Source organism: Scomber scombrus, chromosome 10 (genome assembly GCF_963691925.1).
Source record: "Scomber scombrus chromosome 10, fScoSco1.1, whole genome shotgun sequence".
Taxonomy (NCBI): Eukaryota; Metazoa; Chordata; class Actinopteri; order Scombriformes; family Scombridae; genus Scomber; species Scomber scombrus.
Genome location: NC_084979.1, coordinates 23,537,762 through 23,659,657, shown reverse-complemented (window position 1 = coordinate 23,659,657; position 121,896 = coordinate 23,537,762). Strand labels below are relative to the sequence as shown.

Genomic DNA, 121,896 nt, shown 5'->3' with positions numbered 1-121,896 from the left:
CATCTGCCCAGTGAGTCTCCTCCTTACAGGGAAATTGCTCTCATAAACAATAGAGTAGGATTCCCTCATTACCCTCGTTACCCTCATTAGGTATTTGATTCTATCGTCAATGGCAGACTATACGTTAAATACATTCAGGGAATTTAGGGTAAAAGCTGGGACGTACAATTCTAACCAGACTCAGCAATATTTTCAGTACATTTTGCAAAACAAGCAGAACATCAGCAGTAATGTATGTGAAACTTATAATGTAGGTTGCTTTTCATTTGCACAGTACTTTAAGTCTGCTGCACAAATGTTGCATGTTTGTATCTGTTCAGCAACTAATAAATCCACAGTTGTTGGCGAAGAATAGTCATTGTGTGCAATATCTGCATCATAACTACTGCAAGCAAGATAACAATGCAATTTATGATGCCTTCAAGTCCCTTTCTAAACATAGTCAAATGGTGGTTGGCAGACACTTTATGCAAATACATCCTGCACACATTACAACAACGGAAACTAAAAGAGCTGACATCACGAACAACAAAACAAAGTAGAATGAGTTGTGGTCTCATATGTAGATATGCAAAATAATATGTAAATGTTGAGTACATAACTTCTAAATAAACATCTATTAGTAAATGGAAAAATAATCTCATGCATGCGACTAGAACGTTTAGGAAATATCTCAAACAAACATGGTTGGACACAAAGAAACAAAAGTTCAACTTTTACTTAAAAATGTTAAAACGGGCATCATAGATTGTTGCTTCAGATTGTTTCTTTTTTTGTTGCTGTTTTAACATTTTTAGGTAAAAGTGGTTTTGGAGGTGCACATTTTGAGTTATATTATAGTTAAGTTTTTGCAAGATCATTGATTACAATCCTGCTGCCTTAAAGATATCATATAAATGGTATCTTGGTTTCATTTCAGGTCCCATGCATTTAGCATTTATAAGCAAACTAATAACTTGTTTATAACTCACTATAAACCAGCGGCAAGCAGATATAAGTGTTTATTATTGTCAGCAACTACAGCTCCTTCTGTGGACATCCATAACTAGAAGCTAGTGTATAAACAGATAATGAATGGCAATATACTAATAAACTTAATAATATAAAATATGTCTTCATAGGAGAAGTTGTAATTGCTGACTGTACATTAATTAACAATTAAAAGTGGTCTTTTATAACTATATTATAATGTGTTATAAACCATTAACTACATGTTTAAATACTGCTTATAAATGCCAAATGAGGGAGATAATAAAATGTTTTTGGTCCTACAGACATGTTCTGAACAGGGGTATTACTGATCTAAGCTATGGCAGCCAAATCGCACTGTACATCCTTATATTAATTTAAGTTTTCACTTAAATTAATTTAAGGATCATTTTATTTTCTGTTTAGCAATGAGTATCTAATGGTTAATGTTCAGTGGACCTTCTTCTTGACCGTTTTTCAGTCCCCTGGCAGGACAAACTGATCAGTGGGTGACAGTCAACACATAATGTCCTGGAACACCCGGACACCATTGGCTCGTATTCCAGGATCTTGTTTTGATTCCAGCATTCAGGAAGTGGTCGTGGCAAACGGTCACAAGTCACTGATCACTGGCTGACAGCATTAAAGAGCTGTGAGTGAAAACAAGTGAAGACTGTCTCCTCACACCTGAGCATAGGCGTTTCAGTTCATCCTTTGTGTTATTTGCCAGCAGTGTTTGCTCTGGCTGTCACTACTCATTAAATCTGCACAACACTGTGTAAACAATGATGGTGTGTCTCTGTAATTATTACTATTATTGTTCATGTGTTTAGTTATTTTATGGCACACGGCCAGTGTGTAGTCAGGCATTTGCTGTCTGACATTTGTGTGTTGCAGCTTTCATGCACATGTTGTACTGGCATGTGTTACTGGCATAAGCGGGGTGAAGTTATATTGGTTGTATGCACAGGCAACGTGATCTGGTTTTCTGCACTGCCTGTACAGTGCGATTTGGCTGCCATAGCTTAGATCAGTAATACCCCTGTTCAGAACATGTCTGTAGGACCAAAACTTTTTCATTTTGCTTAAGAAAAAACCTGTAAATTAGCTCTTGGGATGTAATTTCTAAAACCACTATGATCTTGGATATTTCTTTCTTAAAAAAAAAACAGTATCAAATATGTATACTGTAGATAGTATATTCCCTTGAGGAATTACAAAGGGTATTGTAGTCTACTCTGCAAACTCTGGGGGCCTCCCTCAGCTGGAGGTCCTGGGTAATCAGCGCCCCTATTCATCCCACAACAGCACGCAGAATAATATGTGTTGTCTACTCTATTGTGTGCCTGGCGCTGTCCTCTTTGACTGATCAGGAAACCCTGCAGGTCCTGCATGTGTCTCCTCTTCTGACTGTAACTGAGTCTCTGAACTACTGTGACAAGGAAAAAAAAGTGTTGTACAAATATGAATACATTCTGATTATGTGTCTCATTAAGTCTGTCTTGAAATTACCCTCATGTCAGTTAAGATTTTTATGTTTAGGTATTTAAGTCAGTGCTTTCCAGCAGAGGAACATTTGCATGGTATTTGCATTGGTAAAATGCAGACTTAAACCAGTTCAGCAGGATGAGGCGAATGCAAATATTGAACTTGAATTTCCATTTTGTAATAGAGAGTGCCCCCCGTGGACACACAACTCTAACTTTCCTAGCTATACACTGCCCCCAAGTGGTTGACAGTAGTCCACCGAGCAGATCAAACTTGGTGAGCAGAGCACAGTCTGGGTTTAGGAGACGAGCAGCAAAGTCAGGTCAGACTGTCTGCACAGGAGGGAAACACAGACATGAGGGTCGACAGAGTCTCCAGGTTTGTTATAACTTGGGTGCAATAGCTGCATGATTTACAAATGACAGATTGACCCGCTGAGACGGTAAGAGAAGTGGAAGATTTCTAGATTATTAACAATTGTGCTGTGCAGGAGTGACTTTGTGATTGATTTTGTGCTGTTGTGGTGCAAAAGTGGACATCTGGTGTTTGAATCACTGATGTGAGTAAAGCGACCTGCTTGGAGATGAAGTAAAACTCCTTCACGTTCATTCATGTATGTCTTCATGGAAATCCCTTTTATGATTGCACATGCCATCATCAGTGGATGATTCGCCGTGTAGCGGTTTTTCAAGGTCACTCTGCGAGTAATAAGCTCTGGGACTTTGATACCCTGAGCTTAACTTGTTATTATAATACTTAACCATGCATTAATGTTGTCCTCTCTTGCAAAAATCAGTGCTTCCCCAGTCTAAATCAGCTTACATGAGAGTCATGTATGCGGCATTTTTTGTTTGTTATTCTTCACAGATAATTCACCTTAAATCAGAATACTGCACAGGTTTGCAGGTTGACATTGATATTATTTTATATATGTGATTCATTGCGATATGGTCAGGTTTAATGTGATGTCTCTTGAGACTGCAGGCTGTAGATGAACATCCTTTTTAATAACTCAAACCAGTGTTTACATCTATTCAATACCATAAACCGTTGCGATAAACACATGTTCACGTGAATTAATTATCATTATAGAATGATATTAAACTTTATTGCACTGTAGTTTCACTGTGAGCAAATAAGGCTGTGTAAAAAAAGAAGAATCCCCCTAGGATGTTGCAGCCAATGAAAACCATGCTGACATTGACAGACGAGGTGCATCATGGTAGTTGTAGTCGGAGCGTCGTTTGCGGCCCTTTATCGGCTCTGTTCCTGCTGCTGTGGAGGACTACAGAGCTCCGGGTCCTGGACAGAGGCGGCTCGAGTTGACAGCGGTCGGTACTAAGCGAAGTACGGCGGCACAAAATCCAGTCAGTCTGTCATTTTTCAAAAGGGGTTTAACGTTTTTTATAAATTGACATCTGCAAGTATGCAGTCCGAATCGGGAATAGTTCCCGACTTCGATGTTGGAGAGGAGTTTCAAGAGGAACCAAAAACGTATTACGAATTGAAGAGTCAACCCTTGAAAAACAGGTCAGTTCTGCTGCTGGAGTGTGGACAGTTATTTCCCACGCTGAAGCGGTTTTGGTATTTAGGTGATAATTAGGCTGCAAACTTGCTGAGTGTTGTCCGGACTCCGGTGCATGTTTGAAGGCTTCTGCAGGGATGTTACAGGAGGATGTGTCCCGGCGCGGAGCTCTGCAATGGGATTCAACTTGCCTCCCATTCCTTATGTTTTTTTTCAGCTGGCATGAAGTTATGCAACACTTGGGTGTTGTCTTGTCAACATCAACTTCAAATATTAGCCTGCAGAGGAGCAGACAGGTCAGAGTTTGATGCGGCTCAGCCTCACTTGTGTTGATGGTTTGACAGGCTGCTAAACTGGTGGACTGGTTTTTATTTGGCTTCTCCTGTAAGGTTTTGCTTATGATCTTATAAATGTCTCAGCATTTCAGTAGGCATGAGGAAATTGGCTATCAATAGAATGATAAATTATATTGTATGACAATTTCAGTTTAGTAAGTTATAGTTCAATACCTAAAAGCCAGCTGTAGTTGAAATGGCACAGATGCCTCTTGTAGTGGAGAGTTCTGGAGATTTAGTTTACAGTTTTAATATACAAGTCAATTTGATTTACAAAGCCCAATATCCCAAATCACACATTTGCTTCAGGGGGCTTTATAATCTGAACAGCAAAGCAACATCCTCTGTTCTTAGACCCTCGGTTCAAATGAGGAAAAAATGCCTGAAAAACGCTTTAACGGGGAAAAAAAGGAAGAAACCTCAGGAGGAGCAACAGAGGGAGGAACAGACATGCAATAGATGCTGTGTGTCAGAATACAGCGTCGAACAGTACAACAAAATTATAATGGTTTTAACATATATTTGAAGATTGTTATGAAGAGGATGCCAAGCAGCTTCTATCAGAACAGAATAGGGCCTGAGCCACACTCAATATTAACTGGTTAAACACTTTTTGCACAGTAAAACCTGCCTGGAGAGAGCTGTAGTGGCTCTAAGAGATAAAATCAAGTTTTGGCCTTTCTGTTTATTAAATTAGGAGCTGACAAACTAAAACTGCAGTAGTTGCTGTGCTCAAAAACTCTCCTAAAGCTAACCTTGTTCATATAATAAACGCTAACAGTTGCTATGGCGTCTCAGGACGTGAACAAAACCACCAACACTCTGCAGCACTGACTTATTAGAAAGCTATTCTCAGCTATGGCACATTGATGCCTCTCCAAACAATCAACATTGAGCTGAGTCAGGTCTGTGTGGTCTGATTTGACCTTTCACACTTTTTCTGGGAGAACTGTCCACAGTGGGTGTGCTTACTGATACATCTGTTTGTTTCTAAAGTAACTCTCAGCGAGAAAGCGAATGAACTAGTTTCCCAAAATGTCAAAGTGTTCCTTTAAAGAAATGAAACAGTGCATTAAGTCACATCTGTAATGATCTCAAAAACTTACTGGTTGTGATGCATTTTTGACTATTAAAGAACTGTTGTATAACCAGTATTATTTATTATTTTATCTCGGCGTGATCTTAATAGATAATGAAACACCTCAGTTGTGATACAACTAGGAGATTGTGAAAGTGCCTGTGTGATTTTGACAACCACAATGAGGATTATGATGATGACGTCAATACTTCTATTAACAGAATGCTGTCTGATTATCTGTATTTTGTGCCCACTCCTGTCTAGAGGTAGTAATACATGGCCTCATTGTAAGGGTGAGACACTGAGAGGACAGTACACCACTGTGTTGAGACAGAGCTCTTATTGCAGACATTTTTGGTAGACGCCTGTTATTTTGTTTCACCCTCTGGTTCTTCACATTTTGTTGCAGATCTTCCAGTTTCCTTTTCTCTAAATTCAGCCAAAACACCAGTTCAGGGAGACAAACTGTCATCTCAGACAGTCCTAACCTTTAACCTAGTTCTGAGTTTTTAAACTAATTTCTTCATTAGTGAAATGTCATTACACTATTACACATACATGGGCTGAATCCAAGCAGTGTTGAGCCGCTGCTGGCAGTGCAGTAGCGGCAGTCAGGCTCAGTATTACTGAAGTACCAGCACTGGTTTTGGGGAATAACAGATTATTTCATTTATTGTCATCTCTTTTGGATTAGGGGAAGTTCTCTGAACAGTTGTTTCGATTGAAGGTATCCCACTTCCTCTTCCCACCACATGAGAATGACCCAGCATAAATCTGTTTATTAATTTTTTTAATAGGGACAATGCACATGAATCAACATCACTATAAAAGTGCCAAGTTTAAACTGCTTTACCCTGACCAGATGTTAGACCAGACATTAAAACATGCAGAGTTAAACAGAAGAAAGCAGGCGACTCATGAAGCAGCTGAAGAGGATAGAAGACTAAAAAGAGTAAAGCAGACAGCTAATAATAGTCACGATGACTGTGTTGTGAGACATTGTTGTGCAAAATGGATATAATTAGTTGATTGAGTATTGACTTGTTTAATGCGTTGTCACGGCTGCCCGCTCTGCTTTTACATTTGAAAAGAAATGACAAAATGTCATCTTTGCTTTCGCAAGATCTTTTTGTTTTCTAGCGGCGGCCGTATCAGTTTGACAGAGCAACCCGGCTGCCACAGACGATGTGCCAGACTTTGTGCCTAATATAGATGTGAGACAGGCGGTGAATCTATGCAGTGTAAATAAGCTGTATAAATTTAGCAGTGGATGTGTTATATCTGAAACTGAGAGCTGTGGGGGGGTTTTTTTTTTTTTTTTGCACATAAATCACCTAAAATATTTATGCAACAGTCAAAATGAGAGTGAAAGTCATAAAAACTGAAGTTGCTAATTTATGGGTCGACATAGTTTGGCTATGTTTCAACATTTTCATACAGTACCGGTCATGTTTGGATGCACTAGAAAGTTCAGTGCGTATTTTCCACTACAATAACATTTTTCATTTAATATAAGCCACATTTTGCAAGTGTATTCAAGTTTAATGTTGTATAAACACAAAGACCTGTGCAAGATTTCTGATCCAGATACATTTTCAATTTAGCAAAATTCAGATTTAAGTCAAGATATATTTAATGAAAGAATAGACAAAGAAGACTAGATTCTGATCAAACACTGAATGTCAGCTTTCTTGACATTGTGCTATAAATAGTTTGGTTAAACACCCAGTTACATTTAAATATAGCTGGCTCACCTATCACAATATCAAACAATGCGCTATAAAAAAAAAAGGGTTATTTTGGTTTTAATGTGCAGTATGTTGCAGATTGGCTACAAACAAGATTTGTGTTAATACAAATTGGGAATAAAATAGAAAAAACATTTACAACTGTGTGTCAAAAGAAAGATGTCAAAGCGATAAGTCGTTGCGCGAAAGCTGAGTCTGAATGTGGAAGGAGCAGCTTGTACCCGATGGGAGTCCCAGACAGAGATGCCAGAGAGGCCGAAGAGTTTCATCCATGATCTAAGACGGACTGAAGGGTTAAGTGACACAGACAGGTGTCGTGGCGGGAGCACAACTACTTGATCTGCGGCCACGATCACTTCTGCTGTATCTTATCGTCTTTGGTGGCTTTTTGAAGCACATGTGTGATTTACATTTGCTATCTTTGGAAAATCTTCACAAAGTTTGGATCTTTTTTTTTGTTCTGCGTCACGCATTTTTTAATAAAAGTTATCTGTGATCTTTGTCAACCTCTGTTGGTGACCAGTAGGAAATGCAACAACACTGAAAACATCACCTCTTACACAGCAGGTGAAATCTTCAGACCCTTAGTTTCATCATAAATCCTGGTGTAAAGTATAGAAGGAATAATTATATGTAGAAGGAATAAATCTCAAATAACTGTTTGGTCTAAATGTCAGAAAATAGTGAATAGTGATAGAGCCTGATGTGATGTCTTCAGATTGCTTGTTATGTCCAAACAATAGTCAGAAATCCAAAATATTTAGTTTACTTTCACACACAAAACTAAGAAAAGCAGCCAGACCTCACGATTGAAAAGCTGAAAGCAGTGAATTTTTAGCATTTTTACCTGAAAAATGACGAAAACTGACTAATCTAATAATTGTTTCTGCTTTAAAAACTTTGTGACTATATGAATACATTAACTGTTACTTTCGGTGCACTTTTCTTAGCAAAAATAAATAAAAATCAGCTATTGTGTTTAAAATGAGGACTGAGGAATTTCTTTCATCCATGAATAATTATCGTGGTTCCCTCACAATAAGATAATGTGTTAGTCGCCTGTTGTCATCTTCACTGCTTTAAGAGCTACAAGAAAAACTGCTTCATGTTTGTACAATATCCTTATTTACTTAACTTGAAACCTTTGTGGACTGACTCAACTTTCTGTAGCAGTGTGTCTGAAATGCACAGACAGACAGAAGAGAGGAGAGAGAGCAGTAGCCTGCCGTCCTCCTGGAAGCAACTGAAGGGAATTATGGAAGGCACAGAACCTAATTACAGAAATAAGACCCGGCAAGTTAAGGTTATCCCAACCCTTCCTGGCTTCCTGGAAATGCCACAGCAAAAAACCTGATTATCTCTTTGGATGCTTTAACAGCTTACATAGTTTTGTTTTGCCCTGGTGTCAGAAGTTATATGAATCTTTGTTTAGCAGCTGAGAGAATGAGCTTACACCATTTTTTTGGACGGTTATTTGATAGTTATTTGACATTGATCGATAGTAGCTTGATAGTTTGTGAAAAGGTGATCATTTTGCCAGTTCTTGTTGGAGAAAAAAGTCTCAAAAGTTTTTCTCAGTTAATATCTATATTTTGGTTTGATTCTCAGCTGTAGGCGTGAATCAATCCTATCAGATTCTACTTTAAGTCCCCTTATTTAGCATTTATAAGCATTAAGCAGATAAAAGGACAGTTGTAGGTGTTGTTCTCTTATTAAGACATATTTCATATTACAACAGTGTTTTTTACTATATTGTCATTAATTGTCTGAGTACAACAGCCTCCACTTATGGGGGCCCACAAAATATACATTAATAAACACTTATATTTGCTTATAACTACATTATAGTCTTCTACAACCATTAACTAACTGTTTATATACTGATTATAATTGCTGAATAGGGAGACTTAAAATAAAGTGTGTCTTTTAGACAGATACACAATTGAAAAAATCATCTATACATACAGTATAAAAGATTATTGGTTTGATATGATATGTTCAGCACATTACACTACACAAGTACATATGATGCAAGTAGGGCTGAATAATTGCATTTAGAATAAAGCAGATTTAAATCTAATTGTTTCAACTCTAGATGTATTATTGATGATTGGCTTGGCTTGTCAGCTGTGGGATGTTACGTTTTCTTGTGGTTTATATTGTGACAATAATATGTGTTGTTTTTTTTCGTGACGTTCAGGTGTCAATTGTTCTTCACAACCGTCCATTAAGCAGAAGTTCTGTATTTAAATAGTTGTATAGATAAATACAGAGCTTCCACCTACTAGTTCACCTAATTGTTTGTGTTTGTACAGTTGTTTTCTTCTCTTTCTTGCTTCTTTTATTCAAAAAATGTCTTTTAAACCTTGTGTGACACTGGGTGCAAAGTCTACAAAGCTGATGGCCTCTAGATCTAACACTTGCATACAAACGCTTCTCATTATCACTGATTTGCTTGCTAGTAAGTGACTCCAGGGGATGAGACCAGCTGCAGCACATAGGGGTGTTGGGATCGGCAGGGGAGCTCGAGCGGATCAATGTACTGTCATGTAGGGTCATAATCACTGAGCTGTACTCTAGCAGAGAGGTCGTGTCGTCCTGCAGGAGGGTCTGGATCTACTCTGTGAGCAAAGCACCTGCAGTCTGGTGAAGAGAAAGACAAGCGGACGACATCGTCACAAGCAGCTCGTTTGAAGGAAGGTGTTTTTGCAGTGCAATGTCTGCACCGCTCCCTAATGTAATCTCATTTGAGCCTTCTCACCTCTCTCTTTCTCACACTACATTCCCATTATACTTAAAGTATGTGATATACAAAAGTCATGGTGCTCCCCCACTTTCACCCCCCAGAAAAAGCAATTACAGGATTATACTGTATGTCAGAGAAAGTGAAGTGGGCTAGGAGATGAAAGAGCGCCCTCCCATGGAAGAGTGTTTTTTTGGGCAGGGATTTTAAAAGCCAGATGAATTTCGAGAGTATCTAATTTCCATATGGTATATTTCCAAGTGAAACAGGACAGACAGGAGGGACATAAAATTTGGAGGAAATTCGATTTGAACATTGAATAGTGGGCGTGTTTAAATGAATCGTAGCTCTGTACCACTAAAATGATGATTGAATGATGGGTAGTTGTCATATTATTGGTTTAAATTGGTTGGTTCAAGCCTGCACATGTCATATTTTGTTTTATAGGAAGAAAACATGATTTGATTTTGACATAAGAAAACAAATTAGTTGATCTTTGTTATTTGTTTGGCATATATTGTTAAATAGTTGCACAGGATGACAGGGGATGTGATCTAAAAGGTTAAAAATGCCTTTTTTCATTTCAAATCGACTGAAACGTTATTTCTTGACTATGATTTTATTATATATATATTATGCAGAGATTCTGAACATAATTGAATCAGTAACAGTGTGCACACAGTAGTTTCTTGTTGTGCTTCTTCAGATTATGTACACTGTATAATCTGTATTGCGCTAAAAGTATGTTTGTGTACTTGTGTGTAGAGAGTGTGCTGCTGTGGGTTGACCAGTTACCCTTGAATTTCCCAAATTTCCAGATGCATTTTTGAGTTGATTTAATCTGGTTTGAAAAGATCTAATTTGCCGAAAGGTTGAAGAATTTTCACAACCTGCAGAGGAGGTTTGTAATCTGTAAATTGTAGTTTAAACATTATAATGAGCAAAATGTGGCTGGCCATTAAAACCACGTTACTGATTTAGAATTCTGAAGGATTATGTTTCTATATGGGGGTGAGAAAATTCTTGTACCTCTTAGGCTAAATAAACTGTTTAAAAACTCATTAGATTATTAGAAAAATGGATTGGCACAAAGCTGTTTTTTTTTGGCTCATGACAAATTGACAGTTTGCAGATACATGGTGTTCACAGCACAGTGATTAAATCTTGGTGGTGGTTCATCCACTCAGCAGTGGTGACACTTGTCTCTAAGTGAAACAGTATCTGCGTGGTTTTTAAAGCGGCGTGTTGACTGACAGTGTGTTTCTAGCAGGCACTCGCTCTCCTCTCCTCTGCTCTGCTCGTGCGCTGAGGTATGCTCGGACAGGGGCTGGTCCTCTGCCTGGGACTCTGTGTGGCGATTGGAGAGTCCAGGCCGGGCCTTGGAGCCTCCCCCCTCTGACACACTTTCAGTGCTGCACCACCAGCATGACTTTCACTGCTCTCCAAGGGCGGGTGGTGCACCTTCAGGAAAAAACAAACAAATATGGAGGCTGTAGGAGTGCAAGTGTACAGACCCTGCTCATTTGACTGTTTGTGAGTATGGTGCCTCAGCATCTGTGATATTGTTGGCATGCATTAAGGTTTGACTTTGAAATGTATTGGTGTGTGTTCAACAGTATATGTGCAAAATGAAGAACAGTGTGCACACAGCTGTGTGTTGGAAGTACCTACAATCATAGGTATTAGCAAACTGCTCCGTGTGCTGTTTTTTGTGTTGAATACCTTGAGTTTGTTGCATAGACTTGATTGCAATTAGACTTGATTTTCATTTTTGTCAATTTGACAAACTTAATAACAGTAAAATTGAATTGAATTCTGAATGTAATGACATTGATCTTTAGATGAGGTTGTTGTAACAACATTATTTAGTAGCTATGCTACACAAAGGGTCATTAGGTTTCCAAAGTGGGTAGAAGCGTTTTACCATCTGAAGTCAGTTACCTGCAGTAGTACTGGTGGTGCAGCTTGTCTGTTTTATATATTAGTTTCTATTAAGCACCTCAGTGTTTTTGCTTTGATTAGATTTCTATCGCTCAACTGAACATTGTCCCTTACCTTCTCTTCTCTCTGGGTGCAAAGCTACTTCATTTTCCAGGTGGGCAGCTATCTGTCAGTCATTAAAACCTGCATCAAAGCTCTGTCTGCTTGACTAATAATGAGTATGATGGAGTAGCATAGTGAGCAGAATCAGAGGAATCATGAGTTGGGTGGGTGGGGCTCTTCAAGACTGTACAGCCATTGTTTTTTTTTTCTTCTTTGAGATACACACAACATGAGAGGAGGTGCGCGCGCACGCACACACACACACACACACACACACACAAGTGAAAAAAGTTAAAAAGGACAAAAGAGCTTTTTATGTGTTTCAGTGGTCTGTTTGGCAAAAAGCCACCCAACAGTCAAAAGGAAAAATACAGACTGAGCGAGACGTTGAGCTTTGCTTTGTAGAGAGGCTTCTGGTCATTCATGCACACACACATACACAAACACACATAAATCAAGCTGATGATCAGGAATGTATTAAAGAAAATCATGAGGCGCTACAACTCACAGATCTCAGCTCTTAAAACCATTGTCCACTATTTGGAAACATGTTGGGATTAATTTCCTATAATTAAGTGTAAACCTCTTCAACTGCCGACCATTGATGGGGCCGATATTTTAAACTTTGCGACACTTATTTAAAATTCTAATTAAGATGTCAAATGTAGCTCAGCCAATACATCGACATGGTTGATTTTATATTATAGCTTTATATTAGATTATCACAGATATATCAGTGTTGTCGACTGATAAGTAAGTAAATTGTGACAGAGAAATACCAAAGATATGTTCAAAGCTGCATTCATGGGTTTTTGTGGCCTCTTGGGGGCAGCTGGAACAAGGTGTTGACATCTTTTAAGGTGATATTGTGAAGTCTCTTTAGCTGCTAAACGGTCCACTATGTTCACCAGCTAGTTGCTAACCGTGTTTGTCATTTGGTGCTGGGCAGATAGTATACAGTGGATTTATTAGAGCTATTAGAGTGAATCAGAACAGTAAAGATGAGCTGAGGTATGAAATATTCTCAAGGTGCAGGGTTGGTGATGATTCTCCGAGTTTACTACTATGAGCAACCCTTTCACAAAAATATGAATTATAGCAGTTTTAAAGTTTATTACATTGCTTCTCCACCAGAGAGCACTGACATGCTCATTCTTTCAACTCTAAAATCTGCTCATTAAATATGTTGCTCACATCTTTATGAAAAATACCTTATAATTTATGTCATCAAATATTAACCTATTGAGTCAAGTCAATTTTATTTGTAAAACCCATCACAAATCGCAAATTTGCCAAGAAGGTTTGACAATATATACAGCAATGCAACACCCTGTATCCTTTTCTATCAATTCTACAAAATCAATTCTACAAAAAATGGGTAGTATCCTAAAATAAATGCTATGCCATGGCAAAAAAGCAGAATTTGAGGTTGCCCTGGTTTTATGATATTCTAACCAAACTTTCTGCCTAAAAAGCCTCAGAACATCATTAATAGAAAAATAACATGGTTGGTTTTATCTGAGTCTCCACTGTTCCCTTAAATTTCCAAAGCATTTTTTCATATTTCTATTTCTTACCAAGATAAAATGTTATTTGCTATAACTGTAATTTAGGTAAATTCCAAGAAACTGTGGTCCACAAAACCCTAGTACTGGTCTGATTATAATGTCAAAGTTTCCAAAGACATTATATATATATATATATATATATATATAATAGCGATGTAAGGGGAAAATGATGCACAGGATGTGGTGCAGCAAGTTAATCTTGGATTTGCATATTTAACTCAGCACGAATACAGTTTAACTTCTGTGAGGCATTGAAACAATCAGATCCAGTATATTCTACATATTGTATCTGTAATGTTGCCAAGCAGCGTGCAAATCAGTTTTATCTAATTTTAAAGCTACTCTGCGGTTTATGTGGTTAAAGACAACAACTGAGTCACTGATGATGGTTTGGTCAAAATGAAAGACTATATATGAAGAAATGAGTCCAGTGGTAAAATAAATTCTCTCCTCCTTCTATCACCTCTGCTGATGTGTCCTCGAGCAAAACAGTTGACCTTTCCTTTAGTTTCCATGGAGCGGTGCAGATGTGTCTGTTTGGGCCTCGTTAGGTGGAGACAGAAACTGGCGTATCCTCTCTTGTGCCTGGGAGCGCTGCTACACCTTCAGGTTTTTGTTGTGTTTGAGGTGACAAAGAATGTGTTTTCGCTGATAGCCTGGAAGGGTGTGAAGACGTTTTTAATCAGAAGAGCCATTGCCAAGATTATTAGAGCTCAAGTTAAAACTGTAAAACTCTGGGGCGTTAGCTGTCACTGTGTGCTTTAAGACAAGCTCCCTGTACTGTTATTTTTACACAGTTTATCAAATTTACTTTTTTAGTTAATTTTTTTTAATAATTTTAGTGTCAAAACAAATAAAATATGCACAAAAAGGGACAAAGCCCCATCCCAATGATATGAAAAAGGTAATATGTACCTTTTTTTAAACACATTTTTACATAACTGAGAAGAAACTGAGAATTAAGGTCTTTTGTATCTGCGTGAGTTTCCAGACAGCCTGACCTAGTCTGCAGTCTCTTCACATTAGTGTGTGTGTGTGTGTGTGTGTGTGTGTGTGTGTGTGTGTGTGTGTGTGTGTGTGTGTGTGTGTGTGTGTGTGTGTGTGTGTGTGTGTGTGTGTGTGTGTGTGTGTGTGTGTGTGTGTGTGTGTGACATAGCATTTCTATATATTTTGTCACACTTTTATCCCTCACCAGAACACCTTAAAGTGCAAACACAGGAGAGATGCAGACATGTACAGAAACAAAAGTTACTACATTCAATGTTTTTCACCAGAACTCATTTTTTGGACACTTGAAGTCTAACAAACATGTTGAATGCACTGCCTTATATGAATGATTAGCAAAGCTGATATTTTGAATGTTCTAAATTGTGCAGCCTTCTTTTTTACTGCTGTTGCTGGCTCATGGTTACATCTATTTGGGCGTTACTTCCACCAGCTGTCGAGCAGTGCAATACACGAAACCAACAGCAGGAATGTGTGTTGTGTCGCCTGCACATGGGTGTCCATGTGTACATTCACAAGACAAACAAAACAGGATCCTGCTCATGAAAACGTTGCTCAGTAGTGCTACTAGTGGTTAAAAAATACTCCACAGGGTAGCTTAAAGGGGAATTAATGCCTCTTTGCGATTTTCTGGTATTTTTATAACTGTTTATTTTAAAAATTGTCAAAGTTCAAAAAAACTTGAGGTGAACGTATGTAAAAATGCTGCCTGCAAGTCAAAACCCAGGGCTTCAGCCTGCTGTTAATGCTTTGCTTGCAAAGTTACATCTAATTCCCAATCGAACTGACGTCAGATTCGTTATGCATGCCCTCAAGCTGCCATCAGCTCTGTACTGCATGTTGCTAAGGTTGTTCAATGGGTTGTTCACATTGTCTGCTCACATATTTGAGATCAGGCTTGGTCGGATGTGTTTGAGAAGTTCTTGCTATCACCACTCGCTCTCTTCATTCACTCTCTAGCTCACTAAACCACAACTGCTCTCTTTCTCTTTTGCTCGTGTCCTCTCTCTGTTATTCACTCCTCCTCTCAGCTTTCTCTCTCTCTTTTTTTTCTTATCTTTTTAAAAATGAGTTGGAGAAACTAACATCAAAGCCTTACTTTACTTTAAACATTATCAAACAAAGAGAGATTTCCTCCCTTTGTCTTAGTAATGTCTTTGTCCTCCCTCATGGCAGGGTTGTAAAGGTAGGGTTGTACAGGTCTGATCAGTCTGATCATCGGCTTTTGTGATTGGCCACTACAGCATGATGTCAGGTTATGTTTCTGCAAAAGTTGATTTGGGTTCAACTTCTTTTGCCGTCTTTTGCGGCACTCCATGTGTGTACCTTTAAAGCCAAAACTCACTACCGCCATTCAAATGAATGGGAGGACTGCTGTTTTTCCCGCAATGCCTGATTTGGAGTGAATGCAGCCTTAAAGAGACAGGAGCTAAAACAGCTTATTTCAGACACAGGCTGCGCTGACGGGCTGTGTGAAGGAACAGTATAAGATAAATAAAGTTTTTTGAACTGTTAACAATGCAAAGATATTTCAGTGAAGCCAGAGCATAAAAGTATAGACCTGGAAATATGCATCATATGTTCCCTTTAAATGTTAATGCACATTTAATGCAGGTCCTTTGTCAGTTTAACCAGTACAGTGGGAAAGTGTCTCTTTCTCTTCATGTGCACTTGAAAATAGTTTATGTGGAAAACATGTATAATATTGTTCCATTTAAAATATAAAGGAGTGGAAAAAAAGATTCTTGATTACTCAATTAAACTTCTGGTCTATAACAACCAGGATTTTCCGCAGCCCAAGAGAACAACTTCAAATTGTTTGATTTGACTGAGAAAAAACCCCAGATAACCCACCACAGAGGACTAAGAAAACATTAGCTGGAATCAGTAGCATTTTTGTTTTAAAAGGATTAATTAGTGGTCAGAATTGTTGCTAATTAATCAACTCATTGTTTAAACTCGAGTTTTATCAAAACATGTTCTTTTAATTTTGCCAGTAATAGTAAATCAATTCCAAAGTGTAGAAAAGAAAAGGAAATGAAACTGCTGTCTTGAAATTTGCCCTGAAAAACCCAAACTCTCAAACAGCGAAGTAGATTAAAGAAACAAAGAAAAATCAAAGGATTTATTCCCGGCAGTGCAAATGAAAAAAAAAAATCAGTTTTAACATTAGATCCACTGACTTCTGTTTGAAATTTCTGGGATGAAAGGAAACACAATCTCCCAAAGTCTCACAGACAAAGGACTTATGCATATGAACACTAAACCTGATTCTGTATTAGGTGAAGTACAAAGAAACTTGACAAAAAATGACTGTTGGATTGAGAGACCCAAACTGCTGCTTTACTTTCAGAGAACAAGTCTTTGTTCAGCTCTCATTCATTCATTAAATCTGGTAGCTAATTGATTCATTAATCCAAGATCAATAACAAACTACTCTGTGTAGGCATTTTCTTCAGCAATGAATGATACATTTTCTTTTAAACTCAAAATATGATCTAATTTTAATGTAGACAATGGTCATGAATGTGGTTTTCTTATATGTCGTAGCATATTGTTTCTCTTGTGCATGCTTCAGTGGGTGTGGTATCAAACAATGAGATTATATGCAGCGCTGGGGGGAGAATTATGGTATGTTGAGGGCTCAACACCCACTGAATACGCTGTAGACCGAAGCTGTGTTTGACTCCACTGGCTAATTAGTGCGATTACTGCACAGCTGGATTGGCCAGACGTTTTACTGAGTTTTATCAAAAGGATCACTCACTCGATGAAGGCTTCAGCCCGACAACTTCTGCTTCAGCAGAGTCTCTCTATTTTAGGACTGCAGGACTCTGTCTGGGGAGTAGCCGTCTAAATTTAAGAGAGTGGGAAAACTGAAGCAACCTGTTATGAAAAATGTTCCTCTTTCTGTTGCGGTTAATTCTGCTGGTGTAAAAAAATGTTGTGATTGCAGCTACTTTGTCGCGACAGATACTTCACCTTTTTCATTTTAAATGTATGCTTTAAAAGTTAAAGGGTTTCATTTGCAGTATTTTATCTTTCCGAGAAATAAAAATTGAACTACCCGCAAGATTTTCCTTTTGATCTCCACCCCCTCAGTCATCCTCTGTGCCAGTTTCCTTTCATCATATTAACCTTTTCTTCCATTTGCCTTCCCTCAATCGTCTTCTACCTTTTCTTCTCTCCACTCCTGCTAATCTGCCTCGTCTCTTTTGCTTGACCTCTCTTTCCCTGTCTGACCTCTCTCTACCCTCTCTCTGTTATCACTTTCTGTCTTGTAGCCTCTCTTCACCTTTCACCTTTCCAACCTGCTCTCCTCTCTCTCTCTCTATCTCTGCATATCTGCTCATTTATCTGGCATGTTTCTCCCCTCCACAGCAGCCCATCGGACCAGCATGGCTCCTCCAAGCCCCCGCTGAGCTCCTCGGCCATGACATCACGCATCCTGTTGCGGCAACAGCTGATGCGGGAGCAGCTTCAGGAGCAGGAGCGGCGGGAACAGCAGAGACAGCAGGCCTCCCAGTACCCACAAACCACAGCGGCACAAACCCCGGCCATCAATGTCAGCGTCCCAGTCAGTCTACCGCCTGCTGCACAGGTGCCAATGGAGGTGCTGAAGGTAAGATACCATGGTTCTGGTTTCTAACGGCAGGGGAGAACAGGGAATAGTGCACGTATAATTAGCAGGCTATCAAAGTTATTACAGTATATTCATAAAGTTTCCACCTCTGGAAGTAGAAGTTGCATGCGTCATTGTTGCAGTCTGAGTGGTCCAGGCAGTGCGTGTATTTATAGGCTTTATTGACTCGTGTGTGTGTGTGTGTGTGTGTGTGTGTGTGTGTGTGTGTGTGTGTGTGTGTGTGTGTGTGTGTGTGTGTGTGTGTGTGTGTGTGTGTAGACAGTCAGGCAATCGTGGTTTTACTATGACTGTGTGTAAAAAAACACAGGAGTGAGTGAAGTGTGCTAAAATGCGTATATGGGGATTATCTTTCCTGAGAGAATTCCTCTTTAATGCATGCTGTGCTTCCAGCCATTTGGATTTAGCCATCTTTAATCCTATTTGCTCAGCTACATTCACATCTTTTCATAGCTTTGATTCCCTGGCAGTCCAAGGGACAGGAGACTCTTAAGATTTTCTGTACGAGTAGAGACTGTTGTGTTTGCTGGTGCATTTTAACAAGGCAATTTGGTAAGTTCATCTTTTTTCATGTGTTTTCAGAGAGTTGGTAATATTTATGAAATATCAATAGAAAAGTGTTGTACTGTATTTCATGGCGGTGAGCACGTTTATCTGTGAGTTACTGTTGTGGATTCTTTTTTTCTGGTACATTTCCTTTTAACTCAGTGATTTACAGTATAAAAACTTGCTGTGTGATTGTGATTTAGAAAGATTTACACAATACAAAGATTCTCTAACTTCAGCGAGTAGCTCCTGTTTCAGTTTAGCGCTTGCATTTTCCTGGTGTCTGCATCGTTACAAAGGCGAAGAAATATGTGTGGAGTTTGTTATGAGGGCGCATGCCTGTATGTATATTCTTGCCAGGCGTTTGTATGTATTTATTTCCATTTCCACATGATTGAGTGAGTTTGGATTTCTCCAAGAAAGAGAGCTTTTGGTTTTGTCACTGATTTGTAGTTTTTTCCAGTACGTTCATTTTTGCAGCTGTGCGATCATAGATATAAGCCTTTATATTTAAAAAAAAAAAAAAAAGAAATATATGACACTTAAGGAAATCTGTGCACAAATATATATATCGTTGCATTTGTGCATTCATTTTAAAATCATAATATCTACAAATTTAAAGTACTAAAATACTAAGCTACCAACACCTGATTTTTATACAACTTCAAGTATAGTCGCGTAATAGTGGCTGCCAAGGGGAGAAATAAAAAGTTATGTTACCTCTGAATGTAACTGTATATAATAGGCAATTGTTTAGATTGATGGAAAAGCTTTGATGAAAGGATACATCAAAGTTTAAACAGTATAACCTCTCATCGCGTGGAGTGTAAAGTACAAATATACTGAGAGCTATTGAATAATCTTTGCTGAACTAAATCCATCCACAACACTTTCAGAGATTTCATGGTTACTTGCTCAGCCACACTTTCATCACCCTGGATATGTGTGGCATGGGCCAGCAGTGAAGGACAAATACAGTATATCCATTGAAAACATGACCCTCTTCAAGCAGCATAAACATTACTTACTCTCCATAATCTGCAGCTCTTTTGAGAGGTTTAGGACGCCCCCACCCCGAACCCTCGCCCTGTGTACAATACATCAAGTTAGAATAATTTCTCTGGTTTGGCGAGAGCTTACAGACATTCTTCATTGACTGAAGCCCTCAAATGAAAAGGCCGTTCCAGCTTGGCGCTGTTGAGCTGGGTTAACCTGCTCCCCTGTCTGTGGATAGATTAGCAGAGTCCACACAAAGCTCAGGGGTACCAGGCAGAGCTGCTGGACCTCAAAAAGTGCAAACATTAAGCTCAGATGAGTTTATCTAAAGACTGATTGGACCCTTAATTAACCAAGTGACCTATGACCTTCTGGAGAATAAGTAAGGGATCAGTTTAGGGATCAAGACAAAGGCGAGCACAGCCTTACCACACACCGAACGTTAATTCAGTGAAGAATGCTCGTAATTAGCCCCCACTGCTTTCATTCCATGGCATATTTAAGAGAAAAAAACACTGCTTTGAAATTTATGTAGGATAACTTCCTAAAAGGGTTAAAATATGATTTCTAGAAATTCTTTTTTTCTCTCCAAAGGATTTATGGTGGCATGAAAAGAACAAAGTACTTGTCAACCCTGTACAAAATGTACATTACTTTTGGATTATACAATCACTGTAGCTCGTGACCAGTATGTATCAGAAAGTATAAAAAGATGCCACCCAGATGTTTCATTTCAGTTGAGTCGTGAATGAATGCAACAAGACATTAAAAAGCCATGCGCATTTAAAGCCAAAACGCATTATATTTTATATTTGGAAAAAATGTGTGAATACTATTTTGTCTGTCAGTAATTGTAATCAGTAATTTATAACAAGCTTTCTAAATATTACAACTGTATATTATCAGTGTATAAAACTGAAATCCACACTGCCATGAAGTTTTTTTAAAACAATGGTTTATGCAGATTTTAACACAACATTTCCCATTTAAAGAATCATGGGTTGTATTACGTTGGTAATTTGCCAGGCGTTTGCATAATAGCATGACAATACGTCAGAGGTTGAGAAGACCACAGGTTGCTCTGATGTAGAGGCTCACATTAGCATCACAGTTGTTGTCTGCAAGTTCCACGAAGCCCGTTAGCAGCTTAACTGTGAGACAAATGGCCTATTCTTCTGCTCTGCATAGCAAATAGGGCATTATTGTTAATGTATCCTGGTAGGACCATCATGGAATGCCCACAGCACGCAAGTAAAAAAAAAAAAAAAAAATACAAATCAGTGTTTGTCATTCTGCCCTCACCCTGCGTCCTTTCTCAGTACAGCAGTGCGCTTTGTGCATGTTTCTGCAGAGTGTTTCTGACTCTTTGGGGGTTATGTTGCCGATGCCCTCAGGCTCATTGATGGCTAAAAACGAGCTGATAAACAACAAGCCGTCTTGTTCGCTGTATTTGCAAAAGCTGTAAGTTAGCAGTTTGCACATCTACAAATAGTGTATTTTGGAAAGAGTACATTAAAGTGAAGATGATACAAGTTAACTTCAAGTCCCGCTGGCATTAAGTTATCAATATGTATTCAATTTCTCTGTTGACGACTGAATGGTTAGTGTTGGAGATGTATCACAGTGTATGTAGGACTACGACCAATGTTTATATAGGAACAACATCATATACATTCCTCCTTATACATTCTTTACGTTCGGTAACAAAGGCGCTGTAGAAGTCCAGTCTGTGGAGATGTGTCCACTTTGTAAACACACCATGACAAGCAGCATTTTTCACCCATCTGGGTCTTGAACATTTCTCAACCTCAGACCAGTTCATCATAACAAAAGCTACAGTATGTATTGACAAGACTGAGATGTTCCAGTCTGAGGTCTGTGGCCCCAGGGCCCTTCAATGAACTCAAAGCAGTGAGATCATATAATTATGCGTGATAATTTAGGAAAACCCTGAGGACAAAAACAAGTTTGAAAAAACCACTGATACTGATTTTAATGTAAAGACTAGACATGACTGATAACATACAAAAATGAACAAACTTTAGAACAAACTAATTTATTTTCATAACTGATTTAGCTACTGATTATTTTCTCAATTCATTCATTAATTCTTTGGTCTATAAAATAATTTTCCACAGTCCAAGGTGACATATTCAGGATGCTTGTTTTATCCGACCAGCAGTCCAATACCTGCAGGTATCAAGTTTATTAATATATGAGACAAAGAAAAGCTGGAAATTATTGGCATTTTACAGTAATGATTCATCAATCATTTTTTTGTCAACAGACTAATCCATTAATTGAGTAATTGTTTGAATTTAAACCTAATTTCTGCAGTGAGGAAATCAGACAGAAAAGGATTCAAGACGTTTTAAGACTGAAACCCAAATGTTGCATTAGTGTACACAGTCACATAACATTTATACAGTGGTACATACATATTTTTTATCGGGGCACCTTTAGCTTCGTCTAGTGCAAATAATTCCCTAATGAAGTCTTTGTTTCTATTTTAGGACTGTGCGTGTGTGTGTGTGTGTGTGTGTGTGTGTGCGTGCGTGTGTGCGTGTTTGTGTGTGTGTGTGTGTGTGTGCACGTGTGTGTGTATGAGAGAGAGAGAGACAGTTGTATGGGGCTCCTACAGTAATTCTTTGTGCTGTTTCTTTGTTTCTATTTTTAGACAGCAAAAGGACAGTGATGTGGATGTGTGTCTTCGTGTGGATGTGAATATACATGAGACAAGTCAGTGTGTCTTTGTATAACAAAAATCTTGCTGTAGACGTGCAGTATGCATATAGCAATATTTTTCAATATGGGTGACACAAGATAAATATGAGTTGTTGCAAGATAATTTACAGGATAGGAAAACATTCCCAAAATAATCTGCTATGAATTATTTACATTTATTTTTAGAGTTGTTTTTACATTGGATTTTCGTGAAAGCAAATTCATAACCTGCACACCTAGGTATGTGTGTGATAAGTGGGCACTAACAGACTTCATTTTAAGGAGTCTAAAGCCAAAATGGTTGTGGAGCCACTGACATACAGCTCATGTTGGTCTGTGGTACAGAAACACACAAGAAATGAATGGAGTGAAAATACTACTATGTGATATCACTATTATTACTACTATTGATGTCTATGTCTTCATCATTTGCTTCATTTTGAAGCATGGAAGCTGGCTAACTGGATTTATTACCGGCATCTATAGAAAACAGGCCATTATTAGACAAAACTGTAAGAAACACATCAGGAAGTTATACATCTCAGAATTTACAAGAAGATGTGTTATAACATGTTGTGAAGTTAACTTATGATTTAATTATTTTAGCAGATCGCCATAAGATGGACCTCTAAGTAGCTGAGTGGGCCACAGAAATTGTTGAATTTATGAATGAAAAGTCTCAGAGGATGTCAAAAACTTAGTGAAAAACTCAGGAAACAAGATAGAAAAACTGAGACCAAACTATATATTCTAGACTATACCTCTAACTGTACTTTTCTGTGTGTTTTGTGCACCTGTTAACCTGACCTTCACAGAGTCAGAGCAGGCTACATAACAAATGTTGCAGTTGCTAAAACAGCCCTGGTTACTTTTTTTTTCTTCTCAAAACCAGCTGCAATAAAATGATTGCGGTTCCCACACAGGGAGGATAGCACACTCAGTAATCCTCGAGGTCAATGAGAACACCTAAAGAGAACCAACTGATGAGACAGACAGGATTAACCACGCTGTAATATATGCTTTCACACAAACTAATGCTAGTATCCATATCCATTATGTCTGCAACTGTCAGACTGTAAAACAAAGGAAGCGACTTGGAGAAGAGGAATACTGTAATAGTATTGTTTGGATTAGATATATTTGTATTCAGTCAAGGGTTTAATATTTATAACACTTGACCAGATTTACTTATTATTATCAATCCTTTTAAATCCCTTATTCAACCTATTTAGGTTTGACCCTCAATTGGCTTTCAACAAAAGTTGTAAATTGCTCAATATTTAAGAACTAAATCTCATAGACTGACATTCATATAACACGATACATATAAGACTTTTCAGGCAGATTACTGATTTAGTATTTAGCTAAATGTCTACCTAAATGTTATTTACATTGCTTTTTGTTAATAAGTAACATTATTCTGATAAATGATGAAGAAAAATGCAAAAAGAATCATTACTTCCAGTTTTTCTCAAATGTGAATATTTGCCTGTCAGCTATGAAATTGATTTGGTTTTGGGCTGCTTGTCGGAAATTATGATGAGCATATTTTACTATTTTCTGACATTTTATGGACTAAATGATTCATCACTTAGAAGATGTCACAATAACCTTAAAGTACAGACAGAGTGAATCATTTCAATAACTAATGAGGAAATAAAAATACTTTAAGAGATTTGTTTTGCTCTGAGCTTCTCAGTCACAGTTGAGTTGATAAGTGGCATGGTTAACTAGTATTCATGGTTTGTATATCCAGCGTTTACACACGTGAGTGCAAATAATTGGGTTCCTCATTTACGGCTCAAGTATATCCATCTGGATTAGGTTTCTAAATACTCCTTTTATTGTACTAGTGTTCAGTCTATTTACAGGATCAACGTCACTGTGGCTTTTAATGTTAATAAAACAAATCAAATTGTTGAGTTTTTATTGACGTGACTTAAAAATGCAGGTGGTGATAACAGTGGAAATGCCCCTTAAGCTGTTATCAGTCATAGTAACAATATTACACTAGTGTTAAACATAATAATGAGGCAAAGTAAAGACTAAAGGTTTCTATTACTAAAAGTAATGAATCTCATTCTTTTGGCCCAGAGCGTGATATGGTTTCTTCTTAATGCGTCATTGACATGCTGTAAGTTTGCCCCCCTCTGTGGTGTCAACTTTACAACCCTGTAGTGACAATTTATAACCTAAGGTGATCTCAGTCATACCTGCAGGATATATGTTAATGTACCTCACATGAGTATCCTCTGCAGAACAGTGATACTGTGTCCAAGCATGGAAAAGAGACACTGAAAGACTTTCTGTTCTGTTGAGAAGTGGAACAATTTGACTCTCACAGAAAAGATAATCTGACCTGAACTGATTTAAAAAAATATATACATTACATGATAAGTAAAAGCAAAGACATGTCAGGTAAAGAGAGAGTGTGTGGACTTATTAGCTTCCACAGATAAGCAGATGAATAAGCTGAACACTTTTATACAAATATATACAAGAGTTAATGCAACATAAGCAAAATGTAGACAGGAGAGAACAACGTGAATAAGTGCCGTAAAGTTCAGTTCCCATAAGACATAGGTGCCAACAGGCAGTACATAGAGGAAATGCATAGAGTGCATAGAAATGGATAATAGTATTTTTGTTTGTGTTTTTGTGCAGTTTTTTCTTTGGTTCCAGATGTCATGATATAAGTTGTTTGTGGAGTGGGATAATTTTTTATATCCGTTCAGCAGTCATATCATTTTTACTTTGGAGTGCAGACCAGGGAGTTTTTCACAGCAGCAGAAGAAATGTCAGAGGTAGCTAAGAGTTCGTCTAGAGCCTGTGACCTCCTCAGCTGTGTTAATGAACTCAAATCCCCTGGGCTTAAGCAGAACAAACACTTAAGTTAAAAAAGAAAGTAGGAGCAGAGACCATTATTCATAATTGTGCATAGTTATTGGTTTATGAGACCAAGTATGTCTCTTGTTCCCGATTAAAAATGACATTTAGAGACACGAGGAGATACAAGCCTGAGAGTGTAACAGACTCTATTCTTTGTGCCGTGCTGGGACTGGGAATGCACGCCAAGCATCCACAGGGTTAAAAAAGTGGATGGGGCAAAGTAACTGCCCCAGGCAAGTTTCAGTAAAAGAAGTGGCCTTGCAAAACAAAGGCACTAACTGTTAGCACCACATCCTGACATCAAGTGATACACCATAAAGGAATAAATTCAGATTTTTACATAAAACAACACAAATTTGAAAAGGCTCATTGTATTTTGCTAAGATTCCCTAACATGCATAACTAATTACGTGTCTTGTCTTTTAAAAGATGAGCTGGATGTGGATGCCCTCATATGAGCAGGCTTAGTCCTCTGATGCAGTCAAGAAGGAAGCAGCCACAGTCCTTCTTAGTTTTATCCGTCTTAGTTAACTAAACACAGAGGTTTACGTTTCTGGTTTCTAATTTGGACATCCCAATTAACTGTAAATGATGCTTGAGATGCTTGGATATCACCCTTATGAGGTATGTTTGAAATCAATATGATCTTTTTTTGAAGTGATTAAGAGGTGTGTTATAAATTATCCATGGAAAATTATATCATAGGATCAGGACAAAGTCTACTGTATCTTTTTTGTAGTATCATTACATTAACAATTTAGGCAAAAGGCAGGAAGGTTTAAATATAGACCTAAATGTGAGACTGAACACAGCCGCACAGCTCTGTTTAAAATGTGTTGAAGCTTGACAAACACTGTTTTGGATGTTTGTCTCTATGCCTGCAGTAGCTTTTCTGAATCATTAAGGCTGCGTGGGGATCAATGATACACAGAAATCAAATTCATCCATAACTGGGGAGTGATGGGTGTGCATGTAATTTTTTTAACGTAAAAAAATGTGGACTGTGAATGCGGAAATGCAGAAAACAAGTTGCGTTTAAGAGGAACATGCAGAAAGTATTATCCTCCTGAGACTTTCTGAGATAACAACTCTTGACAGCCTCACTGAGTTCAACATGCATAATGTATTGTGTTGTACATGCATTGTATAATGCACAGTTTTCAAATTGGTGCCAAGCTATTGTTATATTATGGTTAGCACTGTACTATACAAGGGAAGCTAAGACTTGGAGGTGTATTTAAAGTTGTTTTAATCTAGTAAAAGCACAGAGCAGTTTACAATCAGGTTAGATTCCTCATCTTTGTGATATTTGTTTGCTTGTTTAATTTATTTCTAAAGGAGCAACATCTGGTAATATTTTTTCCCCAGATATATTTCCTGCCACTGATTATAATTAAAATATTTTTTATTTTTTGGTCTACTCTTCTAATTCTTCACGTTTCTACCATGCTGTCATGGCTTTTCTTCTCTCTCCACCAATAGGTCCAGACTCACCTGGAGAACCCAACCAAGTACCACATCCAGCGGTCTCAGCAGCAGCAGGTGAAGCGGTACCTGGGAAAGCTTGGCTCTCAGGTGTTGAGCTTGCCCTGCCACAACCAGTCCTCTGACCACGGGGGCATGCCGCCAGGGCCGGGCAACAGCGCCCCCAACAGCCCTATGGCCTTACTGACCCTGAACTCTAACTGCGAGAAAGAGGTGACTGCTGTCATTTTGACTTTTACACAGAATATTCCTTTTTGTGATATTTTACTCATTTAATTTTACTTATTTATGTGTCATGTATATTTTATGTCCTCTTTCTTTAGATGGATGATGTCATTGATGACATTATTAGTCTGGAGTCCAGTTACAGTGATGATATCCTCGGCCTTATGGACCCAGGTCTTCAGATGGCTAACACGGTATGTGTGTGTGTGTCTGTGTGTGTCTGTGTTTACGTCACTTTTTCCTCCACACTGAGCCTGCAGGCAACAGATCACTTCACGCTATTAAAGGTCACCACATAAGAGAGTTTAATTTTGTGTATTAGGTTGAAAAACTAAGAAATTGATCTTGTTATAACACAGCTTCATTTCATAAGAAAACTTAAGAAAAAACCTTTCATAAAAAGGCTAACGGCTACAGTTATTTGAAAGTTAAAGTTAGCTCTCCTGTGCTATCTTGAACAGAAACAATTTAAGATTTAACGGTCATGTCATGCTTATTTGCATATTGTAACATTTGTTTATGTCACCACCCTTCCCATCATGCTTATCCTGTGATGCTGATTAGCATATAAAGGGGGGGGGGGGGGCGATCCTTGTTTAATGGCTTTACTGTGTCCCCTCAGATCCCCGTGCCTGCTAACCTCATGGACATGTATGGTAATCAGGGTATGTCCCAGCAAGGTCTGCCCATCAGCAACTCTTGCCCTGCCAACCTGCCCAACATCAAAAGGGAATACTCAGGTAAGCAATGCAATCTGTGTCACTATCAAATATTTGCTGTGAGCTGTGAAAATTAACCATACTTTCTATTTTGCTGCTGTAGTGCATGGAAAACATCAGTGTTCTAACAATACAGACACACTTCTACTCTCCAGGCCTTTATACAGCCCACAAAGTAGCATTTTATAATTAGTCCAGTTTTTGTAATCCTCCTTTGTGTGGGGGTCTAAGAGAGCCAATAAGAGAACAAGTGTTCACCAACTGACCTGATTAATGACATTACTGACATATTTCTTTCCAGTGTATTTGAATTTATTCTGTACATTTTGATATTGAAAACAACATTATTTGTCATATAGTATCACATTCCCCGGCCATCATGCATATGCTGGACAAGTCTGGATCCTGTGGCAAATTTGACAACTATCAAAGGCCTGAAGGGTTCCCTGTTGGTACGTGTGGTTATTTAGATACAACATTTTAAAGTTAGTTAGTTGCTACTGTATGTGCTGCACATGTTTGATACTTATACTGTGTTGTTAAGTTCAATCCCTAACAAAAATGCTTTGTTTCAGAAGCTGAGGTCAGAGCAATGGCAAAGGAGAGACAGAAGAAGGACAACCATAACCTGAGTGAGTTTGAATTTGCACAAAATTAAACTGTGGTAAAATGAAAAAACAATTTAAAAAATAAATCGTCAAATTGTGTTTTTTCAACTAGTTATGGATGTCATTTATAATTTTCCTCTTCTGTTTTTGTTGTGTAGTTGAGAGAAGACGGCGGTTTAACATCAATGATCGAATCAAGGAATTGGGAACTTTAATTCCAAAGTCCAACGACCCGTAAGTTACTTGTTTTATTCAGCTGCTAGTTATGCCATATATAATTGTTACCATTAACACCCATTCCAGGCATGTAACATGGAATGAGTGGCCTGTCTATAAAATATAGGCCTGTATCACTGCAGACATTTTGACTTGTCATAATACGAAATGGCACAGGTGTTGGTAAAGTGTCCCAGTAAACTATCACAGTGTGCCAGCATACCACGACCCAGGAACCTGAGCAGCTAAATGGAATTCATCCATCATTAATGTTATTACATACAGCTGTGCTTTTCCTACTGTGACATGTCAAAATGTCCTCCGTAAAAAAGGCCCATCATTAAGAAATCTAATGGGGGAAAAAATGTTTGTGGTAGAAAAAATTATTCCAACAGCTTCACTCTTTCACTACAATTGCTCCCATCTGCTGGAAACAAAGGATAGAGTATGTAATCAGTGTAATTACCAACAGTTTTCTTTCTGAATACAACAATCATGGGAAAATCATTGGTTCAGACACAAAAAGAAAATGCTATAAAAGTGTTGATGGATAGGTTTATATCTTTTTCAAGTTAGTCTTAAAACAGCACCCATATGCCTTTGAACATTAGTGGTCGCTGTAATTGTTCCAAGTCAAGTCAGTTTTATATATAAGTATAGCCCAATATTACAAATCACAAATTTGCCTCAGGGGGCTTTACAATCTGCAATACAAGCAATAAAGATATTTTATTCTTAGACCCTTGATTCAGAAAAGGAAAAAAACACCTCCCAAAAAACCTTTTAATGGGGAAAAAATGGAAGAAACCTCATGAAGTGCAAGCGCAAGGGGAGGGATGCCTCTTCTAGGACTGACAGACATGCAGAAGATGCTGTTTGTACAGAACAGACCAGATTTTTAAAAAAGTATACAGCATGGAAAAACACAATAACAAGGGTATACATGGATTGATAACAATCTGATCAGGATCTGATGTTCCTCCTGTTCATGCTGGCTGTTAATATATCCTGTTAAGAGTAGATAGGGGACAACATTTACAGTCCTCATTTTCTGCAGAAATTCATTCCAAAGTTCATCTGAAGCTAATATGAGGCTTCAGCCGTCCGGGTTAGACAAATCAAGTCCGTATCTTCCAAAGTTACTGCCTTGTCAGTACAAAATCCCCTCTTTGTGTAACCATCTCTTTATGGCAGCCAATCAAGGAAACACTGTCTGTGGAAACACAAAGAGGCGACTTTGTACCAAAAAGTCTGTAACTTTGGAAGATACTGAGTTGATTTGACTTTGCGAGACGGCTGAAACCTCATATTGGCTTTGGCTGAACTGTAGAATTAATTTCTATACAAAACATGGATGGCTGATTTTGTCACTCTTCTCTTACTTTGCTGTTACTCTTCAGTATGGAGTGGAGTTATCACTGTGCTATTTTAACATGCATATGGGCATGTGAATGTTGTTGTTGACAGACATGAAAAAATGTGAACCTAACCTTTATAACAATGGGCCTACAGATGTCTCGGTTGTAGACTATATTTAGGTACGTTAATCATATTTACTATATGTATTGACACTCTAAAAGCACCACTTAAAGTCTACTCGTTTCCTTTCCTCTGCCCTTTGACCTTGCCTGTGTTTCTGGGAAGATCCCAGCAGCTCCTTTTGTTATGTCTTTCCACCCATGGTTGTTTTGCTTAACCCCAGCTGGGTGCTCCACCCACACATACCTACATAAACATAAGACAGCTGACAGCCTTTCACAAATAGACTTGACTTTAAATTGTTATCATTGTAGATAACACAAGGTTTCTTTCAGGATTATACATTCGCTTTATCAGTATTAAAGGCTAATTTTAAAACTGAATTAATCAATGCAGTAAGAAAAAAACAACATCTCAGTGTCTGCACTTAAGACTAAAAAACTGTGACTTCCTTTCGGCATCATTTTTTTACAAGTTGCATCTATGACTCCTTATGTAATAAGGGGTTTTTCCATCTTTACTCAAGCCCAGCAAAGATCAATTTTACTCCTGCAAAACCTCGAATGCAGCCTTCAATTCGTCCGGGAGCTAAGGGTCATCCTTATGACTGTTTTTGACCCTGTTAACGTCCCGTGCATAAAATCTTAATTTAGCATTCACTTCAGCAAAGACGTCCAAAGACTCCTGACTGCTGGTCTGCTCTGTGACCTCCTTCACAGCTCTGTTCCTTGTTCCTCCCCATTATTTTCTTTTGTCTCTTGTTTTTATAACTGAACAGGCCTTAATTGTAGTGTTCAGTTATAGAAACTGGAGTCACTGATTAAACTCAGCATTGTCAGTGGTGTCTTCATTCATGTCCTTTTGTCATCTATTAAAAACCCATTATCTTAACTTCAGATTGCCTGGCATTAAAACTATAAGTTCTAAGAAACTGTAGAATTAAAGAATAATGGTTCCTCTGTGGTTTTCAGGGACATGCGCTGGAACAAAGGCACCATCCTCAAGGCGTCAGTGGACTACATCAGGAAGATGCAGCGGGAACAACAGAGGGCCAAGGAGCTGGAGAGTCGTCAGAAGAAGCTTGAACATGCCAATCGACATCTGATGTTGAGGATACAGGTAAATGAACTGTCATGAATTTCGAAAGGGGGAGTCACAGAGGCAAAATAACTGCATCATAAACATACTATTTGCATGTATTATCAATTAAATCAAAGGAAAACTACAGTTTGGGCTGTGTGTATGGGGGGTTAGTAGAGATTGTCAACAGAGGATTTTGAAGGGGTGCCTTCTTTCACTTAGTTCAAGCTTCTTTCAAAACTAATGGTGCCTGATGTAAAGAGTGTCTTCGCCAACGTCAGAAGACATTAGTGCAACTTTATGAAATATATAAAGCTCCAGGGAAAACGTACAGAGGCACCAATTCACACAACAAAGGCCGCATATTTAAGCTGGGAGGCAACTGTTCAGACACTAATGGATCACAAGACAAGATGCGACAGGATCTGTGTGAGTCAGCATACGTTGACTGATTGCTTACTTTGTCTTTACATTAATTAATCACGGTAGCACATCATACTATCAGGGGGGAAAATACAACTTTTTGAGTTTTTACAAGAAGGAAAAGTCAAGGCACAGTCAAGCAAAATATTTATTTTCACTTTCCACCTCGGCTAACCAGTTTCTTTAGAGAAACCGATGCTGTATGCTGTACTTTGCTGATTAGGGCAGGTGAAACAGTAGAGTGCAGTCATCCTGACACCAGAGAAGAAGAGTGCGGTCACCGACTGAATCCTCGCTGACTAACTTGTGTGTCTTTCTCTCTGCCGATTGCAGGAATTAGAGATGCAGGCTCGGGCTCACGGCCTGGCGATCACATCTTCAGCACTCTGCTCTGCTGATCTCGGGTCCCGAAACATCAAGCAGGAGCACTCTCTGGAGGACTGTCACCCGGACCTGTACACACTCCACCCCCATCACCAACATCACCCCGCCTGCACCCCAGAACCACCCGGCACCCTGGAGGTCGAAGGTCACTCTAACTTCTCGGAGGGCCACTACAGCGTTCACACCAAGCCGGGCTCCAAACTCAACGACATCCTCATGGAAGATACCTTATCACCAGTGAGAGGAGGGGACCCTTTGCTCTCGTCTGTTTCCCCAGACGCCTCAAAGGACAGCAGTCGCAAGAGCAGTGTAAGCATGGATGAGAATGAGCAGGGTTGTTAGCACCCCCTACTGGAAGACCCCTCGCCTGCATCATCTGAAACGCCTCCATCCTGCTGCAAGAGTTCCTGTCAGTAGCTAACACACTCCCAGCTGCTGGAGAGGCTTCCTCCTGTTCATGTTTGTTATGTTTTTTTTTCTCCCCTACCTGTGTTTACATGTATTGAACCTTTTCCATTCATTTATTTTTTGTTTTGTTAGTTTTTTTGTGATATCTTTGTCTTTTCAAGCCCTCAACCTTGATATCAAGGACTGATTTTAAAGTATGTTTGCTTTAATCAATACTTTGATGACAATGAGTTACAAAAATAGAAGTTTTTATATTTAAAAGAATATGCATTTATCTTTGGATAGAGGCTAGATTATGTTTATTTCTATTGATTCCAAAGAATCTAGGGAAATTATAAATCATGGTCAGAAATGTAGATATTTTGTGGTGAGATGAACACTGCTTTTTAAATCACTAGCAATAATAGAAGAAAACAAATCTATTTATTACTATAGTGCTTTACACTCCTTGTGTCTTAGATTGAACTTGAATGTGCCAATGCCTTATTATGATGTGTATACATCAATGTTGTATTGCTATGCACATATTCTGGCTGTTAGCTGAGTCTTTACCAGTCTTCCAGTTGAAATTTCCTTCTTGACAAATATTAATCATTTGTAGATTTGAACTTATTTATGTATCTATGTAAACAGGACTTTATGTATACATTCCCCTGAAAAGAATAATTTATAAAAAGGCATTTAAAAGAGCCTGAGATAATAAAAATCGAAGCACATTAAAAAAACAACCCTGAAACTAAAATGCCTCTTTCAAGATGATTAAAATGAGTAAAATCATCATTGATAATGGCAACATTTTGTGTGTTTATTCAGTGTGATAATGAGCAAGAGGCAGCACAACAATCCAGTAACCAGAAACCACACTGATTCATCCTTTAACCATCCAGCAGTGTGTACTAGATATATTAACAATACATTCCTCACTGCCAGAACCACTGAAATATTTAAATTACATTTTTTTTTAAAACAACAAACCTCAAAGAAACTTTTTAAACACAAAGTCTCAAAATTTGTTTAATTTTAGCTCAAATCAAAAATCAAAAGGCTATAGTGGCCCTGACACGCGCACAAGAAGCTGATTTCACTCGATAGATCTGAATATTGTGACATAATTCTATAAATCTTTGTTATGTGGTTGCTGCAAGAAAGATGAATCAATTCAGCTTTTATTGTGTTCTTGTCTATAGTGATCAGAACTGGTAGAACTGCTACTATTTCAGCACATACAGTGTTTAATATTTTTGTGTCAATTCAAGTGCTCAGTTTTTATTATTGTCCATCCATTTCCTAAATTATTGCGTTTTTTTAACACCACTGTGGTGACATTTCACATTCAGGATGTTTTTTTTTTCCATTATGTGAACATTTATATTGTCAAGGAGTATAAGGAGACTGCTTTGCGATTTTGTATGAAATGCATGACATTGTCAAAACACTGGAATGACCTCTGTAAATCGAAATGTGGTTTGTTCGCCTTTTTTATCTAAGCATTAACTAACTATTGTATTTGGCTTTTCAAATGCATACACAATATTGTATGAGATTGTAGATTCTTTATGGTGTAAGGTTGTTGTATATTTGAGCAGTTTGTTTTCAACAGTTGTAGCACATGCATAAATATGCCTTTGTTAATAACTACCTGCCACACATTGAGAGCCCTGTTACAGCACAGCCTCCATTATGTTAAACTATGCAATGGTTGAAGTTGTGCCTGTAGAGCAGCATCATGTCTTGACAATGTGATCTCCTTATGAATTAGTATCAAAGTGATTCTCTTTTTAATTGATTTTAAGTGCCTTACAGTCGTTTCTGTTACCCTGGTGTTGTAAGAGGAGTTGTAGATAGCGATGCAGCATTTTGTTAATGTTTGTACTGGTGTTTGGTGCTTCATGGAATAACTTAGGGGTGCCAAAATACCTTAGAAAGCAATAGGAAATGCCGTTTTGTCAGCATGAGCCTCTCAGACTCAAGAACCACAAGAAAGAGTTTGTTTTTATGGAACCGCAAAATGTTTAGAATAAAAAGTAAGGCATTATGAATTAAAGTGACAAAACTATAAATAAATAGAAAATCTGAAATAATTTTATAAATGATTAAAAATCTAGATTATTATTAAATATCAGCAGTTACACAGTTTTATTTATTTGTTTTTATTTTAGTACAGACATTTGAATGTAAAAGTTCCCTTTATAAAAAAATGTATCAGTTTTTAATTCATAATAGCGCTTTCATCTCAAAATTGTCAACACCGCCTCACCTCTCAGCCAATAACCCCAATCCTCCTGACAGGCTGAAGAACAGCCTCGCTCGCTAGCTAGCAGTTGTTGAGCCTGCTTAGGGACATGTGATTGACTGAAAGGTAAAGAGGAAGAGACCATTTACTGTCATGAAAAGTGCAATTTTGAAATTAAAGGTGTAACTGAGGAAAGAACTATTGTGAAGTAAAAAATCCAGCTGAAATGAAAGCAATAACTTTTACAATAAAAATAAGAAGACTGAAATAATACTCCATAAAAATGATTTGGGGTTTTAATAATTTTCACAAACTATTGGTTGAATTTTATATCTTACTTTATTTATTTATATGTTTATTATTATTTCTTTCATAATGTCTTATTTGTTATTTGATATTGAACACTTTGCGCCTCCATATGTTTTGGTTGTGCATTTTATTTTATCTTTATTAGGTCAAACATTACATTGAAGGCATTGATCCCAAAGTTGTCCTGAATATTCAGCCACCCTTTGAGACCAGTAGCTTGTACGTTTGCCTGAATGCAATTCAAAGTGCTGACTGCCAAAATGTGTTGCCAAAATTAAATATACAGTGGGTTTTTTATAAAGATATAAATAGTAATGTTTTAGGAGCTTGATGGCAATCAGGCAATAAGTAAAGTAGTAAAGGGTGATGAAGTACATTGTGATTGTTCATTCTAGGAAACAATAGTTTGACCCAAAACAAAAATGTAACTCAAGATCTACCGAACAGTACATTTTCTGGAGCTTTCAACTCACAGTCTTCATCAGCAGATGGAGTTCACTCTTTGACCTAAGTCTGGGATTTTGGTCACAATTTTATGTGGTTGCACAATCTCTCTCCCTTCTTTATAACCACTGATAAAGGCTGTGCAATGCTTTTGAAAGGTCTAAAAAAGCTAGTGTGTGAAGATTGAGTTAAGTTTTTTTATTATTATTTTGTCATACAGGTGAAGTGAAGTACAAAATAGCCCTTATGGTTATACAAATCCCAGGTATTGAGCCTTAATAGTGCATTATACACAAGCCTGTAACATTGCCCTTTGACTGAACCCAGATCAGCTTTTTTTAATGGAGTATATAAATAATTTAAACCCGGAAATGTGAGTGTTGGTTAGAATAGACATCAGCATTACAACTGGTGGTGCTGGCACTTAATTTCAAAGCCATCACCATGACGGATTTCTCATAATGAATCATACAGCTGTTAATCATGGCACATTATGGGAATACCACTAATGAAGAACCATGTTAGCTCAATGTAGACCTCTGTGCTCATTCTCATTCCTGTGGTTCATACAGACACATTCTCTGCTGATGTTGCTACTGTTCTTATTGTTACAGTTGATATGAGATGAATGTAGCAATAGTTACTGTATGCACTGGTTTCAGATTAGTCAACTCAAAAACTCATTGGTACCTAACGATGTTGTGAGAAATATTAAAAAAGTTTTATTCGAATGTTGTGTTTTTCTGCCTCATATTTAAAATGGTGTTGTGATTAGATGCAATCTGAAACTGCCAATGCTTAGTTTTTATCTTAAATATTTATTAATACAGTATTTGAAGTTATAGCTGCACATATAGTGTTTTTCGAAAATTATTTGTTCCCAGAAGAAGCAAGCTCATCGGTCCACTTCTGATATGCTTGGCCAAGGATATTATCTTCAATCATGTCATGGAAGATTTCTATAAAAATCAATTACAAAATAATTTCAGTAACAGACAAATTGTGATTTACTTGTGTTTACTAAACTCAAAAAAGATAAAAGATTGTTGTATTTATGTTTGATAGTTATTTTAGTTTTGATATTATACCTGCTTGTCCCAGTCCTGTGGGAAGAGGCATCCTCAAAGAGCCTGCAGAATGCTTCAGACGCTCCCTGAGGGACTTTTGCACCAGATCTAGAGAACAGTCCTGGTGCCACACAGGCAGCTCCAGGCCCAGCATGCACTGAATAATGCGGTCCTTCTCCTCTGCTGTCAGCAGCCCCCTCTGGTGGGCCACATACACCATGAGGGACATGTCAATATTGACCGCCTCCCCATGAAGCAACGCTGGCAACACTCGCTGTGTATTGACAAAAAAATGGAGATAGTTATGCTTTTTTGTGTAAAGAAAATATTCATAAAATATTAACAGTTTGTATCAGTAATCAAGGCAATAACAAAATAATAAGACATTGCACAGTTCACTTCAGTGATTTTTCATGATATTACATCACAAAAATATTCATCATATTATTTGAAGCTATTTTCTAACCATTTCTAATTCAGGACTGATGAGGTGACCAAAATCCACCAGCCTATCTAGATCATCCTCCCACAAGTTGGGAGCCAGTTCTTCCAGCATGGTTTCTATGGCGATGCGGGTGGATGCTGTGGCGCTGTCTTCTTGCTCAGAGTTGTTGCTGCTCTCGCAGGACTGCAGCTTGGACTGCAGCAGCATCCTACCCTCAGCCTCCAGTAACTCAAACAAGCCACGATGCTTCATCAAGGCCATCTAAGGTATATTTAAAGAATTAAAGTGGTTAATTGGAAATAACTGGTAGAGTAGAATTACTTACAGCATATTTTAAACTGCCACAATGTCCTAATTATAAACTACTGCATGCATTGGATGGTTGTGGTGCAATGTGTGCAGTAAGTATTTATACATAAATAACAACATGCCTTAATAGACTAGGCGGGTCACAACTTTAAGCCATAGTTTGCTCTGGCATGGAGGTTCAAAGAATTATTGGCTTTAGAGGAATAATTATACATGTAACAACCTGTTTAGAAAAAGAAAGACGAGTCTAATGTGGTTCAGCAATGTTCAGTGAAGTGACAAATATACAAAAACTTCTACAATTCTTCAGTGTTTCTAAACTGAGGTTGTTGTGAGACAATAACAGTTCTCTCTTTTGAAAGTTGTAGCTTGAAGAGTCAGCTTGGTTAGTTTTCAGAAAACAAGTTTTTCTTGTTTGTTTTTTTGTTTTTGGTACAACATGCACCCTTTGCACAGTACAATATGTAATTTAGCTTGAATACACATGAAATGACATAATTTAATTGCTTCTATTTCTTTTAACACACTCCAAAGAAAGACTCCTTTGACTGTGTTTTCCTGCTTAGTGCGTTCAAGTGCTTGAGGGAAACTTCTGGAATGCCTGAAGTCCTGAAAGATCTTTTTAAATCTTGTACAAACAAGATAATAGTTTGTGTGCACAAATCATTATATTGTTTGCACTCATTGATCCTTTTCTCACAACCACTCAATATTTAACAGAAGAAAGAATCAAATTCACAGTGTTTGTTTTTTTGTTTTGTTTTCAGCTATTGCTGTTGGGGCTTTTTTTGTGTTTTTATTCCTTAACAATGCAGCTTGTCAATGCAAGGCTTGTCTGTATCCAGCTGTCAAGTATATTACATTTAATCTTAAAGAAAAGAAAGTTAGTCCCTGCTTGCAACAAAATGATAATAACTTTTTTTCTACCACACCAGTATAAACAGAAACCTATTAAATGTCTGCCTGGAAGTCAAGAAATTAGTTAAAAACATGCTCTCAAAAATGGATGGTAGTAAGGTGAATTGCATACACTTTGTTGTTCATGGACTTCCACATGCAGAAAAATCCCTCTCTATGTCAAAGCTCATGCAGTGAAGAGGACCTTCAACATCTCTGCCATCCCATTAGAGATCTGGCGCAGTGGGAGAGTTTGGAAGAAGGAGCGATCTAAGAACGTGGCCACTGGTGGGACGTAACTCCCCAACTTGTTTTTGCCACCAGCAAAGTTGACCCCTGTTTTTGCCCCGACACTGGCATCAATGTAGGACAGAAAAGTGGTCGGCACTCGAATATACGGAGTCCTCCGGCGATAGAGAGATGCTGCCAAACCCACGACATCCAGACACACCCCACCACCGATGGCTATGATTGGCTCAGAGCGCCTGTCAATACTAAACTTGTGAACTTCCTCCAGGATCTTGGTCACTAACTCCATACATTTGTTCTCTTCAGTGGTGGGCAGTGGGAGAATTTTGTAAACCACTTCTCTGGCCGCAAAGTAGTGAGTGACTTGGGGGCCGTACAGCTGATTAACAGTGTCGTCTATGACAACAAAACGCTTAACGGGTTTGGAGTTACTTATGGTGCCTTTAAGGTCTTCATCTCCTATATGGCCCCAGAGCAATGTGTCATTTCTGGGATCCAGTATGTTTCTGCACTGAATGACCCTATATGTGAATACAATGGGGCTGACGACTGTCCAGGAAACTCCATGTTCTGACTTGTTCTCATAGCTGGAGATCATTTACAATAAAACAACAGAGGAGGAGAAAAACAATAGTAAGTTGTCATGGGACAGAAAAAACACTGCTATAGTAATTTATTCAAATACTGTAATTAAGTGACATTTCAAGGCAACTGTACTTTAATTGAATGTTCCCATGTTATGCCACTTTATACATCTACCCCACTACATACCAGGAAATATACTTTTTACTCCACAAGATTTATTCAACAGCTTTATTAAACAAAACAAAAATATGATCAACTTAATGCCTTGTTATAGATTCAACCACCCATATAAAGCAGTGAAAATTAGTTCCACCTTGACCAAATACAATGTTAAAGTATTGCTTATATGCCAATACATCAATAATCAACCTGCATAATACTGTTCATCACCATATACTATATGTTTATAAAGTAACTGATTACATTACCTATTCAATATGTATTTCAGCACACATTAGCACTCCTTGTATCCTTGTTTACAGTTCACAGAAATTGCTTGACCTGTACATGTTGTCCATTTGTTTTTTCACCTACTTGCTTGTCCATTTTAGTCAAATATTTATGTTTAAATATCTTTTAGAATTCTTTCTGAATTGTTCTTGGAACTGTATGTAAATATATTGAGAGCAGCTAGAAATTGCAGTCAAATTTCGTGTATGTGTTCCTTGTATACTTGGCTAATAAAGCTGATTCTGATCAAATAATATAATAATATGACACTGATTGTAACCATTCTGTGTAATGATTAATAATACTTTTGATTCTTTGTGAATATTTTGTAGCTCATAATTAGTAAGACTTTCAATGCAATACTTTTATAGTGTGGTATTGCTTCTTTACTTTACAGGTTCTCACTTTGTCAAGTGTGTCTTAAAACAATAGTCAGATTCCCACATGAACATTAACACATTTTTTTCTACCATTCATACTGGCCATTAGGCAATCATCTTAAAATTAACTTATAATGTTAAGTGATAGGGGATGAACCTGCAGTCCTCATCTTGAGCTAAAATGTATTTAAACATTAATCTGAACATATTATCTGAGTTGAAAGTGGATATATGCCACAGTTTCAGTCTTTTTATGAAAAAAATAAATCTCTTTTTATCTTGACTAATAGTGTTTCCTGTTCAGCTGCAGAGGAAGGATTGTCACAAAAAGAGGAAATCAGGCACTAAAAGGACAGTAACTGTATAAAAAAAATGTACTTGATTTTACTCATTTAAATGAACCCTAAATTAAAGCCTCATTAAACTTTTAAATACATGTATGCATGGCAAGAGGACTACAGATTGTGTCCCCCATCATTTAAAATGAAAGTACATCATGAGAAGATCTCTTAAAGCTCAGTATGAACAGGAGGAATGATTACAGCAAGAAAAATGTGTTCATTTGGGAACCTGTCTGCTGTTATAGGACGGACTTGAAAAATTGTGACGCTATCCTTCCTCATAACTTCCTCCACCACTGCTGTACTTGTTTCACATGTGAGTGTCACAGCTTAAAATAGAACAGTACTTCATAACCCTACTCCATTGAGCATACCAATGAACATACAGTATGTCCAGGGACTACACTGTATAGTGAACATACAGTACAAGAAATAAATAAAACAAAAATATTGTAGACACACAGACAGATAATTACTATAGGAGTGTTGTAAGTTAATGGGCTGTCATCCATAATAATCAATGCTATTAGAATAATATCAATCTATTTCCATTCATTACTTACATTTTAGCATCTGATAACTTTCCCTCTGCCGGCTGGGACTGTTCAGTTTGTCGGGTCCATGTCCCGTTCACTTGGACCAGATTTGACTGAGTTTGCTGTGAAAGGCTGGAGTTATTATTTGAAGGCATGTTCCCGATTACCCGTCTCTCAAATGTCTTCAGCCAACTCTGTCATGCCTTGTGGAGTGACGTAACAAATGTATAGGATGTCAATGAAGACCATGACTACCATGCTCTCCCTGCACTCCTGCACTCTCTGCATGTCGGTATTTTGCTACTATGCTCTGGGGTAAGTGTGGCTATAACAACAAGAAGGCTGACACACATACACATATACCCTGTGGGCTATATTCTTCTTTCATTGTAACAACCAACTCTTCACTATTTCAACAGGTGGCAGTAGTTCCCTTCAAATGCTAGCACCAAATAAACCATGCAAGTTTCCTCATGACTACAACAAAAATTAAAAAAAACACCACCTTTGATTGTGTACACTATTTATTACATACAGTATATGTGACTGAATTTGCAGCCCAAAGAGAGCAATGAAATCCAATTGTGATGCTGCATTTTAAGCATTTGAGTTTCTGAAGAGGCTGAGTTGTGATTTTGTTTGACTTTAACACTGTGCGTGCAGGACAGAGGTTAAATACAAAAAGAGGCTTTATCAGCGATGGCACACCTCCGACATCTCCATGGCCAGCTCTAGAAGTTCTGCTGTATCCTTACAAGAGGAGCCGCAGAGATGACAGTCCAGTTCCAGCTTGCAGCTCCAGCAGTCCAATCCCTGCTGGTCCTTCTCACTGGATGCCTTGATGTATTTGAATGAGGGGAAACAACAGCTCACAGCCCTCTCACATGTATCCGGTAGCAGGACCAGTAACTCATAGAAACGACAATATAGACAAGTGAGCAGAAGTCCTGCGCAGTCATCTGGTGGAAGGTAGAATAAAAGAAGATCAAAACTGGGAGTAAAATGTGAATTTTTCATTGTGAAATTATACCCACTCAAAGTAACATTCAGTGTGACCACAAAGCAACTACACCAACTCATAATCTTGTTGATGTTGTAACAACACTGATCAGCCTTGATAATGTCGTGTTAATCATTAACAATAGCTCAGAGAAGTAAAACAATACCTCCAGTGTCTGGCTGGTATGAGTCATCAGAAGAAAAATGACTGCTGTTGTTCTTAAACTTGTCAGAACACATTGAGAAACTGGATCCACCCCATTCACTGCCACCCAGGGCATCATGGGAGGTGGAATCAAGGTCCGGCTTGTCTGATTCTTGCTCTGAGATGGTGCTCAGTCTGCGTGCCTCACTGACCAACTTGCCCATCATCTTTCTAGGTGGATTGCCTGTTACTGGCTTGGGGATGCTCCCTTTAAAAGAATGAAGCAAGCAATAGAGGGATGATTTTGCACTTCAATGAATTACACCTATATTTCTCATATGCGCTGGTTCAACACGTAGCTCAGTCTCTGTTTGAGTTACCCCTGTTCTAATCATGCAGTATGTCAGGGAGGTGAGACTTGTGTGTCATGTAGTGAACTGGCTCAATAACATTTCAGCAAGGAGAGAGTATTGATTTGCAAGCTTTTGTTTGGATCTGTGTATCCTGTGTTGAATAGAGCTGAAGAAAATATATACTGTGCGAACTAACACTTAGCATGAACTACATCAGTATCATTGATAAATCACTGAACTATTTTTAACCTGACTTTTCATACAGTTAACATGAACTTAATCCCAGATGTAATTAATCATATCAGACAAAGTAAACTGAGTAATCATACTAGTTTCTCAAGCTGGATCATTGTTAAATCACTGTACCATTTTTAACTTCACTTTTTATGCAGTTAATATGAACCTATCCCAGCAGTATTTAACCATATAAGACATAAAGTAAACTGAGTTAACATACCATCAAAGTCCTTTAGTTTTTCAATCTGGATACAATCCTGATCATTCAGAGGAGACTTTGAGGGAGCTGACATCTTATGCAGCGCAAATTGGAGAGAATAAACAAGCAGAGAAAAATGCAAAGCACTTTTGAATAATAACTTTAAAACAGCCTAAATAACCTCTCCAACCAAGACTATAACAATAAATGTTTATTGCAACATCCTGTTTTTTTGAATTTTGTATAAGTATAATAAATCATGCAAGAAATACTTATATACTCCTTAAATTAGACTAACATGGCCCCTTAATGAATTGCTTTAAAGATTACCTGTCTGTACTGGTAAATAATCCAACAGAGTAAAACCGTAGCATCTGCAACCTCTTTGAGTTTGAGCTCAAGTACCTCCCATCATTGTGCACACACCCAAATTGTGAGCACACTCCACATCGATCAATACTCGCCAATTAGGGAGAACTGCAAATCTGTGAAGGCATAATGCATGTAGGATCCACTCAATTATGGCATCAATATAAAAGCTCTGTCAGGCAAAGCCACTTATCAAATACGTATATTTAGCATCATGAGACAGACAAGACTAAATAAAATGATCTTACCACAATTTATTATCTTGTCTAAATCAGCGCTTGTAACGGCACACTGGGTTTGTAAACCGCTTGTTTTTCCACATCTGCTGACCGTACACATGTGGTTTTATGATGCTAAAATGGACATACCACAATACCGCAGTGGAAAGACCATTTGCTTTCCACCATTACCTTCCATTAAGAAGTCATTACTGTTGACTGAGAGAAGTGGAGCTTGTTGTCAAAACTGCACCAGGCCCTATTTTCATCTCGAGAATGACGAATGCGTAAAGCCGAGGCAATCATTAAGCTAGATGAAAGACACACACAGTATCCACATTTATCATGAGGAATTTATTATTTATAGAGATGCATTGGTTTACAATAATGGTAAATCTATAGGTCTACTCTTACAAGCTCAATTAGAGCAAATTCAGCAATGTTTGTGGTGGGGGGTGAAAAAGACCAACAAGTATAAAGAAGTCACACATTCTTTTGATCAGTTGATTATACCTTAAATACAAATATATCAGATCATGTTGGCAGTGAACATTTTACATTTTGAATTTTTTAAAGCAACATTTTTACTTCCTCTACAAAGTTTTATATATTATAACTAAAATAAAAAAGAAGAAAAATCAGGTAGTGTGGCCCTAACATAGCATAAAGTAGCTACACAGAGGGGGGAAAATTTCATTGTGAAGTGCTAACTATTGATGTTCCCTTTGCTTTGGCTTCTCTGCTCATCATGGTCCTTCTGTATACAGATATAAAATAAGATAAATCATGAACAGTTTCACATATGTGTTTTTGTGATCTCACTCTACTGTACAGAAAGAATTAAAAGCTAGATTAAAGAACAAAAAAAAAGACTGCTGATAAATAAATTAAAAATCCTCAAGAAGAGTGTTTGGTTATGTAGATGAAGCTGTTGTTTTTGGAATCTTTTCAAAGTCACACAGGCTGTGAGCGAGGCGGACTCGAATCTGACAACTTGGACCTCACAGTCAGAGAGAAGGCACACGATCGAGATGAAGGCTGGGCCTCTCCGGGCTGCTGTTGTCTTCATCGTGGTTCATCTCTGGGCTGTGGCCGTGCTCGTCTGTGCTCTCTGGAGATTCATAGGGATAGTTTTCACATATCTCCTCATCCTCCTGCTCCTCTTTGATGCTGGTTTTGATAAACAGACAGAGAAAAAACAACAACACATAATTAGGACTTGTGATCACATAATTACATTAAATCACAGCTGAGTCAAATACACTGGAGGTCGGGGAATGAAACGGGCCCATTTCGGTGCCCGGAGCTGGCACTTACAAAGCTTGGGGAGGGGACTGCGTCGCACTGCTGTCACTTTGGTATCCAGATCCATTGGCGAGGGCTCCATTCATCTGCTCCTGGAGAACGTGAGGCAGGGAGTGTAATGGGATGCTGCCCATAGTGGCTGGGTTGTAGAACGAGTTGTTGCAGTCCAGACCACCACTCTGAAAAAAAGAAGTAACATTCTCAGTTGTCACTAATATCAACATGTAATAAACTGAGTGGTTAACATTTTCAGGCTGTTGCAATATATAGTACTGGAGCACAATAAAGTGTGACACATTACTGCCATCCTTCATCATTGTCAGTCCACTGCAACAGACTCATTTTATTCATAATGTATTATTCAGACATAGAGCTTCAAATAGTAGATTTGTCTTACCTGAGGAGCAGACCCAGGATAGCTCTGACGGTTCTGAGAGTTCTTCAGCAGAGATCTGCAGAGAAAACAGAAGGTTATATTTATATAGTGTCAACATCTGTAAGACCTGAGGTAAGCATTATACGTTAGTGCTGACTTCATACTAAGTACAGAATTTGATGCACTTGAGATTGGCTTTTTGCTAAATCCCTTTTCCGAACAGCAATTGTCCAATCATATCTTAGCAACCATAACAAGGCAAAACAGGCCTGTCAGACTTTGTTAAACAGTGGGCATGGGGCTGCAGTGACAGTTATACTGTTTCTAAAGAGTTTTCAGGGGTGGTGCCTTTTTTTAACCTTTTAAAAACCAAAAGCAGAAGAGTACAAGTGTGAGTAACAGAAGAATACAGTGTGATTATCGGCGGTAACAGAAGCTACAGATCTTAGCCTGTCTTGCTTGAGCAAGTCCAGCCAAATTCACCAAATGCACTGGCATGTGCAGATGTGCAGTGTTAAAGGTGAAACATACCCTTCAAAAATATGAACAATACAAGATAAATCAGTTTGCCAATCAGACAAACAGGGTCATGTTAGAGTTAATTAACAGTCTGATCGTACATTTTTCTTTCTCACATTTTTCTTTCTTTTCTTTACAAAACTATGACTAACATGCCTGCCACATGGATCATCAACTTGTCAAGACGTGAATGTCAGCCTTTTAGCAAAGGATATTAAAAAGTCAGCTGGATACAGTGTTTCCACCAAGACATGGTGCCAATGTGCAAATAGTATGTGCAGTGCAGTTTCAAACTGCTGGCATCAAGAGTAACTAAAAATATAGACACTGTCTGTATAGCACAATCTATACAAATGAGTCATCATCTCAAGACATTTTTGACCAATTGCTGACAGTGGGGAAAAAAAGTGTGGAAGTTAAGCTTGCAGGTTTGTGCAAACTGCAACAAATGCGGCACTTAATGTTGTTAGCAAAGCCCTGCATTTGCTTGTGCGAACTCGCCAAATTGGATTTTGTCAGTAGCACACTTAAAGCCTTTAAAACTCAAAAGACTTGTTTACAGTGTATCTAATGTGTGCACTTATGAGGTGGAGCTTAAAAGGTCAAGTACGCTGATGTAAAGCGTCTCACTTCCAGCAATATGTGAAAACACAAAAGCCTGCATGTTAAAAGTACACCTACCCATTACCAGCAGTCTTTTGAGGCCTTCTTCTGTGGAACTCAATCTCATCTACTGTCCACACGGCTCCCTTCACATTTTCCAACCGTACAAAGCATTTATGGAGGCTGAGATTATGTCTGACAGCATTCTGGAAGATTAAAGAATAGAATAAATTAGGATCTCATCAAGTATAAAATTAGTAATAACCTTGTTGCATTGAAATGTGAATACAATCATGTGTTTCTCTAGACCTTTTCCCTGTTTCATATATTAATAGCCAATGACATTTAACGTGTAACCGAGTCAATACCTTCCAAGTTGCTGCATTGCGTCTGAAATATGCAAAGTTTCTTGTGAACCAGTTGTAGATTTCATTTAATGTCAGCTGATTGCGAGGGGATTCAAATATCGCCTGAAAGAGATGAAAGCGGAGAAGAAGAATAAAAACAAATGTGGATCTGCTTCATTTTGCCTCGGAAAGCCAGGGTTGTCATGCAAAAAAGTACATTCATATTGTCATCGATATTTTTGTAGCTGTGTAAAATAAGCGAAGGACACGTTACCTGTCTTATGAGAGAGGCATATGTAAATGGAGGTCTAACTTCTGTGCTCAAGTAGAACTCCTTATTATCAATTATATCTGTGGGAAGACAACAATGAGCCATTTTATTACATACACATGCACAGTAAAATACAGGATATAAAGAAGAAACATTGAACTAATATTTAAAAAAATCATACACAAGAATTATGAATAAGAACTAAATATATGACTTGCGTGCCTCTTTTAATATTTTAGTTTCGGGTTGGGTTCTTATACTACCTTTTATGCACTCCTGCTCAAACAGGTGTGTTTGTTTGACACATAGTTTGGAGGTTTGCATGTCGGCACCTCTGTGAGCCGCTATGAGCTACTGTAAACACAAACTATGTCGCTATGAAATTATGCTTAAGTGTATCTTAGTAGAAGCATGTTGCAGCCTGAACCGGCGATGAACAGTTCTCTATTAATTAACGTCTAATTCATGATTTCACAGTTACCTTGGCTCACAGACCGGCTATACCGCCTCCGTACAGGGGTTCCAGTGAACATGCTATTGGGAGTGAGGACTGAAGGGGATTCAGACAGCGGCGTCAGGGGTGTGGATGGTGCCGTGGCACTCTGAGACAGGCTCATAGGAGGAGGGCCTTTGGGCAATGTTGCCTGGGAGAAGGATACATTAGATGCTAGATTCACCTGAAAGAAAAAAGAACAAAAAAACAGAGGAGTCAGGAGTGCGTCAGTGTAACTACAAGCAAAGCAATATTTATTTTAATTGAAGGAAACAGTCATGGCAGGTACTTACAGGCTGTGCTGCGGGTTTGGGTTCAGAGGACTTCAGATGAGCCATCATTGCTTGCAGTCGCTCTTTGTCCTTCTTCAGCTGTGTTAGGACCAAAATAGAAATTGAGAGGTGGTGAATTCACGGCTTGAGTTAAATGACATTCGGTGTGAGAACGACGTCTTTCCTGGCATCCTGAGATGTGTAATTATCTAAAGACATCACTTCTGTTTGCAGCCCTGGTGTGAAAACACAACACCACTGCACACATTTAATAGGCATTCTTTTTTTTTTTCTTTTCTGAAAACTCTTTGAAAGCTTTTCCCTTTCAAAGAGTTTTCAGACAGGAAAGAGGACAGGATGCCTCACTCTGCCAAGCAATTTCTCTTTGGGACAGCACACTGATGTTGATTAATCAACAGTTGGTTGTCTGATTAAAAAATAAGAAAATAAATCGAACGCATACCTGCAGTTCCAGCTGCTGAACCACCTGCATCTGCACACGACACTGTGCTGTGCTCTTGTCATCGAGTGTATGTTCACTGTTCAAATGTCTGCAAACAAATAAATTCAAAGTCATGACATGCTTTAGGAACACCACATGCTTTGCAGAGACCTGTTTCACAAAAGCCACTCATGAACATTGCTTACATTCAGATCGGGCAGAGTCCTACAGTTCTCTTGTGTGCTCATGCATAGTTTACAAGTTTGGTGTTGTAAAGGTGTCAAAATGAACACGACTGGAAATGATCTCATGTTGCAAGTTGCAGTTTGCATGTTGATCATTTGTTGAAATAGAGGCTGACATACTACAGTCATCTAAACAACAAAAATAAACACACAATCAGGGGGAAATAATATTTATACAATGATATAAATGACTTCCCAATGTAGATGTACAGCAAACTCCTGTTCTTATACTGATAGTGAGCTCTCATTACATGAGAAATGTTTATTGCCGAGTAGGTTTGCACATACAGGGAATTTGCCTCGGTGCTGTGGTGCATAGCAGTCAAAAATATACAAAATTAAATAATTCTGGATAATATAAAAAGAGAAAAACAATAAACAAAAAAAATCTGTAAAATACTATGAGAACAGCTGTTAATTAAAGAGAATTAAATTAAATGTACAAATATCTTCTACATAATGCGAAATACAGAAAAAAAGTCTTTCCTGTATACAGTCTCTATCTTTAGATGTATGCAAGGTTTCACTACTCACTTGAGAAATGCCTGAAAGTCTCCAAAGACAGTCTCACAGCCAGGCCATTTACACATGCCATTTCCATACAGAGGATGGCTATTTGGTGTGTTTTCATCCAGTGATGCACTGCAACGAGTACAAGTAATGGACTGTTAATGACACATCTCTGAATCTGAAACGTGATGGCACAACCAGAGGATGGAAGAGGATGTATAGAGGATTTGTGAAGCACCTTTCTTTCCTCTTTATGAGAGTGTGATGACCATTTATGGTAGACAGTAGACTGGAAGACTCTCTGGTGTCCCCGCCAGTGGACAGGATGCTACTGTTCTCACAGCCTGAAATTGCACATATACACTAGAGATAAGCTGTTGTGTCATACTATAGTGGGATTTAATTCCCTGTGCATGAGGAAGCACCTAATTACATTAACTCTTGCATCAGTGTTTGCACCTGAAAGTATTTGCTCTACAAAAATGCAATAAAAACCACAGGAGAGCATACCTGGGACTGTGATGGGGCTGGTGGGAAGGACAGACAGCAGGCCTTGCCTCTGCAGGTTGAGCAGATGTTGCTGCTGCACCTGAAGGAGCTGCTGCTGGATGGCAATCTGCTGAGATGTGAGCTGTGTCAGAAAGAAAAGCCAAACATCAATGAGTGACTGCCTTCCTTGTTTTTCATACCTAATACAGTTTATTCTGGGTCATGTCAACAGTTCGGTTTAGGAAAGAAATCTTCATCTAATATGGATTTACTCTTTCATAAGATAGAGGAGTAAAATATTGTGTAGGCTTGAAAATGCAACCCACGCACACACTCTCTCACACACACGCACACACACCATAAAACCATAAAGTCGAGTGCTGTCAATAACCTTGCTCACAATGGCAATCAAATCAGCATGTGTTAGCCATTTAAGATGAAAAAGCAAACAACTATTTGAGCCGTGACACAGGTCTGAGGCTGTTTATTTTTAGGATAATATTCTCGGTTGTAAAACATTGTGGGGAGCAGCACTTCCAGTTTTTCCTTCATTTTGCTTGTAAACAACGAACCTAACAGAAGAAATGCCCAGTTGTGTTTTCATCAAAATTACGCAGAGCACATTTGGAACGCAACAAAATATTCTCAGAATTTCCTGCCTTGTGCACTCAGAGAAGTGCCTGCTCGGGTTATGAATTTCATGTTAAGGCTGCAAGTGGACGACGGATTTCAGAACACACTGAGACAGGAAATCATTACAAATAAGCACATCCAACCTATAAAAACAGCTCCTGTGTAAGCCAGATCTGAGAAAGCGGTTATAGTTTCACCCTAAAATGCATTCTGTGTATGAATTACACGCCATGAAAAGCCTGGATGTGTTTACTCCTTGTCTTCTAAGGGAAATGATATGTCACACTTAGTGTAATGAGTAACTGTTTATAATTATTATTATGAGTATTATGATTATTATGAGTCTTCAGTCATTTAGCCCTTAGTGCTACTGAAGTGTATCAGACTTGTCCCTAATACTGGAAATTACTATCCTTGTTGCAAAATAAATATGGTTATAATAATTAAATATAAGTGAAATTATCTGAATATTGCTATGATAAATAAAGATTACCTCTTGGCTAACAATCCCGGCATTCTTCTGTTGTAGCAGCTGCAGACTTAGCTGCTCTTGCTGATTCTTGAAGACCTCTTGTATTTGTTGCTGCAGACACGTTGGTGAAATTTGAGTTAAACAAAAAAAAATCTGGTCAATGTAAACAACAACAAACACATAAGTCCTCTTACAATACATTACCTGGTGTAACATGAGTGCTTTCTGCTGCTGGAGCAGGGCTTGGAGCTGCTGGGGATTGAGAATCTGTTGTTGTGATGTTTGCTGCAGCTGCTGTGGAGCCTCGGCTGGTGGGGTCATCATAGACAACGACAATGGAACCTGCAACATCCAAACATCATAACATGTCAGTTAAATCAATACCACAAAAACAGAGATAACACCGCAAAAGCCAAGTCTGTCACAGGAGAAAATTTAACAGACTTTTCTGGGTACGTGTATGTGTGTTCTCGCTACTTCCATCCAATCTACTGTATAGACGCAATTCTTGTGCACACAATCAGTACATTTACATATCAACAAGGAACCATATCTCTTTTATCAGGGTGAGGGATAACAGCATAGATAGACTTCAGCTGTCTTGGTCGTGTAAACTTGGTAACCTAGTTGCTAACAGAAGTTTCACAGTGGCAGCAGGGTGGCAGGATGAAAAGAAATTACTTGCAGGGATGCCCCCTCGTATCCAAAATAATTAAAATTCAAAGTCGGGCTAAAAGTGAAATTGAAATAGACGAGTCTGAGTAAGTTTCAACAGCTGAACAGCAGGTTATTTATGAACCCACAGGAAATGGTTTGTGCTGACTTCAGTCTGTTCTCATCTTTGCAATGTGCCGCTGGTCTAAATCATTGTCTATGTATACATATGAATGGCATGTCTCCACTTCCTATTGCTGTGCAAAAGTCAAGCCAAAATATCTCCTATCTCCAGGAGCTGCCATCTTGCTTGTATGACATCATTTGAAGCAAGGCGACAGGAAGGCTGTCTGCGGGACACGCCCTGTCAGCCGCCCCACTGCCTGATGAAGGTTTAAGAGCAGCAGTCACATCAGTTACACCCCCTTTTTATATCTTCAATTAACTCATTAAATAACAAATTTATCCCAAAAAAAACCACTTAACCAGACTGCTTTACCCCAAATAAACCACCCCAACCAACAAGCGTACCACCCTCTTTTTTACATGGTTTCCTCCTGAATTATTTAAACAATACTTGAGCAATCTGAAAGTTTTGATCAAACTTTCTGTAACTTTTGTGTCAGCATGTTAAGAAGTACCTAAAAGGATAGATGCCATATTTGGGATTTTTATTTACGTGTACTTTGATTTCTTTTAGTTTGGCTCACGTCCCCTTCGCTAACATGGAGAGGGCAGAATTTATTATCTATACTGCCGTCAGCCAGCAGGGGGCGATCAAGATATTCTAGCTTCACTTTTGCGGAGCTGGTCTATCATCCATATTTATTTAAAGTCAATGCTCCAAATACTCTGATATAAAAGAAAGAGAAAACTTACAGCTTTAGTTAAATAATATGGTAGGTGGGTTTACTTAAAAGTGCAAAGTCAAAGGTGTCTTCACACATTTTACAAAAATAAAAATGTATGACCTAAACTGGAGCTGGCCACCAGGGGGCGATCGAGATATTCTGGCTTCACTTTTGCGGAGCCGTTATATCGTCCATATTTATATAAAGTCAATGGCCCAAATATTCTGACATAAAGTAAAAAGAAAAGTTACAGCTTTAGTTAAATATGGTGTCTGAACATAGTATAAGGTTTCTTAACACACTTTACAAAAATAAATATATAGTGTAAAAGCAGACATGTATGTTTATTGTGAGGAGAGATCTATTTACTGAGCAACTGTGTGTAAATGTAAATGTTGCAATAATCAATTTAATTGATTCCCTGCCTTTTTTTCCCTCCTCTGGTTTTTCCCTGTGACTGAACTCCTACGCCTCTTTCTCAAAAGATAAATAAGAACATATAGTCACTCACAGCACTGCTTGATAATTATTCCCCTAACTCACTTGTCAGTCTCTCAAGCCTTGACCTTTGCTCTAGAGCCATTTTCAGCTAAAAATAAACCAAAAAACAACAACAACAAGTAAACAACAACATCAGCAGATGGCTTGAGGGAATTAAATTCCAACCAAAAAAAACGACAACAACAACCAGCACCACAAAAACAACAACATCCTCTGCTCGGCTTGCAGCAATTACCACACCCCTCCCCCTCACTGTCAAGCCTCACAGCTCAAGGGATGTTTACAGTAAACATAAACACAGTAATCAAAATTGCACAGAGATATAAATAATGAATAAAAAAGCATACAGAGTCTGTTTACAAAAACAGAACTTAAGATTCATATTTTAATTAAGGTCTGAACCACAAACAAACATTTCTCTCCAAGGCACAGTCTGTTTTGAATCAGGTAAATAAACTGACAGTGAATTTCACACAGGCTTTGGGCTAACAATAACAGACGACTGCCTCCTAGTTTGTCCTTTTCTTTCTTTCTTTTTTTTTTTTTTTAAATGAAATTCAATGCTGCAGAGGTGGCCACCAAGGCAAAGAAAACAGGTCTGTCCCACAAACAGAGCCAGTTGGCCCCCTCTCTTTTTTTTTTGTGGACACCATCAACACAACAACAGCCTTTGCCTAATCCCTGTTGCCATGGTAGCCAGCAAGTCCAAACATCTTCTGTTGTTGTTATTGTTGAAAGTCATACCAGTGAGCAACAGAGTGTAAACATTGATCCGTTCCCGCAAGACTGGTCTTGTGAACTCTGAGATGACTGACAGCACACGGAAAAGCTGAAAACTTGCTGAAAAACAAACAATCTGCCTTTCCCCCCTTGTGAGATTGAATATTTGCTCATATGTACTAATGGTTGCAGCCTGTAAAAAATAAGAGTGACATTCACAAAAACACACACACACACATTTGGTGATAAGTGAAGATTCAGGATGATGAAATCTAAAAAATAAATATATATATTAAATTACACAACCACAGAAATATGACACACACACACACACACACACACACACACACACACACACACACACACACACACACACACACACACACACACACACACACACACAAATAGGCACAATACTAACATTTAAAAATTGAGAATAGCCTCCTGCAATGATCTCAGAAAATGTATTAAGAAAATAGTTGGACAAACCTGAGGGTCTCCATTTAAAAGTCTGTCTAGAAACTGAACAAAACAAAAAACAACAACTGCTGCTCAGCGGTAACGTTCAGCCTTTCAAAAAAACCTCAAACAGGGACTCGCTAACCTACATGATTTGAGCATAAACAAAACTCACAATATAACACTCCGCTCTCGCTCTCTCTCTCTCCGCCCAGCATGAGTTTTGCTCTCCCTCCCCTTTCAAACCTTAGCACAACCTCCCCCCTCGCTGAGCGCCCCTTCAGCATAAATATAAAACATGACAGAATGAAGAAGACAGAGAGGGAGAGAGAGGTACCTCAATCATGTAAAAACAAAACCCCACAAAATACTATGTTAAAATAAACCTACAATCTCATTTAGTAATAAATGTCTGCTATCATGACTGCTGACAAAAAAAAGTATATGATGATGTACAGAAACTTGAATGCAACACGACTAATTGTGATTCACACTTGAATGAGGAACTGCATCTGTTGCAAAACACGTTACATTAAGAACAAACATTTACACATTCCCTTATGCAGCTGCACGGCATTGAAACAAAGCAGCAGAAATGCACGCAACAGCAAAAAACATTTAAGCAACTCTGAACACAATGACGTTTGTCTGTGTAGCGTGACGCCATTCAAGCCGAGTACTGACCAAACTGTGTCTGTAGTATCAAAACTAACAGATAACAGTTACTGAATGCAAAATAAATATATAAATCAATGTGTTTTCCATCTATCTATGCATCATACTGTACATTCTTGTCTGTTTTCACCCACTTCTACTCACACACCTGCCTTATATACCGGTGGCTTATGGCTCATGTGTGTCCATGTTTTAAATCAAACATAACCAGAAAATCAAGACTGTGCAAACGTATGTGTTCCCTTGTTTTCAGTTTCACCAGACTTATTAAAATCTTGACTGTTTGAGCAAATGTTGTTGCAAATGACTCATTTAACAATAATACAATATTAAAAACAGTAACAGTAATACTATTTCCACAATTAGTTTCATTTTTGATTCATGTGCTGATTATATTCTTGATTAATCATGGCTTAATCACAATTTCCCAGACCCCAAGACGACATTTTCAAATTACTTTTTTTAGTCTGACTAACAGTCCAAGATGCAAAAACACAAAAAATATGTTTGTAAAAACAGTTAATTTGAGATCATTTGTGAAACAGGAAGCAGAAAAAATTACTCAACCGATTAATAAACAATCAAAATAGTTGCCAATAAATTTTCTGTCTGACTACTAATCAGTGAATTAACTAATCCTTTCAGCTCTGCATGCACAGCGTTTTATAGGTGTAAAAAATGATGCTTGTAAAAACAAACAACCAAACCAAAAAACAAACCAAAAAAAATAATAAAAAATGCTGATGTGTTGAACAGATGCAGCTGGGAATGACTGACCCGGGGTGCCTCTGGAGGAGGAGTCTGGCCGCTCCTCAGTCGACTCTCATTTTCAGAACTATTCCCGTTCTCTGTGTGAATCGCTGTAATGGTGTGACTTATTGGTTCTGACCCAGACTCATGCATCTGGACTTCACTAACCTGAGAAAGGAAATTAGTGTAAATGAAAAACAACCAGATAAAGCTGAACGATAAAAATCCAATACAGACAGACATTGTGGATGATTTTGATAAAGCTGGTACCACACATTGTAATCAGAGGTCCATTGTCTGAGATAATTTTTACAGTTGTAGCTATAAAATGGTCTCTGAAAGTGCTAAATAGTCATTCACCATATGAAAGAAACTTGTTTTTGAATGTTAAAAATGGAAGTTAATAACTGCACTCTTATAGTTGTACCCACCAAGACAAACATTCTCCTCTACAAGTGAGAGAGGAACATGCTAGGTCTATTTGTTGAATAACCAAGTGCTGCCATGACTACTGTAAACACAGGGGCCCTGGGTCCGTATTTATGTGCAAACATATCTTCTTTCTGGAACAATTTACCATTAACCAGGTGGTGCGATAAACGGCTGTGGCAGGTAGTACAATGCACAAGTAGGCTTTTATGTATACAGCTTGGGAGTGTTTGAGTCAAAAGCTAAACAGCATAAACAAAGGTAAACAAAGTGGGCAAAAAATAAAGTGAGCAGATGGAAACCTACACAGAAAGCCTCGAATGAAACAGACCAAACCGCCTCGAGGATAATATTATTTTTAAGGTTTACCCAACGATCAAAAATGCACATCTTGAAATTGTCTGTTCAATCTATCAATCATTTAGGCACCACTGAGAGCCAACTTCACATACAGACTACACCTGACTGATGATCTGATTAGACTACATACACTCAGATGAAATCATGGCAGTTTAGTCAAATAAAAGAAGAAAGAAAAAAATAGAGTTTCCTGCCTTTAAAATGACTAAGAGGTGATGACTGGAGCACAGTGATGTGTCATAGCCAAGTTTGAACTAAAGATGGTGAAAACTGAAGTAATTCCTGCAACTGAGGTTTAAAACCGATCTAATCATAACAGGCAGTTGCTGGTAACGTTTCCACACTGTTTACTTTTGCTTTCAGGATCAGGATTAGTCCTCGAGACAAAGAACAGTGTTTCCTTGTCATTTCTGAAGATGTTGGGGGTGGGAGTGATTTTTGCTGCAAGAGCCAGGCTCAACTACTGGGGCCATTTCACATGATATCCATTAAGAATTATAGATAACAACATATCTAAGATACTATAGTATTATAATAATGGGATAATAGTGCTACAGTACAGCTGTATTAGGGACGGGCTGTGTAATAAGCACAAATGTCTCTTTTTTTACTGTATTTAAAATGCAACACAGGAGCAACTTTCTATAAGTAGAAAAGAATGAAAAGGAAACACTGCAAAGAAAGAGCAAACAACAGACACCCCCTGTTTTAAAGCAGACTTGAAGCACACATAAGCCATTAAAAAGCTTCATCAAAACAGCTATAGTTAACTAATGCCCAAATAGAAAAGCTCATACATCATTAAATACCTATGAATAAATGGGAATTAGTATAAATAAATATATATTTTAACTACTGGATAGGAATGATACAGAAAAATCCACGAGATTATCCACTATTTATCAAAAATACATGTTAGCCTAGTGTTACTTTGTATTACCTTCAACTTTCTCCATGGTTTGGATCTAAGCTGTTGCATTTAATAGTTTATGATGCACTCACTCTTAAAAAAAAAAATCTACGTATCAAGTGTGCAATGTCTTCGTGGCAGTCATTAAAAAAACAACAACCTATGGCTTGACAAGCTCGTTTACATAAAGATTTAACTCTTGTATTGTGATATCTGCTTAATAAATCATGTTTACATAATAACGTTACACCTAAGTTAGCTGACTTTCCAGAGAGCACAGTGCGCACACCCAAACCCATTTATAACCCTCCAATCAACACCTAAAACCCCACACTTTTAAATTAACGTGATGTAATGTAAGCTATGTTTATACGCTGTGATAATACTTATATTATATGTGTTTTTTTATATAACATTATGTGATTTCAGTTAGCTAAACGTATGATGAATGGAGTCGATATCCGTTAACACCAGCCATTGCAGTCTTAAAGGTTTGCGTTGCTGATTTGAACCTTTTAGCTAGATATTAACGGAGAAAACGAGATGTTTAAAAGTTTAATATGTTAACTATAAAAATAACTTAGCGTTGTCTGTTTTCTGTCTTTAATAACATATGTTAGATGGGGCTGAAAAACTGTTTTCAAACCCACCTGGCGGATAGCGTTTAACAGTCCACACAAAAGCTAGCAGCCAGTCCTAACGCTAGCTTACAAGAGACGTTTCTCTCTCACTCTCTCTCTTTTTTTCGTTTTATATCACAATGAATGATGTTAAATTGATAATTCATCTAGCGTGTGTGTTTTTTAGCGAGCTGGTATAATTGACGTTTACTCACCGAATTGTGTACAGGTGGACAATCTTTGACTCGGGGTGGCGGCTGAAGAGTAAACCTCGGAGTGCCTTCCTTGGTAGCGAGCTAGCCACAAGTTGCTAACAGAGGGCGTGGTTTACGTAAAAGTAAACAATGGTGACGTCATGCTCACACGCGGGACTGTTTCAGATCACCTCAAAATGAATCCTACATTAAAATATTTTTACCCAATACCAGGGGCAATCTCAGCACCCCTAAAAATAAATAAATTATTATTGAAATTTTTCCCCCTAAAAATGATTTCATGCAACTTTAATTATTATGCGAGCCTGTCTGTTAGAGATGAGACAAACACCTATGCTACAGTTTCAAATGGTTTTATTTTAACAGGTTTAATGTACTTTGGATAGTTCTGTCATTAATATTGTCTTTCCCTCAGGGGTCATTAACTATCTTAAAGCCCTTTCTGTAGAAGTCTGTCATTGTTTATTCTGAACCATTATTATCATACATTATAGTAGACCACTCTGCTATGTTATTTCTTGTTGTAATTTACGTTATTCACTGAAATGTGGAATTTAGCAGGGTGTTTGAACACTTGCAGGTGATTGTATGTCAAATTCTCATTAGGAGCTGAGCCCCTCTAAAGGTCTGATCCTAGAATCGCCCCTGCCCAATACTAATTATCTGATCGGTAAGTTCATGAATATTTGATATTTCTTGCACCTTTTTGTAAACATTATACAGAAACCATCTCACATCTGTTCTTTGAATGTGAAATATCCAAAAAAAAACCTTTCTGAAGCTGTCAAATTTTACCAATTGTTTCCATTTGAGATCTGTAATGACACCATATACACATTTATTTTAGCCAGATTTTTCCTAATGTGACCCACAGTATTTAAAAATGAAAATAAAATGCATCATTACAAAAAAAATTGTGCAGCTGATCCACATTTTTATGTAAATGTTGATTAATCAAACAGAAGGACTAATCAAACATTCATTTATTACTGACAGGGACTTTATGCATGTGAATTGGTGACGAGAGTAATTATGAGTCAGAATATGAACAGTATGTAAGGGTTAACCTCAATGATATCATCTACTATTATAACTCAGAGAATAATGCTACAGAATATCTTATTAATTTTGTCATTCTTTATGCCAGATTTTTATTCATAAACAGAAATTCTCCAACACATCACCTAAAATTGCACCTTTCCTCCTAGAATTTAACTCTTTATTAAAATCACTCAAGCTAGTAAATAATAAATAACAAAAATTACCCCACTTATCATCTGCACATCGATGCTTCTTTTACCTTAAACCTTAAATCATCATAATCATCACACACCTGTTCTTTGAAAGTGAAATATCCCAAAAACCTTTCTGAAGCTCTCAACTCTGCATACTTTTTTAACCTCAAATATATCATATAACTCAGAAAATAATACTGCAGAATATTTTATTATTTTTATCATTCTTTATGCCAATTTATTCAGAAACAGAAAATCTCAAAAATATTTCCTAAAATTGCACTTTTCCTCCTAGAATTGGGCTGAATAATGAATAATAAATAATAATAAAATACAAATAATAAAAAAGCAATAAATTAATAAACCACTATGAAACACTGTTCCCTGAAACTTCTGACAAAAGTATACATGAATCCCCACCTTTTTATGTAATTTATTGTGTCATATTCCTAGTTTCCTAATATCTATAACTAATGTCAATGATATGACTCCACCAGAAGATGGAGACATTTTCTTTGATAGCCGTCATGAAATGGTAGCTTCCTCTCACTGGCTAGGCATGTATGAGTATTAATCCCAAAAGAGAATTGCATTGTTTGAGCAGCCAGGTGGGGGAAAAACATCACATAAACAAAAAAGGTTATATACAGTTAGTTACTACACAAAACTAAAAAAACTAAAAATAAGACAGAAATTAAACATTTCACCATTATCTAAACTGTATGTACTGAGTATACATTGTACAATGATAATGCCATGAAATATACTCTATATAGATTAGTAGTGCAAGTTAAGTTGGGGCTGCTACAGTAAGGTGTAGGATTGCCTTATTGATGTTAAAACAGAATTTTAGTATTGATGATACTTCATATCTACATTTAAACATAGCCTTTCAATGGCAACGTTTAAAATGAATGGTCAATGTTATCATCATCATTGATTAATATGTTAAAATGTCTAATATTTGATTCACTACTAATCTACTTGGTGGAACTAAAAAATAAACAAATCACAGCTTCCAGACAGCAAAAGACTGAGGTTTAGGCATCTTTATTTTTCAAACACGTGTAAAACTAATAAAGAAACATGACTAGATACAATTCAAACATGCTGAACACAGATGACTGTAACATTCTAAACTGCTGGTAAACACAAGGCACCATCCAAGATCAACAATCAGTTACAAGGTCTGAGATCTTAAGTGAGTGGTCGACTGCATATGTGCAAGGGTACAGTAATTCTCTTATCCTACAGTATGTGCTTTCAATATTATTACATGGACAGCAGAACAGCATAAGGGAGAATAAAGCAATGTTAAGTTTGGCAAAGTCAGTGGTCTTCTTGACTTGAGAAGAGAATACATGGCAAGCCACCAGCATTATAAATACTTGAACATTTGATTTGATTGAGATCCATAGAAGCAGTCTGTCTGTGGGTTTCAATGCATACAGTACTCCATAGCTCTGTAAAAATGACCTAAAATGTCTTAATATTATAGTACTAGTACACATGAAAATCTGCTCTGCTCTATGCCGTCTAGAATAGTCCATCTCACTCCCTCACTAACACACTCACACACACACAAACACACAGGAAAGGCGCCTTTGGTGAGATGTATAATAGTTTAACTTCCTAAATTACAACATTTCACTTATATGATTATGATTTTTTAATAACACAAATACACCTGACTACATGTAGCACCAGTCAAAAGTGAACACACTTTCTCATAATCGGAAAATTCCAAACCTTTGACTGGTACTGTATGAGACAAAAAGAGGAAACTTTAAAGCTATGGATTTGAAAGAAGCTGAAATTGTTTTAATGCAGCAGTAGTAAACCATCTGATTGATTTTTTTTACTTACAAATTTGACCCTGCTACAGTGATTGCATCACTTCATCAACACCAGTGATTTGTACAATAACACTAAAACTGCCACGCGCAGCCTTAAAATAATGTGAGATTTAGATCATCAACTTTCTTTTTTTGTACCACTGTGACAGATTTCTGTGTCATATGTTTGCTCATTTATCCTGGGGCCAATATTATCTATTATTAAAGGTGAAGGTTTCACAGGTTAATTCTAAACACAGGTTTTATGAACATATAAAAAAAAAAACATAACACGTCATTTCAACTGTGCCATTCACACGTCTCAGATGTTTCTATTAAAAGCTGACAAAGAAACAAATAAAACAAATAAAAATAAAAACAGCGTTAGACTTCATCAGAAAAGGTGACACAAAGCCAAAGGGTATTTGGTGTCAGTTATCACACTTTCTGTTTAACCCTGGAGGGACTGTCTGATGTCTTAGATGTAAGAAACAAAGTGCTCGATTTAGGGCAGAAGCTTCAACAGAATTACAACCACAAGACTGCAAATTTGCTGCAAATTCTACATAATGGAAATGATTGCATATATTTCTCAGTATCTACTCATAATGTTTTGTTTACTGAGGTCGTTTTATTGTAACATGTAACATTTTCTTTTCACAATCCATTTATATCCTAAAGAAGTAAATAAAAAAAGTGTGCAATTTTCTGCTCAAATACTAGCGTTACAGCATACCAACATTCTCCAGGATAGGCAACTGTATTTTGGCTATGACATACAAAACAGAGAATAAAGAACTGACTAGAAAAGCGTTGTCATGTATTGTTAAAGGTTTGCTTTGTGGAACTAGGCCTCTCAGATTCAAAAATGAGATTTAACTTAAAGACCTAGTTTTGTTTGTGCTCAGGAAAAATATGCTATAATACATCTAAAAACATTTGACTGTACATGATCTATTGTTTTTGGTTACAGTATTGCAAAATGTTGCAGTATAAAAACATACAAACACTGCCATAGATAATAAAATGAAACTGTGATTTTGCTTTCGGCTAAAACAGTATTTTGGATATTTTTGAGTGACAGTAGTGCTCAGGAGATGGGGAATTCCATCAATTGCAAGTCATAATACATGGGCTACATTTTGAGGTAATTAAGATGATACATTGAGAACTATGAGCTTCAACCCAAATGCTTCAAAATTTGCCCAAATATTATGGTCTAAAACATAAGCAACAACAACAACAAAAAAATAATATCTCAAGGGTCTGATGTGCAAAATGTGCTAATGTCTTGATCGTCCTCCTTCAAAAGCATGGTGCTCCTCGTGTGCTGAAATAGAAGCAAACAGAACAATTACTCACATTTTATGGCGTTACTGTCAGTCCCTGTAAAAACCATGAAACCATTGTTAACGCTCAAAATGAAATACTCACGTTTGTAAAACACTGCTTTGAAGGGTATTTGTGGCAAGAGCTCATTGATTCTTCCTAAGATTTTTGACTCAGTGGCACACAAAGCATTTCCATTCCACACCTGAAACACATCTTCTCTGTCTCGTACACTGACACTGACGCCAACTACTTCATCATCTGCAAGAACAGCACCAGAAAATGACATTAATGCATTTCAGACAATATTTATAGTATTGTGTAACTAATACAGCAATCCCATTTTAATTTTAAAAAAATGCAATGATTATTTGCCTTGAACCAAAGCCAATGAAGCTTTGCATAACTCAATCAGGACATTTACCTGAGGCACAAAAATCACTGAACTGTTCTCCAATCGTAGCCAATAGCAACTCCTTCCACACAACAGACTGTGGATATAAGGACAAGTTTGTGAAATTGCAAATAATTGACACGAAAATAGTTCATAAGAAATACTTTAATTGATAATGTCACTTACGGTGCACTCTTTTGGCACTTTCATTTTCCAAACACCGCCTTTAGCGTTGCTTTCTTCTTCCCTGTATGCAAAGTAGCAGGCAACGTTACACGATGCAGTTTCAAAAAGCTTTGAGTATAATGAACACATACAGCACATGCAAATTTAACTCACCAGAGGGGCTTTCTTTCACCTCTCATCAGATGATAGCTACATCTCAGTGGCAAGCTGGAGACGCCAGGTATGTTGTTGTAAACTCTCCAGAAGTTCTAGTCCAATGCCAAGGTGAAGAGAGGAAACAGGTAAATTTTATTGAACCACTTAACTGGCACAGCGAGACGCTTTGTCTTGTAAAGATTTGTTATATCGTAAAAAAAAAAAAAAAAATCACAGCCCATTGTCTTTTCTTCACTGCTCTTATCCACACACACACACACACACAACAAATCACATATGAATCCTTATCCAACACAGCTGTGGTTGGGGTGTCATTATGGGGCATTAGAAGTCTGTAACCTCCTGTCACCAATAACATGAAAAAAACCTGGCATGCTAATTAAGTCATTAGTTACTACAAAGATGAACTTGTTAATTAGCAGGTGTTTCTACAGTATGTCAACAAACCTGTTTTGACACATATTCAGGAGCTATTTCTACCTTAAAATTACAACACATGATGACATAATGTCACACGTCATGCTGGCAGAGCTTTTGGAAAACAATACAGTAACACCAACATATGTTCAAAACAGTCTCATTGCAGTGTTAAATGTGGTTTGACCTGTACACGCTGCATGCCGTGATGTTACTATACTACTAGAACTTAATTCTGCATACAGTATTTACTTTAAACGTGTCTCCCGATGAGAGTCTTCATTAAAGCTTCTGACACTGCGAGTCTGGCTGTGGTTTTGGTGCATTCGGGAGAAAGAGAAACTCCCAACAGTTCAGAAGAGACAAAACCTAATATTGATTTGAGTGTAAATTAAGAAACTTGCTACAAAAATGTGCCTCAACTCAACTCCTTGAGTGGCAGAAAAGTAACAACAGAGATTAATCCTCTTGTAAGCTCTTATTGGGTTGCTGCCAATGTACCAACACTGTGTCTGATGGAGCTGTGTCCTTATATCACGACTGTAGAGCATCTTACCTGGACGGTCTCCACCGTGTAGATTTTCTTCAGGTTTGACTCACATTCAGCTGCTGTTGTCCCTGGTAGAGATCTGACAGAAAAAATAGTACCCAGATGGACATTTAATTAAATTCCATTTACATGATGTCTTCCTTTAAAAATAAAAAAAATACAGGCTTGTAAAAATCTCAGGCCCTCTGACTTGACTTGTTCTAGATGCATTTTTGTGGTGCTTCGTTACTCAGACATGTTTCAGTGAGCTCCCCTCCAAGCAGACAGGATGGAGGGGGGGGGGTCGGATGACAAATAACACAGTAAACAGTAAACAACACTGACCCCATTTGAGCACAGCACCCTCTGATTTGTACATACTGTGGATGATGAGGCTTGTGAAACTGTCACATGTGGTCAACTCTGTGTGTGTGATCACTGCATAGCATTAATTCTGAAACCACTGGTAGAATAATAAAGTTAATGTGTGAGCGGGGCCTTTTTTTTTGCCACGATGACAAGTTTGAGCCACATATGTTTTAATGTAACAAAAAAAAGACGGCGGCAACAGACACACCAAGAGTGATTCAACAAGTTTCTTTTTAACAATAAAAACAATAAGAAAAACGATTAAATACTTAGAATATATTAAAACTGTCTGAAATCAGATCCAGGAAGTATATTTAGCTGGAGAATTTGTCTCTTATAATTACACCATTTTGTTTATTTTAAGATCCCACCACCAAGCAGAGGACTTGCTATGTAGGTCAGAGAGAAAAGAAGTTGGCAGAGAAGCTGCATCAAGCCATTAACCAGCGGTTTTTGCTGTCATGTTATGTTTATGTGATTTATAAGACTATTAATCTCTACACCGCTGTTAAACATACATTTTTTGTTATCTAGGTTGCAATTACCCACTTTCCCTAGGCCTGATAAAGTCGTCACCTCCTTTCTTTGTTCTCATTGTTTTTAAAAGGTCAGCTACAAAGAGTTAACCTACATGACAGTGGTTGAAAAATTATACAGGAGGGAAAATAACTCACCTATCAAGCCAGAAAGTCCACGGAGAATGCAAAGGCAGTGTGTCGATTTCTTTATTACTTGAAATGCCTCCCAAATCTCTGTCTCTGATGTGAATGTTGTGCTCAAGCAGACCCGGCGGGCTTGCTGATGTGCTCAGCTGTAATGTGGCAGCTACCGGGACTGCCATTGCTTCCTCTGAAAACCGAATGGCTCCGTTAAATAAAAACAAAACAAGCACTTGTCCGGTGCAGATGTTTCAACCAGAGCTCGTTTGGTTATATGTTTTGATATATAGGTCTGTTAGGTCAAATTAACCCCCGATCAGCTGCTGACTCATAGGTCGCTTCACCGGTTTGCGCCGTCACAACAACAGAAAAAAACAAAAAAACGATGACGCCCGCTGACAGCCTGCAGCACCTACAGCTCACTAGACACCGATACGTTTTCCACGTCTATCCACACATACTTTCACTGAAAATATACACACATATATATATATACACACACACGCAATATAAAACATACAATACTCCAGCTCTTGCTAATTACTCAATCGGCTCTGTGTGTGTGCATCCAGATTCAAAGGCTTTGTTGATGTCAGGCTAACTGGAACGCGTCTTCCGCAAAGCGTGCCTACGTCACTGCGGACATGCGCGTTCCTCGCTGCCACCAGCTTTGTTGAGTTGCTACCTGCTACTGCTAACTAGCTAAGTGTTTCCTGCCTGTGACTGGACACAGCTATGGACATCGACGCGTTATTGGAGGCACTTCAAGGCAATTTATTTTTATTTATTTTTTACAGTTATCCAAAATAAGCGATTTATTAGTAGTGAGGGGGATTTTTTTTCTTTACATTTGTTTAGTTGCACTCACCAAAAATCTCTGGTGACTGCTAACTACGTTACCGTAACTTAGCTTACCAACAACGACTAGCGTTTAGTAGAGGCACTCATGGGGCTCTCTGTTTCTGTTTCTGCCTGGCCTAGCTAGTTTAATGTTTCTATCTGTAAGCAAGTAGTTTGTCTTATCTAACCCTTATTGATACTTATCGATAATCTAAACAGCTAGCCTGGTAACGTGAACGTCATAATAAATGTGCTACTAACTTTTATGAGAAGTTTCCATGTAACCTCTGCTTATTTGAAATTGGTGTTAGGGTATTTTATGGTGTGACGATTCGCTTGTTTTCTTCCCCTTTCAGTGTATTTTTTACTTGGCACAGCCGATAATTAACACTTAACAGTCAGTTAATCATGACCAGTGTACAATTGGTGCGCCAGAAGTAACCTGGAAATTAAATGGGATTTAACCTTTGACCAGAATAATTTACATAATGACCACATTATTCTTTGATGGTCATATGCTTCTGGGTTAGTTTGAAAACTTTTAGGTTTAGATCATGGCAGGTACAAACATTGTTTGCTAATGTTATGGTCAGATTTAGGAGATATTTGGATTAACGTGATATACTTAAATATTGCTTTATTTTTTATTTCATGTGTCTTTTACAGATTTTGAGAAGAAAGGGAAAAAAGACGCCAGTCCTGTTCTAGAGCAGTTCCTGTGCCATGTTGCCAAGACAGGGCAGGCAATGTGAGTAGTTACTGCAAAGTTTCACACTCTTAAGCGCCCATAAGTTTTCTGTGTTTTTGTATTAAAAAAAGAAAAAGTGATCCAAGACTTTCAAGATCATTCTTTTGTGCTTGACATACAGAGTTGCATTTCCAATATCTTCCAGGATCTCATGGTCACAGTTCAAAGCGTACTTCATGTTTAAATTGGAGAAAATCATGGATGATTTCCAGGCTTCAACACCTGAACAGAGAGGACTACATAATCCTAATGTAGAGTATATTCCCTTCGAAGAGATGAAGAAAAGGATCTTAAAAATAGTGGATGGTTACAACGGGTAAGTGAATCTGCTTGATCAACATTTGCAGTTCATAGGAATGATCCCTATTGTAAATTGCAAATATATTCTCCCTCACAACCTCATATACAAAAATGTAATTATATATAGCAGTTCAGTCATCTGTCCATGCTTGTTATCAATTAAACCAAAAAAAAAGAGACATGTACGTGTACTTAAAGGAAATCTTTTATATTTTAAATACATTAGAATCAATCTGAAATCAGATCTGGCACATTGTGTGTTGTTATTCATTAATTTCTGCTATCAAACAAGTTGTCGTATTGCATTCAAGATTTTGTTAAATGCATTCAAAACCGAGCTACAGTATCAATCAAGTTAGTCAACTTGATCTGTTGCATGTTACTCTCCAAAAAAACATTTGCATAACTTAACATGTAGTGAAATGACATGATTTGGAAATGATTAACTCTTTCACACCTCCAGTCAACATTTATTGTACAGCTGGAAGCAACAAAACAAATAAGAAACATTTGCTATTTTCCTTGGTGCTTCAGTTAACTTAGTAATGAACTTAGTATTTTAACATTTTAACATTGAAACATAAACCAATGAAAACATTTTGGCAAAAAAGAATGGTTAATCATTAATATCATAGCTTGTGGCCAGCTGAAACTAGGGTTGTGTGTCCAGGTTGATACGTTTTTTGCTCATTCAGCTCCAGTGCTGCCAGGTTTGGCATGGTGTCAGACAAACTGTTGATGCTGGCCATGAGACTGCTGTGTGTGACTGATCCTAAATATATCTCTTGGTAACTTTTTTCCAGAATCCCATTCACCATCCAGCGCCTATGTGAACTGCTTACAGACCCCAAGCGAAACTATACAGGAACAGAAAAGTTTCTCAGGGGTGTGGAGAAGGTGAGCACTGCACTGCACTGCACTGCACTAGTTTGAGCAAATGTCATCATGCTGTATAACTGAGATACTATATTCAAGATAAACCTTAATAATGATTATTGCATTAAATGTAGTGTCTGGATTTTAAATTCTGATACACATAACTGTTTATGTATTGCAGAATGTAATGGTGGTCAGCTGTGTGTACCCCACCTCAGAGTAAGTACCTCAGCTGTTACACTTATGTTCCCTTGCTCTGCTGGTTTGCAGTATTTCTTACATTGACAGCTCCCTTTTAATCTGCTTATTCAGTTACAATTAACAGCCAGTTGTTTTTGTGCCTTTCTACTTCTTTCGAAGGAAAAATGGGGCATCCAGTGTAAACAGAATGAATGGAGTGATGTTTCCTGGTAACTCTTCTCTATATTCAGACAGGTGGGAGCCACATACTTGTCAGTGATTGACTTCCACAAATCTAAAATTGCCTCATACACCAGCAAGTGGGAAGTTAAATTGATTTAGAGCCAAATAACCAACAAAACAGCCAGGGTATAATAATCCCCTGTCAGATTGGGTCTTAGTACTTATGCTGGTTTTGTGATTTGGCGGGCATAACGAGCATTCATTTTCTGTTTTTGCAGTCGAAACGTAAATGGACCAGGCACACCAAAACCATTCTACAGACCTAAGCTGTCATTGTCAACTTCACTGTCGACCAACGGGCTCTCTGACTGTACAGTTAGCAAAGAGCCAGAGCCAGAGCCAACCACAGAGGAAGAGGATGAGCACCATATCAGGTAATTAAAAGAAGTTTGGTACATATGAGACACTATTGACATATTCTGCAGCAGCAACTTGGCTGAAGGGGTTTAGGGTGAGATACCAAATGTCTTATTTAATTTAATTTTTTATTTTGAGTATGTTGTATACTTATTTTTTGTTTAAAATGTAGGGACACTAATAATAGCTGCCAAGTCTAGACATTTCCTGCATAAGCTGACCTTCTCAAGACCTCATCTTTAAAAGAAAAACATCGGTAAAACAACTGCACATCGCTTTGATCTCACATAGACTGTCTAGTTTGATGAACCGATCCCCTGCATTTCTGTCATTATTGCAGTGATTCCTCACTATCAGACGGTGAAATTTCACCAAACAGCGGGATAAAGAACAAACATCCCGAGGAGGAGGAGGAAGAGGAGGAGGACTCTGATGCTGACAAGCACGAAGTTAAGAGGCTCAAGTTTGACGAAAAGAAGGAAGATGAAACGGAAAGTGAAGAAAAGGAGCCATCTTGTTGTGAAGGGTCAGAGAGCGTGTCAGAGACACCGGAGGCTTCAAAAGACTCTTGTGGTCAAGAGTACAAGAGTGGAACACCTTGTGACACACCCACCATTTCAGAGGATCATGGTAAGAATTTACTCATCCTTACTTAGGCTGATGTAAACTTTTTTGTTGAAGTGTTGCAGTACACTGTGGAAATGTATGTCAAAAGTGTTTGTACCCATTCTGAAAGGCCAAACTTGACTGTGGGATGAAAAATGCCTGCCATTGTAGCCTCCTCCAGGCTGCAGGTTACTGCGTCCAGATTCTTTGTCTGTTGTCGCACTTTTAGTCAATAGTTTCATACTCATAATGGATTAAATGACTATCTCTAATGTGTAAGGGTTGTCATTCAAGAGTTTGTATCGTACTGTGCAGCTAAAGTCAAAATTATTTCCCTCATACTGTCATTTCAAAAACACTCAATTTCTCATTCACTTTCAAAAGCTTCCAAATAAAGATGGCCTTGAATTAAAGCCTGTTTGTTAATCAGAATGTAATGGTGAAATGTCCACTTTGCTTCTCAGAGCCCAGCAGCACACATACGGAAACTTGTGAAAAGGAAGTAGTGTCACCTGAGAAGGAGGATGCCCACAGTCCAAAAAATGACAGTACTTTGGACCAACCTGAGCAGCCCGCTCCATCAGAGAAGAGCACAAGCGTTGAGCAGGACAGTGGGGAGAGCAGCAGCAGCAGCAGCAGTGATGGAGAGGGCCAACCCAGCGACAAGCAGGTCCCCTCTTCATCTAGTAATTCACCTGACTTGTCAACAGAGGGCGATGCTGATAATTCAAACAGCACAGAGACTGCAATTGAGCCTGGGGAACATGACTAACTTGAAACCCAGCCTGCCAACAGACTGTTTTTTAACACTGTATGATACCACACCAAGGGTATATCTGTAGCACTGTGGACCTCTAAACTTCAGGACCAGGAGCGATGTGGACCTTGAAGTTCCTCATTGAAGGATCTTTTTGTCTCTCTGAGTTTCTACTGCTAAAGCCCACACATTGCCTGGTCTTTTAAACTGGAAGGAAATGATTTACAGGAGATTATGGAGACTCTGCTTTTTTTCACTGTTGACTAAAAGTTTTTTCTAATCTTTTTTTCCCCAATTTTTATATCTGAGCATTATGATTTAACCTTGATAACTGATGTATTAAATAACATCATTAGTCATTTGGCATGTATTTCCAAAAACATACATTTGACAGCTTGAGTTGTTGTTTTGGCCTGAGCATAGTTGTTTTGACTATCTTTCTAATGAATGTGTCCCTCTCCGGGTGAATGAGGACACCTGCCATTAAGAATGAAAAGCAACACTTCACAGACATCTTGTTTGCTTTTTCTATGAAGCACATAACACAAAACTTAATTCTTATTAACATTATCTTGCACTTGTTAGCATTGACTCCTTGAAGGATGTGGAAAATGTCACCGTTCTGCTTTGTCACTGTATGAAGCCAATATAACACAACACAAAGTTGCCAACAGTAACCAGTTTGGCTGGATAGAGTATTGGTTTGGCTTAAATGAAGCCATGTCTGCATCAAAATCTGTCAGCATAACACAAGGTACTTTTACACTTTCTGTATGTCATACCTTAGCTGTACAACGGTCTCTTTTGATAGCTAGGATTTTTACAGTACATATCTGTAAATCAGTTTTTGTAGACTTGTAATACATGTACAATGCCTTCGTAAAACTGATAATCGCTGGAAAATGAATGCTTGAGCCTGTATCATAGTATTCATGGAAAGCAATAAATGCTAAAATTTGAAGTGCGGTATGTTTTAATCAATCTGTTGTTCTTTGTTGTTGCTAATCCAGTTGTGTTTCATACCTGCAGAACAATGGGAGGCAGTGAGCTGAATGAGTGTTTGAGCTGTGACTGTTATAATAGCAACATAGATGGTTGAATTGTTGGCCCAGAATTTTAGTCCAGAGTGAAATGTATTTTAAATTTGGTCTGTTCCCCAAAAAAGTCATCTAAGTTCACGTCTTACACTAAATTCATGACAGTAAATCTCTAAAACTAATGACCAAATTTCTGTCTTTAACTGGGCTTTTTAATGTGGTGGAAATTTGGTAAGTGGGCCAAAGGAAAGACTTGTATTTGAGTAATCCTGTTCTTAGTATTGTAGTATTGTGTATATATATCATTTACTGAACACTGACACTAGTGAAAGTTACTTGGCCCAGTTCTTACAATACAAGCCAGTCATGGATACTGAAATGCCAAGTCTTAATTAAACCCCTCTGGGTACTGGGTACAGGAGAGCAACTTGAGCAATTTGAATCCTTAGAAGGAAAATTTGAAATGTTTCTTATGTAAGAAATGAAGGTGTGAATCATTTTAATCATATGAGGATAACATCCAGTGACTCCTCTGATGGCCTTGACACTTCTCAACTAAGATTAACGCTTACCCTGTTGTCAGCACATATCGAGGGCCTGGGATAGGTAGTGGGCCATGCCAATCATTCACCTGTAAACAATAGCTACCTCTAACAGTGACGTGTTATTTCACTGAAAATATGTATTTTCAAATGACCACAAACTACTATATTACCTGACACTTAAATAAAGCCGAATTAAGGCTTTTAACATTTTTAATTTCCCGATTATAATTGCCCTCTTGACACCTAAGGTATAATTTAATGTCCAAAATTCGTGAATGTGGCAACAACACATTTATTATAGGCTTCAGCAAGACTGAGGTAGGTGTCTACATAGTAAACAGGTTGGGAGTTAATAACCATAACCCCGAAGGTCAGAGCTTATAGGGATAACTGAAGACTCGGCCTGTGTGACTCATCAGACTCGTCAGGGGCTTCCCACACTGGGAAAGACTACTTTAAGGAGTATGGCTGTGATTCAATATTGCACTTCCTTAAAGTAGGAGGACTTAAAAGAGAGATTGTAAAAGAATTGTCAAAATGTAAGGAGCAAAGCCGCAGACATTCTGATTTTAAGTACCTAGCATGGGTCAAACTCTTTCTGAATATGGGTCAAACTCATTTCCTATGGTGACTAATTGCCCCAGGATGAGATAACCTGAATGACATCACCGGTTATTGCTCAGACATGAGTTTCATCCAAGCCGACGCTTTCCACTGGTTGAGTAGTACTCCCTATACTGAACTTTCTATGTAAAAACAGTTGTCATGCAGACATGTACTGTATGTACTTTAACTGTACTATATCAAACAGTATGCTTACATCATTAGATAACATCTTAATTGTGTGCTAGCCTTTATCATCTGTAATCTGGATGAGGCTTGACTACACTATGTTTGACCTCATGTCTGATATTATCCTTCTATCAATTTTTTTTTTTTTTTTATCTCTATCACATAGAATACACTGTACAAATTAGTCTAATTAAGTAGATATCTTTTAATATTATAGTCTATAAGTGCCTCTTTTAGTCACTATAATTCCACCACAGCTCAACAGGGAAACTGTCGAAGTTTTTGTGCCTTTCCACTGTCGAAGGAAAAACAAAGAGGGAATGAATTTTATGGTAAAAAGACAATGTGACATATCTACTTGACATGACAAACTAAGACTGCTGAAGTATGAAGATAAACCTCTGAATGCATTTTTACACAAAATGACTGTGTGAATACTTTGAATTTTGGCCCCATCACCCAGAGCACATTAGAAGGTGATCTTTTAATAGCCAGTATGAACAGGAGGAATGATTACAGCAAGGAAAACCTCTTTCATTGATCATTTGGGTAGCTGACTGTTGTTTCAAGACAGCATTAAAGAGTCGAACATATCTTTTAATTAATGTTTCCACCAAGTTGACATATAGTAGATGTACAGTGCTTCTGTATTTTAGGAGAGGTAGAGGGAGGAGCACTAGGCAATCCTTTCATGAACTAATTGATTTTGACAAGTGTCCATTTTAAATCCCTTATCTCGATCCATAACAGCCTGTACCTCATCCTCACTTTCAGAAGGGATTTGCCACAATAGAGAGCCTAATAACAATTCAGCTTGTATATGGACTTTCATTTCATTTTCTTCTTCAATCTTTGCTGATTTTCCAAAAACATTGTTGTGGGAATTGTCTACATCACTGAGGACTAACATTTATGAATTTTGTAATATAAAGCGTAAAAGGAGTTAAGTAGGTCAAACAGGTCTGTGTAATGTAAGTGACACTCTCAGTCTTTAAGGTGTTGGAGAATATATTTCCACAATGGGTCAGCGCCTGAGCGAGGACAGTGACCCAGATAAGGAAATCGATGTCGCCGAGCTGCAGGAATGGTACAAAAAATTTGTTGTGGAATGTCCAAGCGGGACGCTCTTCATGCACGAGTTCAAGAGCTTTTTCGGTGTCACCGATAACAAGGAGGCTGCAGATTACATTGAAAACATGTTTCGGGCCTTTGACAAGAATGGGGTAAGTATCAAAGTTCTATTGTGTGGAAGTATGTGCTTTGTACATAGTCATTGGTGTCATATTAATATTGACACTGCACAAAGTAAAGATTGCTGATTGGAAGCATTTGCTACAAAAGTTAATGCCCACGACTTGACACCTTAATATTTTGGATTGCTGTGTTGAGTAAGCAGGCATTTAACATTTTAATTGTTTTTCTGCATTTACATAGGACAACACCATTGATTTCCTGGAGTATGTGGCAGCTTTGAACTTAGTCTTGAGGGGTAAACTGGAACACAAGCTTAAATGGACATTCAAGATGTATGACAAAGATGGAAGTGGATGCATTGATAAAACAGAGCTGAAAGAAATTGTGGAGGTAATGTATAATATTTTACAGAAACCATTAGGTACAGCTTATCAGTGTAATGTAATCAACTCAAATCAAAGTAATCAACTGTAATAAAATTGGGTCAGATTGAGATTTATCCTTTCCTGTCATTTTCAGTCTATTTATCGACTGAAGAAAGCTTGCCATGGAGAGTTGGATGAAGAGTGCAATCTGCTGACCCCAGACCAAGTGGTTGACCGGATATTTGAGCTTGTTGATGAAAATGGAGATGGTGAGTGTTTTTAACAGTTTTTCTGACATCTTAAAATGCTTTGTGTGTGATTTAAAAGCTCTGTATGAGGCTGCTGTAATGGTTTTGTGGCGTGTTAATGTAGAAGTGTGGTGAAGTTCATTGTTCCTTGTCATCAAAACTGCAAATTCAGGAGGAGAAATGTATAGGGAAACATGCCCTTTGTATCTAAATGATGCTGTGTCAGAGAATAACCTTAGCTACTCATCGCCACTCAGGGGAGCTCTCGCTGGATGAGTTCATAGATGGAGCCCGGAGGGATAAGTGGGTGATGAAAATGCTGCAAATGGACGTCAACCCCGGGGACTGGATCAACGAGAGAAGACGCAGTGCTGACTTCTAACGCTGTAGCACGGACTGTCAATCTGTCACATACACACAGCCTTAGTATATTACCAATCCTGTTGGGATTTTGTATCCCTTGCAGTTTATATATATATATATATATATATGTAAAAAAAAAACTAAAAAAAACAAGAACACCACAGTCATGCTGGCATTGTACTGTATGCTGCCGTATAAGATTTATATGCAAGTTTAGTCCACACCAATGTTATATTTTGCTTGTAAAGGGGCTTTCTATTAATTCCATTCATTTTAGTTTATGTTACACATTTAGTTGAGCTATTGAGGAATTAAACAGTAGAACTGACTTCATCTAATGGCACCTCTGATCTTGTATATCTGTTTATGTGTCTGTACTTTATAGATGCTTCAGGCTTAATTTACTGCATAACATACTGTATTTTCATTGTTTTGTTTTGTGTTATTGAATAAACACACAAAAACCCCTATCCAACCACATACGTGTTTTCACTTATTTACAGTATTTAGATCTCTTCTCAGGACTGTTTGGGTGTGCACGGACTAAGACTCACTGATTTTCACATTTTTCTCAAGAAGTACATATATCATTTTTATGGGTATACTGATTTTGGTGCCCTCATGTACAGTTATTCCTCTCATAGCATAACCCAGTTTTAACCTGAAAAGAGATCTAATAAACTAGAATAAATCAAATAAAACACTTGTGAATATTTGCAGTGTCTTTAAACACAATAACTAGAATATATAAGTACAGTATATACAGACTTTACACTGACTGCCTTGTTTTATAGTCATTGTTTATATACATTATACAAGCTGTGTAAAGATGACTGAATGTTATTCACATACTTAATCAAAGCAGCTAATAAGATAGATTCAAGATATTTATTGGGCTTATAATTCATTACACCTGATCAAATCATACATAAGACAGCCAATATGATCATCTTATACACATGTTGATGATGTAGATAAACACACAAAGTAAATACAGACCTGGCAAAGAAAAGGCATAGCTGGTTGTAGTCCTGTCATAGCTGGGAGCTGAGGCTGCAGTCTGATCAGAGAAGGGATGGATGGAGGTCTGCAGTGAAGGAGGATGACCAGAAGAGTCTGGACAAACACTGGAGGGACAGAAGTCATGACAGCTTAATGTGATACAATGAACATAAGTGGTCTGTTTATGATCCAACAGCAGTAAAAGTTTTATTCCAAACCATGCTACACCGATGTGCTGAAGGACTGAAGATGACCAGTTCAAGGAGATACAGGAGCTTTTAGCAGGTTAAATGTAAAACATAGGCAAGCAAAATAAACATTACTTAACATTTTACACAAAATAACATTGGACTATGAAATAAACACAAGTGCATATTTACTTGACAAGCAGCATCAGGTCCAGTGATCCAGATCTCCTGATGATGCCGCAGAGTTATAGATGTATCCATTCACTGTGATCACAGAGAAGCTTTTGGTTCAGATCAGGCTGGGTGTCTGGTGACTGGAAAGAAATGCACAACCCAGTGAGATTACTGGCACTCATCACTACAGATCTGCTGTGGAAATAGCATAATGCTGAACTGAAACTATGTTGTCAGTGTGCTATCCTCATCCTGGAGCCATCAGAGCTGGAGGATTAGAGGCCTGAGTGAAGGCCACTGCTGAGGGTCAGAGGTGATGATGAGAAAGCTGAGCGGGTATCTGCTGCTTCTGTAGCTCCAGCTGCTGCTACTTCATCCTGCTGTCTGTGACTCTGCTTTTGCCAAGAAAATATATAATCACAGATATAAAACACATTAAGAAAACAAGTATTTTTTTGTTTTCTGTTGATGATGTGATTTTATATTTTATTACTCTAAATATGAAAAGAAAATCAAACGATGTTAAAATTTCTGCTTATCCCTTTTGACCAGGAAAAAGAAAAACTGCTCAAATTTCAATTTAGTTTAATCGTTTGTACTTTAAAACGAATATCAAGTAACTTGAGTGACTTGTTTTTTGTTTTTCAATACTCGTTCCTTAAAAGAAAATTGAATGACCAAAAGATACATGGACCTTAGTGCAGAGTGTGCATGTGTAATCCAAAAAAAAAGAAAAACTAACTAACTTTTAAGTCTTGTGTCAGCATCAGATTCCAGATGAGTTTCTGAGAACTCAGACAATAAGGAACAGAATTCACACAGAAATAATTTATATAACTCACACTTCAAATAGTACAGAGCAACATTATCATTTATTTATGGAGTTACGACATGTCAAAGTCCCTTCCAGATGTCAAATAATCTCCCTTTTTGTGCACACCCTTGTCTGGTGTATCTGTCAAAGCCTGACGTGGCTTTGCCTTTCTGAATCAGTTTATCTGCCCGAGTACACCAGATACAATACAGTGGTTTACTATGAGAGGCCCCGTGAGAAATAATTCATACTTGGTCTCACACAGAGCATCATAATCTCACATATACACTACTATACTCATACACAAACACTACTATACTCTCTCACAAACGCTACTATACTCATACACAAACACTACTATACTCTCTCACAAACGCTACTATACTCATACACAAACACCATTATACTCTCTCACACATACTTCTATAATCTGACACATACATGTAAGAGGGGTATGTGTTGTGAGATAGTATAGTAGTGTTTATGAGAGTATAGTCGGGAATCTGAGAGAGTATAGTAGTACATCTTAGAGAGTGTAGTAGTTTTTGTGAGAGTATAGTAGTACATGTGAGAGAGTAGTGTTTGTGTATGAGTATAGTAGTGTGTGAGAGAGTATAGTAGTGTGTGTGTGTGTGTGTGTGTGTGTGTGTGTGTGTGTGTGTGTGTGTGTGTGTGTGTTTGTGTGTGTGTGTGTGTGTGTGTGTGTGTGTGTGTGTGTGTGTGTGTGTGTGTGTGTGTGTGTGTGTGTGTATGAGTATAGTAGTGTTTGTGTATAAGTATAGTCAGGCCAGCTGACAGTCTTGCCTGGGCCCAGGAAGAGATAATCTTAGATGGGCCCCCACGCACCCGGATTTCTCATTTTCCCTTGCTCTTCCTCTCATCTTCTCTCCTCTGCTCTTCCTCTCCTCTCCTCAGTGTTGGGGAAGCTACTTTGCAAGCATACCTTGTAAAACTACATGTAGTTCAGCCTGACAGTAGTTTGAACAAACTACCCCTGGAGAAATGTAGTTTGTAAAACTACAGCTAAAAAAAGTAGCTTTAGCAACTACTTAAACTCATTATACTCATTTAACTCAGCGTTGAATAAATCAACATGTGGTCTATATGAAACTAAATATAATAGCCTACAAAAACTTCACATGCCAGCAGAAATATGCCTCTCAACTCAGTTTTATTTTTTTAAAGAAAAAAAGCTGACACGTTGGTCAACATACTGTAGGTTCACCATAGACATGTTGGGTAATATAAAGAGAAAATGAAAATCCTACCCCAATACCCACATGTAAATCAGAAATGTAAAGCAGTCTACAAAAAATGTAATAAAAAACCCAAAGAGGCAGACATATCCTAGATCGGTGTGTCTTGAACAACAATGTTGGCATGTCATGACATGATTCATGCCTTTTTTAAATTTTTTTTATTTAAAATAACATTTATATTATATAGGTCTTTTTTTTATAAAAAATATTTCATGTGCAGGTGGTCGAGTGGTTAGAGCACATGCCATATACGCTGCTAAATAAAGGCGTCCATGCCAACAAAAATATTTCATGTTATTGACCAAAATTGTAGTTTGTAAATTGAGTAGTTAAACTACAAAAAATGACCCAAAAAGTAGTTGAAATACTTGATGCAGCACAACATATGAATGTAGTTTAACTACCAGCAAGTTACAGCAAATTGTAGTTAAGCTATGTAGTTCAACTACATGTAGTTTAAGTCTAACCAACACTGCCTCTCCTCTGCTCTTCCTACTCCTACTCTATCAGACTCGGTCATTTTAGTGGGCCATAGTGCAGGATCGCTGAAATACTTGGGTAAAGTTAGAAAGAGATTGGCAGATTCGAACTTCAGCTATCAATAGCTCACAAACGAAACATTGTTAAAACATAAAAAATGTCTCTTTCCTATCGTAGTAAGGTAGACTATTGACTACAAACTCATTTTCGCCAAAACGAGTCGTCCTCCAGGCTGCAGGAAATATATTGCTCTCTATGCACTGCGGGCGGAGAGGCGAGCGCTTAGGGACCGTCTACAAAGTGCAGTACCAAAGCGAAAAATATTCAATATCTCCACTTTTATTCACTGTAGTCTCACCAAATTCACTCCACACACCAACAGTCACCTGATAATCACACTACAACAGTTATTTTTACAAAATGTGCTTGTGTATAATACTTCAATATCATCACTGTCATGTGCTGTCGTTCCATTGATTTCCCTTCAATAGCTTCAATATTATACACAGTAGTCTTCACTATATTCACTCCACACAACAAGGGTCACCTGATAATCAAACTACAACAGTTATTTCAGAAAAAAAATCTTTTTGCATATTTTTGGGGAATTTTATTGTGAAAAATCGTCAATAGCGTTAATATTATACACTGTATACTCACCAAAATCATGCTACACAACAAGGGTCACCTGATAATCATACCACAACAGTTATTTCAGAAAATTTTGTTTTTGTTTATTTTTGGGTAATTTTATTGTGAAAAATCGTCAATAGTTTTAATATTATACACTGTATACCCCATCCTGAGGAGGGCGGAAAGGGCGCAGCTCAAGAGATTGGTTGGCGTGGGACTCAGACCAGACCTTAGGATGGAATGCAGGATTAGGGCGCAGCAGCACTCCAGCATTCCCAGATAAGAAGCGGCAGCACTCTTCATGCACGGAAAGGGCATGTAGCTCACCCACCCTTTTTGTCGACACAATAGCCAACAAGAATGTAGTCTTGAGCGAAAGCCATTTCAGCTCAACCGTTTCCAGAGGCTCGAACGGCCCATGCCGCAAGGCTGACAAAACCATCTCCAAATCCCATGGGGGGACACCCGGCCTCCTGGGAGAGGGAGCAACCCTACAAGCCCCCCTAAAGAACTAAGCAATAAGGTCACAACAACCCTGTGCCAGTTTACGAGGCCCAACATGGGCCGCCTTTATGGCTGCCACCGTCCTCCTCAACGTCGAGGGAGACTTGCCTGCCTCTAACAGCTCCTGAAGGAACTGAAGGATACCAGGGGCCATGCAGGAGAGGGGATCCACGTGTCGTGAGGCACACCATGATTGAAACACCCCCCAACGATAGGAATAAGCAACCCTGGTCAAGGGAGCCCGTGCCCCCTGCAAAGTACCCACTACAGACTGGGGGAATCCCAAGGCTAGAAATTCGGCCCTCTCAGGGGCCATGCCCAAAGCCTGAGGCCCTGGGGAAAAGGATGAAAAAGAGTTCCCTCGGCCTGGGACGGGAGGTCCCGGCGAATGGGTAGCTCCCACGGTTGTCCCTGAAGAAGGGGCGGAATCTCGGCAAACCAAATCATCTAGGGACAATTGGGGGCCACCAGGATGAGGCTGGACTCTCTGTAGGAGTTGGTGCAGGAGGAGGAACGGAGGGAAGGCATACAGGAGGCCCAGTGGCCACTGATGTGCCATCGCATCCGTCTCTAAGGGAGGATTGTCCCTCCCCATGGAGAAAAAGAGGGGACAATGAGTGTTCTCCCTGGATGCAAAAAGATCTGCTCCACTCCACTCCCATATTGCCCGAGCCAATCTGCACAGGCGAGGGGAACCTAGGCCCCCTTGCCTGTTGATAAATGCCGCCGCTACTGTACTGTCTGTTCTCACCAGCACATGGCGGTCCTGTAGCAATGGCAGGAAGTGCAGAAGAGCCAAATGGATAGCCTGCAGCTCCAAAACATTTATGTGCTGCGCTAACCAGGGTCCGTGCCAAAGGCCGCTGATGCCCTTGCCTTCGTGGACAGCCCCCCAGCCTACCAGGGATGCATCTGATGACACCACCTGGCGACGCAACACAAGCCCCAGTACTGTCCCACGTGCCAAGTTGGTCGGCCGCCGCCACCAACGGAGAGCCACACACAGTCTGCGCATCACCAATACGCTGGCCTGCAGATTCCTCTGTGGGCAAAATCCAAGGTCTAGGAGGCAGCGCTGCACTGGGCGCATGTTCAGAAGAGCCAGGGGTATGACATGCACTGTGGCTGCCATTAACCCCAAGAGGCGGAGACATAGCCAGGTCACCCTGGCCCCAAGCCGGAACTGGGACAAGCAAGCCCTGAGGGCGGCCTGTCTCACAGGAGTCAAGTAAAGAGTCCCTGCCCTGGCATCCAAACACATGCCTAAGAACTCCGTGGACTGTGATGGCTGGAGCCTGCTCTTCTTCCTGTTGAGGTGCAGGCCTAGGTACTCTAAGTGCTGCTGGAGACGAGCCACATCTCTGCGGCACTGCCCCTCCGAGCGAGCACACATGTTGGCTGGCCTCCAAAAGGACCCGTAGATCACTGGAAGCAGCAGAACCTAATTGAGGTGGTCTTGGCTGTGGGGCTGGTCCCGGCCCCGCCGGATCATACCAGACATCTCTTGTGTGACCGGCAAACCGGTGTCACAAGCCGCCACGCTTTCACCAGCCCGGGTAGCAAAGACAGTCGCAGCAATCCAGAGAGGGGCCCGTAGACCAGCTCTCCCAAACTCAAAGTAAGTGGATATTGTGCACACAAGCCGTCTAAACCCCCCCCCCCCCCCCCCCCACATAGAATGGAGAGATAGTCTTGACAAGATATAGAACATGTGTTAGAATATATATTAATAATTTTTCCTCAAGCTATTTTTTTATATTCAAAGTCAAATGTTATCCACCAATAAGAAAATGTAATAGACCTCAGGAGAACACCAATGCCCATGTTGCAAATATTTAAATCACTCCAGTTCTGAAAAAAAAAAGTTTATTGTTTCAGACATGACTGTCAATACTGTAAAAGGAGCTCACACCTGAGTCAGAGTCATTTGAAAAGCTTAAAAAATGGTTAGATTGCCATTACCTATCAAATAATGAAAAACTATGTACAGATGTTTCAGTTGTGCAAATGTAGCATGATTTTGGTGAGTATACAGTGTATAATATTAACGCTATTGATGATTTTTCACAATAAAATTCCCCAAAAATATGCAAAAAGTTTTTTTTCTGAAATGACTGTTGTAGTATGATTATCAGGTGACCCTTGTTGTGTATCATGATTTTGGTCATCCTACAGTGTATAATATTAACGCTATTGACGATATTTCAAAATAAAATTCCCCAAAAATATGCAATTTTTTTTCCCTGAAATAACTGTTGTAGTATGATTATCAGGTGACCATTGTTGTGTAGCATGATTTTGGTGAGTAAACAGTGTATAATATTAACGCTATTGACGATTTTTCACAATAAAATTCCCCAAAAATATGCAAAAAGATTCTTTTTTCTGAAATGACTGTAGTAGTATGATTATCAGGTGACCCTTGTTGTGTATCATGATTTTGGTCATCCTACAGTGTATAATATTAACGCTATTGACGATTTTTCACAATAAAATTCCCCAAAAATATGCAAACCTTTTTTTTTTTCCCTGAAATCACTGTTGTAGTATGATTATCAGGTGACCATTGTTGTGTAGCATGATTTTGGTGAGTATACAGTGTATAATATTAACGCAATTGACGATATTTCAAAATAAAATTCCCCAAAAATATTACATTTTTTTTCCCCCCTGAAATAACTGTTGTAGTATGATTATCAGGTGACCATTGTTGTGTAGCATGATTTTGGTGAGTATACAGTGTATAATATTAACGCCTATTGACGATTTTTCACAATAAAATTCCCCAAAAATATGCAAAAAGATATTTTTTTCTGAAATGACTGTTGTAGTATGATTATCAGGTGACCCTTGTTGTGTATCATGATTTTGGTCATCCTACAGTGTATAGTATTAACGTTATTGACGATTTTTCACAATAAAATTCCCCAAAAATATGCAAAAAGTTTTTTTTTTTAAATGACTGTTGTAGTATGATTATCAGGTGACCCTTGTTGTGTATCATGATTTTGGTCATCCTACAGTGTACAATATTAACGCTATTGATGATATTTCACAATTAAATTCCCCAAAAATATGCAAACCTTTTTTTTCCCCTGAAATCACTGTTGTAGTATGATTATCAGGTGACCATTGTTGTGTAGCATGATTTTGGTGAGTATACAGTGTATAATATTAACGCTATTGACGATATTTCAAAATAAAATTCCCCAAAAATATGAAATTTTTTTCCCCCCTGAAATAACTGTTGTAGTATGATTATCAGGTGACCATTGTTGTGTAGCATGATTTTGGCGAGTATACAGTGTATAATATTAACGCTATTGACGATTTTTCACAATAAAATTCCACAAAAATATGCAAAAAGATATTTTTTTCAGAAATGACTGTTGTAGTATGATTATCGGGTGACCCTTGTTTTGTATCATGATTTTGGTCATCCTACAGTGTATAATATTAACGCTATTGATGATTTTTCACAATAACATTCCCCAAAAATATGCAAACTTTTTTCCCCCCTGAAATCACTGTTGTAGTATGATTATCAGGTGACCATTGTTGTGTAGCATGATTTTGGTGAGTATACAGTGTATAATATTAACGCTATTGACGATTTTTCACAATAAAATTCCACAAAAATATGCAAAAAGATATTTTTTTCTGAAATGACTGTTGTAGTATGATTATCAGGTGACCCTTGTTGTGTATCATGATTTTGGTCATCCTACAGTGTATAATATTAACGCTATTGATGATTTTTCACAATAAAATTCCCCAAAAATGTGCAAACTTTTTTTCCCCCTGAAATCACTGTTGTAGTATGATTATCAGGTGACCATTGTTGTGTAGCATGATTTTGGTGAGTATACAGTGTATAATATTAAAGCTATTGACGATTTCTCACAATTAAATTCCCCAAAAATATGACAAAAGATTTATTTTTTTAATGAAATGACTGTTGTAGTATGATTATCAGGTGACCATTGTTGTGTAGCATGATTTTGGTGAGTAAACAGTGTATAATATTAACGCTATTGACGATTTTTCACATTAAAATTCCCCAAAAATATGTAAAAAGGTTTTTTTCAGAAATGACTGTTGTAGTATGATTATCAGGTGACCCTTGTTGTGTATCATAATTTTGGTGAGTATAGAGTGTATAATATTAACGCTATTGATGATTTTTCACAATAAAATTCCCCAAAAATATGCAAAAAGTTTTTTTTCTGAAATGACTGTTGTAGTATGATTATCAGATGACCATTGTTGTGTAGCATGATTTTGGTGAGTATACAGTGTATAATATTAACTCTATTGACGATTTTTCACAATTAAATTCCACAAAAATATGCAAAAAGATATTTTTTTCTGAAATGACTGTTGTAGTATGATTATCAGGTGACCCTTGTTGTGTATCATGATTTTGGTCATCCTACAGTGTATAATATTAACGCTATTGACGATTTTTCACAATAAAATTCCCCAAAAATATGCAAAAAGTTTTTTTTCTGAAATGACTGTTGCAGTATGATTATCAGGTGACCCTTGTTGTGTATCATAATTTTGGTCATCTTACAGTGTATAATATTAACGCTATTGACGATATTTCAAAATAAAATTCCCCAAAAATATACAATTTTTTTCCCCCCTGAAATAACTGTTGTAGTATGATTATCAGGTGACCATTGCTGTGTAGCATGATTTTGGTGAGTATACAGTGTATAATATTAACGCTATTGACGATTTTTCACAATAAAATTCCCCAAAAATATGCAAAAAGTTTTTTTCTGAAATGACTGTTGTAGTATGATTATCAGGAGACCCTTGTTGTGTATCATGATTTTGGTCATCCTACAGTGTATAATATTAACGCTATTGACAATTTTTCACAATAAAATTCCCCAAAAATATGCAAACTTTTTTTCCCCCTGAAATGACTGTTGTAGTATGATTATCAGGTGACCATTGTTGTGTAGCATGATTTTGGTGAGTATACAGTGTATAATATTAACGCTATTGACGATTTTTCACATTAAAATTCCCCAAAAATATGTAAAAAGGTTTTTTTCAGAAATGACTGTTGTAGTATGATTATCAGGTGACCCTTGTTGTGTATCATAATTTTGGTGAGTATAGAGTGTATAATATTAACGCTATTGATGATTTTTCACAATAAAATTCCCCAAAAATATGCAAAAAGTTTTTTTACTGAAATGACTGTTGTAGTATGATTATCAGATGACCATTGTTGTGTAGCATGATTTTGGTGAGTATACAGTGTATAATATTAACTCTATTGACGATTTTTCACAATTAAATTCCACAAAAATATGCAAAAAGATATTTTTTTCTGAAATGACTGTTGTAGTATGATTATCAGGTGACCCTTGTTGTGTATCATGATTTTGGTCATCTTACAGTGTATAATATTAACGCTATTGACGATATTTCAAAATAAAATTCCCCAAAAATATACAATTTTTTTTCCCCCTGAAATAACTGTTGTAGTATGATTATCAGGTGACCATTGCTGTGTAGCATGATTTTGGTGAGTATACAGTGTATAATATTAACGCTATTGACGATTTTTCACAATAAAATTCCCCAAAAATATGCAAAAAATTTTTTTCTGAAATGACTGTTGTAGTATGATTATCAGGAGACCCTTGTTGTGTATCATGATTTTGGTCATCCTACAGTGTATAATATTAACGCTATTGACGATTTTTCACAATAAAATTCCCCAAAAATATGCAAACTTTTTTTCCCCCTGAAATGACTGTTGTAGTATGATTATCAGGTGACCATTGTTGTGTAGCATGATTTTGGTGAGTAAACAGTGTATAATATTAACGCTATTGACGATTTTTCACATTAAAATTCCTCAAAAATATGTAAAAAGGTTTTTTTCAGAAATGACTGTTGTAGTATGATTATCAGGTGACCCTTGTTGTGTATCATAATTTTGGTGAGTATAGAGTGTATAATATTAACGCTATTGATGATTTTTCACAATAACATTCCCCAAAAATATGCAAACTTTTTTCCCCCCTGAAATCACTGTTGTAGTATGATAATCAGGTGACCCTTGTTGTGTATCATGATTTTGGTCATCCTACAGTGTATAATATTAACGCTATTGACGATTTTTCACAATAAAATTCCCCAAAAATATTCAAAAAGTTTTTTTTCTGAAATGACTGTTGTAGTATGATTATCAGGTGACCCTTGTTGTGTATCATGATTTTGGTCATCCTACAGTGTATAATATTAACGCTATTGACGATATTTCAAACTAAAATTCCCCAAAAATATGCAAAAAGTTTTTTTTCTGAAATGACTGTTGTAGTATGATTATCAGGTGACCCTTGTTGTGTATAATAATTTTGGTCATTCTACAGTGTATAATATTAACGCTATTGACGATATTTCAAAATAAAATTCCCCAAAAATATACAAACTTTTTTTCCCCCTGAAATCACTGTTGTAGTATGATTATCAGGTGACCCTTGTTGTGTAGCATGATTTTGGTGAGTATACAGTGTATAATATTAACGCTATTGACGATTTTTCACAATAAAATTCCACAAAAATATGCAAAAAGATATTTTTTTCTGAAATGACTGTTGTAGTATGATTATCAGGTGACCCTTGTTGTGTATCATGATTTTGGTCATCCTACAGTGTATAATATTAACGCTATTGATGATTTTTCACAATAACATTCCCCAAAAATATGCAAACTTTTTCCCCCCCTGAAATCACTGTTGTAGTATGATTATCAGGTGACCATTGTTGTGTAGCATGATTTTGGTGAGTATACAGTGTATAATATTAACGCTATTGACGATTTTTCACAATAAAATTCCACAAAAATATGCAAAAAGATATTTTTTTCTGAAATGACTGTTGTAGTATGATTATCAGGTGACCCTTGTTGTGTATCATGATTTTGGTCATCCTACAGTGTATAATATTAACGCTATTGATGATTTTTCACAATAAAATTCCCCAAAAATGTGCAAACTTTTTTTCCCCCTGAAATCACTGTTGTAGTATGATTATCAGGTGACCATTGTTGTGTAGCATGATTTTGGTGAGTATACAGTGTATAATATTAACGCTATTGACAATTTTTCACAATAAAATTCCCCAAAAATATGCAGAAAGGTTTTTTTTCTTCAATGAAATGACTGTTGTAGTATGATTATCAGGTGACCCTTGTTGTGTATCATGATTTTGGTCATCCTACAGTGTATAATATTAACGCTATTGATGATTTTTCACAATAAAATTCCCCTAAAATATGCAAAAAGTTTTTTTTCTGAAATGACTGTTGTAGTATGATTATCATGTGACCCTTGTTGTGTATCATGATTTTGGTCATCCTAAAGTGTATACTATTAACGCTATTGACGATTTTTCACAATAATATTACCCAAAAATATGCAAAAAGATTTATTTTTTTTATGAAATGACTGTTGTAGTATGATTATCAGGTGACCATTGTTGTGTAGCATGATTTTGGTGAGTATACAGTGTATAATATTAACGCTATTGACAATTTTTCACAATAAAATTCCCCAAAAATATGCAGAAAGGTTTTTTTTCTTCAATGAAATGACTGTTGTAGTATGATTATCAGGTGACCCTTGTTGTGTATCATGATTTTGGTCATCCTACAGTGTATAATATTAACGCTATTGATGATTTTTCACAATAAAATTCCCCTAAAATATGCAAAAAGTTTTTTTTCTGAAATGACTGTTGTAGTATGATTATCATGTGACCCTTGTTGTGTAGCATGATTTTGGTGAGTATACAGTGTATAATATTAACGCTATTGACGATTTTTCACAATAAAATTCCCCAAAAATATGACAAAAGATTTATTTTTTTTATGAAATGACTGTTGTAGTATGATTATCAGGTGACCATTGTTGTGTAGCATGATTTTGGTGAGTATACAGTGTATAATATTAACGCTATTGACAATTTTTCACAATAAAATTCCCCAAAAATATGCAGAAAGGTTTTTTTTCTTCAATGAAATGACTGTTGTAATATGATTATCAGGTGACCATTGTTGTGTAGCATGATTTTGGTGAGTATACAGTGTATAATATTAACGCTATTGACGATTTTTCACAATAAAATTCCCCTAAAATATGCAAAAAGTTTTTTCTGAAATGACTGTTGTAGTATGATTATCAGGAGACCCTTGTTGTGTATCATGATTTTGGTCATCCTACAGTGTATAATATTAACGCTATTGACGATATTTCAAAATAAAATTCCCCAAAAATATACAATTTTTTTTTCCTGAAATAACTGTTGTAGTATGATTATCAGGTGACCATTGTTGTGTAGCATGATTTTGTTGAGTATACAGTGTATAATATTAACGCTATTGATGATTTTTCACAATAAAATTCCCAAGAAATATGCAAAAAGTTTTTTTTCTGAAATGACTGTTGTAGTATGATTATCAGGTGACCCTTGTTGTGTATCATAATTTTGGTCATCCTACAGTGTATAATATTAACGCTATTGACGATATTTCAAAATAAAATTCCCCAAAAATATGAAATTTTTTTCCCCCCTGAAATAACTGTTGTAGTATGATTATCAGGTGACCATTGTTGTGTAGCATGATTTTGGTGAGTATACAGTGTATAATATTAACGCTATTGACGATATTTCAAAATAAAATTCCCAAAAAATATACAATTTTTTTTTCCTGAAATAACTGTTGTAGTATGATTATCAGGTGACCATTGTTGTGTAGCATGATTTTGTTGAGTATACATTGTATAATATTAACGCTATTGATGATTTTTCACAATAAAATTCCCAAGAAATATGCAAAAAGTTTTTTTTCTGAAATGACTGTTGTAGTATGATTATCAGGTGACCCTTGTTGTGTATCATAATTTTGGTCATCCTACAGTGTATAATATTAACGCTATTGACGATATTTCAAACTAAAATTCCCCAAAAATATGCAAACTTTTTTTCCCCCTGAAATGACTGTTGTAGTATGATTATCAGGTGACCATTGTTGTGTAGCATGATTTTGGTGAGTATGCAGTGTATAATATTAACGCTATTGACGATTTTTCACAATAAAATTCCACAAAAATATGCAAAAAGATATTTTTTTCTGAAATGACTGTTGTAGTATGATTATCAGGTGACCCTTGTTGTGTATCATGATTTTGGTCATCCTACAGTGTATAATATTAACGCTATTGATGATTTTTCACAATAACATTCCCCAAAAATATGCAAACTTTTTTCCCCCCTGAAATCACTGTTGTAGTATGATTATCAGGTGACCATTGTTGTGTAGCATGATTTTGGTGAGTATACAGTGTATAATATTAACGCTATTGACGATTTTTCACAATTAAATTCCACAAAAATATGCAAAAAGATATTTTTTTCTGAAATGACTGTTGTAGTATGATTATCAGGTGACCCTTGTTGTGTATAATGATTTTGGTCATTCTACAGTGTATAATATTAACGCTATTGACGATATTTCAAAATAAAATTCCCCAAAAATATACAAACTTTTTTTCCCCCTGAAATCACTGTTGTAGTATGATTATCAGGTGACCATTGTTGTGTAGCATGATTTTGGTCATCCTACAGTGTATAATATTAACGGTATTGATGATTTTTCAAAATAAAATTCCCCAAAAATATGCAAACTTTTTTCCCCCTTGAAATCACTGTTGTAGTATGATTATCAGGTGACCATTGTTGTGTAGCATGATTTTGGTGAGTATACAGCGTATAATATTAACGCTATTGACGATTTTTCACAATAAAATTCCACAAAAATATGCAAAAAAATATTTTTTTCTGAAATTACTGTTGTAGTATGATTATCAGGTGACCCTTGTTGTGTATAATAATTTTGGTCATTCTACAGTGTATAATATTAACGCTATTGAAGATATTTCAAAATAAAATTCCCCAAAAATATACAAACCATTTTTCCCCCTGAAATCACTGTTGTAGTATGATTATCAGGTGACCATTGTTGTGTAGCATGATTTTGGTAAGTAAACAGTGTATAATATTAACGCTATTGACGATTTTTCACAATAAAATTCCCCAAAAATATGTAAAAAGTTTTTTTTCAGAAATGACTGTTGTAGTATGATTATCAGGTGACCCTTGTTGTGTATCATAATTTTGGTGAGTATAGAATGTATAATATTAACGCTATTGATGATTTTTCACAATAAAATTCCCCAAAAATATGCAAAAAGTTTTTTTTCTGAAATGACTGTTGTAGTATGATTATCATGTGACCCTTGTTGTGTATCATGATTTTGGTCATCCTACAGTGTATAATATTAACGCTATTGACGATTTTTCACAATAAAATTCCCCAAAAATATGCAAAAAGTTTTTTTTCTGAAATGACTGTTGTAGTATGATTATCAGGTGACCCTTGTTGTGTATCATGATTTTGGTCATCCTACAGTGTATAATATTAACGCTATTGACGATTTTTCACAATAAAATTCCCCAAAAATATGCAAAAAGTTTTTTTTCTGAAATGACTGTTGTAGTATGATTATCAGGTGACCCTTGTTGTGTATCATGATTTTGGTCATCCTACAGTGTATAATATTAACGCTATTGACGATTTTTCACAATAAAATTCCCCAAAAATATGCAAAAAGTTTTTTTTCTGAAATGACTGTTGTAGTATGATTATCATGTGACCCTTGTTGTGTATCATGATTTTGGTCATCCTACAGTGTATAATATTAACGCTATTGACGATTTTTCACAATAAAATTCCCCAAAAATATGCAAAAAGTTTTTTTTCTGAAATGACTGTTGTAGTATGATTATCAGGTGACCCTTGTTGTGTATCATGATTTTGGTCATCCTACAGTGTATAATATTAACGCTATTGACGATTTTTCACAATAAAATTCCCCAAAAATATGCAAAAAGTTTTTTTTCTGAAATGACTGTTGTAGTATGATTATCAGGTGACCCTTGTTGTGTATCATGATTTTGGTCATCCTACAGTGTATAATATTAACGCTATTGACGATTTTTCACAATAAAATTCCCCAAAAATATACAATTTTTTTTCCCTGAAATAACTGTTGTAGTATGATTATCAGGTGACCATTGCTGTGTAGCATGATTTTGGTGAGAATACAGTGTATAATATTAACGCTATTGACGATTTTTCACAATAAAATTCCCCAGAAATATGCAAAAAGTTTTTTTTCTGAAATGACTTTTGTAGTATGATTATCAGGTGACCCTTGTTGTGTATCATGATTTTGGTCATCCTACAGTGTATAATATTAACGCTATTGACGATTTTTCACAATAAAATTCCCCAAAAATATGCAAAAAGTTTTTTTCTGAAATGACTGTTGTAGTATGATTATCAGGAGACCCTTGTTGTGTATCATGATTTTGGTCATCCTACAGTGTATAATATTAACGCTATTGACGATTTTTCACAATAAAATTCCCCAAAAATATGCAAACTTTTTTTCCCCCTGAAATGACTGTTGTAGTATGATTATCAGGTGACCATTGTTGTGTAGCATGATTTTGGTGAGTATACAGTGTATAATATTAACGCTATTGACGATTTTTCACAATAAAATTCCACAAAAATATGCAAAAAGATATTTTTTTCTGAAATTACTGTTGTAGTATGATTATCAGGTGACCCTTGTTGTGTATCATGATTTTGGTCATCCTACAGTGTATAATATTAACGCTATTGACGATTTTTCACAATAAAATTCCCCAAAAATATGCAAAAAGTTTTTTTCTGAAATGACTGTTGTAGTATGATTATCAGGAGACCCTTGTTGTGTATCATGATTTTGGTCATCCTACAGTGTATAATATTAACGCTATTGACGATTTTTCACAATAAAATTCCCCAAAAATATGCAAACTTTTTTTCCCCCTGAAATGACTGTTGTAGTATGATTATCAGGTGACCATTGTTGTGTAGCATGATTTTGGTGAGTATACAGTGTATAATATTAACGCTATTGACGATTTTTCACAATAAAATTCCACAAAAATATGCAAAAAGATATTTTTTTCTGAAATTACTGTTGTAGTATGATTATCAGGTGACCCTTGTTGTGTATAATAATTTTGGTCATTCTACAGTGTATAATATTAACGCTATTGACGATATTTCAAAATAAAATTCCCCAAAAATATACAAACCATTTTTCCCCCTGAAATCACTGTTGTAGTATGATTATCAGGTGACCATTGTTGTGTAGCATGATTTTGGTGAGTAAACAGTGTATAATATTAACGCTATTGACGATTTTTCACATTAAAATTCCCCAAAAATACGTAAAAAGGTTTTTTTCAGAAATGACTGTTGTAGTAGGATTATCAGGTGACCCTTGTTGTGTATCATAATTTTGGTGAGTATAGAGTTTATAATATTAACGCTATTGATGATTTTTCACAATAAAATTCCCCAAAAATATGCAAAAAGTTTTTTTTCTGAAATGACTGTTGTAGTATGATAATCAGGTGACCCTTGTTGTGTATCATGATTTTGGTCATCCTACAGTGTATAATATTAACGCTATTGACGATTTTTCACAATAAAATTCCCCAAAAATATGCAAAAAGTTTTTTTTCTGAAATGACTGTTGTAGTATGATTATCAGGTGACCCTTGTTGTGTATCATGATTTTGGTCATCCTACAGTGTATAATATTAACGCTATTGACGATATTTCAAACTAAAATTCCCCAAAAATATGCAAAAAGTTTTTTTTCTGAAATGACTGTTGTAGTATGATTATCAGGTGACCCTTGTTATGTATCATGATTTTGGTCATCCTACAGTGTATAATATTAACGCTATTGACGATATTTCAAAATAAAATTCCCCAAAAATATACAATTTTTTTTCCCTGAAATAACTGTTGTAGTATGATTATCAGGTGACCATTGCTGTGTAGCATGATTTTGGTGAGTATACAGTGTATAATATTAACGCTATTGACGATTTTTCACAATAAAATTCCCCAAAAATATGCAAACTTTTTTTCCCCCTGAAATGACTGTTGTAGTATGATTATCAGGTGACCATTGTTGTGTAGCATGATTTTGGTGAGTATACAGTGTATAATATTAACGCTATTGACGATTTTTCACAATAAAATTCCACAAAAATATGCAAAAAGATATTTTTTTCTGAAATTACTGTTGTAGTATGATTATCAGGTGACCCTTGTTGTGTATAATAATTTTGGTCATTCTACAGTGTATAATATTAACGCTATTGACGATATTTCAAAATAAAATTCCCCAAAAATATACAAACCATTTTTCCCCCTGAAATCACTGTTGTAGTATGATTATCAGGTGACCATTGTTGTGTAGCATGATTTTGGTAAGTAAACAGTGTATAATATTAACGCTATTGACGATTTCTCACAATAAAATTCCCCAAAAATATGTAAAAAGTTTTTTTTCAGAAATGACTGTTGTAGTATGATTATCAGGTGACCCTTGTTGTGTATCATAATTTTGGTGAGTATAGAATGTATAATATTAACGCTATTGATGATTTTTCACAATAAAATTCCCCAAAAATATGCAAAAAGTTTTTTTTCTGAAATGACTGTTGTAGTATGATTATCATGTGACCCTTGTTGTGTATCATGATTTTGGTCATCCTACACTGTATAATATTAACGCTATTGACGATTTTTCACAATAAAATTCCCCAAAAATATGCAAAAAGGTTTTTTTTCTGAAATGACTGTTGTAGTATGATTATCAGGTGACCCTTGTTGTGTATCATGATTTTGGTCATCCTACAGTGTATAATATTAACGCTATTGACGATTTTTCACAATAAAATTCCCCAAAAATATGCAAAAAGTTTTTTTTCTGAAATGACTGTTGTAGTATGATTATCAGGTGACCCTTGTTGTGTATCATGATTTTGGTCATCCTACAGTGTATAATATTAACGCTATTGACGATATTTCAAACTAAAATTCCCCAAAAATATGCAAAAAGTTTTTTTTCTGAAATGACTGTTGTAGTATGATTATCAGGTGACCCTTGTTGTGTATCATGATTTTGGTCATCCTACAGTGTATAATATTAACGCTATTGACGATATTTCAAAATAAAATTCCCCAAAAATATACAAACCATTTTTCCCCCTGAAATCACTGTTGTAGTATGATTATCAGGTGACCATTGTTGTGTAGCATGATTTTGGTAAGTAAACAGTGTATAATATTAACGCTATTGACGATTTTTCACAATAAAATTCCCCAAAAATATGTAAAAAGTTTTTTTTCAGAAATGACTGTTGTAGTATGATTATCAGGTGACCCTTGTTGTGTATCATAATTTTGGTGAGTATAGAATGTATAATATTAACGCTATTGATGATTTTTCACAATAAAATTCCCCAAAAATATGCAAAAAGTTTTTTTTCTGAAATGACTGTTGTAGTATGATTATCATGTGACCCTTGTTGTGTATCATGATTTTGGTCATCCTACACTGTATAATATTAACGCTATTGACGATTTTTCACAATAAAATTCCCCAAAAATATGCAAAAAGTTTTTTTTCTGAAATGACTGTTGTAGTATGATTATCAAGTGACCCTTGTTGTGTATCATGATTTTGGTCATCCTACAGTGTATAATATTAACGCTATTGACGATTTTTCACAATAAAATTCCCCAAAAATATGCAAAAAGTTTTTTTTCTGAAATGACTGTTGTAGTATGATTATCAGGTGACCCTTGTTGTGTATCATGATTTTGGTCATCCTACAGTGTATAATATTAACGCTATTGACGATATTTCAAACTAAAATTCCCCAAAAATATGCAAAAAGTTTTTTTTCTGAAATGACTGTTGTAGTATGATTATCAGGTGACCCTTGTTGTGTATCATGATTTTGGTCATCCTACAGTGTATAATATTAACGCTATTGACGATATTTCAAAATAAAATTCCCCAAAAATATACAATTTTTTTCCCCTGAAATAACTGTTGTAGTATGATTATCAGGTGACCATTGCTGTGTAGCATGATTTTGGTGAGTATACAGTGTATAATATTAACGCTATTGATGATTTTTCACAATAAAATTCCCCAAAAATATGACAAAAGATTTATTTTTTTAATGAAATGACTGTTGTAGTATGATTATCAGGTGACCATTGTTGTGTAGCATGATTTTGGTGAGTAAACAGTGTATAATATTAACGCTATTGACGATTTTTCACATTAAAATTCCCCAAAAATACGTAAAAAGGTTTTTTTCAGAAATGACTGTTGTAGTAGGATTATCAGGTGACCCTTGTTGTGTATCATAATTTTGGTGAGTATAGAGTTTATAATATTAACGCTATTGATGATTTTTCACAATAAAATTCCCCAAAAATATGCAAAAAGTTTTTTTTCTGAAATGACTGTTGTAGTATGATAATCAGGTGACCCTTGTTGTGTATCATGATTTTGGTCATCCTACAGTGTATAATATTAACGCTATTGACGATTTTTCACAATAAAATTCCCCAAAAATATGCAAAAAGTTTTTTTTCTGAAATGACTGTTGTAGTATGATTATCAGGTGACCCTTGTTGTGTATCATGATTTTGGTCATCCTACAGTGTATAATATTAACGCTATTGACGATATTTCAAACTAAAATTCCCCAAAAATATGCAAAAAGTTTTTTTTCTGAAATGACTGTTGTAGTATGATTATCAGGTGACCCTTGTTATGTATCATGATTTTGGTCATCCTACAGTGTATAATATTAACGCTATTGACGATATTTCAAAATAAAATTCCCCAAAAATATACAATTTTTTTTCCCTGAAATAACTGTTGTAGTATGATTATCAGGTGACCATTGCTGTGTAGCATGATTTTGGTGAGTATACAGTGTATAATATTAACGCTATTGACGATTTTTCACAATAAAATTCCCCAAAAATATGCAAACTTTTTTTCCCCCTGAAATGACTGTTGTAGTATGATTATCAGGTGACCATTGTTGTGTAGCATGATTTTGGTGAGTATACAGTGTATAATATTAACGCTATTGACGATTTTTCACAATAAAATTCCACAAAAATATGCAAAAAGATATTTTTTTCTGAAATTACTGTTGTAGTATGATTATCAGGTGACCCTTGTTGTGTATAATAATTTTGGTCATTCTACAGTGTATAATATTAACGCTATTGACGATATTTCAAAATAAAATTCCCCAAAAATATACAAACCATCTTTCCCCCTGAAATCACTGTTGTAGTATGATTATCAGGTGACCATTGTTGTGTAGCATGATTTTGGTAAGTAAACAGTGTATAATATTAACGCTATTGACGATATTTCAAACTAAAATTCCCCAAAAATATGCAAAAAGTTTTTTTTCTGAAATGACTGTTGTAGTATGATTATCAGGTGACCCTTGTTGTGTATCATGATTTTGGTCATCCTACAGTGTATAATATTAACGCTATTGACGATATTTCAAACTAAAATTCCCCAAAAATATGCAAAAAGTTTTTTTTCTGAAATGACTGTTGTAGTATGATTATCAGGTGACCCTTGTTGTGTATCATGATTTTGGTCATCCTACAGTGTATAATATTAACGCTATTGACGATATTTCAAAATAAAATTCCCCAAAAATATACAATTTTTTTCCCCTGAAATAACTGTTGTAGTATGATTATCAGGTGACCATTGCTGTGTAGCATGATTTTGGTGAGTATACAGTGTATAATATTAACGCTATTGATGATTTTTCACAATAAAATTCCCCAGAAATATGCAAAAAGTTTTTTTTCTGAAATGACTTTTGTAGTATGATTATCAGGTGACCCTTGTTGTGTATCATGATTTTGGTCATCCTACAGTGTATAATATTAACGCTATTGACGATTTTTCACAATAAAATTCCCCAAAAATATGCAAAAAGTTTTTTTCTGAAATGACTGTTGTAGTATGATTATCAGGAGACCCTTGTTGTGTATCATGATTTTGGTCATCCTACAGTGTATAATATTAACGCTATTGACGATTTTTCACAATAAAATTCCCCAAAAATATGCAAACTTTTTTTCCCCCTGAAATGACTGTTGTAGTATGATTATCAGGTGACCATTGTTGTGTAGCATGATTTTGGTGAGTATACAGTGTATAATATTAACGCTATTGACGATTTTTCACAATAAAATTCCCCAAAAATATGCAAAAAGTTTTTTTTCTGAAATGACTGTTGTAGTATGATTATCAGGTGACCCTTGTTGTGTATCATGATTTTGGTCATCCTACAGTGTATAATATTAACGCTATTGACGATATTTCAAACTAAAATTCCCCAAAAATATGCAAAAAGTTTTTTTTCTGAAATGACTGTTGTAGTATGATTATCAGGTGACCCTTGTTGTGTATCATGATTTTGGTCATCCTACAGTGTATAATATTAACGCTATTGACGATATTTCAAAATAAAATTCCCCAAAAATATACAATTTTTTTCCCCTGAAATAACTGTTGTAGTATGATTATCAGGTGACCATTGCTGTGTAGCATGATTTTGGTGAGTATACAGTGTATAACATTAACGCTATTGACGATTTTTAACAATAAAATTCCCCAGAAATATGCAAAAAGTTTTTTTTCTGAAATGACTTTTGTAGTATGATTATCAGGTGACCCTTGTTGTGTATCATGATTTTGGTCATCCTACAGTGTATAATATTAACGCTATTGACGATTTTTCACAATAAAATTCCCCAAAAATATGACAAAAGATTTATTTTTTTAATGAAATGACTGTTGTAGTATGATTATCAGGTGACCATTGTTGTGTAGCATGATTTTGGTGAGTAAACAGTGTATAATATTAACGCTATTGACGATTTTTCACATTAAAATTCCCCAAAAATACGTAAAAAGGTTTTTTTCAGAAATGACTGTTGTAGTAGGATTATCAGGTGACCCTTGTTGTGTATCATAATTTTGGTGAGTATAGAGTTTATAATATTAACGCTATTGACGATTTTTCACAATAAAATTCCCCAAAAATATGCAAAAAGTTTTTTTTCTGAAATGACTGTTGTAGTATGATTATCATGTGACCCTTGTTGTGTATCATGATTTTGGTCATCCTACAGTGTATAATATTAACGCTATTGACGATTTTTCACAATAAAATTCCCCAAAAATATGCAAAAAGTTTTTTTTCTGAAATGACTGTTGTAGTATGATAATCAGGTGACCCTTGTTGTGTATCATGATTTTGGTCATCCTACAGTGTATAATATTAACGCTATTGACGATTTTTCACAATAAAATTCCCCAAAAATATGCAAAAAGTTTTTTTTCTGAAATGACTGTTGTAGTATGATTATCAGGTGACCCTTGTTGTGTATCATGATTTTGGTCATCCTACAGTGTATAATATTAACGCTATTGACGATATTTCAAACTAAAATTCCCCAAAAATATGCAAAAAGTTTTTTTTCTGAAATGACTGTTGTAGTATGATTATCAGGTGACCCTTGTTGTGTATCATGATTTTGGTCATCCTACAGTGTATAATATTAACGCTATTGACGATATTTCAAAATAAAATTCCCCAAAAATATACAATTTTTTTCCCCTGAAATAACTGTTGTAGTATGATTATCAGGTGACCATTGCTGTGTAGCATGATTTTGGTGAGTATACAGTGTATAATATTAACGCTATTGATGATTTTTCACAATAAAATTCCCCAGAAATATGCAAAAAGTTTTTTTTCTGAAATGACTTTTGTAGTATGATTATCAGGTGACCCTTGTTGTGTATCATGATTTTGGTCATCCTACAGTGTATAATATTAACGCTATTGACGATTTTTCACAATAAAATTCCCCAAAAATATGCAAAAAGTTTTTTTCTGAAATGACTGTTGTAGTATGATTATCAGGAGACCCTTGTTGTGTATCATGATTTTGGTCATCCTACAGTGTATAATATTAACGCTATTGACGATTTTTCACAATAAAATTCCCCAAAAATATGCAAACTTTTTTTCCCCCTGAAATGACTGTTGTAGTATGATTATCAGGTGACCATTGTTGTGTAGCATGATTTTGGTGAGTATACAGTGTATAATATTAACGCTATTGACGATTTTTCACAATAAAATTCCCCAAAAATATGCAAAAAGTTTTTTTTCTGAAATGACTGTTGTAGTATGATTATCAGGTGACCCTTGTTGTGTATCATGATTTTGGTCATCCTACAGTGTATAATATTAACGCTATTGACGATATTTCAAACTAAAATTCCCCAAAAATATGCAAAAAGTTTTTTTTCTGAAATGACTGTTGTAGTATGATTATCAGGTGACCCTTGTTGTGTATCATGATTTTGGTCATCCTACAGTGTATAATATTAACGCTATTGACGATATTTCAAAATAAAATTCCCCAAAAATATACAATTTTTTTTCCCTGAAATAACTGTTGTAGTATGATTATCAGGTGACCATTGCTGTGTAGCATGATTTTGGTGAGTATACAGTGTATAACATTAAAGCTATTGACGATTTTTCACAATAAAATTCCCCAGAAATATGCAAAAAGTTTTTTTTCTGAAATGACTTTTGTAGTATGATTATCAGGAGACCCTTGTTGTGTATCATGATTTTGGTCATCCTACAGTGTATAATATTAACGCTATTGACGATTTTTCACAATAAAATTCCCCAAAAATATGCAAACTTTTTTTCCCCCTGAAATGACTGTTGTAGTATGATTATCAGGTGACCATTGTTGTGTAGCATGATTTTGGTGAGTATACAGTGTATAATATTAACGCTATTGATGATTTTTCACAATAAAATTCCCCAAAAATATGACAAAAGATTTATTTTTTTAATGAAATGACTGTTGTAGTATGATTATCAGGTGACCATTGTTGTGTAGCATGATTTTGGTGAGTAAACAGTGTATAATATTAACGCTATTGACGATTTTTCACATTAAAATTCCCCAAAAATACGTAAAAAGGTTTTTTTCAGAAATGACTGTTGTAGTATCATTATCAGGTGACCCTTGTTGTGTATCATAATTTTGGTGAGTATAGAGTTTATAATATTAACGCTATTGATGATTTTTCACAATTAAATTCCACAAAAATATGCAAAAAGATATTTTTTTCTGAAATGACTGTTGTAGTATGATTATCAGGTGACCCTTGTTGTGTATAATAATTTTGGTCATTCTACAGTGTATAATATTAACGCTATTGACGATATTTCAAAATAAAATTCCCCAAAAATATACAAACTTTTTTTCCCCCTGAAATCACTGTTGTAGTATGATTATCAGGTGACCCTTGTTGTGTATCATGATTTTGGTCATCCTACAGTGTATAATATTAACGCTATTGATGATTTTTCACAATAAAATTCCCCTAAAATATGCAAAAAGTTTTTTTTCTGAAATGACTGTTGTAGTATGATTATCATGTGACCCTTGTTGTGTATCATGATTTTGGTCATCCTAAAGTGTATACTATTAACGCTATTGACGATTTTTCACAATAATATTACCCAAAAATATGCAAAAAGATTTATTTTTTTTATGAAATGACTGTTGTAGTATGATTATCAGGTGACCATTGTTGTGTAGCATGATTTTGGTGAGTATACAGTGTATAATATTAACGCTATTGACGATTTTTCACAATAAAATTCCCCAAAAATATGCAGAAAGGTTTTTTTTCTTCAATGAAATGACTGTTGTAGTATGATTATCAGGTGACCATTGTTGTGTAGCATGATTTTGGTGAGTATACAGTGTATAATATTAACGCTATTGACGATTTTTCACAATAAAATTCCCCTAAAATATGCAAAAAGTTTTTTCTGAAATGACTGTTGTAGTATGATTATCAGGAGACCCTTGTTGTGTATCATGATTTTGGTCATCCTAAAGTGTATAATATTAACGCTATTGACGATATTTCAAAATAAAATTCCCCAAAAATATACAATTTTTTTTTCCTGAAATAACTGTTGTAGTATGATTATCAGGTGACCATTGTTGTGTAGCATGATTTTGTTGAGTATACAGTGTATAATATTAACGCTATTGATGATTTTTCACAATAAAATTCCCAAGAAATATGCAAAAAGTTTTTTTTCTGGAATGACTGTTGTAGTATGATTATCAGGTGACCCTTGTTGTGTATCATCATTTTGGTCATCCTACAGTGTATAATATTAACGCTATTGACGATATTTCAAACTAAAATTCCCCAAAAATATGCAAACTTTTTTCCCCCCTGAAATCACTGTTGTAGTATGATTATCAGGTGACCATTGTTGTGTAGCATGATTTTGGTGAGTATACAGTGTATAATATTAACGCTATTGACGATTTTTCACAATAAAATTCCCCAAAAATATGCAAAAAGTTTTTTTTCTGAAATGACTGTTGTAGTATGATTATCAGGTGACCCTTGTTGTGTATAATAATTTTGGTCATTCTACAGTGTATAATATTAACGCTATTGACGATATTTCAAAATAAAATTCCCCAAAAATATACAAACTTTTTTTCCCCCTGAAATGACTGTTGTAGTATGATTATCAGGTGACCCTTGTTGTGTATAATAATTTTGGTCATTCTACAGTGTATAATATTAACGCTATTGACGATATTTCAAACTAAAATTCCCCAAAAATATGCAAACTTTTTTCCCCCCTGAAATCACTGTTGTAGTATGATTATCAGGTGACCATTGTTGTGTAGCATGATTTTGGTGAGTATACAGTGTATAATATTAACGCTATTGACGATTTTTCACAATAAAATTCCCCAAAAATATGCAAAAAGTTTTTTTTCTGAAATGACTGTTGTAGTATGATTATCAGGTGACCCTTGTTGTGTATAATAATTTTGGTCATTCTACAGTGTATAATATTAACGCTATTGACGATATTTCAAAATAAAATTCCCCAAAAATATACAAACTTTTTTTCCCCCTGAAATGACTGTTGTAGTATGATTATCAGGTGACCCTTGTTGTGTATAATAATTTTGGTCATTCTACAGTGTATAATATTAACGCTATTGACGATATGTCAAAATAAAATTCCCCAAAAATATACAAACTTTTTTTCCCCCTGAAATCACTGTTGTAGTATGATTATCAGGTGACCCTTGTTGTGTAGCATGATTTTGGTGAGTATACAGTGTATAATATTAACGCTATTGACGATTTTTCACAATAAAATTCCACAAAAATATGCAAAAAGATATTTTTTTCTGAAATGACTGTTGTAGTATGATTATCAGGTGACCCTTGTTGTGTATCATGATTTTGGTCTTCCTACAGTGTATAATATTAACGCTATTGATGATTTTTCACAATAACATTCCCCAAAAATATGCAAACTTTTTTCCCCCCTGAAATCACTGTTGTAGTATGATTATCAGGTGACCATTGTTGTGTAGCATGATTTTGGTGAGTATACAGTGTATAATATTAACGCTATTGACGATTTTTCACAATTAAATTCCACAAAAATATGCAAAAAGATATTTTTTTCTGAAATGACTGTTGTAGTATGATTATCAGGTGACCCTTGTTGTGTATAATAATTTTGGTCATTCTACAGTGTATAATATTAACGCTATTGACGATATTTCAAAATAAAATTCCCCAAAACTATACAAACTTTTTTTCCCCCTGAAATGACTGTTGTAGTATGATTATCAGGTGACCCTTGTTGTGTATAATAATTTTGGTCATTCTACAGTGTATAATATTAACGCTATTGACGATATTTCAAAATAAAATTCCCCAAAAATATACAAACCATTTTTCCCCCTGAAATCACTGTTGTAGTATGATTATCAGGTGACCCTTGTTGTGTATCATAATTTTGGTGAGTATAGAATGTATAATATTAACGCTATTGATGATTTTTCACAATAAAATTCCCCAAAAATATGCAAAAAGTTTTTTTTCTGAAATGACTGTTGTAGTATGATTATCATGTGACCCTTGTTGTGTATCATGATTTTGGTCATCCTACAGTGTATAATATTAACGTTATTGATGATTTTTCAAAATAAAATTCCCCAAAAATATGCAAAAAGGTTTTTTTCTGAAATGACTGTTGTAGTATGATAATCAGGTGACCCTTGTTGTGTATCATGACTTTGGTCATCCTACAGTGTATAATATTAACGCTATTGATGATTTTTCACAATAAAATTCCCAAAAATATACAAACTTTTTTTCCCCCTGAAATGACTGTTGTAGTATGATTATCAGGTGACCCTTGTTGTGTATAATAATTTTGGTCATTCTACAGTGTATAATATTAACGCTATTGACGATATTTCAAACTAAAATTCCCCAAAAATATGCAAACTTTTTTCCCCCCTGAAATCACTGTTGTAGTATGATTATCAGGTGACCATTGTTGTGTAGCATGATTTTGGTGAGTATACAGTGTATAATATTAACGCTATTGACGATTTTTCACAATAAAATTCCCCAAAAATATGCAAAAAGTTTTTTTTCTGAAATGACTGTTGTAGTATGATTATCAGGTGACCCTTGTTGTGTATAATAATTTTGGTCATTCTACAGTGTATAATATTAACGCTATTGACGATATTTCAAAATAAAATTCCCCAAAAATATACAAACTTTTTTTCCCCCTGAAATGACTGTTGTAGTATGATTATCAGGTGACCCTTGTTGTGTATAATAATTTTGGTCATTCTACAGTGTATAATATTAACGCTATTGACGATATGTCAAAATAAAATTCCCCAAAAATATACAAACTTTTTTTCCCCCTGAAATCACTGTTGTAGTATGATTATCAGGTGACCCTTGTTGTGTAGCATGATTTTGGTGAGTATACAGTGTATAATATTAACGCTATTGACGATTTTTCACAATAAAATTCCACAAAAATATGCAAAAAGATATTTTTTTCTGAAATGACTGTTGTAGTATGATTATCAGGTGACCCTTGTTGTGTATCATGATTTTGGTCTTCCTACAGTGTATAATATTAACGCTATTGATGATTTTTCACAATAACATTCCCCAAAAATATGCAAACTTTTTTCCCCCCTGAAATCACTGTTGTAGTATGATTATCAGGTGACCATTGTTGTGTAGCATGATTTTGGTGAGTATACAGTGTATAATATTAACGCTATTGACGATTTTTCACAATTAAATTCCACAAAAATATGCAAAAAGATATTTTTTTCTGAAATGACTGTTGTAGTATGATTATCAGGTGACCCTTGTTGTGTATAATAATTTTGGTCATTCTACAGTGTATAATATTAACGCTATTGACGATATTTCAAAATAAAATTCCCCAAAACTATACAAACTTTTTTTCCCCCTGAAATGACTGTTGTAGTATGATTATCAGGTGACCCTTGTTGTGTATAATAATTTTGGTCATTCTACAGTGTATAATATTAACGCTATTGACGATATTTCAAAATAAAATTCCCCAAAAATATACAAACCATTTTTCCCCCTGAAATCACTGTTGTAGTATGATTATCAGGTGACCCTTGTTGTGTATCATAATTTTGGTGAGTATAGAATGTATAATATTAACGCTATTGATGATTTTTCACAATAAAATTCCCCAAAAATATGCAAAAAGTTTTTTTTCTGAAATGACTGTTGTAGTATGATTATCATGTGACCCTTGTTGTGTATCATGATTTTGGTCATCCTACAGTGTATAATATTAACGTTATTGATGATTTTTCAAAATAAAATTCCCCAAAAATATGCAAAAAGGTTTTTTTCTGAAATGACTGTTGTAGTATGATAATCAGGTGACCCTTGTTGTGTATCATGACTTTGGTCATCCTACAGTGTATAATATTAACGCTATTGATGATTTTTCACAATAAAATTCCCAAGAAATATGCAAAAAGTTTTTTTTCTGAAATGACTGTTGTAGTATGATTATCAGGTGACCCTTGTTGTGTATCATAATTTTGGTCATCCTACAGTGTATAATATTAACGCTATTGACGATATTTCAAACTAAAATTCCCCAAAAATATGCAAACTTTTTTCCCCCCTGAAATCACTGTTGTAGTATGATTATCAGGTGACCATTGTTGTGTAGCATGATTTTGGTGAGTATACAGTGTATAATATTAACGCTATTGACGATTTTTCACAATTAAATTCCACAAAAATATGCAAAAAGATATTTTTTTCTGAAATGACTGTTGTAGTATGATTATCAGGTGACCCTTGTTGTGTATAATAATTTTGGTCATTCTACAGTGTATAATATTAACGCTATTGACGATATTTCAAAATAAAATTCCCCAAAAATATACAAACTTTTTTTCCCCCTGAAATGACTGTTGTAGTATGATTATCATGTGACCCTTGTTGTGTATCATGATTTTGGTCATCCTACAGTGTATAATATTAACGTTATTGATGATTTTTCAAAATAAAATTCCCCAAAAATATGCAAAAAGGTTTTTTTCTGAAATGACTGTTGTAGTATGATAATCAGGTGACCCTTGTTGTGTATCATGACTTTGGTCATCTTACAGTGTATAATATTAACGCTATTGACGATATTTCAAACTAAAATTCCCCAAAAATATGCAAAAAGTTTTTTTTCTGAAATGACTGTTGTAGTATGATTATCAGGTGACCCTTGTTGTGTATCATGATTTTGGTCATCCTACAGTGTATAATATTAACGCTATTGACGATATTTCAAAATAAAATTCCCCAAAAATATACAATTTTTTTTCCCTGAAATAACTGTTATAGTATGATTATCAGGTGACCATTGCTGTGTAGCATGATTTTGGTGAGTATACAGTGTATAATATTAACGCTATTGACGATTTTTCACAATAAAATTCCCCAAAAATATGCAAAAAGTTTTTTTCTGAAATGACTGTTGTAGTATGATTATCAGGAGACCCTTGTTGTGTATCATGATTTTGGTCATCCTACAGTGTATAATATTAACGCTATTGACGATTTTTCACAATAAAATTCCCCAAAAATATGCAAACTTTTTTTCCCCCTGAAATGACTGTTGTAGTATGATTATCAGGTGACCATTGTTGTGTAGCATGATTTTGGTGAGTATACAGTGTATAATATTAACGCTATTGATGATTTTTCACAATAAAATTCCCCAAAAATATGACAAAAGATTTATTTTTTTAATGAAATGACTGTTGTAGTATGATTATCAGGTGACCATTGTTGTGTAGCATGATTTTGGTGAGTAAACAGTGTATAATATTAACGCTATTGACGATTTTTCACATTAAAATTCCCCAAAAATACGTAAAAAGGTTTTTTTCAGAAATGACTGTTGTAGTAGGATTATCAGGTGACCCTTGTTGTGTATCATAATTTTGGTGAGTATAGAGTTTATAATATTAACGCTATTGACGATTTTTCACAATAAAATTCCCCAAAAATATGCAAAAAGTTTTTTTTCTGAAATGACTGTTGTAGTATGATTATCATGTGACCCTTGTTGTGTATCATGATTTTGGTCATCCTACAGTGTATAATATTAACGCTATTGACGATTTTTCACAATAAAATTCCCCAAAAATATGCAAAAAGTTTTTTTTCTGAAATGACTGTTGTAGTATGATAATCAGGTGACCCTTGTTGTGTATCATGATTTTGGTCATCCTACAGTGTATAATATTAACGCTATTGACGATTTTTCACAATAAAATTCCCCAAAAATATGCAAAAAGTTTTTTTTCTGAAATGACTGTTGTAGTATGATTATCAGGTGACCCTTGTTGTGTATCATGATTTTGGTCATCCTACAGTGTATAATATTAACGCTATTGACGATATTTCAAACTAAAATTCCCCAAAAATATGCAAAAAGTTTTTTTTCTGAAATGACTGTTGTAGTATGATTATCAGGTGACCCTTGTTGTGTATCATGATTTTGGTCATCCTACAGTGTATAATATTAACGCTATTGACGATATTTCAAAATAAAATTCCCCAAAAATATACAATTTTTTTTCCCTGAAATAACTGTTGTAGTATGATTATCAGGTGACCATTGCTGTGTAGCATGATTTTGGTGAGTATACAGTGTATAACATTAAAGCTATTGACGATTTTTCACAATAAAATTCCCCAGAAATATGCAAAAAGTTTTTTTTCTGAAATGACTTTTGTAGTATGATTATCAGGAGACCCTTGTTGTGTATCATGATTTTGGTCATCCTACAGTGTATAATATTAACGCTATTGACGATTTTTCACAATAAAATTCCCCAAAAATATGCAAACTTTTTTTCCCCCTGAAATGACTGTTGTAGTATGATTATCAGGTGACCATTGTTGTGTAGCATGATTTTGGTGAGTATACAGTGTATAATATTAACGCTATTGATGATTTTTCACAATAAAATTCCCCAAAAATATGACAAAAGATTTATTTTTTTAATGAAATGACTGTTGTAGTATGATTATCAGGTGACCATTGTTGTGTAGCATGATTTTGGTGAGTAAACAGTGTATAATATTAACGCTATTGACGATTTTTCACATTAAAATTCCCCAAAAATACGTAAAAAGGTTTTTTTCAGAAATGACTGTTGTAGTATCATTATCAGGTGACCCTTGTTGTGTATCATAATTTTGGTGAGTATAGAGTTTATAATATTAACGCTATTGATGATTTTTCACAATTAAATTCCACAAAAATATGCAAAAAGATATTTTTTTCTGAAATGACTGTTGTAGTATGATTATCAGGTGACCCTTGTTGTGTATAATAATTTTGGTCATTCTACAGTGTATAATATTAACGCTATTGACGATATTTCAAAATAAAATTCCCCAAAAATATACAAACTTTTTTTCCCCCTGAAATCACTGTTGTAGTATGATTATCAGGTGACCCTTGTTGTGTATCATGATTTTGGTCATCCTACAGTGTATAATATTAACGCTATTGATGATTTTTCACAATAAAATTCCCCTAAAATATGCAAAAAGTTTTTTTTCTGAAATGACTGTTGTAGTATGATTATCATGTGACCCTTGTTGTGTATCATGATTTTGGTCATCCTAAAGTGTATACTATTAACGCTATTGACGATTTTTCACAATAATATTACCCAAAAATATGCAAAAAGATTTATTTTTTTTATGAAATGACTGTTGTAGTATGATTATCAGGTGACCATTGTTGTGTAGCATGATTTTGGTGAGTATACAGTGTATAATATTAACGCTATTGACGATTTTTCACAATAAAATTCCCCAAAAATATGCAGAAAGGTTTTTTTTCTTCAATGAAATGACTGTTGTAGTATGATTATCAGGTGACCATTGTTGTGTAGCATGATTTTGGTGAGTATACAGTGTATAATATTAACGCTATTGACGATTTTTCACAATAAAATTCCCCTAAAATATGCAAAAAGTTTTTTCTGAAATGACTGTTGTAGTATGATTATCAGGAGACCCTTGTTGTGTATCATGATTTTGGTCATCCTAAAGTGTATAATATTAACGCTATTGACGATATTTCAAAATAAAATTCCCCAAAAATATACAATTTTTTTTTCCTGAAATAACTGTTGTAGTATGATTATCAGGTGACCCTTGTTGTGTATCATGATTTTGTTGAGTATACAGTGTATAATATTAACGCTATTGATGATTTTTCACAATAAAATTCCCAAGAAATATGCAAAAAGTTTTTTTTCTGGAATGACTGTTGTAGTATGATTATCAGGTGACCCTTGTTGTGTATCATCATTTTGGTCATCCTACAGTGTATAATATTAACGCTATTGACGATATTTCAAACTAAAATTCCCCAAAAATATGCAAACTTTTTTCCCCCCTGAAATCACTGTTGTAGTATGATTATCAGGTGACCATTGTTGTGTAGCATGATTTTGGTGAGTATACAGTGTATAATATTAACGCTATTGACGATTTTTCACAATAAAATTCCCCAAAAATATGCAAAAAGTTTTTTTTCTGAAATGACTGTTGTAGTATGATTATCAGGTGACCCTTGTTGTGTATAATAATTTTGGTCATTCTACAGTGTATAATATTAACGCTATTGACGATATTTCAAAATAAAATTCCCCAAAAATATACAAACTTTTTTTCCCCCTGAAATGACTGTTGTAGTATGATTATCAGGTGACCCTTGTTGTGTATAATAATTTTGGTCATTCTACAGTGTATAATATTAACGCTATTGACGATATTTCAAACTAAAATTCCCCAAAAATATGCAAACTTTTTTCCCCCCTGAAATCACTGTTGTAGTATGATTATCAGGTGACCATTGTTGTGTAGCATGATTTTGGTGAGTATACAGTGTATAATATTAACGCTATTGACGATTTTTCACAATAAAATTCCCCAAAAATATGCAAAAAGTTTTTTTTCTGAAATGACTGTTGTAGTATGATTATCAGGTGACCCTTGTTGTGTATAATAATTTTGGTCATTCTACAGTGTATAATATTAACGCTATTGACGATATTTCAAAATAAAATTCCCCAAAAATATACAAACTTTTTTTCCCCCTGAAATGACTGTTGTAGTATGATTATCAGGTGACCCTTGTTGTGTATAATAATTTTGGTCATTCTACAGTGTATAATATTAACGCTATTGACGATATGTCAAAATAAAATTCCCCAAAAATATACAAACTTTTTTTCCCCCTGAAATCACTGTTGTAGTATGATTATCAGGTGACCCTTGTTGTGTAGCATGATTTTGGTGAGTATACAGTGTATAATATTAACGCTATTGACGATTTTTCACAATAAAATTCCACAAAAATATGCAAAAAGATATTTTTTTCTGAAATGACTGTTGTAGTATGATTATCAGGTGACCCTTGTTGTGTATCATGATTTTGGTCTTCCTACAGTGTATAATATTAACGCTATTGATGATTTTTCACAATAACATTCCCCAAAAATATGCAAACTTTTTTCCCCCCTGAAATCACTGTTGTAGTATGATTATCAGGTGACCATTGTTGTGTAGCATGATTTTGGTGAGTATACAGTGTATAATATTAACGCTATTGACGATTTTTCACAATTAAATTCCACAAAAATATGCAAAAAGATATTTTTTTCTGAAATGACTGTTGTAGTATGATTATCAGGTGACCCTTGTTGTGTATAATAATTTTGGTCATTCTACAGTGTATAATATTAACGCTATTGACGATATTTCAAAATAAAATTCCCCAAAACTATACAAACTTTTTTTCCCCCTGAAATGACTGTTGTAGTATGATTATCAGGTGACCCTTGTTGTGTATAATAATTTTGGTCATTCTACAGTGTATAATATTAACGCTATTGACGATATTTCAAAATAAAATTCCCCAAAAATATACAAACCATTTTTCCCCCTGAAATCACTGTTGTAGTATGATTATCAGGTGACCCTTGTTGTGTATCATAATTTTGGTGAGTATAGAATGTATAATATTAACGCTATTGATGATTTTTCACAATAAAATTCCCCAAAAATATGCAAAAAGTTTTTTTTCTGAAATGACTGTTGTAGTATGATTATCATGTGACCCTTGTTGTGTATCATGATTTTGGTCATCCTACAGTGTATAATATTAACGTTATTGATGATTTTTCAAAATAAAATTCCCCAAAAATATGCAAAAAGGTTTTTTTCTGAAATGACTGTTGTAGTATGATAATCAGGTGACCCTTGTTGTGTATCATGACTTTGGTCATCCTACAGTGTATAATATTAACGCTATTGATGATTTTTCACAATAAAATTCCCAAAAATATACAAACTTTTTTTCCCCCTGAAATGACTGTTGTAGTATGATTATCAGGTGACCCTTGTTGTGTATAATAATTTTGGTCATTCTACAGTGTATAATATTAACGCTATTGACGATATTTCAAACTAAAATTCCCCAAAAATATGCAAACTTTTTTCCCCCCTGAAATCACTGTTGTAGTATGATTATCAGGTGACCATTGTTGTGTAGCATGATTTTGGTGAGTATACAGTGTATAATATTAACGCTATTGACGATTTTTCACAATAAAATTCCCCAAAAATATGCAAAAAGTTTTTTTTCTGAAATGACTGTTGTAGTATGATTATCAGGTGACCCTTGTTGTGTATAATAATTTTGGTCATTCTACAGTGTATAATATTAACGCTATTGACGATATTTCAAAATAAAATTCCCCAAAAATATACAAACTTTTTTTCCCCCTGAAATGACTGTTGTAGTATGATTATCAGGTGACCCTTGTTGTGTATAATAATTTTGGTCATTCTACAGTGTATAATATTAACGCTATTGACGATATGTCAAAATAAAATTCCCCAAAAATATACAAACTTTTTTTCCCCCTGAAATCACTGTTGTAGTATGATTATCAGGTGACCCTTGTTGTGTAGCATGATTTTGGTGAGTATACAGTGTATAATATTAACGCTATTGACGATTTTTCACAATAAAATTCCACAAAAATATGCAAAAAGATATTTTTTTCTGAAATGACTGTTGTAGTATGATTATCAGGTGACCCTTGTTGTGTATCATGATTTTGGTCTTCCTACAGTGTATAATATTAACGCTATTGATGATTTTTCACAATAACATTCCCCAAAAATATGCAAACTTTTTTCCCCCCTGAAATCACTGTTGTAGTATGATTATCAGGTGACCATTGTTGTGTAGCATGATTTTGGTGAGTATACAGTGTATAATATTAACGCTATTGACGATTTTTCACAATTAAATTCCACAAAAATATGCAAAAAGATATTTTTTTCTGAAATGACTGTTGTAGTATGATTATCAGGTGACCCTTGTTGTGTATAATAATTTTGGTCATTCTACAGTGTATAATATTAACGCTATTGACGATATTTCAAAATAAAATTCCCCAAAACTATACAAACTTTTTTTCCCCCTGAAATGATTGTTGTAGTATGATTATCAGGTGACCCTTGTTGTGTATAATAATTTTGGTCATTCTACAGTGTATAATATTAACGCTATTGACGATATTTCAAAATAAAATTCCCCAAAAATATACAAACCATTTTTCCCCCTGAAATCACTGTTGTAGTATGATTATCAGGTGACCCTTGTTGTGTATCATAATTTTGGTGAGTATAGAATGTATAATATTAACGCTATTGATGATTTTTCACAATAAAATTCCCCAAAAATATGCAAAAAGTTTTTTTTCTGAAATGACTGTTGTAGTATGATTATCATGTGACCCTTGTTGTGTATCATGATTTTGGTCATCCTACAGTGTATAATATTAACGTTATTGATGATTTTTCAAAATAAAATTCCCCAAAAATATGCAAAAAGGTTTTTTTCTGAAATGACTGTTGTAGTATGATAATCAGGTGACCCTTGTTGTGTATCATGACTTTGGTCATCCTACAGTGTATAATATTAACGCTATTGATGATTTTTCACAATAAAATTCCCAAGAAATATGCAAAAAGTTTTTTTTCTGAAATGACTGTTGTAGTATGATTATCAGGTGACCCTTGTTGTGTATCATAATTTTGGTCATCCTACAGTGTATAATATTAACGCTATTGACGATATTTCAAACTAAAATTCCCCAAAAATATGCAAACTTTTTTCCCCCCTGAAATCACTGTTGTAGTATGATTATCAGGTGACCATTGTTGTGTAGCATGATTTTGGTGAGTATACAGTGTATAATATTAACGCTATTGACGATTTTTCACAATTAAATTCCACAAAAATATGCAAAAAGATATTTTTTTCTGAAATGACTGTTGTAGTATGATTATCAGGTGACCCTTGTTGTGTATAATAATTTTGGTCATTCTACAGTGTATAATATTAACGCTATTGACGATATTTCAAAATAAAATTCCCCAAAAATATACAAACTTTTTTTCCCCCTGAAATGACTGTTGTAGTATGATTATCATGTGACCCTTGTTGTGTATCATGATTTTGGTCATCCTACAGTGTATAATATTAACGTTATTGATGATTTTTCAAAATAAAATTCCCCAAAAATATGCAAAAAGGTTTTTTTCTGAAATGACTGTTGTAGTATGATAATCAGGTGACCCTTGTTGTGTATCATGACTTTGGTCATCTTACAGTGTATAATATTAACGCTATTGACGATATTTCAAACTAAAATTCCCCAAAAATATGCAAAAAGTTTTTTTTCTGAAATGACTGTTGTAGTATGATTATCAGGTGACCCTTGTTGTGTATCATGATTTTGGTCATCCTACAGTGTATAATATTAACGCTATTGACGATATTTCAAAATAAAATTCCCCAAAAATATACAATTTTTTTTCCCTGAAATAACTGTTATAGTATGATTATCAGGTGACCATTGCTGTGTAGCATGATTTTGGTGAGTATACAGTGTATAATATTAACGCTATTGACGATTTTTCACAATAAAATTCCCCAAAAATATGCAAAAAGTTTTTTTCTGAAATGACTGTTGTAGTATGATTATCAGGAGACCCTTGTTGTGTATCATGATTTTGGTCATCCTACAGTGTATAATATTAACGCTATTGACGATTTTTCACAATAAAATTCCCCAAAAATATGCAAACTTTTTTTCCCCCTGAAATGACTGTTGTAGTATGATTATCAGGTGACCATTGTTGTGTAGCATGATTTTGGTGAGTATACAGTGTATAATATTAACGCTATTGATGATTTTTCACAATAAAATTCCCCAAAAATATGACAAAAGATTTATTTTTTTAATGAAATGACTGTTGTAGTATGATTATCAGGTGACCATTGTTGTGTAGCATGATTTTGGTGAGTAAACAGTGTATAATATTAACGCTATTGACGATTTTTCACATTAAAATTCCCCAAAAATACGTAAAAAGGTTTTTTTCAGAAATGACTGTTGTAGTAGGATTATCAGGTGACCCTTGTTGTGTATCATAATTTTGGTGAGTATAGAGTTTATAATATTAACGCTATTGACGATTTTTCACAATAAAATTCCCCAAAAATATGCAAAAAGTTTTTTTTCTGAAATGACTGTTGTAGTATGATTATCATGTGACCCTTGTTGTGTATCATGATTTTGGTCATCCTACAGTGTATAATATTAACGCTATTGACGATTTTTCACAATAAAATTCCCCAAAAATATGCAAAAAGTTTTTTTTCTGAAATGACTGTTGTAGTATGATAATCAGGTGACCCTTGTTGTGTATCATGATTTTGGTCATCCTACAGTGTATAATATTAACGCTATTGACGATTTTTCACAATAAAATTCCCCAAAAATATGCAAAAAGTTTTTTTTCTGAAATGACTGTTGTAGTATGATTATCAGGTGACCCTTGTTGTGTATCATGATTTTGGTCATCCTACAGTGTATAATATTAACGCTATTGACGATATTTCAAACTAAAATTCCCCAAAAATATGCAAAAAGTTTTTTTTCTGAAATGACTGTTGTAGTATGATTATCAGGTGACCCTTGTTGTGTATCATGATTTTGGTCATCCTACAGTGTATAATATTAACGCTATTGACGATATTTCAAAATAAAATTCCCCAAAAATATACAATTTTTTTCCCCTGAAATAACTGTTGTAGTATGATTATCAGGTGACCATTGTTGTGTATCATAATTTTGGTGAGTATAGAGTTTATAATATTAACGCTATTGACGATTTTTCACAATAAAATTCCCCAAAAATATGCAAAAAGTTTTTTTTCTGAAATGACTGTTGTAGTATGATTATCATGTGACCCTTGTTGTGTATCATGATTTTGGTCATCCTACAGTGTATAATATTAACGCTATTGACGATTTTTCACAATAAAATTCCCCAAAAATATGCAAAAAGTTTTTTTTCTGAAATGACTGTTGTAGTATGATAATCAGGTGACCCTTGTTGTGTATCATGATTTTGGTCATCCTACAGTGTATAATATTAACGCTATTGACGATTTTTCACAATAAAATTCCCCAAAAATATGCAAAAAGTTTTTTTTCTGAAATGACTGTTGTAGTATGATTATCAGGTGACCCTTGTTGTGTATCATGATTTTGGTCATCCTACAGTGTATAATATTAACGCTATTGACGATATTTCAAACTAAAATTCCCCAAAAATATGCAAAAAGTTTTTTTTCTGAAATGACTGTTGTAGTATGATTATCAGGTGACCCTTGTTGTGTATCATGATTTTGGTCATCCTACAGTGTATAATATTAACGCTATTGACGATATTTCAAAATAAAATTCCCCAAAAATATACAATTTTTTTTCCCTGAAATAACTGTTGTAGTATGATTATCAGGTGACCATTGCTGTGTAGCATGATTTTGGTGAGTATACAGTGTATAACATTAATGCTATTGACGATTTTTCACAATAAAATTCCCCAGAAATATGCAAAAAGTTTTTTTTCTGAAATGACTTTTGTAGTATGATTATCAGGTGACCCTTGTTGTGTATCATGATTTTGGTCATCCTACAGTGTATAATATTAACGCTATTGACGATTTTTCACAATAAAATTCCCCAAAAATATGCAAAAAGTTTTTTTCTGAAATGACTGTTGTAGTATGATTATCAGGAGACCCTTGTTGTGTATCATGATTTTGGTCATCCTACAGTGTATAATATTAACGCTATTGACGATTTTTCACAATAAAATTCCCCAAAAATATGCAAACTTTTTTTCCCCCTGAAATGACTGTTGTAGTATGATTATCAGGTGACCATTGTTGTGTAGCATGATTTTGGTGAGTATACAGTGTATAATATTAACGCTATTGATGATTTTTCACAATAAAATTCCCCAAAAATATGACAAAAGATTTATTTTTTTAATGAAATGACTGTTGTAGTATGATTATCAGGTGACCATTGTTGTGTAGCATGATTTTGGTGAGTAAACAGTGTATAATATTAACGCTATTGACGATTTTTCACATTAAAATTCCCCAAAAATACGTAAAAAGGTTTTTTTCAGAAATGACTGTTGTAGTATGATTATCAGGTGACCCTTGTTGTGTATCATAATTTTGGTGAGTATAGAGTTTATAATATTAACGCTATTGATGATTTTTCACAATTAAATTCCACAAAAATATGCAAAAAGATATTTTTTTCTGAAATGACTGTTGTAGTATGATTATCAGGTGACCCTTGTTGTGTATAATAATTTTGGTCATTCTACAGTGTATAATATTAACGCTATTGACGATATTTCAAAATAAAATTCCCCAAAAATATACAAACTTTTTTTCCCCCTGAAATCACTGTTGTAGTATGATTATCAGGTGACCCTTGTTGTGTATCATGATTTTGGTCATCCTACAGTGTATAATATTAACGCTATTGATGATTTTTCACAATAAAATTCCCCTAAAATATGCAAAAAGTTTTTTTTCTGAAATGACTGTTGTAGTATGATTATCATGTGACCCTTGTTGTGTATCATGATTTTGGTCATCCTAAAGTGTATACTATTAACGCTATTGACGATTTTTCACAATAATATTACCCAAAAATATGCAAAAAGATTTTTTTTTTTTATGAAATGACTGTTGTAGTATGATTATCAGGTGACCATTGTTGTGTAGCATGATTTTGGTGAGTATACAGTGTATAATATTAACGCTATTGACAATTTTTCACAATAAAATTCCCCAAAAATATGCAGAAAGGTTTTTTTTCTTCAATGAAATGACTGTTGTAGTATGATTATCAGGTGACCATTGTTGTGTAGCATGATTTTGGTGAGTATACAGTGTATAATATTAACGCTATTGACGATTTTTCACAATAAAATTCCCCTAAAATATGCAAAAAGTTTTTTCTGAAATGACTGTTGTAGTATGATTATGAGGAGACCCTTGTTGTGTATCATGATTTTGGTCATCCTAAAGTGTATAATATTAACGCTATTGACGATATTTCAAAATAAAATTCCCCAAAAATATACAATTTTTTTTTCCTGAAATAACTGTTGTAGTATGATTATCAGGTGACCATTGTTGTGTAGCATGATTTTGTTGAGTATACAGTGTATAATATTAACGCTATTGATGATTTTTCACAATAAAATTCCCAAGAAATATGCAAAAAGTTTTTTTTCTGGAATGACTGTTGTAGTATGATTATCAGGTGACCCTTGTTGTGTATCATAATTTTGGTCATCCTACAGTGTATAATATTAACGCTATTGACGATATTTCAAACTAAAATTCCCCAAAAATATGCAAACTTTTTTCCCCCCTGAAATCACTGTTGTAGTATGATTATCAGGTGACCATTGTTGTGTAGCATGATTTTGGTGAGTATACAGTGTATAATATTAACGCTATTGACGATTTTTCACAATAAAATTCCCCAAAAATATGCAAAAAGTTTTTTTTCTGAAATGACTGTTGTAGTATGATTATCAGGTGACCCTTGTTGTGTATAATAATTTTGGTCATTCTACAGTGTATAATATTAACGCTATTGACGATATTTCAAAATAAAATTCCCCAAAAATATACAAACTTTTTTTCCCCCTGAAATGACTGTTGTAGTATGATCATCAGGTGACCCTTGTTGTGTATAATAATTTTGGTCATTCTACAGTGTATAATATTAACGCTATTGACGATATTTCAAACTAAAATTCCCCAAAAATATGCAAACTTTTTTCCCCCCTGAAATCACTGTTGTAGTATGATTATCAGGTGACCATTGTTGTGTAGCATGATTTTGGTGAGTATACAGTGTATAATATTAACGCTATTGACGATTTTTCACAATAAAATTCCCCAAAAATATGCAAAAAGTTTTTTTTCTGAAATGACTGTTGTAGTATGATTATCAGGTGACCCTTGTTGTGTATAATAATTTTGGTCATTCTACAGTGTATAATATTAACGCTATTGACGATATTTCAAAATAAAATTCCCCAAAAATATACAAACTTTTTTTCCCCCTGAAATGACTGTTGTAGTATGATTATCAGGTGACCCTTGTTGTGTATAATAATTTTGGTCATTCTACAGTGTATAATATTAACGCTATTGACGATATTTCAAAATAAAATTCCCCAAAAATATACAAACTTTTTTTCCCCCTGAAATCACTGTTGTAGTATGATTATCAGGTGACCCTTGTTGTGTAGCATGATTTTGGTGAGTATACAGTGTATAATATTAACGCTATTGACGATTTTTCACAATAAAATTCCACAAAAATATGCAAAAAGATATTTTTTTCTGAAATGACTGTTGTAGTATGATTATCAGGTGACCCTTGTTGTGTATCATGATTTTGGTCTTCCTACAGTGTATAATATTAACGCTATTGATGATTTTTCACAATAACATTCCCCAAAAATATGCAAACTTTTTTCCCCCCTGAAATCACTGTTGTAGTATGATTATCAGGTGACCATTGTTGTGTAGCATGATTTTGGTGAGTATACAGTGTATAATATTAACGCTATTGACGATTTTTCACAATTAAATTCCACAAAAATATGCAAAAAGATATTTTTTTCTGAAATGACTGTTGTAGTATGATTATCAGGTGACCCTTGTTGTGTATAATAATTTTGGTCATTCTACAGTGTATAATATTAACGCTATTGACGATATTTCAAAATAAAATTCCCCAAAACTATACAAAATTTTTTTCCCCCTGAAATGACTGTTGTAGTATGATTATCAGGTGACCCTTGTTGTGTATAATAATTTTGGTCATTCTACAGTGTATAATATTAACGCTATTGACGATATTTCAAAATAAAATTCCCCAAAAATATACAAACCATTTTTCCCCCTGAAATCACTGTTGTAGTATGATTATCAGGTGACCCTTGTTGTGTATCATAATTTTGGTGAGTATAGAATGTATAATATTAACGCTATTGATGATTTTTCACAATAAAATTCCCCAAAAATATGCAAAAAGTTTTTTTTCTGAAATGACTGTTGTAGTATGATTATCATGTGACCCTTGTTGTGTATCATGATTTTGGTCATCCTACAGTGTATAATATTAACGTTATTGATGATTTTTCAAAATAAAATTCCCCAAAAATATGCAAAAAGGTTTTTTTCTGAAATGACTGTTGTAGTATGATAATCAGGTGACCCTTGTTGTGTAGCATGATTTTGGTGAGTATACAGTGTATAATATTAACGCTATTGACGATTTTTCACAATAAAATTCCACAAAAATATGCAAAAAGATATTTTTTTCTGAAATGACTGTTGTAGTATGATTATCAGGTGACCCTTGTTGTGTATCATGATTTTGGTCTTCCTACAGTGTATAATATTAACGCTATTGATGATTTTTCACAATAACATTCCCCAAAAATATGCAAACTTTTTTCCCCCCTGAAATCACTGTTGTAGTATGATTATCAGGTGACCATTGTTGTGTAGCATGATTTTGGTGAGTATACAGTGTATAATATTAACGCTATTGACGATTTTTCACAATTAAATTCCACAAAAATATGCAAAAAGATATTTTTTTCTGAAATGACTGTTGTAGTATGATTATCAGGTGACCCTTGTTGTGTATAATAATTTTGGTCATTCTACAGTGTATAATATTAACGCTATTGACGATATTTCAAAATAAAATTCCCCAAAACTATACAAACTTTTTTTCCCCCTGAAATGACTGTTGTAGTATGATTATCAGGTGACCCTTGTTGTGTATAATAATTTTGGTCATTCTACAGTGTATAATATTAACGCTATTGACGATATTTCAAAATAAAATTCCCCAAAAATATACAAACCATTTTTCCCCCTGAAATCACTGTTGTAGTATGATTATCAGGTGACCCTTGTTGTGTATCATAATTTTGGTGAGTATAGAATGTATAATATTAACGCTATTGATGATTTTTCACAATAAAATTCCCCAAAAATATGCAAAAAGTTTTTTTTCTGAAATGACTGTTGTAGTATGATTATCATGTGACCCTTGTTGTGTATCATGATTTTGGTCATCCTACAGTGTATAATATTAACGTTATTGATGATTTTTCAAAATAAAATTCCCCAAAAATATGCAAAAAGGTTTTTTTCTGAAATGACTGTTGTAGTATGATAATCAGGTGACCCTTGTTGTGTATCATGACTTTGGTCATCCTACAGTGTATAATATTAACGCTATTGATGATTTTTCACAATAAAATTCCCAAGAAATATGCAAAAAGTTTTTTTTCTGAAATGACTGTTGTAGTATGATTATCAGGTGACCCTTGTTGTGTATCATAATTTTGGTCATCCTACAGTGTATAATATTAACGCTATTGACGATATTTCAAACTAAAATTCCCCAAAAATATGCAAACTTTTTTCCCCCCTGAAATCACTGTTGTAGTATGATTATCAGGTGACCATTGTTGTGTAGCATGATTTTGGTGAGTATACAGTGTATAATATTAACGCTATTGACGATTTTTCACAATTAAATTCCACAAAAATATGCAAAAAGATATTTTTTTCTGAAATGACTGTTGTAGTATGATTATCAGGTGACCCTTGTTGTGTATAATAATTTTGGTCATTCTACAGTGTATAATATTAACGCTATTGACGATATTTCAAAATAAAATTCCCCAAAAATATACAAACTTTTTTTCCCCCTGAAATGACTGTTGTAGTATGATTATCAGGTGACCCTTGTTGTGTATAATAATTTTGGTCATTCTACAGTGTATAATATTAACGCTATTGACGATATTTCAAAATAAAATTCCCCAAAAATATACAAACCATTTTTCCCCCTGAAATCACTGTTGTAGTATGATTATCAGGTGACCCTTGTTGTGTATCATAATTTTGGTGAGTATAGAATGTATAATATTAACGCTATTGATGATTTTTCACAATAAAATTCCCCAAAAATATGCAAAAAGTTTTTTTTCTGAAATGACTGTTGTAGTATGATTATCATGTGACCCTTGTTGTGTATCATGATTTTGGTCATCCTACAGTGTATAATATTAACGTTATTGATGATTTTTCAAAATAAAATTCCCCAAAAATATGCAAAAAGGTTTTTTTCTGAAATGACTGTTGTAGTATGATAATCAGGTGACCCTTGTTGTGTAGCATGATTTTGGTGAGTATACAGTGTATAATATTAACGCTATTGACGATTTTTCACAATAAAATTCCACAAAAATATGCAAAAAGATATTTTTTTCTGAAATGACTGTTGTAGTATGATTATCAGGTGACCCTTGTTGTGTATCATGATTTTGGTCTTCCTACAGTGTATAATATTAACGCTATTGATGATTTTTCACAATAACATTCCCCAAAAATATGCAAACTTTTTTCCCCCCTGAAATCACTGTTGTAGTATGATTATCAGGTGACCATTGTTGTGTAGCATGATTTTGGTGAGTATACAGTGTATAATATTAACGCTATTGACGATTTTTCACAATTAAATTCCACAAAAATATGCAAAAAGATATTTTTTTCTGAAATGACTGTTGTAGTATGATTATCAGGTGACCCTTGTTGTGTATAATAATTTTGGTCATTCTACAGTGTATAATATTAACGCTATTGACGATATTTCAAAATAAAATTCCCCAAAACTATACAAACTTTTTTTCCCCCTGAAATGACTGTTGTAGTATGATTATCAGGTGACCCTTGTTGTGTATAATAATTTTGGTCATTCTACAGTGTATAATATTAACGCTATTGACGATATTTCAAACTAAAATTCCCCAAAAATATGCAAACTTTTTTCCCCCCTGAAATCACTGTTGTAGTATGATTATCAGGTGACCATTGTTGTGTAGCATGATTTTGGTGAGTATACAGTGTATAATATTAACGCTATTGACGATTTTTCACAATAAAATTCCCCAAAAATATGCAAAAAGTTTTTTTTCTGAAATGACTGTTGTAGTATGATTATCAGGTGACCCTTGTTGTGTATAATAATTTTGGTCATTCTACAGTGTATAATATTAACGCTATTGACGATATTTCAAAATAAAATTCCCCAAAAATATACAAACTTTTTTTCCCCCTGAAATGACTGTTGTAGTATGATTATCAGGTGACCCTTGTTGTGTATAATAATTTTGGTCATTCTACAGTGTATAATATTAACGCTATTGACGATATTTCAAAATAAAATTCCCCAAAAATATACAAACTTTTTTTCCCCCTGAAATCACTGTTGTAGTATGATTATCAGGTGACCCTTGTTGTGTAGCATGATTTTGGTGAGTATACAGTGTATAATATTAACGCTATTGACGATTTTTCACAATAAAATTCCACAAAAATATGCAAAAAGATATTTTTTTCTGAAATGACTGTTGTAGTATGATTATCAGGTGACCCTTGTTGTGTATCATGATTTTGGTCTTCCTACAGTGTATAATATTAACGCTATTGATGATTTTTCACAATAACATTCCCCAAAAATATGCAAACTTTTTTCCCCCCTGAAATCACTGTTGTAGTATGATTATCAGGTGACCATTGTTGTGTAGCATGATTTTGGTGAGTATACAGTGTATAATATTAACGCTATTGACGATTTTTCACAATTAAATTCCACAAAAATATGCAAAAAGATATTTTTTTCTGAAATGACTGTTGTAGTATGATTATCAGGTGACCCTTGTTGTGTATAATAATTTTGGTCATTCTACAGTGTATAATATTAACGCTATTGACGATATTTCAAAATAAAATTCCCCAAAACTATACAAAATTTTTTTCCCCCTGAAATGACTGTTGTAGTATGATTATCAGGTGACCCTTGTTGTGTATAATAATTTTGGTCATTCTACAGTGTATAATATTAACGCTATTGACGATATTTCAAAATAAAATTCCCCAAAAATATACAAACCATTTTTCCCCCTGAAATCACTGT

General features: G+C 35.6%; 6 protein-coding genes across 7 annotated transcripts; 3 read left to right on the top strand and 3 right to left on the bottom strand.

The window, feature by feature from the left end:
• Window positions 1-3,631: 3,631 nt before the first annotated feature.
• Window positions 3,632-36,041, top strand: LOC133987398 (microphthalmia-associated transcription factor-like). The gene is made up of 10 exons (XM_062426752.1): window positions 3,632-3,987; window positions 17,884-18,124; window positions 26,780-26,995; window positions 27,106-27,201; window positions 27,630-27,747; window positions 28,086-28,178; window positions 28,305-28,358; window positions 28,493-28,568; window positions 31,001-31,148; window positions 31,866-36,041. The coding sequence occupies exons 1-10, from the start codon at window positions 3,884-3,886 to the stop codon at window positions 32,256-32,258; spliced, it is 1,539 nt and encodes a 512-aa protein (XP_062282736.1). The 5' UTR covers window positions 3,632-3,883; the 3' UTR covers window positions 32,259-36,041.
• A 139-nt stretch (window positions 36,042-36,180) lies between these two features.
• On the bottom strand, window positions 36,181-40,724 carry LOC133987683 (2-epi-5-epi-valiolone synthase-like). Its single transcript, XM_062427127.1, has 5 exons — window positions 40,597-40,724; window positions 38,234-38,864; window positions 36,844-37,083; window positions 36,399-36,651; window positions 36,181-36,269 (listed from the first exon to the last, which is right to left on the bottom strand). The coding sequence occupies exons 1-5, from the start codon at window positions 40,722-40,724 to the stop codon at window positions 36,181-36,183; spliced, it is 1,341 nt and encodes a 446-aa protein (XP_062283111.1).
• A 2,913-nt stretch (window positions 40,725-43,637) lies between these two features.
• On the bottom strand, window positions 43,638-57,277 carry LOC133988008 (forkhead box protein P1-B-like). 2 transcript variants are annotated; one of them, XM_062427525.1, is made up of 16 exons: window positions 57,211-57,277; window positions 54,704-54,844; window positions 50,271-50,408; window positions 50,088-50,177; window positions 48,983-49,103; window positions 48,711-48,816; window positions 48,497-48,604; window positions 47,739-47,826; window positions 47,297-47,374; window positions 46,992-47,187; window positions 46,514-46,590; window positions 46,261-46,362; window positions 45,971-46,098; window positions 44,792-44,846; window positions 44,407-44,573; window positions 43,638-44,259 (listed from the first exon to the last, which is right to left on the bottom strand). In XM_062427525.1, the coding sequence occupies exons 2-16, from the start codon at window positions 54,827-54,829 to the stop codon at window positions 44,097-44,099; spliced, it is 1,743 nt and encodes a 580-aa protein (XP_062283509.1). In that variant the 5' UTR covers window positions 54,830-54,844; window positions 57,211-57,277; the 3' UTR covers window positions 43,638-44,096. The 2 variants fall into 2 exon arrangements, with proteins under 2 accessions (XP_062283509.1, XP_062283508.1); XM_062427524.1 differs by having other exon boundaries at window positions 50,088-50,408.
• A 2,202-nt stretch (window positions 57,278-59,479) lies between these two features.
• On the bottom strand, window positions 59,480-64,791 carry LOC133987791 (eukaryotic translation initiation factor 4E type 3-like). The gene is made up of 7 exons (XM_062427233.1): window positions 64,335-64,791; window positions 63,319-63,391; window positions 62,343-62,437; window positions 62,190-62,250; window positions 62,034-62,100; window positions 61,715-61,870; window positions 59,480-61,610 (listed from the first exon to the last, which is right to left on the bottom strand). Exons 1-7 carry the CDS (start codon window positions 64,499-64,501, stop codon window positions 61,564-61,566), a joined length of 666 nt encoding a protein of 221 aa, XP_062283217.1. The 5' UTR covers window positions 64,502-64,791; the 3' UTR covers window positions 59,480-61,563.
• Window positions 64,792-64,990: 199 nt separating this feature from the next.
• On the top strand, window positions 64,991-70,192 carry LOC133988206 (serine/threonine-protein phosphatase 4 regulatory subunit 2-like). The gene is made up of 9 exons (XM_062427774.1): window positions 64,991-65,088; window positions 65,826-65,907; window positions 66,053-66,223; window positions 67,011-67,104; window positions 67,265-67,302; window positions 67,444-67,518; window positions 67,725-67,880; window positions 68,204-68,493; window positions 68,934-70,192. The coding sequence occupies exons 1-9, from the start codon at window positions 65,055-65,057 to the stop codon at window positions 69,239-69,241; spliced, it is 1,248 nt and encodes a 415-aa protein (XP_062283758.1). The 5' UTR covers window positions 64,991-65,054; the 3' UTR covers window positions 69,242-70,192.
• Window positions 70,193-72,619: 2,427 nt separating this feature from the next.
• Window positions 72,620-73,789, top strand: guca1b (guanylate cyclase activator 1B). Its single transcript, XM_062427063.1, has 4 exons — window positions 72,620-72,823; window positions 73,035-73,184; window positions 73,314-73,428; window positions 73,665-73,789. Exons 1-4 carry the CDS (start codon window positions 72,620-72,622, stop codon window positions 73,787-73,789), a joined length of 594 nt encoding a protein of 197 aa, XP_062283047.1.
• The last annotated feature ends 48,107 nt before the right edge of the window (window positions 73,790-121,896 follow it).

Bases quoted from the DNA above. Each gene is read 5' to 3' on its own strand.
- LOC133987398 (XM_062426752.1), top strand. From the start codon at position 3,884: ATGCAGTCCGAATCGGGAATAGTTCCCGACTTCGATGTTGGAGAGGAG. The intron at 18,125-26,779 runs GTAAGATACCAT...CTCCACCAATAG, and splicing joins TGCCAATGGAGGTGCTGAAG to GTCCAGACTCACCTGGAGAA. The intron at 27,748-28,085 runs GTAAGCAATGCA...TTTGTCATATAG, and splicing joins CATCAAAAGGGAATACTCAG to TATCACATTCCCCGGCCATC.
- LOC133987683 (XM_062427127.1), bottom strand. From the start codon at position 40,724: ATGCCTTCAAATAATAACTCCAGCCTTTCACAGCAAACTCAGTCAAAT. The intron at 36,652-36,843 runs GTTAGAAAATAG...GTCAATACACAG, and splicing joins TCAGTCCTGAATTAGAAATG to CGAGTGTTGCCAGCGTTGCT. The intron at 36,270-36,398 runs GTATAATATCAA...TGATTTTTATAG, and splicing joins CACAGGACTGGGACAAGCAG to AAATCTTCCATGACATGATT.
- LOC133988008 (XM_062427524.1), bottom strand. From the start codon at position 54,829: ATGCATGAGTCTGGGTCAGAACCAATAAGTCACACCATTACAGCGATT. The intron at 46,363-46,513 runs GTAACGTGTCCT...CATCTCTTTCAG, and splicing joins ATGCCTCTCTCATAAGACAG to GCGATATTTGAATCCCCTCG. The intron at 44,847-45,970 runs GTAGGTGTACTT...TTTTCTCTGCAG, and splicing joins CAAAAGACTGCTGGTAATGG to ATCTCTGCTGAAGAACTCTC.
- LOC133987791 (XM_062427233.1), bottom strand. From the start codon at position 64,501: ATGGCAGTCCCGGTAGCTGCCACATTACAGCTGAGCACATCAGCAAGC. The intron at 62,438-63,318 runs GTAAGATGCTCT...GCATTGGACTAG, and splicing joins ACACGGTGGAGACCGTCCAG to AACTTCTGGAGAGTTTACAA. The intron at 62,101-62,189 runs GTAAGTGACATT...TTATATCCACAG, and splicing joins AAGTGCCAAAAGAGTGCACC to TCTGTTGTGTGGAAGGAGTT.
- LOC133988206 (XM_062427774.1), top strand. From the start codon at position 65,055: ATGGACATCGACGCGTTATTGGAGGCACTTCAAG. The intron at 66,224-67,010 runs GTAAGTGAATCT...ACTTTTTTCCAG, and splicing joins ATAGTGGATGGTTACAACGG to AATCCCATTCACCATCCAGC. The intron at 67,105-67,264 runs GTGAGCACTGCA...TATGTATTGCAG, and splicing joins TTCTCAGGGGTGTGGAGAAG to AATGTAATGGTGGTCAGCTG.
- guca1b (XM_062427063.1), top strand. From the start codon at position 72,620: ATGGGTCAGCGCCTGAGCGAGGACAGTGACCCAGATAAGGAAATCGAT. The intron at 73,185-73,313 runs GTAATGTATAAT...TGTCATTTTCAG, and splicing joins AGCTGAAAGAAATTGTGGAG to TCTATTTATCGACTGAAGAA. The intron at 73,429-73,664 runs GTGAGTGTTTTT...ATCGCCACTCAG, and splicing joins TGTTGATGAAAATGGAGATG to GGGAGCTCTCGCTGGATGAG.